This window comes from Scomber scombrus, chromosome 2, assembly GCF_963691925.1.
Source record: "Scomber scombrus chromosome 2, fScoSco1.1, whole genome shotgun sequence".
Taxonomy (NCBI): Eukaryota; Metazoa; Chordata; class Actinopteri; order Scombriformes; family Scombridae; genus Scomber; species Scomber scombrus.
In genome coordinates, this window is record NC_084971.1 from 12,113,359 (window position 1) to 12,257,537 (window position 144,179).

The 144,179-nt window shown below is 39.1% G+C and overlaps 1 protein-coding gene across 4 annotated transcripts in view; it reads left to right on the top strand.

The window, feature by feature from the left end:
• The first annotated feature begins 140,792 nt into the window (after window positions 1-140,792).
• LOC133988164 (phospholipid-transporting ATPase ABCA1-like) overlaps window positions 140,793-144,179 on the top strand; it is a 46,818-nt gene continuing 43,431 nt past the window's right edge. For 3 of the 4 annotated variants that reach the window (XM_062427750.1, XM_062427721.1, XM_062427742.1), the window contains exon 1: window positions 140,793-140,926. The gene's annotated coding sequence lies outside the window, so the exon portion shown is untranslated. The remainder of the gene's footprint in view (window positions 140,927-144,179) is intronic. The other variant, XM_062427734.1, reaches the window with a different exon arrangement.

Below are 144,179 nucleotides of genomic sequence, written 5' to 3' on the forward strand. Positions count from 1 at the left end.
GAAACCATTTTAGAGATGGTTCAGTGTTTTTCCCACCTTGTTTTCTGTCTCTTTTATTCCTTTTTATTCCTCTTTCTCTTATGTATGTTTTAAGTTGTTTTACTTTCTTACAGTCTATGAATTGGTGCCTATGAGGGAAATAATAATAATAATAATAATAACAATAGTAATAATAATAATAATATTACATTTATTTAGTAAAGCACCTTTTACAGAAATAAAATTTACAAAGTGCTTCACAGAATACATTTTGAAAAGACCATAAAAACAATCAATGAGGCAGAAGCAAGAAAAACTAAATTAAAACATAAAAGACCATAAAAATATAAAAGCAAAAACATGGGCAAACAGAGGTCGCACAAGAGAAACAAACACTAAAGTCTCTGCAATCACTTAACTGTAAGTGATCACAAGAACCTTAAGATGAATTCTAAACCTGATGGGGAGCCAATGTAAAAAAGGTTTTTAAAAAAAATATATTGTAAAGTTGACTGGTGGGTATAAAACAGCTGTAGCCCCCCCCCCCCCTTCCCTCTTTTAGAAAGAGCACCAATGCTCACTGTGTGGACAATTACACATTAAACAGGCCTCCTTTTGACCTTTGGTAGTAGTAGCAAATGCATTGTCCACAGGCACAGAGCTGGCAAAGAAGATGTTATCGTGTAGGGAGAATTTGTTTTGAAAACTCTGGAAGAAGGCAGTTCATAGGATCCTTAGTCAGAGCTCCTCCACTTCACTTTTTCTAAAGTAATAAAGCAGAAACATTTCAAAACACAAGACCCGGTAGATTCACAACCTAAGGGAGATCATCCTGCTCACCAGGAGGTAATGGCCTTCCTCCAGTGGGGTAGAATTTAGATTCAGGTATTAAGATCCATCTAATTCAAATAGTTTACAGTTCTGTGGAGAGAGTCACGTTTAAAATATTAATGTGGTACTCTGGGTATGCAAGTACATGTAGCTGTTTAACACAGGCATTCTAGGTTTGAGTTACTATATAGTGGTTAAAAAAATGGTTCCTCTGTGCTACTTAAACACAAGCAGCACCATATATGCAGCTTCTGTATATTATGACCATTTTTCCATTTTTCAAGGGGAGAGAGTTTTATAACAGTCGGTCTATAGTGGAATATGTGTGTGAATGTCAATCCCATGGGCAAACAGTCCCCTTTGGGGAGTCACGTGATGCAGCGAGGGTAGACGGACATGCCACAGAGAGCTCCCGACGACACCCAGTTAAAATTATCCTTTAACTGATTTAACTCACCTAAACTCTGAACCCAAACTGATCTCAAGTAACTGTATGAATACCAGATCCAAAGGGAAGCAAAACGACCCCGCAGGTTCTCTGCCCACGATGGACGTGGAAGATGCTAAAACTAGCTCTAGCTCTAGCCAGCTACATGCTAACATCCAACAAGACGAACATGGCGGGGGAAAGAAAAGCGCAGGTGAGGGCTCGAGCCACATTCTCAGAGATCCGAGAAGGAAACCAAAGACTCGCTACCCAACTTGATTCCAAGTTGACTGAGATTAATGACTCCATCACGAACCTGGACAAAACCATAAACGGCCTGGTCACGAGAGTTACGGAGGCAGAAAACCGCATCAGCGATGTGGAGGACACACTGGCAGGTGTGGACAAAACCCTTGGAGAAGATAACCTATGTCATGAGAAACAGATATGATGTCTGTTTAAAGATCTGGCAACCTTTTATTGAATATATAGAGAAGCTACCTTTATCAGCTGTGGACTACCTGTAGTCTTTGAACTGGTCCAATTGTGAACCCATACTAGCGTCCAGATACAATGTTGACATATCATGGTGACAATGTGTTGCAATGCAATAAATATGTATGTAATTTATTTTATCTTATCTTATTTAATTTAATTAATTAATTTATTTTTTGTCTACTTAGTTACTGTTGTCTTTCCTTTCCCTCTTAACCCTTTGTTAATTTTATTAAGTACTTTTCGTGGGAATAAGTTGTATTGTTCTTGAATAATTAAAAACTTGAAAATAAAGTATTCCAAAAAAAAAAAAAAAAAAAATCCACTCTATCTTTCCCCCATGAGCACCCACCAGAAAATGTGCTATTCCTGCTAAACAGCAGTTGAACTATACCACAAAATCTACTCATCTTAAATAGAGACAAGAATCTCCCAAAATCCCACAAAGTTTTGTTTGAAGAAAGGAACAAAGCATTATGATATGTTTATTATTCCATTTTCTAACTTTGCTGTTTGTTGCTGGGCAGATAGTTGCCTGTTGCATCGAGGTTAGTGAGAAAGGTTTGTAAAGCCAAAATAATGACCTACAAGGCACTAAAGTGCTCCAGAGCACTAAAAGACATCTTTCACATTATGTGTACTAATATGAGCTGCTGTTAATATCAAATTGATCGGTACAGCTTTATCTTTAGGCGAATGAATCTTATTTGGCAACGAATAAACAAACAAAACAAACTGCTCTAAAAAAATGATTTCAGTTGCATTTAAAAGATTTTTCTCAGAACATATGCTTAACTTGTGAAGGCTTTTTAATCAGTGAGAGTACTATACGATTTTTACTGTTATCTTTCATTGAGCTGTATAATTGCATGTGTTTACCTTAGTCAACATTTGCATGAAACCTCATTAGGGCCAATGACTGTGAAGGTTTGGCAACCCTGGCCAGTCTAATGAGACACACTATTGATGTAACTGTGGAAAAGAAAGGTTTCTACCTGCATTCATCACATAAGAATGGTCAATATTGTCGTACCATACTTCACATGGAAGAGGACTTTAGACAATTAAAAACCTTTCCAATCTCCGTTCTGAAATCAAATTGACCAAGTTATGAGCACACCTAGGGTTCCAAAGTGCCTTAAGATAATTAGTTTCTACCCCCTTCCCATGCCTCTAAAGTCAAAGCTAGCAATTACAATCTGGCTGTCCTGAGCTGCACTTCTGATGTTAGCCAATTACATTTACTTTCAAAGTCATATCATCCAATTACCTTCCCCTGCCACCGTGGATTCTGCAGACCCATTTACCAATTATATGTCTCACACAATGGGTTTCACTGGCAACCGTGCACCAATCCTGAAATCTGTGAATCTGTGACATCACAAAAACATCACCCCACATCACCCTCAATCTTTTTCAGAGGTTCAAACGTGAGTATTTGCAGCTATCAAAGCCCAAATGTGATTCCCTCCAACTCCACCTGAGGCCAAGCCTGCCCCTACGCACTCTCATGATAATACGACATTCACCTTCACTGGAGCACAGTAATGATAACACGGAGAGGGCTGCTCAGGGCATTGCATAAACTTTCAGGTGGAGTAGTAATGGAGAGAGTTTCAGAGTAAATTTCCTCATCTCAGTGATTCATTGAGCCAGTATAAAATGAACTGCCTGATCTCATGAAGCGTCTTAAATGACCACCATGTCTTACAATTCAAATACAATATGCTCTATACATGAAACAAGAGGCTTACGTGGAGGAGACATGAATTGAAACAGGTAGCTGTTTGACATGAAAGTAACAGTGGAGTGGTTGATACAATTTTACCAACCCAGGGTCAATTCCCTACCTATCCTACATATATACAGAGCATATTACTTAACCTTGGCATTACATGTGTATCCTTAGGTGTGAATGTCAAAGGCGTTTTTCATAAGCCCTGTTTCCACTGCAGGAACTTCGGGGTAATTGAGGAACCTCCCCCAAAGGACAATCTCCCGGAACTTTTACGGGGGCTAAACGAATCCCTGCGTCAGGGTAGGTACTCCGAGCGGTCCCGAAAAAAAACTCCTGGGTGGGTCTTGAGGTTTACTCGGTGCTGAGTGGGTATACTCAAAGCGGGATGTGGCGTCAACTGAAAGCGTCATAATAAGCAGCATTTTTAAAACCCAGCAGAAGATGAACAGTAGTAGAAAGCATCTAAACTGCCGGAAAAAAGTTCATAACTCCATCGCCATGTACACAAACAAACAAACCAGAAACGCGGCAACTACCTCAGCTCCCATGTTTACCTCCTCGTTGTCGTTTTCTTTGTTATGATCTCAGCGCGTTGCCTCGGTGATGTCACGGTCAGAGTCCAGGGGGGCCTATCTGGGTCCTACTCTGCTATGGAGACACAACGGGCCTAGAGGACCGAGTGAGAGGACGTTCCTGTTAAGGTCCTGCCTCCTAAATTTTACCAGGAACTTCCTTAGTGGAAATGAAGCTTAGTGAAAGTTCAGACAGGAAGACAACCTTTTTGCTATGCTCACGTCATAGTTTTATTTCTCATTCTTTAGTCCTCCTGATCCTTCTTACAGCTCATACTGATCTCTGTCAAAGCTCATATTTTCCTTGCTGTTATTTCAGCATCAATTGACACATCAGCTGTTCACATCACCTGGTCAAGTCTAACCAATAGCACGGTGACACACCTTCATTGCCAGCCTATCATATTGCAGCTGTCTTTTTAAATGTTCTCCTTCTCTGCTCAGGTGCTCTGTTGATGCTCTTTTGCGCAACCCACCACCTCCCCATCACCACCCAGTCTTCAGATTCCTCAAAGCAACACTTCAACTTCATCAGCCCGATCAGTTTCAGCCTTAAAATGACTCGTTGTGATTTGGCCCGAAAATGATTTATCGAAGTCATCAGCTACCACCACCAGTGTCTCGACTCCATGGGGGGGGGGATCTATCATGCTGATGCTCAGGACTTACGTCCTTCGATTCAAAAATATTCCCTGCAGAGTCCAAGCGCCAAAGACTATGACAATATCTAATCATTAATATTATCTGCATAATAAACATTATTTTACTTCATCTCTGGTCTCTCCTGATTGAAATGGGGCTATAGTAATGAACCTACAGAGAACTCTCACCCAACTCTGCAGTTTAAGCTTATTGTTTACCTGTCTGGCCCACAACTTTACTGATTTGCTTCACTCTCACTGCTCTGACAGTATAATTTCAGCCACAGTAGACAAACAGATACAGTTAGTGACTTACTCCCGAACATAGTGGAGCACGAAAAACACATTATTTCCTGTGCAGCCTCACAATTTCAAGCCTGTACACACTTAATCTAGTACACCAGTTTAAGCACATTGTTACATCCTGTAGAATTCACTATATTATCAGTATATTTTTGATTCTAATAAAATGAAAAAGGTATATCCTTTTTTTTTGTAAACAAACTTTTTCATGTTAAAAATGAATGGGAAAGAACAGGTAGTGAGAGAAAAAAGTCAGTCTATTAAGAGATATTTTAGGGTTACATAAGCGCCCATCTATCTCATTATCTGTCAGATACCCGGGCAGTTTAAACATTAAATTATGCATGGTGCATAGTGTAATTGGCGAGTCTTTGGTCTTATTTTTTTTCAAGAATCATGTCTGCCATGCTTAAAAAGTATTGTTATATATTTGCAATGTTACCATCCTATTTAATGGTTTAATTTGTACAGCACTGATGCACACAGAATGCATTGTTGGCGTGTATGTGCATGACAGTTGTCTTTTATGTACAGGCATGTTCGAGGCAGCTGGCTGAAACTACATACGTACACGAAATAATCTTTATGACCACACAGGAGCATTACCAAACAAACAACATTATGTAGAAGCTTTAAATTAAAAAGTGATGAACATGAAGTGCCACACACACCTACAGCATGTGGTCTGCTACGCTACCTTGTACTGCCCTCGCACAGGCATTCTAACTTCATACAAACTCAAAATAATCAAAGTATGACTAACAGAGGACAGGAAGGCACTTATGCTTACATTTTATAGAAACTATTTTTGACTATTTTCTTGCTGTGCACACACTGCAGCTCCATATTAGCCCAACCAAGAAAGTCTGATTTCCTTTATTCAGACAAACAACACAACTAGCTAAGGAGCTTCATGCAGAACTAGTATGAAAAAATTCTTTCTTGGTGAAATATTGGGTCCCTAAAGATGCTGTGTTGCATATTTCTTTCTTAGTTTATTTCTGACTGTCTGTATTTGTATTTTATCAATCCTGTCAGAGTGCTAAATGTTTCTTTAACTTTAAAAACTGTGATTTTTATTGTCTGTGTGTACTGTAGATTTCAAATTCCACACATCCACACATAGTCGTACTCATATATTATATAAAAAATCCAACTAATAGCCCCAAGCAAGAAAAGAAATAGAATCTCTATAGAGAGAGCAAACACCAGTAAATTGGCTGCTACTTTATGAATACAAGTATCAAAAACAGGAACTCTTTGGAAGACATGTCAAGAGAATGAAAAGAGAGTTAGACTTTTGCTGTGCTTTGTGATCAATAAGTCATAACTAAAATATACCGAGGTGCTCTGCTTTGCAAATAAAAACACATTTAATAAATGGACTTAGTGCCTTTCAATTAACTAGGTAGTATGCATTTCACCTCACAGTCTTCTTAAGAAAACTGTGACTGCGTAGGCGCTGTTGGTTGTAAAATTGAATCTGTTGTCACCTATGCTGGATTCATACACAATGGGACATTTTACAGTGGTTGTGGGTGTATTGGTTCATTTATTTGTTAGATTTTTTTGCACCCCATGCATGTATTCTAATATAGCCAGTTAAAACAATCAACCCCTATGGAGAAATGTGACATTAATGGGGAAAATTGAATTACGTGTCCGCTCTGCCACCGAACAAGCACTTTGATTTTTAAAACTGTAGAGACTTGATGTTGGGCTTGCCCCACGACTCACCCCAGGGGTCACAAGATAAACTGTGATACGAACCCTCACATCTCTTCCTTTCATCATTTCTCTTTCCAGGAGGTCATACAAAAGACAAAGTAGGGATTGTTTGTTAAGCAAACAGTCTCCATGGTACCTGCCTTTGTGGGAGTTTGATCTTTTGTCTGATGTATCAAAGCAGCAGAATAATAAAGGTGATATTAAAACAGTCAACATTTTCTATTATTCACCTTCCATGGGGTTTGTTTTTCCCTCTCTAATGCAGTTATAATTGACTCTCTGGCACTTGTAACTCCGTTACTACCTATTGCGATTGAATACCAACTATCTGTGCATGTTTATGGATGGGTAATGACCTTAAGTTACATCCTGTGGAGTTTGAATTTGCTGGCTATGTAACAGGATTTGTGATGCACTTCAAGGACATCCTCTGGTGATTAAACAGCCATTTGTGTTTTCATCTTTGGTTCATTAGCAGTCATCTGGCTTTTGATCGATACTATCGACCAGAGGCACAGAACATCCTCTGCAATAAATCTAAACATGTTTTCCTTTATCTGTGTGCATCTTTTATTCTGTAATGCATTTAATGGTAGATGCCTTTAACATTATAATGTTGGCACTTTTTAAATACAAGCCTTTTGACAATAAATGAGTGAGTGGTTTTGATAAATCACTATTCTTATATTTTCATTTAAGATTCACAATCTAGAAGATACAGTCACAAAGAATCTGCTAATAGACCTCAGTAGGTACAACAAATCTTGGTGATGTACTTTAGAAAATGTGTCACTGTTTTTTTAATGTGCCTAATGTGCTTTGGTAGTTCTATGAGAACTAATCTTCCCTTTTGTTAGTTTTAGAGACGGAATGTGTGACTTGTTAAGGCCATAAAACACTTCTACTCACTCCCAAACACTGTGGGTTAGTTACTGTGATTCCAAAATCCTATGTTAATTTCATGAAGACATTCTAGGTAGAGCAAACAGGGACTTGAAAATGTGTTGATTATGTTACTGTTGTTGTTTTCATTTTGGGATAAATTAAAATAGCAGACTCCTTTCATACTATTTTTGGTTTCACGAGGAGGACCACACTCAAACTTCAATTTAAATGCCTTCTTTCCCTGTCTCCTGTTCATTTCTCTGCACAGAACCTCAGTCAGGTTTGATGGTACAGTCGTTTCAAGCAAGAAGCTCAATCTAAGACCAGTAATTACTGAAATTTTTCACAGCTTAACTCAACTGCTTTCGATGAGGGTGTCCTGGCGCAACTTCAATCCCCCAGGCATGTTCCATGAGGAGCTCTTCAGCCCAGCATATTCAATAAGCCATTTATTCAAATCTCAGTATATGGAGTGGTCACTGCTCATAAATTTCGTATATTTGTGCTACACTACACTATACTGGTGTTATCATTTTATTAGAATGGGAATATTATGATGTTAAGCTTTTGATGGAAGGGGGAAATTGTTTTGTCTACTGTCCAAATAAACTTGATATGACTTGTTCACATGGGCTCTTGTTGTAGAATTTTATAGAATGTAAATGTAACAAAAATGTTAGAATTTATAGGACACATGAGAGAAGAGAGAGTGACAGCATGAAGTGAGAGATAGACAGAGAAAAAGAAACAAGAAGCAGAAGCAAAGGGGAGAGAAAAATGATAATAACACTCATTATCTTGTCCTCTCCTATCCAACTCTGAGTGTTCAGCATTTTACAAAGAAAGCAAACAATGGGCTGAAAAAGGGAAGAAAAGAAAGAAAAGGCCCTTCATTTAGTCCCTCATCCTGATCTCATGAGGAGGAGAAATTGGAAACAGAGACACGGCTCTTGGGACCTTAAGGAAATTAAATACTGAATTCAATGGGCAGACCGACTCAATCACACCACGCTTTTGTAAAATGACTTGGGAATTGAATCCCTTGCCGCTTAGCCAGGGATGTTATTGCTCTTATAGCTGTTTCTGTTTAACTAGGCCTGGGCAGAGGCCATGTCACACACACACACACACACACACACAAGGACAAATATGTTAAACCATATATTTAAGCACACAAACTGAACTTTCATAGGCGTCAGTTCTCATTATCATTATTGTCATGGTTTGAACCACAGAAACACACATACCCTGTATGTACATCCACATAGGCATTGAGATGGACCCCATTTACACCTTGCATTAACATGTGATCTGTATCTGGATATCCCATGTGAATATGTTCATACAAGGTGCATTGCGCATTGTGATCAGAATGCACTTGAATCAGCCAGACACCATTTGAAGGTTGCCTGGATCGCATTGTGATCAAATCTCATCTATTCGATCCATACATTTTGACCACATTCTTGAGAAGAAAATCAAGCCAATAAGTTGAAAAATCACCTAACACTGCCTCTTCCTGCTAGCATGGGCAAGCCTGGAAACCCTACCAGTAGTGGTAGTAGCTATAAGACTTTCTTGGCAAAAAATAAATGACACCCATTCAGAGCATTGCTTCCCTTGACCATATTTGCAGACAAGTCTGCGAGCCCAGTCTAACTAATTTGCATATTGAGATCTAGTCACAATATGGATAGAACCAAGATAACATTAGCGTTTATTAATACCAGGTGTGAATGGGGCCATCCAGACAGAGAGATTCTTTCACACTCGCTCTGCCTCTCAGATATTATATTTGTATGCAACTAATTTCCAACAGAAAAGCTGTAGGAAATGAATACCACCCAAATAGTGTTATTGTCAACATAATGAGAAAAATGCTGTAAAAGTATCTAGCAAGTATCCATAAAATGTTTAGTGGCAATTATTTTATTTTATTTTGTGTCTACTTTATCTACTAATACAGACTACAGCATAATTTAACTTTTTTATGGTTATTTTTAGGTGCTGGGAACAATTTGTTGGGGTTAGGGACAGATCATAGTCTTGTTTTAATACAGAAAAATGTTTGCAATGAGTTTCAACTGAAACCACAATCTATCACTAACCTTAAGCAAAATGCTTTTGTTGCCTAAACTTAACCATACACAGTACAGGACTCAGGATACAAACCCAAGTTTCTGGTGTCCAAGTCCTGTGTCTTGTTCACCCACCATCCACCCTACTCATCTCCTTGACTTCAGTGTAGTATATAAATGTAGCACTTAATTAAAAAATCATTGCCATCGAACATAATCCAGGCAGTGATTATGTTTCTCAGTGCCATGCCATTGGGAAAACAATTTAGTAGTACATCAACATATTTTCTAGGGGACAGGGTTGTTCACACAGTTCCATTTTGCAGGAACTCTGAGAAAACATGCTCTTTTCCCTTACACACACAAATATTCCTGTTCAACCAGAACTGAACCCTAAAACAGGATAAATGTTTTTACATTCGTTCATATCATTAAAACCAAAATAGACTCGTTGAATAACTTTAATCCTCAGTTCTTCTGAGTAAAGTATGAGTTTGGTGATAAGAGGTCAGAGCAGTGGTGTTTCTGTGATGTACTTCTCAACAAACAGAAAAAGTATGACAGTAATGTATGACAATTAAACCTGTATGTGATTGTATGTATTTTCTGTTGCTGAAGGTTTTTTTCTGTTCAGCTATGAAGGCTACATGTTTTTTTCTACTTGTTACTCCAGACTGGATACACCAAACACTTCTTTCTGTGTACCACACTGTATTTTTCCCCCCAGACCTGCAAACACTAAGTGTTTATTACAACAATTATAAACTCTGTCACAGGATTTAGGTTGAATTACCTTCGTGCCCCAAAAATTAGAAATAGCACTTAACAAAGCAATCATTTCTTCGTATGAAAAAACATTGGAAAATTACTTAATTTACAAATATGAAGGCTAACATTCAGGAAGCACTCTAAGTATTGAAACCCAAACTTCTTGTGGAAGAAAATATTTACTAAGATTCCATGAGTGTGCAATATACCGTAGATGAGTCATTATTATTTCACTTAACAATATGCAGATTTGCATTTAATATCACTGTCAGCTACATTTGACAAACAGCTACTAGCCTAACATACTTCTTCCTCTGCATTTGGATTACTAGTACACATACTCTAAGTTTATGACATAAAATGCAACAAAAATGCCTTTGCTACAAATTACTCTGTTATAAATTACTATACATGCACAATCATATTAACACTGTATGAGGAAAAAAATATAGGCAAGTAATTGAAGAATGCCACATGAAGTAGGAGTTATGGGTGTAATGTAGTAGAAATAATGGCCATAAAATATTGAGTATAACTTAATATATCATTCACTCTCTCTCACACACACACACACACACACACACACACACACACACACACAGACACAAGCTGGGTTTACACAGTGGTGATTTATGATCCTGGATGATGTATTTTGGGTTGTTAGGTCTAAAAGACGAGGGAGATTTCCAGATTTAGCTGTGACATTGTTCGGTTTCTGGCTGAACCAGGGAGATTGCTACTGTATGTATTGTTCATGTGTTTGTACGTGTCTGTGCGTGTGTTCTGGCCTTGGCCATATAAACATTGATCATTAGCCCCACTATATGGTGTCCGTGTTGATCAAAATCCCCTGACAGTCCTTTCCAGGCCTTGCTCTGGAAAGGACATACACATGCACGCACGCACACCCACACATTCAGAATGTTTTCATTCAGTTTATGTTGGTGAATAAAATGCTGACTCCAGACCGAGAGAATAGTGCAAAAATTATGTCATACTGTGCCATTCTCTCTTGATGTACCACGGGCTATAAAACATTATTTTAGAATATCTTTGATTACATTAGCAGCCACTGCCAGAGTTTGTTTATCCTGCACATTTTGCATTAGTGACATATCACATTCTCCACAGCCAGCACTCAGTTTGATACCTGTGTGGTGTATTTTTGTCCCTGTGTTCACCTTGTTTTCCTCCCACAAAGTAAAGTGAGGTGGACAAGAGACTCTAATTAGCCTGTCCTTGTGAACGGGATTGCAATGAGCCATGTGATAACTGGCAGCCAGTCAAGGCTGCCCTTCGATGCAGGTATACTAAGAAAGGCTCAGTACCCTTGGCAGTTAGAAAAGGAAAGAATGGACATTGATAATACATAAATAAATAACACAAAAGCTGCACATAATCAAGGGCTTCATCTGTAATTTTGTAAAGTTTAAACCACTCTGAGCCCAGCCAAGCACAGATTAAAATGTAAAATGTATATATATATATATATATATATATATATATATGTGTGTGTGTGCGGGTGTGTGTATAGCCTATATATATATGTATATATACACATACACACACACACACACACTGATATATGTGGTTAGGGTTGGGGTTAGGGTTCACTTTGGATGGATAGATGTTCATTCATCTGTAAATGAAATAGAATACGAAGTGGAAGTAAATGTACTTGTAATTTTTGTTTTTTGTTGTTTCTATTCACTTATCAGCGTCTGTCTGACTAATTTGTCATGATCTTTGTATGAATGACCTTCTTACCTCTTCTACCTCCTCATCTACACTCTTTCATCTCTACCTGACTTACTATAGCTGCAGCATTATAAAAGACATCCATATGCTCACACTCCAGCAAACACACACATTGTCACACTGAGGGTAAAGAGAGGTTGCCTTTAGTTTGCACATGTTTTATGCTAAGATAAAAATTGCATTTGTAGATGTTCTGGGATTATCTTATTTATGATTAACTGTAAAGCAGTGTTTTTTTTTTTATACAAGGAGGATTTGGGCTGTGGAGGGACTGTCTGTGTGTTTGTGTGCATTTGTATTTCCCATTGCATGTGCAATGATGTGCATATATTTACCTTTCTAAGTTGGCTCTTTGTGCATTGGTGTGTCTATCTCTGTTGCTGAGTGTTTTTGTGTACCTATCTATATGTGTGTTTTAATGTGTGTGTATGTGTGTGTGTGTGTGTAAGGAAATTAAAGTGTAAACTGTGTGTCTAAGTGTATGTGTGCCAGCAAATCTTTTTTATGTGTTGGCAAATGGCAAAAACAAACAACACTAGTAGAGAATTTGGCCTCGTCACGCACCAATTTTCCCAATGTGAGCACACTTCGAACTCCCATAATCCTCTGTTAACATTCCCTAACACTGTCAGCAGAGGCTGAGCAGGCATTGGTATAAATCCATCAGGTTTTGCAGCTGCTATTGTGGTCAAAGAATAACAGTTTGTACATTTATCCCTAAAAGTATAATTTTGATCTATCTAAAGTAATTGCCTGTCTGTCTATCTGGATGTTCATTCATCCATCCATCCAAAGTGAAATAGAATACAAATAGAAAGTGGAAGTAAATGTACACAGAGAAACTGTCTCAGGTATTAACCACCAGTTTCCATGACTATAATTACTTGTCACAGGATTTTGCAGTGTACAGAACAGAAATAGGATGTGTTACCATGGAAAAGGCATTATTTGGCTGAACATTGAAATAGCAGATATATTCAACTTTCCAACTTTGTCATGAATCTCATGAAATACCATTTTTTTCAAAGGCAATATTATGGTCCTCTTATTTTAGCCACTTCTACATAACCTGGTGGTGATAAACTCACAAAGAGATGTGTTACTTAATTTGGGGCAGAGCGTTTACACAGTGTGGGTGCCAATATAGGGGGAGTTGGCAATATAATGCAGTTTCATTTGGCAAAAAAGTTGAACCAAACTAAAGATTTTCTGCAATGTGATGTTGTTCAGGCAATTGCTTTGTTAGCCAATCACATACAGGCAAACAGACATCCTGGTGGATTACTTTGTAAAGTGAAAACTGTGATAATTCATAATTTGTTGATTTCTAGAGTTGTGAAATCTTGTTCATGAGTATTACAAACTTCTGTACGGTCTGATAAGCCTTTAATTGCATAAATCTGTTACTTCAACAGGACCTCCCGGATAGTTTTTCATTATCCCACCAATACCTAACATGCCTCCACCAACACGTGGTAATTTGATTTACTTGTACACAGGATTTATCTATACACCTCTTCGTTTCTGCAGTTGTTTGAGCCAGGGGGAAGAGGACAGAACAAATGAAGGATAAGAGAACGGCAACAGTATGCCAGCCCCCATAAGCAGTTGCCATTAAAGCTAATAATTTTGTGGTAGCTAGCAGGAAAGTGAACCCTTAAACACTGGCCTCGCCTTGTGATTCCTGCAGCAGAGTGGCCATTTTCAAATTTAAGTTGCTGACATTTTGTCTTCCCTGTGTCTCATCTTTTTGCTTTCCTCTTTTCTATACAAGAGTGCATTCAGAGTGCACAGTAAATAAAATTTTTTTTTTCTTGCAACAGTGATTTCTGTCCACACACTAAGACACTGTATAATGGTCCCATTACAAAACGGGCAAAAGCTTTCAATTGAGAGTTGTATTACTCAAAATATCCAGGTTACTCAAATGATGATCTCAGGCAGGCTTGCGTTTAAACTTTAAAAGACAAACAGTTAAGAACTGAAGACAGACACATAACATATAGCAAAAGAATATGCAGAGATAAAGCAAGTTTGATAATATTGCAAGTTTGATAATATTGTTGCTCACCTGCCTTGTGGATGTGTGTGTTTGTGTGCATTTGTAAGAGTACGTGTGTATCTTCCTACATGCATTATCAGTGCAAATGATTGACAGTCAGCTGCTGGAGGAGAATGATAAGGCCCACTTCTCACTCTCCCCATCTCTCTTTCTGTCTTCATATTTTTTCTGGGTTTTTTTTTTTCTTCCTCCTTCCATCAGCCATGTAGAGCCTTCCTTAAATGATAACACTGAATACCACATTATCTGATAAATATGCATACCACTTAGTCGACATTGGTGGTTATCACCATTTAAAAACTTACACATACAGTGACACAGATGCAGAAATATAGTCAGCTGTTATTGGGATAAAGAAAGGCTGATATCCAATAAGAATTTCTAGCCACAATGGGAATAGTGTGCCTATACCAGCTTTCCACCTTTTTTTTTTTTTTTTTTTTAGCGTACCTACTGATTTATGTGGTTATGTTGAGGCATGTTGAATACCATTATACAGCATAGGACAGCAGAGATTTTCAGAACATATGATGAATAAAAGCTAAATGTTGATCTGAGTGCACAAAATGTTCCTCAGTCCATTGAGCCCTGTGCAACATATTCTACACAGGATCTGTGCTAAATGTAATCCATTTCTACAAGCTATCAGTTGTTTTATAATCCTGATTGAGGCTGTTCTTCAAGCTAATCTGAAGGAGGAGGGGCATTAGGATTACATGTTCTGGTTTGCTGGTTGCCAGTCTGAACTCTAGAATCATGCTGGCCAGTAACGGCATGTTCTTGTACTGTTTTCATACAACCTACCAATACATGAATGCTTGAGCAACACATTAAATCTCAAACCGTAGGTGGCCCTGTGCTCTAACCCCTCTCTATAGAAAATCTGTTTGATGTATATAAGTGAAATCATGAACAAGAAATTCAAATGAATGTACATCCAAGACTGTTCCTTATCATTTTTCTCTTTACCAGAGGCATATAGTGGTACAAGTGGCATTGTATGCACGTTTGAGAAGTAATGCATTGCAGGAAAGAACTGTTATGGTGTTCATTTGTGATATATTTACGAGTATTAGGGCCACACGAGGAAAAAAAAATAATTCCGCGACGAGATTAAACTCGACACGACGACTTTCAAGTCAGCACTTCGATATTAAACTCGAAATGTCGAAAATAAAATTAAAATATCATGCCGACTTTAATCTCAGCGTGTCGAGATTAAAGTCGAAATTTCGACAATAAAGTTGGCATGTCATGTGGACTTTAATCTCGACAAAACTAGGAGAGCGCGAGCACTCCTCAGATGCTGAATCCGGACAGTCAGACTTTAAAGTCGTCATGTCGAGTTTAATCTCAATGTGGAAAAATTAAAAAAAATGTCCTCATGTGGCCGTATACGTCGTATATATCTGAGGTCTGTGCATTTTTTTAATATTCTGAGGATGGGTCTCATGTTTGTAAAAAAATATCTTGTGATAACCATACCATAACAGGTGTACATTTGATTTAATAACAGTAACAGGTTAGATTGTTTAAAGTTGATTAGCATTAATAATTCATTCATAATTTACATGTCATAAAATTTGCAAAATTTGCTATTAAGGCAATTGTTTTTCTTATCCACGTGAAATATTTACCTTTATTTCCCGAATTACTGTTGTCATTTTGTTCAACTGTTTTCTTGTTTTTTTCTGCATGTGCCACTGACCTTTGGTGCCACATTAATCCCTGCTGTCACTCCTCATCTGCCTCTTTTGCCATTTTTACTTTCTTTCAGTCACTTCTTGGCCTCATCTGCTCTGAAATGCAGATGTGTTTCCATCAGCAGATGTTCAATGCTTGACAAAACACTGCCCTTTCACCTGAAATGCATCAACAGTGGCAGTCTACACACATAAAGGCTAACAATACAAATGTACACACTGTAGAGATGAAGAACATACAGACACGTTACAATGAATAACCATTTCTGTCATCTTCCTTTTCATACAGAAACTTGTCATCAAATTTCCATTCATCACTTTGACTTGTGTAGGATGTGGATTCTATAGGAGCTACAAGTCAGGGTTAGTGGTATATAGGTCTGTATTTTAATTAAAATGATAATGGAGCATTGAATAGCCTGGTTTGGACTTCATGGTGTATGTATGTGTCCCCCTCTCTGTTTAGCATGAGATAAAAGAACTGGAGCTACTTTGTCCCCTTAAAGAAAAATAGCAATAATTAATCTTAGCACAACCAAAGATGGTGCCAACCCTTCCACTTAATAAACCTTAATTATTATTAAGGTTTGAAACATGGCTGTTTTCTACAAATTATTTCTTTGTGCTTTTTTCCATCTTATTATTTCAGCTATTTGTCTGTATTGAACAATAAGTGTGTGTGTGTGTGTGTGTGTGAGAGAGAGAGAGAGAGAGAGAGAGAGAGAGAGAGAGGGAGAGAGAGAGAGAGAGAGAGAGAGAGAAGGAGCTGGAGAAAGAGAGACAGAGAGAGAGCATCTGGCATTATGTTTCACAGTAAAACAGGCAGACATAACAGGGATGGATCACAGCAGTACTGAAGATGAATACACATTTTGGGGAGGCAGAAAACACAACAGAGTCAAGGGCTCTGAGTTAGAGTTTGTGTTTTCTTTTCCATATGATTTTTTGCAAGAGACTTTGCATCCTGATGTAAGTAAGATGGATGAGAGCAGTTTTACAGATAGATTGTGTCAGAGGACTACAATGTTTATCAATGCATTTCCAGGGAAGAATTTTTCTAGAAGGTAAAAAAGCAGTATACCAATGTGGTATATCCTTAGAATGGAGAGGTGTAGTTTAAAAGATGCAATACTGTGGTCGTAATAATAATAATAACCCGTCTCTTAAGGGAGATCATTTGTCCTCACTTGAAGATCCAAAGTTTTGTAAAGTTTGGTGAAGGTAAATAACTTTTTGTGCTGATGTCACAGAGGAAAATAAGTTACCTTTATGCCTGAAAAAAGAAGCTGCATCTTTTTTGCTGTCTGAGAAAATAAATTGTTGCTATCACTGTGTTTATTGTTTCATGTGTAGCCATTTGTATTTATCAATTCTCTATTCCTCTCATTTTTTTGTAAAGCACTTCATACTTTGTAAGAACGTGTTACATATTGCATATCTTATTATAATTGTGATAATAATGAATATAAGTCAATTATGTGGCTAAAAGTACCAGAGAATGATCTTTGCTTAAAGTTGTTTGCATGAGCATTGCCAACAAGAACCTTGTTATAGCTACTGTATTTTGGCTGTCTTAAAACCACTATTTTTCTTCAAAAATCATCCATGTTAAGCGGGTAATATGAATGGTAACTATTTCTAGTTTTCATAGTTCAATTCAATCTAATTTAAGGTGACCAGATTTCTGAAATGAAAATCGGGGACATTTTCAATGCGGCGGTGAAAAATCATTAAATATTATCATTATGAAATAAAAAAAAGTACTTTTTCATGTATTTTAACCAGCTTTTATTACACAAAAGGACCAGGTTAATAAATCAAAATGTCAGCACCCACAAATATCATGTATCAGTAGCGCACAGCAGTGTCAAAAACACTAATATAGAATAATACATGAGAAAAAACATCTCTCTTCCAAAGTTAAGTGTCATGTGCAAAGACAGCTGCCAGACCAGTAGCTAGTAAATATCATCAAGATGTAATTAATAATAATTACCAAGTCAAAACATATAAAAAGATGTAAGTGGATCACATAATGTGTGCCACTGGAAACTGTGGGCCTGGCCCAAATAGTACAAAAAAGTCACAAGAAAATACATCTCTAGTTAGAAGGCTGTACACAAAAGGTTGCAATCAAACAAAGAACAAATGGGTGACATCACCAATCATCCATCCACTGAGGAAGACAAAAATATCTTAGTCTTGTTAGCTTGAGTTAGGATGGATTTTTTGGTCAAAAGTTTCTACTCACAACTGAATACTGAACTGATATTTATGACACAAAAGGTGTCAATCAAAAAACATGGGTGACATTACCGTGATCCCCTCATTCATCCACCTCCGCCTCAGGAGCCTGGGTAGAATAAGAGCAGATCAGAACATGAGGAAAAACTGCAAGAACAGAGCCAATAGTAATAGTTTACTACTGTATTAAAATCAAAGCCTACATTTATAAAGTGCACCCACAAAAGTCACTCATCACTTCTTTATTTCTGCCTTTCCACACTGTTCTCCTGCTCTTTTCCTCTTCTCTCCTTCACTCTGTTGTTTACTTCCTTATTTCTGCCTTTCCACACTGTTCTCCTGCTCTTTTCCTCTTCTTTCCTTCACTCCTTACTATCAGTCTCTCCTATACTTGTCTTCTTCCTAATAGAGAACATAGAGATACTATTGTAATCTCATGGTAAGCTAATATAACAAGTTACACCTTTAGTAACAACAGTGACATACAAAACAGTGACTCAGGGCATCAGCTAATCAGATGGTCTGCATTTATAACTACTAGTCATTGGTTACCCACACAGCCCGACACAAAATACAGCAGTTAGCCTAACACACACAACTATCAACCATTGACTTACTATTAATTCATTTATTATTTTAACAGAGCCTCAGGTCCCTATGCCTACAGGAAAATCATATGCTACCAAAGCAGTCTTCAACCTCCCCCTCTTCCAAAACAGAGCCACATACAATGTTATCACCTGGTAATCTCATGCTAACGTTGACCTTACAGCTTCACTAATGACAGATATGAAAACATTGTCATAATGTTAACGTTCACTGACTTTTATAACGTTACGTTAGGTCTTCAGTTCAGATAAACAATCATACTTACTTTAACGTTACATCACTTCACACACACACACACACACACACAGCCAAGTCTACTGCCAATTGACACAAAATAAATAAGTTCATACACAACATACCATTTATTGCGGCTGCTGGTCTTCTTTTTTCTCCTTTTTGCCGCCTCTAGATTGTTGTTGTTGTTGACGCTGCTGCGTCTGGTCGTACGTCCTGATAACGTCTGTACGTCATACGACGTCTTCTCTGGCGATGCGTTAGATGGCTACCGTAATAGCTGGTGTTTGAGTCTGTGCGCATTTTTCCCCCATTCAGTGTCAAAATCAGGGACATTTACGGGGACAGGTCACCCAAAACGGGGACTGTCCCTGGAAATCGGGGATGTCTGGTCACGCTAATCTAATTCAATTACTAGTAATCAGTCTTAAGTAAAAATCCTCCCCTTAATTTGGTAAAGTTCCACAAACCACAGGAGGACACAGAGACTGAAAACAACAAAACTCCAAACATTCAGCTCTGCTTATCTTTCTTCCTCAGATATGTGCACAGACCATGTGCTCCCCTTGGGCGATTTTCTTCTGTGATTGGCTGTGAGGCTCCTGACGTCACTTCCAGGAGAGAATTCTGTCTCTCCGTTGACACGGGAGGCTTAAAGTTGAAGTATGTAAGTCTGACACCAAGTGTTTAGAAATGGTACTGCGGCCCACGTTCAAAACACTGGAGAGAGCTGTCACTCCTTGCCCCCTCCTGCCAGAGTTGACGTTCACGCGGGTTGCCAGTTGTTGGACGTGATCCTGCACGCACGCGAAACGAGCGCAACATACACAATGAGGAGTGAGGACGCGACCCACAGTCAGACATCCCAACCTGCAGGGGGGGTGCGATCAGTCTAATCAGCGGCAACACTTTGCTCTCAAACGCGCTGCATTTATAGTCACACAAACACACGCGTTAGTGCGCGCTATTGCTCGTTCACTCCAGATTCCGGGATAATACGTCTATTTGCAGGCGTCATGGAGACGCAATCAATATGCGGGAGACTCCCGGAATTTCCGGGAGAGTTGGGATGTCTGCACAGTGTAAGTTGACCGGCTAATGTGTATGTTATTATTACTCGTTGTTGAACGTAACCGCTGTGAAACAATCAGAAAAAAATGTGTTATTGATCTGATTCACCGGCTTCTTACTGTCACCGCTCCCTCCCTCTTCATCCACTCTACCTTTTTCTGGTGTTATTGGAGACCTTTCTGGTGTTTTGGAGACTCTGAAGTGAAAGCACGTATAACTCTGTCCTCAACGAGCAGCGGTTGCTAGGGATGTCCCGATCCGATATTTGGATCGGATCGGCCGCCGATATTAGCAAAAAAATGCATATCAATATCGGATCGGCCTGCACGGGAAAATCCCGATCCGGACTCCCGATCCAGTTTGTTTTCAAAACTCCGGTCCGTGTTTTCCAGCGCACCGATGTAGGTAATCCATTCCAGTTTTTTTCAGCTTTTCCCCCTAAATCCGGTCCGCGTTTTTCAGCACACCTAGCGACCTGTCCAGCGTCCCACTATTTATTTTCTACTCAGCTTTTTTGTGTTTTTTGCTTTTTTAATACAGTTTACAATATTGTTTGCACTGATGGCTTTTTAAGTCTTGGTTTACACTCTTGTTGTTCAAGAGCAGAGCACTGATGCCAATTCAGTTTGTGTGGTTAATTGACTATTTATTATTTTGTCTATTTTGTGTTTATTTAACCCTGTTAAGAATAAACAGGTCAGCTTCTCATTACCAACCATTGTGGATTATTCAAACTAACCTAATTAAGTTGGCTAGTTGTTCTTAAGAGTAAAACCCTTTTCAACATGAGTATAACAACAAAATAAGTAAATATCTTTAATCTTTAATACATGCTTGGATCGGCCGGTATCGGTATCGGCCTATGCTAAAAGCTATAATATCGGTATCGGATCGGAAGTGCAAAAAGCTGGATCGGGACATCTGCCGTGAGCCCTCGGGGGAGGGGCTTACTCACAGGCAGTCAGGTTCACTGTAGTCTCGCGCTGCAGTCAGAGCAGAGAGGAGAACCACATGACTCCGCATCCAGACTGCAAATGAATCGTGCATGCGCAAAGCCACCGCTGTTCCCGCCCTGGTTTACAGAGCGGGACGTAAATGTAAATGTTTCTTCACTTCACACTACAATAAATCACTGCATTTGACTCACACAGCCTCAGTCACTTACTCACCTTGTCCACTGTGTGTGTGCCTCTGTGACATAAACTAAACATCTAGCTAGCTAGCTATATCTAAACTGTACTCTAAACTGGTTGAAGCCATTTATTGGTGATGACATACGGGCATACTGCATGTATTGTAAGGCTGATTTCTACGCCAAACTTTGTGATATAAAAAAACACAAGACAACACAAAAACACACTCAAAAGGCAAAGCCTTACAGTTCCACCCAAAGCAAGCTGCCATTGATCAGTAAAAACATTGACTCTGCAAAAAAGGCTGAAGCCACCATGGCATTAACTATTGCTGAACACTGTTCCATGCTGGCATGTGATCACATTGTGGAAGCATGTAAAGCTGCTTTCTCAGACTCCACTGCTGCTACTCACTTTAAAAAGGCACAGGAGAAAGTGCACAGAAATGTTTAATGGTGTTCTAGCACCATACTTCCTAAAAAAGTTGGTCGCAGACAGGCATGGACAGGCCATCGGGCGTACCGGGCAATGCCCGGTGGGCCGACGCACATTTTTGGGCCGAAGCTGTCATAATTTAATAATTTTTTAAAAATCATCAGCCGTGACAGTATTTGAGACTCGAAACGCGGCCCATTGATTGATTTTATTGACGGACAATGGGCTTGTCCAATGAAATCTCTCAGCCCTCCCTTCCCAAGGTTATCAAATTTTGCCATTTGAGCTGAGTCTGACCGCAGAGAGAAGTCAGTGTCAGTCTGTGGAAATGGATAGCGGGCCTAATAAAACACAAAAGCGCAAGGGGGGCGCAGGGAAGCTGAAAAGCCTACAGGTGGACGCAACAAAATGTGCCAAGATCACGGATATGTTCACCACAAGTTCGACTGTACTTGGGGCAGGGCCGTCGACAAGTGCACAGGCTGTCGGAGTGGCACACAGCCTTGTGCAACAGTGTAGTAAGGAAGGAGAAGTAACTATTCAGGCGAATTTGGAGGAGGAGGAGAGAGACGTTACCCTGCAGGGAAAGATTGAGGAAGAGGTCAGAATAGCTACTGTCAGCCTGGTAAGAAGTATGTGAGCAGAAATGTTAAATGTTAGCAGAATGAAGAGGGACGTTTCATGTAGGGAGTGTGGAGGGCTGTTTGTTGTGTGTGTGTGTGTGTGTTTGTGTTAGATTGACATGCATTTGAGTTTCTCTGCAACCTGCATCAGTAGCAAAGAAGCTTAAAATATGTTATCCACAACAAATCAATGAGTGGTCGGCCTTAGAACGCGCTCATCTTTTTGAAATCTGAAGTCAGTCATGATTGGTCGAAATTGTTGTCAATCTTGACGCAGTGCAACAAGCAAACCTATCAAATTTCTTTGCGCATACAGGCAGGTACACACATGTACGCTACACACACACACTCAGAAAGACACTGGAATGACACAGAAATTATGATAGCCCGTGGAATTAACAATGAAAATGTTTTGAGATGTGTGTATCTTAACTTAATAGTATCTCGGGAAATTGTAATCTAATTATCTGGGGCTAAAAGCGTGCAAATGCTCAACATAGGAAATTATTACAGGAGCCAGTTTATTCAGTCAGACTTAAAACATGCATAATAATAGTAACCTATAGAGTTTTGTGCACAACCTCCTCCTTGCTGGTTTGGAGTTGGTCATCCTTGTGTGTGTGTGTGAATTGCCTTTATAGCCTTTGTTTTCAAACAATGCTATGAGTAGACTCAGTGTCCAACTTACAGTGTTATTTAAGCTTTCCATAAAGTTATAGTTTGCAGGTGTTACAGCTTACAGTTATTATCATGTAATATTAGTGAAACATTGCTTTGCCTAAATGGATGATAAATCATTAACATTACATTTATTAACATGTTAAACTCTTAACAACTCGTCCATGTAGGCTACTGCGCTTTATTTTAATTTTTGAAACGACACAATGTGCGCATATATCCTCTGGTATGTCGTGTGCCTCCGCATATCGTATAAATAATCATGGTGGGCCGCCATGGCTAAAAAATGCCAGGTAAGTGTTTCTAAGGGCGTACTCACACTAGGCAATCGTACCGTTCCCAAGCACGTTTGCCCCCTAAGATCCGGATTATTTGGCTAGTGTGAGTGCAAGTGTACCGTGCTTGAGTACGGTACACTTCCCTGGCACGGTACGGTTGGAAGAGGTGTGCTTGAGCACGGTACACTTGGTCACGCATGCGCACTAGGGATTAATATTTTTCCCAAAAATAAGACATTTTAAATCCCGGGAAAAGAAGCCAATTTTCCAGGGAATCCCACGAAATCGACGATTTTTAAAAGGCAACACTAGCTGAGCCCTGGTCATTTCAAGCAACACTAAATGCAACGTGGATACATTATGCATATATGGGTTCCCAATCCGACCATTTTTTGTGTATTATTGTATCATTATTAAGGCAAAAGAACTCAATTTATGTCCATTGACATTATAATGAATAGGCTATAGGCTTAATATTAGTTTGCATCCAGCATGCTGCGTGGACTTCATTACATCTGCTGCACGGCTGCTACCACAATTATGAAATGGTAAGTTTATTGTCTGTGACCCTCATAAAAGTAATATTTTACAAATCTGCATTATATAAACTAACGAAATTCGTTAAAGTAAGTCATTTGGCGACTTCTAAGTCATTAAACTAAGTCTGACTTTTACTGGCGTAAAGAGTTGAATCAGGATGTCTGCTTTTACTAGTCTTTTTTACGCAAGTATCTGTAGTACTGCATACTACACAGGCATGATTCAGAAGAACAAGCTTGCACTTTTTAATCATAGTGTGTTGTGTTAATTGATCGGCTGTGTTGTGTTTTACCGGTGCACATCACGCAAACACACCTGTGCATGTTTTGTGAGAGTAAACTGTCTATATGTTTTTGCGCAATGTGTCAGAGGCAACCGTGCTTCAGTACACTTGGGTTTGAGGTAATTGAGTGCGGGTCAGCGGGGGACAGGGGAGGGGGGACATCCGTGCTTCAGCACGGTACGGAACAACTGGCCCTAGTGTGAGTGTGCCCTTAATACCTGGGTGTTGTTATATGGTACTTTAGTGACACCAAACACACAATTATGTCAACATTTCTGGGGCTTGTTGAGTTGGAGGGAAGAGATGCCAGATCTATAGCCCGATCTGTTGTGGCTTTCCTGAAGAAGTGTTGTCTCCGAAAAAGAGAAACTCCTGGGGATAGGGACTGACAATGCCTCAGTTATGACAGGGATTAACAATGGGGTCCATAAAGTGCTGAAGGAGGAGTATGGCCTTAAAGATCTGGTACTTATTCGCTGTGTTTGTCACTCTCTGCAGCTTGCTGTAAGTGACACTGTGCCCCGTAGTGTGGAGTACTTAGTAAGGGAGACTTACAACTGGTTTTCAGTGTCTCCAAAGCGCAGGGAGGCCTACAAGGCCATATATGATACCATCAACTGTGGGGAGAAACCCTTACTAATAACCAAGGTGTGTGCAACCAACATTTATATCACAAGCTTACTCTCTATATCTCATTCATGGTTACCCTGCACACTCTGATCTCTCCCATCAATCTACTCATTTTTGTGTAGCCTATCTTAACTTAATTAATTATTCAGGCGTTACAGAGCTTTCATGGTCATAAATAATAAAAAAAACCGAACTGCAGTTTATTTGCTTGTTCTTGAATTACCGTAGAATGGAGCAAAGACTCCTGGGATTGCAGGTCAAGTCTATTTTCGGAAATGTTGGGGGATATAATGAGCGGCCCCACGTCTAATGGCATCACCCTAAAGATACGTCAGACAGACAGAGAAAGCGACCAAGTTCGAGCGAAATATTTTTGACAGTGAAAAGATTAGCGTGATTGCTTGCATTGTTGTAGCATCATGGAAGGCAAGAAGAGAAAGGAGGCGCTGAAAAGGACAGAATAAAGAAGAAGCGGATGCTGGAGAGGGATTCTTCTAAGTGGTCAAAAATAACGGATTTAATCCGAAGTCAGGCATCAACGAGTCGTGCAGGTAAATTGCTAGAAAAACAGTTAGCCGGAGCTCAATCATTGACGTCATTGCTAGGCGGGAGCTAGCACAAGCTAGACAAATGTGGATGGTATATTTCAGACGAATTAATGACTTAGCCAATTAAATAGTCATTGACTGACTGTCTCTTGGATTCGACCTAATTTTGTTTGTCAGTGGCTACTAGTAAGTGTTTTCTTTATAGCCTTGCTGCTACTGCTAGAAAGTAGACTAATTAATTTGACCAAGAGCTGCTGCTAGTCTTCATTAGCAGAAGTTAAGTAATGTAAGCTGATGCAAGCGAGCAGGGTTTATGTAGGCTAGTAGTAGACTCATGGTAGGCTAAATAATCGTTTTCCAAAATGCATTTAACTAGTTCTGTCAAAATTGAGGTGTTTGAGTGGATGTCATTGTGGTATAACCCTGTGAGTGAGACTGTTTCACCCTGCTTTGGTTGAATGCACCGATGGTTGTGGAGACTTATTTTGTGACTCTGTTGTAATGTGCTTGCAGCAGTGTGTAGCCAATGCAATACAGAGAATTATGTCAACATCGTATTTACAATATAACGAGTTGTATTTTTAGCTTGTTTAATTAGATTGTGGCAATTGTGCATTTTTAATCACAGCTAGAGGACATAGCTTTGCCTTAAATTTGGAAATTGACAACAATTGCCTTTGTACAATAGAGGACTCGTTTGTGCATGATGTGGGTGAAGATGGGAAAGGTCTCAGTCTTTTTTATATCACATCTAGATGTGACAAAATCAGTCGACATGCATGTGTCCATGGACATGTCCTATCTGATTTTTCTGTCATGGATGGAAAATATATTGTGTATTGGACAGTGTATTGGAACACATTCTTTTTTGTGCAGCATAGCCAGACCTTTCAAGAAAGTTGGTTTTGTTGGGAGGTGGGGGACATTGTATAACCACTTACTCGCGGCCTATATACAAGGAAAAAGTTTGAGCATTGTGATGACGCTGATCAGACAATGCTAGGAGAAGAAGTCATGGCTACAATTACAGTTGTGCACACACTGCACAATGTTATAGGTACAGCAGAGGATAGAATGCAGTGTATGCTAAACAAAATGCATAAGTTCATTAGTGAAATATGATAGGGAAATGTAATGATTGCAACATATGGAGAATGATACATTATTTCAGAAAGACATGCTGTGTTGGTGTAACATAAGTGTGGATTATTCATATGCAACTCATTTTTATACATCATTTATGTAATTGTGTTGCATATAACCATGTAGTGGTAATACTGTTCATAAAAGCTGTTTCTATTTTACATAATTTTAACCAGTCATAGAGGAAGATGATCTGTCGGTCAGTGCAAGGGAGAGTGAAGCCTTAGGGTCCAGGATGGAAACAGAAACTGATGAGGAGAAGGAGGCTGGAGCAGCTGAAGAGGAGACTGAAAGTGTTGAATTTGGACCAGCTGAGGTGGAAATTGAGCGTGTAGAGGCTGGACCTGCTGAAGAGGAGACTGAAAGTGTTGAAGTTGGACCAGCTGTGGTGGAAATTGAGCGTGTAGAGGTTGAACCAGATGAGGATGTGTTGTGTACATTCCCCCCTCCGCCAAAGAAGAGGCTGCACTCAGGGAGCTAAATAACATGATCAATGAGCATGAAAACAAATACCCTGATGCTGCTTGTATTATTCTGGGAGACTTTAATCATTGCAACCTCAAGAAAAACATACCAAAACTGTATCAGTTTGTGACTTTCCCAACTAGAGAAAATAAGATACTGGACCACTGCTACAGTAATATCAGAAATGCTTTCACAGCTGAACCAAAACCTCACTTCGGCAAGTCTGACCACCTGGCCATCCGGCTCAAGCCCACCTACATCAAGAGGCTCAAGGCACAGCCAGTCACAGTCAGAACTGTTAACACCTGGACTGACAGTGCACAGGCTAGCTTGCAGGGCTGTTTAGAGGCTACAGACTGGAACATCTTTAAGGTGGCTACAGATGACATCCATGAATACACAGAGGCTGTGAGTGACTACATCAGCTGGTGCACATCTACATGTGCCCCTCCCAGAACTGTGCGTGTGTTTCCAAACCAGAAACCCTGGTTCAATGGAAACATAAAACAGAAGATCAGGAAAAGGCAGGAAGCTTTTAAGTCAGGAGATCAGAGGGAGTACAAGAAAACCCGGTACGAGCTACAGAAGTCCATCAGAGCTGCAAAGAAGGCCTATTCCCAAAAACTTGAAAGCTTCTACCTGAGTAACAACACACGCAGTATGTGGCAGGGAATCCAAGCAGTCACAAACTACAAGAAAACAGTGCCAACCACAGACCCCCAGGATGTCACCCTCCCAGACAGCCTCAACGCCTTCTACTCCAGGTTTGATAGATTGAACACAGACACCACCTCAAAAACCCCCTGCAACGCCACGGACACTGTCTTTCAGGTGACACTCACACAGGTCCTGAAAGCTCTGAGGCAGGTGAACCCCCACAAGGCTGCTGGACCAGACAGCGTCCCTCCTAGAGTTCTGAAGGCCTGCGCAGAACAACTCACTGGTGTATATGCAGACATCTTCAATCTGTCTCTAAACCAAGCAGTAGTCCCCCGTATTTTTAAATCCTCCACCATTGTACCAGTCCCAAAAAAACCAAACCCATCCACACTGAATGACTTCAGGCCAGTGGCACTCACGCCAGTCGTCATGAAGTGTCTAGAAAAACTGGTTCTCACACAATTCCGAGCACGACTGACCCCCTCCAGTTCGCCTACCGCCCCAACCGCTCAGTGGACGACGCAGTGGCCTTTGCTCTACATCACATCCTGCAACACCTGGACAGCAGAGGAGCATACGTCAGAGCGCTGTTCCTGGATTATAGTTCTGCTTTTAACACCATCCGCCCGGGCAGGCTGACTGAGAAGCTGACAGACCTCGGCGTCCCGACTCCCACCTGTAACTGGATCTTGGATTTCCTGACTGAAAGACCACAGGTGGTGAGGATGGGAAGGAGGGTGTCTGCAGAGCTCACTGTCAGCACAGGATCACCACAAGGCTGCTGTCTCAGCCCTAAACTCTTCACCCTGTACACACACGACTGTGTCTCCACCCAGGACAACACCATCATCATTAAGTACGCGGATGATACCACCATCCTGGGCCTCATCAAGGGGGGGGACAAGTCGGGCTACAGGAGTCTGGTGAATGACATTCTTGTCTATGGTGAGGTGAACAACCTATGCCTCAACACAGAGAAGACAAAAGAAATAATAATGGACTTTAGAAAAAAACCACCCCCCCTGCAGCCCCTCATCATCAAGGGGACTGAGGTGGAGAGGGCTGACAGTTACAGATTCCTGGGACTACAGGTAACATCTGACCTGAGCTGGACTTTGAACATTGCTGCCACAGTGAAAAAAGCCCAGCAGAGACTGTACTTCCTCAGGCTGCTCAGAAAAGCTGGTCTGCACTGTCACCCTCTCACCCAGGTCTACAAAGGACTGATAGAGAGCATCCTCACCACAGGCATCACTGTCTGGTATGGGAATACCACACAGACAGAGAGTCATAAAGTCTGCAGAGAGGATCAACACGTTTCTTTAACAGCTTCTTCCCTGCCACAGTAAGACTCTCGGCCAAAACAAGATGAACTACCTACCTCACAGTATATATATCATATTTAATTTATTATATTTATATTGTCTTCCTTACTTTCCCTTACACAGGGTTTTTATGCACTTTTTTTTTTTTTTAGTATGTGTATGTGTTTTATGAATGTGTCCTACTTGTGTCTTTTAAATGTTTTGTCTTGAGTCTGAACAAACCGCACAAAAATTTCCTATGTGTGCAAACACAAATGGCAAATAAAGTTCTTGAATCTCGAATTTTGAATCTTGATAAGGAGGAGACTCCAATCAATCATTTTGCCCGTCCCAATTCTAAAGATCTCTCATGTGGAACTCTTTGGAACTGTCTATATGTATATATTTTAATAGTTCTCTACAAACTTATTCAATGTACCTGGTTTTCCAGTTATTTTATTACCTGTAGGTTTCCTCCCCAAATGCGTAGACCTGGCTGGCGTTTGAACAGATGGAGGAGTTCCACTCAAAGAAACGGTGGTGGGCTGGGCCGGTCAGAATTCTCCTGGTGGCTTTTAGTGCCCCACTCCGCCCCTGGACACTATCATCGATAACCACATCAGCAAAGTCAACAGGAGCTATAAATACATAAGTCCAGAATCTCAAAATGAGCTTATCACATGCCATGGCAATGAGACACTGCAAATGATTGTAAAAGAAATTAAGGATGCTGTTTTTTACTCCGTCATTGTTGATTCAACAATTGATATTTCTAGAGTGGATCAGTTTTCATTGTCCATAAGGTATGTCAATAAGAGCGGTAAGAGTGTTGATCATGAAGTTCGATGAGCTGTCCAGCGGCAGGGCTGAATCATTTCATGACTCAATGATGAAAGCGCTCCGAGAACTCGGACTTAACATTACCAATATGCGAGGACAGGCTTATGATGGTGCCAAAACTATGTCTGGTCACATATCAGGCCTTTAAAAGAGAGTGAAAGACTCATGTAGCTCTAAGGCTCTGTACGTGCACTGTTGTGCCCATAATCTAAACCTCATTCTTCTTGATTCTGCGACATCATGCACAGCTGGGAAACTCTTCTTTGGTACCCTTGAACAGTTGTATTGTTTTATAACATTGAGTTTACCTTGTTACAGAATACTAACAGAATAACAGGACAAAATGATACAGGATACAGCTTTAACATTGAAACGTCTCAGTGATACAAGGTGGGCATCGCGAAAGCGAGCCACCGAAGCCGTAATTAAGAGTATGCCAGCAATCATAGCGGCACTTGAAATAATTAATTGATGATGCACGCTCAGAACCAAAAGCTGTAGCAGATGCAAAAGGTCTGCTAGCCACACTTGACACATTTGAGTTTATGTTCATGCTCAATTTCTGGAACATTGTTTTAGGAAAAACATATTCTCTATCAAACTACCTTCAGAAAGAATCAATCGATTTAAACTCTGAAATTGAGCAAATTGACAGCTGTGCTAATGCTTTGAAATGTTTAAGATCTGAAGAGGGCTTTAATAATATTGAGGCATCTGCAAAAGAACAAGCAAAAGAATTCCAGGGGGTTAGAGTTCGAACGGGAAAACATTTTGCAGACGAACTGGCCACAGATGAGCCTATATCTGACAGTAGAAGACGTTTTCAAGTGGAGACATTTTATTACATTTTAGATGCATTTGACCAACAGTTTGTGACACATTTTGCAGACCTTCGCAACACAGCTGCTGAATTTCAAGTCCTTAACAAAAAGCACTTTTTTGACCCAAAGTCAATTTAGAGGATAAACAAATCGGGACAGTTTTATTCAGAGGATCTGAATGAAGCAGAAAGTCTTGTTGATTAATATTGTGCTTTCAGAGACGTTTTCAAAGGCATGTTCCCCGATGGAGCAGGGCTTTTTACTGCATATATTCTGCCCTTTCTAATCCCAAATGACTTGCACCAAGTTTATCCTAACCTCGGAAAATTATATCGGATCTATCTCACTGTTCCAATAAGCAGTGCACAGGCAGAGCGCACTTTCAGTCGCCTTACACTAATAAAGTCATAATTGCGCTCAACAATGAGTGAGTCTCGTCTTTCAAACCTGGCATTACTTTTCATTGAGAGAGAGATTTCTGAGAAGGCTAACTTTAACAATGTTGTTGAGACATTTGCCAGAATGAAGAACAGAAAAACACAGTTCTAGCTCAGTAGTGGCAGTAATGCAAAGTTGCAAACTCATTTATTTTGTGAATATTCTCATTTGTCCAGGTCATCGTTATCCCCAAAGAAATTTAAATCAAAAGCAACTGGACTTGGTTATTTGTCTAGGAACACTGGACCAGTCCCAGCCTGGTCAGATGCGTACATGAACTGATCTGAAGCGTCTTGGATGAGAGGTGAAACGTCTTCCTAGACAAATAACCAAGTCCGGTTGCTTTTGTTTTAGATTTCTTTGGGGATCATTTATTTTGTATTTTTTCAATAGCCCTTTTTGCTCTCATGCAGCTGCACTTTTATGTTTACCAATGTTTATCAAAGTTATTCTTAGTGAGAAGATTTCTATGCCTGGTAGTGTAATGGCACCTTAAGTTATTTTATTGTAATTTTATTTTGTGTATTTATTTGTATTGGGATTACGTTGGGAAAGTGTTATGTATGTGTTGTTATTTATGTTATGTTGGTCATGTGTGTCATTTATTTATTAATTTAATTTGCCTGTTTGTATAGGGTCTGGGGAATGGTTGGCAATAAAAGAAGGCGGCTATTGCAATTCTAATCACTGTCATGGTTCATTCTTGATGCACTTTTTTGGCTTTTTTTCTGTCCTCTATTCATGTGTGCGGTGGGCCCCTTTGACCTCAAAACCCATGTGGAATACAGCCCAGCTACGCCACTGCTGCCAGAGTAGGTGATTGATTAGATATCCAATATCTTCGGTGGAAGTAGGTTTTGTCCATACCCATCTTGATCGATGAAAGGTTCTCAGGACTAGGCTTCATCCTCTTGATGACGGTTATCTATTCTTGGACAGACTCATCACTTTCTGTAACTTCTTCCAGTCTAATAGTAACTTCTGTTAGTGTGGCTTGATGGATCATAGAAGTGTTCCTTCACAAGAAGCTGAAGGCAGTGCCCTTCTACATTTTTCTGTAAGGGTCCCATTCTCCTCGTAGAATGCCAAAATTCTAGGATCTTTTTGTTGAAGGTGACTCTTCACATTCTCAGGATCAAGATCATTGGCTGCTGTTGAAATCTGAAGGAACATTCCATATACACAGTATATTACCTTATTTTACCTTAATGCAAGCGTACTGCTGTAGAGATAGTACCACTTAATCTAACCACTAGGGGAATAATGCTACACAAAAAATGCAAATGTTCTGTTCAGTAAGCCTGTAAGAGCAACTTGCCAAATCTTACGTTAGTCTGACGAATGTTACCTATTACTACCAAACAGACGTCAAAAGCTATGATTTCGGGCAACAATTTAGCACTGACCTCTTGACAGAATGACCGTATGTTAGCTTAGGATAGCTTACAAGAAAAATCAAGTAGCATATTGTGCTGTTAATATAATAACCCCAACCATTATCTCCCAGAAAACGTTTTATTAGATATCTATCACAATGTTACATAAGTACTTATTTGCATACCGCTAGCATACAGCTAAAGCTCGTTAGCTACTGAGCAGACAGAAGGGGATTGATAAAACATGGCATTTATACTGTGATACACTTATCTATCACTGCGTCAACATTAGTCGAGGTCCATACTGCTGTACAGTTTAGTATAGTAAGCAATATGGCTAGCTGTTAGTCACTTGCATAAAAAGCTAACGTGTATGTGCACACCCCAAACTTTACATCTTGTCAGTAGGTTATAGTCACAAATCCACAGCAAAACTACTACTAATACATGTAGGGGTTTCCTTTAAGATACAAGAAGGTGCATATAGACTGCAACATCGATTTTGCTGTGCTTACCTTCATTAAACGATATGGACAGATCACCAGCAGACTCTTCACACAGCAGCAGAGATCTTCACACGTCCCGGTAACGTCCAGATACGCGAAGAGCCGGGCAAACACGCTCGACATGTCAAACTTGATGATGTAGCTGGGGTGTAACTTCCACTATATACGAGTTCAATCAGGTGCAATTAATACAGGTAATGAGTGGAGAACAGGAGGGCTTCTTAAAGAAAAACTAACAGGTCTGTGAGAGCCGGAATTCTTACTGGTTGGTAGGTGATCAAATACTTATGTCATGCAATAAAATGCACATTTATTATTAAAAAATCATACAATGTGATTTTCTGGATTTTTGTTTTAGATTCCGTCTCTCACAGTTGAAGTGTACCTAGGATAAAAATTACAGACCTCTACATGCTTTGTAAGTGGGAAAACCTGCAAAATCGGCAGTGTATCAAATACTTCTCCCCACTGTACATCAGAGTTACAACCCATTTAAAGGTTATCCTTATGAACAAGCTATCACTGCATACATAATGATCTGCTTGGGTTATCAATAGAGGTGTGACGATACACTCAGCTCACGAGGCGAGATTTTAACTATGTTTTTAAGAAAACTTCAATGAGGAAATACATGACTGTTCTTTTATTTAAAATTCACAAAATGGAAATTGAATTGAAATGTTTGAACTAATCAGTTTGTAATGAATCACTTTTTTTCTACTTTCTAAATATATAATTATCATATGCAGTATGCAGCACTGTAAAAGGTTTCCCCGTATAGATATTTTATAGATGGATAATTTTGGTATTTATGAAAATAACCATAAATACAAAAGTTAGATATAATCACAAATACTAAAAAGTAAATTGTAAAGAGTAGAAAAAATTCTAATAGATAAATATAAATTAAATAAAGAATCAAATTATCACAACTTATAACATATTGCTAATAAAAAAACACAGAAATAAAAGTAAATTGCACAAATCATGTATCACATAAATACACAAGTAGAACAACATACAAATTGTGTTATAATTTGGTAGTGTGACTCATTTTTCTTTTTGCATCATTAGGCTACCATGGCTGCGCTAGGTTCCCTGCTCCACCTCAGGCTCTCAGTGTAGAGACCTGAGGTTAACTTACCACTGCTCCTCTCCTCATCTCCTACTTCTGACTGAGATCTTCTCAACAGGTAGAAGCTGCAACAAGGTTAATGATCCACATGTGACATTATAAAAAGAAGACATGACGTGCGAATGAGCGACAGAAAACCGATCATCTTTTTTTTTTTTGGTGTGCCCCTTAATTATAGCTTCGCAAGACAAAATTCACTCTTTCTCTATGTGTGAGCTCAGTCCACGTGTTCGTTTTGATGAAAAAATAGGAGAAGAATATTCGGTCTCAACACGCTATTTATTTAACAGTAAATGTATAAAGCATATACAGAGCTCCGGGTCCATTTACTCTCCCTGACGTCAACAGCATCTCTGTCAGCGTTCGTAAATTTCTGACTCCTATCTCTTTCCCTAACCTTCTTAAATACAAAAACAGAATGCAAATTGAAATGTTGTGCCGTCTCCCGCTGGGCTGTAGGTCTGGCTTCATCCTTCATCTTCTGACTCCAGGATCTGTGACCTCCCTGTGAAAATCCCTTACAGGTGGGGTAAGGTGTGATTCCCGTGTTGACCCCTACAGAATCTCCAGAAATTCTGCGGGGGGTCTTTCAAGGGTTCGTTCCATTTGTCCAACAAAAGGTTAAAAGTTACCCATACAAACAAATCCAGATGTTTTCTGACCCTGTTGTTACCAGCTGATCAACAGATGGAGGCTCAGGACTATGTTAATACAGTCACCCCCTTCCAATCACACCTCCGTGTGACACTGGTTCCCATGCTTTTCCCATGTATTCCTATCCTTATGACACACATCATGTTTTCACTGTTATACATTGTACCACATTTAACAATTGAAACAAACAATACATTACTAAATCACATTATCTGATATTTTAGCATTTGACAAGTTATAGCATATATCTACACTGGTCAAACCCCTAGTTATCAATAAAGATCAGAAAAATAGATGCCAGCTTCAGCCAGGGTGGCAGACACCCTCTACATTTAAGAATAGGCTCAATACTTTCTCTTTTGATAAAGTTTATAGTTAGGGCCCAAGCTTGCCTTGGACCTAGACTGCTGGGGGACTTCCCGTAATAACTTCCCATGATACACTCAGCTCCCCTCTTCTCCTCATCCTCTCCATCTGTACACATTCATGTACCACTAATGCATGTTCATAACTGGTTGAGCCTGGTTATGGATCACAAGCTTCCATGGGTCATGATGGGGACCCTGTGTTTCTGTGGTCCTCCTTGACGTCCATGCCTGCTATTATTGTTGATGTCACTGTTATTATTGTTGTTACTGTGCTGCTCTGCCTCTCTCCCTTCCCTCTACCCCTTCCCTCTTTCTCTCTAAACCCAACCAGTCAAGGCAGATGGCTGCCCACCTAGACTCAGTCTTTAGTCTCACTAGTCACACCTGTGATAAGGGTCCAAAGTATTGGACACATACAGAAGCGCTCTGTCAACTATGAATCAGGTATGTGCGAGAAACATAATGCATAACCCTTTTTGAATTGTCAAAACCCACTCCATCAGTTTTAATTGCAGTTTTCATTTGTGCAAGCACTGGGGATGTATTGTGTGCAATTTATCACAAAAATGGATAAACATATCCGTCAAATTAAATAGGATTGGTGGAGGAGGTATAAGCGGTGCCTTTGTAGAGATGAATCCCCCTGAAAACCTCCCCACTGTAATGTAATGGATTTGGGTTTAATTACAATGCCATTCACACACACGCGCGCACACAACACACGCACACAACACACGCACTTTGAATAAGACAACTAACACACTCTCTGTTTTTACTGAACTAATCAGACACAAAAAGAGCAACTTTCTAATCTGTTTGCAAAGCAAGACACACAAGGACGCACACAAACATTTTGACCCATGAATACACATATTTAATCACACAGACACTGAATGCATATAAAGTGTATAATAAATACTAAATACTGAACCACTTCAAGGAACTAAAGATAAAGAAGAAAACTTTTTTTTTTTTTTTTTACAAATGAAGGAAGACACAAAGAAATAATTCATAGGCATTATTCTTATTCTGAAAGCCAAACAGTTTTGTAACTGTCGTTAGATTAGAGGAATTTTATCTTTTGCCCTTGGTTTATTTCAAAGAATTTAACATAACAGTAAGCAGAAATGAATATGTGCTATGGCTGAGGACACTAATCTCTATTTCTTTAATTTCTTGACACTAATTACGATGTGTGATACTGAAACCTTCATTTTTTTGTGTCCTTTGCTTATCCTTGAACATGAACATAGGGGTTGTGTTTGTGACTGCAGGAATTGACTATTGGTTCAATAAATTATACTATCATGTCTTTTATGTGTCCCTGAAACCCCTTGATCACACACAGTTGAGCAAGTAAGTAAGACTTCTAAAACCACTGGCTGTGCTAGTCAATATTTAGGCAGGGTCAGACTTTACTATTTGGCAAGGTAGGCAACTGCCTGAAGCCCACAAAAGGACCCCTAAACCACTATAGATTTATTATGATATTAAGATATGAAAAAATATTGAATAATGTTACCATTCTAATGAATTTTAAACATTAAATAACTAAAAAACTAAATACCAAAAGGCCCCTAGTGCATGTATACTTCTACTTAAGAGGGAAACATTGTACACTACCACTACATGCAGATTCAGATTTTACTTACAAGATAATAAATATGATGCATTATTATTGATTAAACTATCATGCATTATATAAGAACTGAAAACTCCACTTTGAACATGTCATGGGTTTAGTACATGTGCTATATCTCTTTCACTCTTCATTTTAAGTGACGATTTGAATGCAGGACATTTACATTTAAAGTATTTTTTACTGTGCAGTGTTAAAAGTGTTAATAACTTTCCTTAAAGACTGTGTAAAGTGAATTTTCTTCTAAACACATTAAATAGGTCATTAATGTATTTCTAAAAAAGGTGTAAATAGCATTTCAAACATTTAGATTTGAATTGTGGAGCTAGGCTTCACAAACTGTGTTTCAACATTTCTTCTACCACTGCCAATACCAACATTCCCAGTTGGGGTGAAAATGAAGCTAGACAGAGTGTAGAGGCAAAGGTGCTTACACGTGCCCTGCTGTAGCCTTAAATTATCCACACCAGTCCTTGTAAGATGAAACAATACACAAGTCCATTATGTTCAGGACAACAAAATTACTTCCAAAGGACACAGTAAGAAACCGTATGCCTCCACTGCTCCACCATGAATCAACATAACCTAACCTGACCTAACCACCATGCATCAGTGTAGTGCATAGTGTATGAGGGTACTCTCTTTTGTAAAGGGGCAGCACGTATTTGCCAGGGTGCATGAAATAATTCTTAATTAATGAAATAAATTAAATTAAATTATGTATTTCTGCTCAAACTTAATGCTTTATTCTTACACTGAAACACTGACTCCCTTCATATTATAAAAACATATTTTAATCATAGCTTATTAGGCTGTTACACAAAGATGAATAAGCCCAACAAAAACAAATTTATTCCAAAGTATAACTCATACACAAGGTTGGCCTGAGGCCCCCATATCACTATATCTGGCCTTGGATTTTGGTCTGGTACCCAAATGTAAAACATGTATTGTGTATATTAAATTTACTTTAAATGTGTTAAAAAGTAATTTAGTTCACTTTATCATCTCAGAGGCTGTACATTTTTCAACACATCAGTCCTACAGTATAAGCAGCTGTGGATAACAGACACTGTGTTGGAGCCAAATGCTTGATTAATGTTTTGATGAAAATTTAATTTTATCTGGTTTACCCTTATTATCTATCTTATTAATTATGAGATATGAACATGAAGTATTATGGTTTGAATTATGAGTTGAATTGATTACAATTATGAAATTGTGAATAATTGCTAACTTTGATTATTAGACGCTGACACATCTATACATGGTTGATGCCTATTCTCACCTCCGCCTCTTTACAGACAGGTGACTGCAGCACCTGTGCTATATTAGTGTTGGCTATTGGGGCCGGCGGAGCTCTCGGTTTCAGGCACGCAGCCATACAGTTTTAGACCGCTGCTAAGCGTTGTTTTTTGTTTTGTTTGAACGGATGGAAAAGAAAGAAATGATTTGATCTGTCTGTCTGTCTGTCACTCCACGCTGCGGTAAGAAAACTTCTACCTAGGAAATGTAGATATATGCTATGAATTGGCCACTGCTAAAATATCACATAAGGGGATTAATTACTTTGTTGTTTGTTTCATATAAATATGTGGTCCTATGTGTAACAATCTGAAAGCAGTAAGCTTGTTGTGTAATAAGAATGCATGAAGACAGTTTACCCTGAAGTGTAATTAAATAGGTAGATTCTGGATGTTGACACGTCCCACTTGCATAGGTTAAAGGTTTATTATTAACAGGAGAGCGGGGTCAAACATTCAGTCAGAGCCCTGACCATCCTTTGTTAAACAATGCAGAACTAACCATAAAACCCCCACAGGAGGTCTGGTGATTGTGTAGTTTCAGAAGAACTAACCATAAAACCCCCACAGGAGGTCTGGTGATTGTGTAGTTTCAGAAGAAGGGGGTCACATGGAAGTCACTATTGCGCCTGTTTAAGGAGGTCACAGGAAGATCACATATCCTGGACTGTGAGAAGATGGAGGATGGAGTCAGATCAACAGCCAATCAGGAGACGACAGCACCTCACACATTATATCTGATTCTGTATTTTTTGTATAAAAGGGGTCAGGGAAAGGATAGCAGTCGGACTTCATGAACTGACACACACTGTTGTTCATCAGGGACAGGAAGATCTCGACCCAGAGCTCTGTATGTTTTATTCATTTACTGCTAAATAAAATAGCCTGTGAGACCGCTCATCTTCTCCTATCCTTTCATTTAACGAACACACAGACTGAGCTAACACATAGCGTATGATTTAGCAAGTAGAATTAGCTCAAGTCGAAACAAATGGTGACCCTGAATCCGTGATGATGGGAAGGAGAAAGTGACGGACCACAGCAGGAAATTGAACGACAACAGACAACTGACGTGTGGTGACATCAATCAGCGGCCGCAAATAAAAAGGTAAGCAGACGCCTGTTTTATCAAAAGTTCTGCAATTGGATATACCAAATTGAGTGTTGTCATTATACTGCAAGTGTCTTAGTAAAAGTGAATGAGTAAAACATAGAATAAAAAGGGTAGGTTAATAGGTATACAACGCACAGGTTTAAACACCTTTGGGGTTGAAGTCCCCATCAAAGCAGGACGGGTGTGTTGATGGGTTTGAGTCCCTTGGACTTAGAGTTCCATAAATTCTAAAACATTGGCAAACGTGTGGGTTTAAACACCCTTTTAGGTGAAATATCCTAAACAAAAGCAGGGCATACACGTACGAAAATTAAAGAGAGGGGTTTAAAGACCGTTGGGGTTATTTTCCTCAAAAAAGCAGCGCTCTCTATTTATCATTTTCAGTTGTATGAAAATGACTGTTATATGTGTTTAAGCTGACGATAAGGTTTGGTACTGTTTTGTACAATCATTGTTCAGCATAGGGAGATAGAAATTGAGTAGTGTCTCAGAGAGGACACTCGGGGGTGTCTCAGTGAGCAGATAAGCCAGCAGTGGCTGAAAAACTCGCTGAAAGGTCAGTTGCTCGGGTGAACTCCATACAAACTGACTGGCCACTGAGGGTTAACTCTGATCAAGTTCTAAAAGGGAGTAAAGATTAATTCCGGGTCCGTTCGGTATAGACCGATAAAAGCGCTTAGTGAGTGGAGAACTCACTCTTTTTGTTTCTTGTGGGTTGTGGGTTGTTGTTAAAAGTTTTTGTACTGCTGGAAGTGTGTGTGAGATAAGGCAGTTCACACGTGTGTGTGATGCTGAGTGCTTGTGCCCCCCTCTTTTTTTTCCTGATCTGGGTGTGTGTCTGATATCCTGAGTGTTAGGGGTTGTATGTGGAAGAGAGAGACCACTTGTTGTTCTTATTGTTTTTTGTCCTTGAGACAACCTATGTTTAAAACCAGTGGTGTGTGAAAGTTTCTTGTTGTTTGTTTATGAAGTTTTGTGTTGTTTAAAGAATTCGAAGGTTTTGAACAGCGAGTATCTTTTGGTGGGAAGAGCTGACACATTTTTGGTTTTGGAAGATTCTGTTGTATGTGTGAAGTAGGAAAATACAGAGAACACAATACAAGCGGTGGTTAACTTTAGGTAGATACTTTTTGCCATAGTGTTCACATTATATGGATTTAGGAATTCTTAAAATTATTCAGAGTAAAAAAGACATTTTCAAGATTTCTGGTTTAATCTATCGCTAGTAAGAGGGTATTTAATCCTGATTGATAAGTTTTAATTGTACTTTGGCTTCCGGTTATTCTTTGTAGTTTTAATAGAAGACTTTCATTGAAGAACAATTATTTTGGGGTTAGATGTAGGATTATTATTGTTAGGACAGTAATATAGTTGACTGTGAGAGGTTTGCCACGGGTGCTAATAATAGTTGTCAGAATAAAGTTCAGGGCACAGTAGAAGTTATGTATGGAAAATATGACAGCATAGTGATGCAGTTGTTTGCCTAAGTGATAAATAAATTTGAGGTTATTAAAAGTGGGAGAATTGATTATGCACAGATGACACTTAGGGTTTCTGTTCATGAGGTGAAGTTATGATGATGCCTTTATGTGATCATATAGGAAAGAATAATCCACATACATAATATGACATTAGCCTGTGCAGCCGTAGACATGTCACAGAGGGAACCAAGCGGTCCCAGTAAAGCAGGACCCTTTGCTCCATTATACCCTAAATTGCCCATTGCACCCCCCCATATACAGCACAAACACAGATGTATCATGACAGGAATGCCAAAATCCGTTAAAGAAGCCATGGAAGGCAACCCTGATATCACAGGTTGTTCCACAGAACAGTGGGAAAACACTTGACACACCATATGAAAAGACATAGGGTAAAATTGGATGCAGATGAACAGAATACTGAGTCAGCTCACATACAGCTGTTGACATTACAATTACAAGATGCTGAGAAACAGTTAAATGATGCAACGAAAAACTCGCAAAAACCAGCCAACCAAATAGTTCAACAGCCCCAGCCACAGGCCTGTTCCCCAGATTTATATCCAACAAGATCTTATCAATAACAGGGGGGTAGATTTGCCAGGGTGGTGGGAGGAATGCGTGGGAGAGGCAGGGGTCGCGGAGGATCCAGAATGCAACCATCCAGTAACTGTTTTGTAGGCGGTCAACCAGGGCACCAAGCACCCCCACCTCAGCAAGCAGGACCACCCTTCCAGGCCCCGTATGCAGCAGTAGCCCTCGCACAGGGTCAGTATCCCCAGACTATGATGGGAGAAAAGGGGTATGACTACTGAAAGGGCCCGAGGACTCAGGAACATGTAGGGTTGGCAGATCCCTACATTCCAAATGGTACTCTGTGTACTGTTCCAAGACAATGATTCAGTCTGGAACACAGATGATGTTATCAGCAGACACATCTCTATCAGCAGAAAGGACAGGAGGAGAAATATACTGGGGACTCCTGGAACCTGAAGGAAGTAGCCGGCATACAGTGATTACACAATTAATGGAAACCCTGGGTTCAGATGCTACACCCCTACACTCCCCCCGCAGACCCCCTCCACACAACCCTGTATTAGGATAGAGAAAGTAACGAGCTTTAACAGCATGCATTTTTTATTATCAAGAGCTAGAAGGGACACACTGGAGCATTTCCTCTAGCAGTATTGTTGTTGGGAAAGAAGGCGTGACTGCTGTTGTTGAACTTATATAAGAACAAATGGAATGGTTTGAGTGTTCTTGATTAAAAGGAACCATTCTTCCTAGATGTTTCTGAAAAATTACACACAGTAAATGGTGTTCTTTTTCAGAAAAAAGGGGGAAGAAGGCAGGTACTGACGTATATAAGTGTTACTGATGTATATAAGTGTTACTCTTGATCCAACAGAGGACAGACACCCGCCATGCACACGACATGCAGCAGGGGTAGCAAAGATTCTCCAAAAAGTAGCACACATAGTCATGGGATACCCACTCAGTGTTAACAACACATAGTATAGTGGCATTTGTGAATTCAACAGCCTTCACAATGACATCACTAAGACAGACCAGATTAGAAAAAATTCTAAACGCGCCAAACATCACGTTTACACATGAAGGAATCAACATGGCTGATAACATGGGGGAGGGAGAGCCACATAGGTGTGAGGAAAGGGTACAGAGAGATATCAGGGTCAGAGCAGACTTGCAAGCAAAACCAATCACAGACCCAGAAGAAACTTTGTTCACAGATGGGTGTTGCTACAGACACCCCACAGAAGGATTAAAAGCAGCATATGCAGTAATAAGGCAAACAGAAGACGGGTTTGAGGAAGTATTGACAGGCACAGTGGAAGGGAAAGAATCAGCTCAGCTAGCAGAATTACAAGCAATGGTAGCAGCGTTAGAATGGGCAGAAGGGAAGAGAGTGAACATTTATACCGATTCAGCATATGTGGTGGGAGCGATACAGGTAGAATTGAGTCAATGGATCAGAGCAGGATTTTTTACTGCAGCCAAAACGCCCATCAAACATGAAAAAGACATTAAAAGGTTAGCAGAGGCCTTAATGAAACCTGCAGAAATAGCAGTCATTAAGTGTAGGGGTCATGATAAAGCAGAGACCACAGTAGCAAAAGGAAATCAGGAAGCAGACTCAGCATCTAAAAAAGCAGCAGGGTATACGGCTCAAAACATGATGATACAGACCGAGAAAACAGTGTATGATTTGTTACCGGCATGCGATTTAAACATGTTAATAAAAGAGCAGCAGAAAGCCTCCCCTCAGGAGCTAACAGTGTGGAAAGAAAGGGGGGCTAAGGAATCCGAGGGGGTTTGGAGGTCACCGGACGGTCGACCAGTGTTGCCCCCCGGATTGATAGCGTCCACGCTCCACGAAGCACATGGTCTTACACATTGCGGAAAAACACAGATGCAGAGACATCTGACACATTGGTGGCATCCGTTTTTGCCAGCAATGATCGAAAATCATATCAGAGAGTGTAAAACGTGTACAGAATACAATGTGAGAGCAACAGTGAAGCCGCATGAAGGGAAATTTCCTCTTCCACAAATGCCAGGGCAAGAGATAGTGATTGACTATACTGATATGATTGAGAGAGTAAACGGGTACAGGTATCTCCTGGTCGCAGTGGATGCATACACTGGTTGGCCAGAAGCTATGCCTGCAAAGAAGGAAGACGCAAAAACAGTGATCAAATTTTTGATAAATCACTACATTCCGACGTATGGGTTTCCAAAAAGAATCAGGTCGGATAACGGCACACACTTTAAGAATAAAGATTTGCAGGAGGTAGAAGCAGCGCTAGGACTGAAACACGCGTTTGGAGCAGTATACCATCCGCAATCACAGGGAAAGGTGGAAAGAATGAATCAGTCCATTAAAGGTAAAATAGGAAAAGTGTGTGCTCAAACTAAATTAAGCTGGGTGGATGCTCTGCCCTTAGCCTTAATGTCCATCAGAAGCTCAGTTAATTCAATTACAGGGTTCACCCCTTATGAGCTAAGAACAGGTCAACAGTTTCCCGGACCTGGAGCAGGGGTACAGATGGTAGATAGAGAAAGGGTTCATGTAAGGCATAAGCCATACTATGATCAACTAACAGCTTTGGTTTCAGCTTTCTCGAAACAGGTTGGAGCTGTAAAGGGGGACCCCGAGAGGCAGAGCCCGTCTGCAACAGACTGGGTCCTACTGAAAGTCATCAAGCGGAAGTGGTCAGAACCATTCAAGGTGGTGGAAAGGACATCTCACGCAGTCAGGCTGCAAGGAAAGGGAGACAGCTGGTATCACTGGAGCCAGTGTGCTGCCACAGACCCTCCAATCAGGACTTTAGATCAGATAAGACAAAGGAGGAGTATAGTGGAGCATTGATAACGAATTCTTCTTTTCAGCAGCCTGAGGACAACATTCTGGTATAAGGTTGAGAAGGTTTGAAAATCTTCGGAAAAGTAGTTTTTCTAGAATCCAATTGAGCAAACTGAGCCAGTTTGCTTGCTAAAAATAATCAGAAGAGTGTATTAAGATGTATATTGTAGCAGGGGAGCCACACCACAACAGGTGGTGGTGGCTAGGAGTGTTTACTATCATATCATGCATTATTGTTATTATGTTGGTGTTGTTATGGGGATCAGCCATGGGGGATCGAAATACAGAGGGGAAAGGGAAACCCGGAAACAAGAGAGCTGCCCAAGGAACGGGGGATTGGTGCCTGAGCAAGTACGGAGGGGTAGAATTGGATTATACGGTAGGAACCAATGTGACGTTCCAATTCGATTTATGCAGTGTAATTGAATGCGGGAAGAATGAAGCACGATGGAAAATGTATGATTTATATCTCTGTGGAAGCAATATGGTACATGAGGCCTGTGTCGAGAGCTTCACCCCAGGGGGAAGCTGGTGTGGAGGGTGGGATCTAGTGTGGCAATTTACAGGGCCACGTTGGGTGCCAACATTGTATGCTGTTAAAGATAAGGGGAAGGTCAGCAAGATTAAGTTTATTAAAGGTCAGTTTCACAGTGATTCTAGGTCCATAAACCCACTGCTTTTGACCATTAGCAATCTTTGGGACGACCCCTTTATGACTAAAAATTACATAACACCAAAGAGGTTTTACATAGTTTTAGGAGTAGACCTACAAGGAAAAGATTCTGTGGGTTTAATTAAGGTTAATCTTCTCCCTCCTCCACCTGAAAGCAAAATCAAAACATCTACTAGTGCCACTGAAATAGAGCACAGGCAGAGAAAGGGAGTAGTACAAATTGATTATAGCAAATTGACCAAGCAGGACATTGTTAAATTAGCTACTGGTTATGGGGAAAAGAATATGTGGTTGGACTGGATAGCTGCTACGGCAGCTTCGATGAACATGAGCAATTGTGTTGCATGTTCCTCGGCCAGACCAACCTTATTCACTACCCCAGCACCACTGTATCCTGAAATTGACCCTGTAGGATTTCAGTGTATGATGTCCCTGACCATGCAGAAAAACCCGCTTCATTGTGCCACTTTGAGTGTTATCTTTCCACCTGTAAAGAACTCTACCATCCCACCCACATTCACCCCACAACTTAACAACTATACTTGTTTCACCAGGACTAACGCCACCAGGATGGGAGACATTTCTACTGATTGGTGTAAAACCATGATTAACATGACGGGCTGGCAGAATGCCAGTACAATGGTTTGGGCCAGGGCAGACTTGTTTTGGTATTGTGGAGATAGGACCTTGCACACGTACCTGCCACCAGACTGGTCAGGAACCTGTGCAATGGTCCGCTTAGGGTTACCACTACTCCTCCTGGGACCACGTCGTAGTGGTTTCACCAAAAAACGGAGAAGTAGAGATGCATTTGACCTCACCTCAGGCTCAACCACCTACATGGATGCCATTGGCGTGCCCAGGGGAGTACCGAATGAATATAAATTGGCTAGTCAAATAGCAGCAGGGTTTGAGAATCTCCCCCTGATTAGTGCCTTATTTCCAGTTACCCCAAACAAGAACGTTGATCGTATAAATTACATCCATTACAATGTACTTCGCTTGGCAAATAAGACCCGGGATGCAGTAGCAGGTCTCTCAGAACAGCTGGCAGCCACCTCATTGATGACAGTACAGAATAGAATGGCATTGGACATGTTATTAGCAGAAAAGGGAGGGGTCTGCTCCATGTTTGGAGATCAGTGCTGTACTTTCATCCCAAACAACACTGCACCGGATGGCTCTGTAACCAGAGCTCTGGAAGGATTGAGAACCCTATCCTCAGAAATGCATGAACACTCAGGCATCGATAACCCTTTGGAAAGCATCTTGGAATCATGGTTTGGTAAATGGAGGGGATTGATTGTGTCTGTATTAGTGTCCCTAGTAAGTGTAATGGGAATGTTGATTTTATGTGGATGTTGTTGTATTCCCTGTCTAAGATCTTTGTGTAACAGATTGATTGTCACCACAATTGAAGGAAAGGTTCCTCCTCCTTACCAGATGCCACAGTTGGAGATGGAAGTGATGGCGTTGGTGGCGGGGGAAGGATATCGGTTTGAGGATGAGGATGAAATATGAATATGTTTCGTGGTCTCATGTTTATGAGACCAAAAGGGGGAATTGTAGATATATGCTATGAATTGGCCACTGCTAAAATATCACATAAGGGGATTAATTACTTTGTTGTTTGTTTCATATAAATATGTGGTCCTATGTGTAACAATCTGAAAGCAGTAAGCTTGTTGTGTAATAAGAATGCATGAAGACAGTTTACCCTGAAGTGTAATTAAATAGGTAGATTCTGGATGTTGACACGTCCCACTTGCATAGGTTAAAGGTTTATTATTAACAGGAGAGCGGGGTCAAACATTCAGTCAGAGCCCTGACCATCCTTTGTTAAACAATGCAGAACTAACCATAAAACCCCCACAGGAGGTCTGGTGATTGTGTAGTTTCAGAAGAACTAACCATAAAACCCCCACAGGAGGTCTGGTGATTGTGTAGTTTCAGAAGAAGGGGGTCACATGGAAGTCACTATTGCGCCTGTTTAAGGAGGTCACAGGAAGATCACATATCCTGGACTGTGAGAAGATGGAGGATGGAGTCAGATCAACAGCCAATCAGGAGACGACAGCACCTCACACATTATATCTGATTCTGTATTTTTTGTATAAAAGGGGTCAGGGAAAAGATAGCAGTCGGACTTCATGAACTGACACACACTGTTGTTCATCAGGGACAGGAAGATCTCGACCCAGAGCTCTGTATGTTTTATTCATTTACTGCTAAATAAAATAGCCTGTGAGACCGCTCATCTTCTCCTATCCTTTCATTTAACGAACACACAGACTGAGCTAACACATAGCGTATGATTTAGCAAGTAGAATTAGCTCAAGTCGAAACAGAAATAAATATCTTGAAGCAGAGGAGAGAAGTTTTTGGATCTCATGGTCATTTAAAAATATTCGACAGCACTGGAGCGTGTCGGACATGGATCCATGTAAACTGAGAACCAAGAGCATCTTTTATAAGAAAAGATTGCGCTTTACACTGTAAGAATCATCCACATTCATTAACAGATGTTTTCACCACAGATGTTCAGATGCTTTTCTTGTTGATAAAATCACTAAGTGGCAGCGGAGCGGCTTTCTTCCAGCAGAAGACGTGGTTCTGAGACCCCTTTTCCACATAAATACCAACAACTCACTTTGTGCTGCATTTCGCGTCTCCTCCTATCAGTTCACTGTGCATGCAGCTGAGCACCACACAGATGTTGTGGCGCTTTGTTTTCGTTTATTTATCTTTTAATTCAAGTTTTAGTTCTCTTTAAAATTGTTTTGTTCAATCATGGAGTAACAGGTAAACTCAGTAGGGTTTTAATTGTTGAAAGTATGGAAACCTGATCAGTCATCTCAAGATATGTGTTAAATATTGTTCAAAAACGGTTTTAATCATGTTAACCTTTCATACAGTTGTGAAGACTGTCTGCAGTGGCACTCTCCAAGGTGCGGACCCCCCCCAAACAAACATACATACACAGTAGTAGAAGGCCCATTCATGCCATGTACAGTTGCTTTGCAATGCCATTGTTTAGAAGTTTTTTGATAAGCAGGCCACCATATAACAAGCTGCATGAGGTGCCTACATGCATTGTGTGGACAGTGCACCATGAAAGTCTATAGCATGTTTGCCAATTCTGAGTAGTAGTGCTGTGCGCTATTACGATATATATCGTAATTTTAACGTGTGGGTTACTGGGTTAGCTCTGGTGCTACACTAACGTTAACGTTAGCGGCTAACACCGCTAACCAACGTTAGCGTTACTACGGTTGTGGTTTAGGTACGAAGTGTAAAGTACAACTCAACGTTGGAATGACCGTCGGATAATCCAAATGTATCATGTGAGTTCATGTTGTATGAACAATGAATGAAGGCTAATGTAATTGCAGCAACGCTACTACTTTTCGGTAGCATGTTTATGTCACCCGCAAAGACTCGTTTACAGCACTGCTAGGGGAGCATAGATGTGTATGAGGGGCCGTTTAGGAAATAATTCATAGTTGCTCTCACATGTTACATCATACTCTCTTACAAACACTAGTATAGTCACGCACACTTACTACTATAGTTACACACACACACACACACTTACTATCATACTCTCTCACATATACTACTATAGTCACACACACTTACTATCATACTCTCTCACATATACTACTATAGTCACACACACTTACTATCATACTCTCTCACATACACTACTATAGTCACACACACTTACTATCATACTCTCTCTGGTTTTTTTTGTTTGTTTGTTTGTTTGTTTTTCCCAGCAGCATAACTAAAACAACACTTTATTATTCAAAATTAGTTTTAAACTTTTACTTAATGTTCTTCTACAATAATTCCATTATTTTAATGTGTTAATTATTTTGTTTGCTTGTTGTAGTTTACAGGTTATTGATGAATTTTAAAATGTATTTGACCTTTTCGTTCTGTAATGAAATAGCCTACAGCAACTCTAAAATGAACAAACCCCATAAACTGAATTTTAAATAGTTATTTTGTCAAGTCTTACTTACTTTTTTTTTTTAATGAATGAAAATTAAGTCATTTTCATCTATTACATCTATTGCTGACACTGCCATGGCAGAATTTGGTTTAATTACTTATTAAATTGGTTTAATTATTTTAATTTACATATTATTTGCAATAATAATAATTTGTCTACAAGAGATTGCATACAGTGAAATTGATGATGTTGTCTGATTATGTCCTCTAAAAATATAGGTACAGCTCTGAAACAATACTGAAAAGCTGGAAACTTGTCATGTCCTCATGTGATCACATTCAGGTACTTGGTCAACAATATAACCTTCAGGTGTGCTTGAAGACTTGACTTGATATCTTATCAATCTTATCAAAACAAATAATAATTTATTTAAATGAAGTCACTCTCTTCTAATCAGCAATAATCATATATCATCTATCATAGTAAAGAAAAGTAAGGGTTTAAATGTAAGAAAAAAAAGGAAGGGGAATATACACTACATCCAGTGAGAAATCCTGATTATAATGTATTGAGAGAGTGAGCTGAAATTGGATCTTTTTAATGTGCTGAACATTGTACAATCACTACTGTGTTTCACATAAAGGTATTCATGAGGCAAGACTAACAACACATTCTTATTTTCTCTCTGAGGACATTCATCTGCCAACAAAATTAAATTTAGCTCACTGCACCAATATGCTTGAATAGCTTGGGTCATACTATATAACACCTCACCTACACACAGCTGATCCGTTTTGACTTTCTCCCCAACAGTGTGTAGGTCTTATTCTGCCCTGTGTGAAACAGCATAATTCAGAGTCATAGTTGCTATAATTTAAATATGTATTCATTAAATAAACAAAATCTATTAACCTTACATGGCTTCCTCCTTCACCGACGTGGCTTACACCCCTAGATTGGATTTGTTGGACCCACAAGTCAATGTTGAACTTTTCTCTTGAATATTAAAAAAAACAGAAATGACTGGTCGTTGGGTGTTTTAGATTAGTAAGTCATTGGTTCAATGGTTGGACACTCGGGAGTATTTGAGGGGGTTCTATAAAAATAGAGTAGTTCAATTTCACTAATATTCTTTTCACACAATGTATAAAAATGATTATTCTGATCAGAGGTTTCACTCTCCACACTTATCTCCCCACCTACAGTAAAGACAGTTATTGAGTTACCTACTAAATCAACAACTATCATCTCAGATAGGGGCTCCTCAGACAATATTCAATAAACATCATCCATGTAACAGATAATAAATGAAAAGGCTTGCATTAAAGGCACGACTTGGAGGCCTCCATGATGTTCCTTAAATTTGTTTAATGCAGACCTATTGTTTGATTATCCCACTTATTCCATGGTCATTTACCAACAACATAAAATAAAAACATTCACAAATTTTTGGTGGAAGTTTTTTAACCCCCAAGCCCCACTAACCAACCTGTAACCATAGCAACATTAAAGAGCACAGCTGTCAAAGCTTATTCTTATCAACTGCAGTTGAATTATCAACTTGATAAACACACTAATGGCTGATATTAACATTTCTTTCAATCTATCCATTCTTCAACCATTTTGAAGAATGGGACACAGCAGAGGAAAAAGAAATGGAGAAGAAAAGAAAGAAACCAAGTGAAAAATGGCACAAGGCAACTGACACCCGTAGAGCTTGGAGATTCACACAAAAAGGCAACCAAATGGACTTTCTCTACCAGTGGTGAATTGGGGGACAGTATAGCTGAATTTCTAACCCTTTTCAGGTCAAACTCAGTTATACAAGGATAATGGACACTGGTTTCCTTGCAACTTTTCCTGTAGTGTTTCAATGTGGCTTTAAAGACAGTATTGCGTGACTTGAACTCCCTATCACTTACTATATTAAAATCTGATATATGGGGGTTGATACCAGCTCTAATGTTCATCAAATGTGCCACATTGTACTCGTCACCAGCCTTTGTGGACTGAACCACGGCATAAAATTCATGTAAGGTGTCATTAAGCATAACTGCAGAGTAGGCTATGTCTCCATATCAGTGTTTTGGTAGAGAAAGTCTCAGTATATGTTGCTATGGTTAGGGGTTATATGTAACAAAGCCTAAACTTGAGCTGAACTATGTGTGCCATACATGGTTTTAACGCACACCTGCCAGCCAATCAGAGAAAAGTATTCATCCATACCATGCAGGCGGGGAGTTCCAGTCCTCTGAAGTAACTTAAAACCGCATTATATCAAAAGGCCACCAGGGGGCGACCGTTTTGGTGTCAAAAGGACTTGTCTACACAAGTCAATGGAGAATTCACCAACTTCTCACTTGATTTCTAACCTCAGTAAATGGCCTGTACTTATATAGCGCCTTTTTAGTCTTTTCGACCACTCAAAGCGCTTTACAATACATTTCATTCACCCCATTCACACACATTCATACACTGATGGCAGGAGCTACCACGCAGGGTGCCAACCTGCACATCAGGGGAAGCTAATCATTCATACACATTCATACACCGTTGGCACAGCAACGGGAGCAATTTGGGGTTAAGTGTCTTGCCCAAGGACACATCGACATGTGGACTGGAGGAGCCGGGAATCGAACCGCCAATCTTCCAATTGGTGGACGACCGCTCTACCTCCTGAGCCACAGCCGCCGTAAACGTTTTCAAAATGTGTTTATGGTCTCAATCGCTAGTTTAAAGCCTTCTTCAATGCAGTATGATGTTCATTTATGAAATTTTGGATTTTATATTTGATGATAAAGACGTGGCTACGTCGTGATTGACAGGTTGATTGGTTCACAGGTTCAGGAGGGCGCCTCTTGCTCCTCCTGATGCCCATATAAGTAGAATTCGTGTTTTTTTTTTACCTGGCATGCACCGGAAATTTTCAAGATAGCGCTGCCAAGATCCGAAACTATTAGCTTCCAAGCAGCAGTCCACAAACCAATGGGTGACGTCATGGGTGTTACGTCCATTTTATATATAGTCTATGATACCATGGTATAAATATGAATAATAACCATATTAATTGAAATTATCAAAATCAAATTGTATCCAAAGTGCATGCTATCTCCAAATATACATAATTCCCTAGTGTCTAAATATCTCAATCACAACGTGTGAGGTGTCACTATTACCATGACTAACACAACATTAAACTAACATTAGCTATGCAGTCTACTTAACCTAGGTTGTAGATGTTAGTAAGCCATAAACAATATGTTTTTCACTTGATACCTTACAAGCTAACAGCTAACATCAGTATAGCAAACACTAACGGCAGATAAGTGCCAATTAAAATACATTTCTAACCAAGAAAAGATATGACAGTAATGTAACATAACTTGAAACAGAAAAAATGAATGCTTTCAGTCCTAATTGCAACTGAAGTGAAGTGGCGTATGTTAGCATCTTGTGGCCAAAATGAGTATTACAGTAAAAAATACTTACTTTCTTTTTTTTGTTTGCATTTTTGGCACCTGTTTTCACCTGTTTGTTTTTTGTTTGTTTTGTTTTGATCAGAATCCTTCTTTAACACAACCCATCCAAGGTTTATTCAATATCTGGGGGCTTTGCAACACTGCTGTTCTTTCCAACATACTATTTTGTCTTTGTTGATTTGTTTCCTTTTTTTCTTGAATTTGTTGCATTGTGTATTGCATCATTTTGTCTGCAATTGATTTTTGATTTAGTTTAGTCTTTCCAAACCAGTTTGATGATGAACATTTTCATTGGTATGTGTTTTGACAGCTGCTTCTACAAGAGTATTTCCCTGTACATACATATAAAATATATCCGTCTCAGAAGTGGCATCCCAGAGATTGTAGAGAACATTTACACCATTTACATCAGTAGTGATATTATGGCACTGCATGAGTTATACAATGATGGAAAAAGAAAATATCTTTTCACCCAATGTTTTCAGCTATAACAGTAAAATGTTGCTGTATTGTACAGTAGTAATATCAAGCCTTCTTTTCTGGGATCCACAGGGATGTTTTCCAGCCAAAACACATTTTCAGCTAACACAATGTACCTTGTTTGGGCCCCTATAGGAGGAGCAGTTGGCCTGATAATAAGGAAAACATTTGCAGATGGACACATTTCTGTCCATATGCTACCCCATATGTCTAGCAAAGAAGCACATTTTCAAGATCCTTCATATATGCTGCAAATTGTTCCTTTGTAAATCCCTGTTAACCTTGAAATCTGTTAACAAAGAGGATGAATCTTTATTGAATATCAATACATTGTTTTAATAACTTGCGGCATTAACTTCAGTGCTGCATTTGTTAAGGTCTTGCCTATATCCTGTTGTTTACCCAAGGAGACCATTAAACCTTCTCTCCACCAACAACCTGAAACACACAGATATCGATTTGTCTAGATACATTTAAGTCCAGTGATGGACACCTTGAAAACTCCAGCAATGATGTCAAATACCTGTAGTTACAGCCACATAGTCACTCCTTTTCTATGTGATGCCCTTTCTTTTTTCAGAGATGACTCTCATCAGGCTGCCTTTTAACATGAAGAGCAAGAAAGGAGCAACTCAACCTTACACAAAACTGAGAGTTCCCTCTTTCCTTTTCAATAAATTCTTTTTCCTCTCATTTTCCTCTGGTTCATAAGAGAGTTGTAGAGGTTAAACTGTCTGAATAAGGCTGGTGTTATTCTATTTTTTGTCATTTTTAAAGGAAAAAAATGTTGTGGTCAGCAAATCCCAAGACTGTCAAGCCCAACCTCACTGGCTTCTACTAAATACATAAATCTTTAAAAAAGGCTCCATATATAAATTATTCATTTCAAAAGTTGGGTGATGTTGTTTTTAACAAACATTATTCAAAAAGGTGTACATAGAACAGATGTTCTGGACTTTTTCCATTGGTGGAATAATACACATTTTATGCTCTAGTGAGCATGTAGTACAGCACAATGGTATGTGTGGGATTGAATCAAAACAAGCTTCAGCATGTGTGTTCATAGTAATGAAGGAAGATGAAACCTAGTACAAAGGTATTGCTTAGGTTGGTTTGTTTGCTTGGTTTGTTTTTAACCATTTTTGGATAACGAAGGAGCTCTATGGCAGAGAGGAATAAGTTATACCAGGATTTGATTATTTGGGCAACGGTTATTGAAATTGACATCCAGAGCATTGATACTTACAGCTAAAAAATAGTAAGTAACATACACAGAAAGCTAGGATAGAAACATGTTTTGCTGATTCTATAAGATGATCGGAGGTGTGCGTAACTCTTCATTCCTAAGAGATGGAGTTTACCCCTTGGGGTTGTACCATTCCTCCCTAATGTAGATGACAAGGTAGATCAAGCAAACCTCCCCCAAAGTTGTTTTTTTCTTTGACTTTCACTTCCCTCCTTCTATTTTCTTTTGTTTAAAGAAACAGAAACAAAAGCTTTCTGATGTGGTTATTCCCTGTACATTCAGCACTGCTATTTGTTTGAGGAAGCTCCTTCAGAAATACCTGCAGGTATGCACTAAGAGAGACTGAAAAGAAAGAACACCAGGAGTGTTATATAACAGGCTCAGACGCTATCCAAACAAATCAAAAAGGCAGGAGGAGGCTTTTATTTTAAAGCTGACAGTTGTGTTCCTTAAAGTGGGAGATGATTTTACAACCTGATTACATAGGTTGGACACAGGAGACACACGGACACACATGAATGTTTACAGATGTGCACATGAACACAGACAAAACACACAAACAGAGATTTTTCTGTCCCCCTTATCCTTCTTGCAGATACACTTGAGAAAGCACAGACAGAAAGAGAGATGAGAAAATTAGTTGACACTGTCATGTGTGTATCTATAAATACATGTGTGTGTTTGTTGTATGTATGTGTATCGAGGAATGGGATTTCTGTGTCAGCTGCCCCGTGCAGTGTGTCACAGCATATCCTGATCCAGATCCATCATTGAGAGCTACTTCCCATCATCCATCACAGTCTTTGATGGCTCTGTCTCCTCAAGGGTTACACGGCAGAATGTCATTTGGAAGGCTGAGAGGGTCGTTCGCTTCTGGCATGCACCCTGTTTCAAGGTGCATGAAATGGGGAAAAGGAGAGAAAGACTGCTGCCACATAATAGTAAATCTTTAACATTTATTTATATATATATATATATATATATATATATATATATATATGTATGTGTGTGTGTGTAGTGTGTGCATATATCTCATCTATGTGTGTAAAAATGTGATTTCTCATCAAGAGATTTTATCCTTGTTTTATTTTTCTTATTTCTTTCATTTTTTACTTTCCTGTTTTTATTTTTATTTTATCAGTACAGTTAATGGTCCGCATCAGTCTGATAGCCTATTTTCCTTCTTGTGTTAAGGTTTTCTTTTAAATGTCAACATTTTTAAATGGAGTTCAGAAAATATAAGTCAGCAGGTCCTCAAGTCCACCAACCAGAATGACACATACTATCAAGTCAACTGCAAAACTAAAATCAAGAAATTAATCAAGGATAAGATTTCATGATTAAATGTTGAGTAATGTAGTGTTTGTTTAAAAAATGAATGACAAATTAGGTAGGTTTGCTCCTTCATTTCACCAGCATATGCCTGAAATGTGAGTGACAGGAGAGCCATTTCTTTATTGAAAACACTCCCTCACCCCCTGCTGTGACCTGATATGAATGAAGGGTACCCTTTGTTGTTCCTAAGTAAACACTCAAATGTACCCTGTATATGTTATGTACCCCAAAATGATAAAGGAATAATGTTGTTGCCTGTTTGTAGGCAGAGGGGGTCCATAGAAAATGCTCTGCCACTTCTACTTCTACATGTATTTATTTTAAACACAAAAACCCTACTTCCTCCACAAAGAAGTTTTTGACACATGGATCAAATGGAACTTAAATCTTGAAGCTTTGTTAGATCCCATTGTAAGTATTCTCAAAATCTCTGCACAGGCAGTTACCATGTAATTATACTGAAACACCAAATAAAGGATGTGTCTTCATTTTCAGAAATCATTTGGAAGGTGTAAAGCCAAATTAGGGCAGCGTTGTTTGACATCAGCAAAGTTAAAAATAAGTCTGATCTTATTCCTCTTCTTATCTAACAAACAGACTGGAACCGTTAGACTGACAGAGAAGAGAAGGGATATTTTGGTATGTGTGTGTGTGTGTCTGTTGGGCGTTGTGAAGAATGATGATTGTCTGCTGCAGTCTGGTCTCCCACAGCTGTCTCTCCGAAAACACAAAGAAACTGTAAGTCACTAAAGTCCTTAATTCAGCAGTTTGAAACTAGGCCATTAGACTGTGTGTGAGCCTGAAAGGAAGGGAAAACAAAAACGTGCAGGTCTTTGTGTGTCTGTGTGCACACTGGCATGTACCCCCCCTGCAGCCTAAAACAAGATAGCTGTGTTTTTGAGACAGGTTGTAGGCCTTCTCCTGGTAGTTACATCACCTCCTGTCTTAAGTATGCCCACATGAGATGTGAGTGTATGGTTTATGAGACTGAGTTAGAAATAGTTAAATGTGGGTATGTTGCTGTCTGGAAATTGCTGTGTGTGTGTTTGTATTTGTGTGTGTGTGTGTGCCCTTCCCCACTGTCCTCTCTTCCTGCATGCAGCATCTTATCCCTTGGATTGCTGTTTAACTTAGTGTATTGATTGATGACAACGAGGCAAGTGTGTGTCTGTCAATCAGCAAAACTATGTGTACTTGTTTGTTTTGTGTGTCTGTCTGTGCAGAAGGAATGACATCAAATACACAAGGTGCATTTGACTTGCATAGAATGAAATAAATACCAAACAGAATTTGTGATGTAGTGATGTAGTTTAAATGCAGAGACAATATTGAAATAGTTTGGTAATTTCATTATATCTGCATGACAGCGAGTGTGGTTTTGCAGCATGCAGAAGAAAAACATAGAATGACACACTTAACAAAATATGGGAAAATATGTAATTAAAATATAACATTATACTGGAAACAAATCACAGTTTCAATGACAGTTTGTTGACATTGTATCAACCCCAAACAAAAGGGTGACATGAAATACCTTTGTACCCTTTAAAATGTGATGATATAGCAATTAACCACAATAAGCCACTGACATATTTTTTGGAGGGGAATTTTAGTTGTTCGCCTGCAGGCCTTAATTTCTGACTGAAAATCTTCCCCTGCTCCGTCATGCTCCTGACAGCACCATAATCCAAAAGGAGCATCAGCCTACAGTACTTCAAGTCATTTGAAGCAAGACCAACTTGTAAACTTTCTAAACAGAAAGTTTAAGTTAAGAAAAGAAAAGAAAAAAACAAAGTTATTCGTTTCTTAAAATAGTCAGATGGTCATATGAAAACTGAAGAATGTTTTGCTTGTTGCAATCATCCCTCTTGTTCATACTGATCATTAGAAGATCCCCTCCAGCTGTGTTCACAATGTAAGTGATGGGGGAAAGAAAAAGCATATTTAAAAGTTTTTTTCTGATGATAATGATGCATCAGTCATCTAAGTTAGTTAAAGTGGATATCCTCCAGTTAGATGGTCTGTTGTACAGAACCACCTGAGAAGTTGTCCTTGGAAACTGTTGAGAAAAGGGCAGGCACTTTCAAAAAATACTTGTCAGATGAATGGATGAACCATCTGTCTATCACCGTCTGTCACCATCTTATCTTGTGAAGCAGCTGGATTCGCAAGATCATGAAATCACATGTAATGGGGTGAAACTCCTAGTTTTCTTTTTCCTGTCCTATTGGCATGACAGCATACAGGTTTGAATCTTTGCAAGAAATACTCTTTTAATTGAAGAAAAAAAAAGAGAGAGATTAAAATATTCCACACCCAGAGTCTCTTCAAAAATCACCACCCACCAGCACAACAAGGTGTTGAGTCCAAAGTCCGGGAAAGTGCCTCGCCAACTCCTGTGTGGTCAGGCCAAGCGTGTCCATGAGTTAGGGATAGCGTGGAGCCTATGTGCAGAGAGGCCAAGTTAAGGGAAGAATAGTTGAAGTCTTTAAAGGTTGCTCCTAATGCCCCAAATATGTGCAATAAATATTCAGTTTAAGGCACAGGAAGGATATTTTCCTCAAATGCAGTGGGTCAGTTCATTTATAATTTAAGTAAAACAAACACTCCAAGTTTGGGAACCAATGAATCACATGGCCACAGCAAAGCAAAAAATAACTAAGTAACTATTGAATGCTAGTTTATGGTGAATTTAGGCCGCTGTGTATATTCCCTTGCTAGCACTAGTGCAATCATTTTCTGGTATCACTTAATTAAGGAGAGGTATTAAGCTAGGAGGAAGGTGAAGCGTGGGTTTTGCCCAATTACACTGATCTGACACTCTTGACGTTCCCAACTGGCTGCTGGCCGACTCTCTCTGTGCTGTCTTGTCTGTCGTATCCAACCCTACACACCTCTATGTAGCCGGACATTGGGGTCTGCTTTTCAGAGTAAAGATCCCTATCTGTGGAGTCCCCAGCAGAACAAAGGGACTTTCTCACCACAGGACTGAATCAACATCTGGTAAGCATCTGCAGACCCAACTCAGAAGATTAAAATGTCACACCCCAGATTTGGGTTTGTGAAATTACTGAGACATCAAAGAAGACCCCACTTACTGTCGTCTCAGAATAACAATGACTTGGAATTTACAACATATTCACTTTTGACTGATCTTTCACCTCAACCCCCACTTGTTGACAAATGGCAGAAGTCCCCCTCTCTTGTCTGCCATTCCAAGCAACCAAAAGTGTTTTTCTGACTCTCTGATTAAAAATGTGTTTAAAACAATCCTCAGGTTGATCATGATGTTATGAGAATAAAGTCTCAAGGAACAAACCTTTAAATATTACCACTGTCAAAACACCTACTGTTAAGGTCAAGATGCATTAACTCACCAAATATGAATGAAATAAAGTAAAAATATATAAATGTATACTACACGAAGTACCTGAGTAAATGAGATACACATTGATACTGTAATTACTTTAGTTGACCTTAACAGCCTTTTTACATTCATTCAACAAGTTAGTTCATTGTTTACTCCTGATGGTTTTTTTTATCTGATCCACAAGTATAACTCAAGTATGTCACCGAATATTCTGTGTTTGTGTCTGTATTAAAATGAATGATATTCTATACAGCAGTGATTCTTAAACTAGGGGTCGCGACCCCAAATGGGGTCGCCAAAAACTTCCGTGGGGTCGCCAATTATTTTCTGTATTCAATTATTATTATGCCAGATGAAACAAAGGAAAATCATAAAAATCTGCCTTTTTCTTATTTACACGCAGTTAAGAGAAGAGAGAGAAAATGTTTTCGTCTTTCAACAAGATCTGGTTAAGCCTTTATGGGCTACTACTGGTCCGCTGATAGAAACAATGTAACTATCTTCTCCCACTACGCAAACTCAACTTGTTCCCGCTATTTTAAGTAAAACAAAACAAAAAGACATAGGTAGCCTATTAGCCAAAATGGACAGGTGGCTGCTTAAAAAGTCCAACAAAAGCTCGGACGTGCCATCTACCAGTGCATCTACTCCTCCGTGATCCTCGGATAGGTCAAGTCTACAGTCCGGTGAGAATAAAAAGCAACAAACAAGGCGTCGGCATTATCAGAAAGAATTTCTGAAATATGGATTCACTTGCCATGTTAATGATAACCTCGACCACCCACAGTGTGTTATTTGCGGCGATGTTTTGGCAAATGAGAGCTTAAAACCTGTCAAAATGAAACGACATCTCGAAACCCGCCATCCCGAGGACGCTATGAAACCAATGACTTTCTTTCTGCGAAATGAAGCTGCCCTGCAAGGGCAGAAGACCGTAGTGCACAGGCAAGCTACCTTGCCCACCAAAGCCTTGGCAGCTTCCTACGAATTGGCCCCCCTTGTGGCAAAAGCACAAAAGCCACACACAATTGCCGAAAGCCTCATCCTCCCTGCAGCAATTGCGATGACCACCGTAATGCATGGTGAAAAAATTGCAAGTGCGCTCAAGCAAATCCCCCTCTCCAATGATAGTGTTCAACCGCATTAACGAGATCGCTAATGACATGAAATGTCAGATAATCGAGAGAGTAAAAAACTGCAGGTTTTCTTTACAGTTAGATGAGTCTACTGACTTGACAAGTGTCGCGCAATTATTGTTTTTTGTTCGCTACAGTTATGAAGGAAAACTTCACGAGGACATGCTGTTCTGCTCTCCGATGGAAGGAAGGTGTACCGGTAGTGACATTTTTAATTGTCTCAATGGTTTGATGGAAGACGCAAGGCTGCATTGGGCCAACTGCCTAAGCATATGCACAGTAGAGATGGCCCGTTCGCGAAAGAATCAGTTCAAACGAACGACTCTTTAAAACGAACGAACTGACCTGATTCCCCGTTTCACTTCTCTCTCGTTCTTTCGTTCGTTATGTTCACTGTTAAGTTATCAGAGTGTTGAAGAGGGACTGAGAAAGCCAGCCAATCGTAGGTTGTCTGTTGAGTCACTCGCTCTCAAGTTGCGTTCACAGACACTCAGGAAAGATACTGTTCTGTTGAAGCACCCTATTTCGGGGTGTTAGCGAATGTTAAGCTAAATGCTAGCTTTCCTGAGTGTCTTTGAACGCATCTTGAGAGCGAATCACTGACTGAACGAGACCGACTGAGATTAATGAACGGAGCGACTGACTGAACGAGACCGACAGGAGAGATATGAACGGTCTTAAGTATCTGGGCATAATCTCTCTTTTTTAATAACACACATAACAGTAACGTGGCCCAGTTCGTTACAATATATCTGCCAAGCTTTTAAACATGTTTGTCAGCATATTGGGTCTTTATTTCTTTATTTAGTAGCCCTTGCTAAAAGTGAACAAAAAAATGAAGACAATAAATTAGCTGATTTAGCCGGAGTCTACTCTCTATTTACCTTCAATACATTTAATGTGAAGGTGTAAACACATTAGCCACTGTTGTATTGTACATAATCATGAAGTTGCAGCTATGTATTTACTTTGAACTACTGTGTTGTGTTGACCGTTAGCACGATGGTTTGAGAACGAGGAGCTGAGAACCGTGCATTATGATTCACCGTTAAACAACGTTGTACCGGAAAATACGACTGAACGAACTAATGAATGAACTATATGAACCGATTCTTCCAGCTGAACTGACCGACGGGAACTGAATCTCGACAACGAATCATGAAATCAATCACTAATGCACAGACGGTGCGGCAGTTATGTTGGGGAAACATAAAGGGCTGAAAGCAAAGGTCCTTAGCGTTGCACCACACGTCAAGTTCACTCATTGCATTATTCACAGAGAGGCCCTGGCATCCAAGACACTTGAGCCCAAGCTTGACAATGTTCTCCAGACAGCGATTAAAATGGTGAATTTCATCAAATCTCGCCCACTGAATACCAGACTCTTCACCCTTCTCTGTCAGGAAATAGGGTCTACACACGAATCCCTTCTTTTCCATTCTGAAGTTAGGTGGCTTTCACGGGGCAAGGTCCTTACACGCCTGTTTGATTTGCGAAGCGAGGTGCGCACCTTCCTCTCAGACGCGAACTCCGCTTTTGCGCACCATCTCACTGACTCGGAATGGATAGCCCGTCTTGCTTATTTGTCCTGCATATTCGACAAATTAAACACGCTCAACCTGTCACTACAAGGCCTCAACACTAACATCCTGACCCTCTCAGACAAAGTGAATGCTTTCACTAAAAAGTTGCAGCGTTGGGCAGTCTGTGCGGAGAGTGGGGATTTTGAGATGTTTTCGGAGCTGCATGACTTTTTGGAGGAGGGTGACGTGAATGTCAATTCATTGAAAGCCTCCATTAACGTTCATCTCCAAAGCCTCCTTGAAAAATTCCATCAATATTTTCCGACGGAAAATGTGGAGAATTATGATTGGATACGACAACCATTCACCAGCTGCTCTTCAAACGATCTGTCATCTGAGCTCGAAGATGCGCTGCTTGAGCTTTCCAGTGACCGAACAATACAGACATCGTTTGCCTCAAAAACACTGGATGAATTCTGGTTGTCTGTTGCGCAGGAATACCCTGGATTGTCCAAGGCTGCCATGGACATTCTAACGCCTTTCGGGTCGACCTATCTGTGCGAGAAGACATTTTCGTCCCTGACATATATAAAAAATAAATACAGATGTCGGCTCAGCACCGTGGAGGAAAATCTCCGAGTCGCCGTATGCAGCATTCCTCCAAGAATTAACTTGCTATGTTCACTGAAGCAGGCCCACCCTTCACATTGAACTTGTTAAGTAAACCAGAAAAGGGAAATAAAACAATACCGTTATTGTTATCGCCATAGATATAATTAATGTAGCCTAACGTTGTAGGCCTAATGCTGTGTGTGAGTGTGTGTGTGCGCATGCGCCATAGCGTTCTAATCTGATAAAGCGGCAGCCTGCACTTGTTTAATCCTGATTGTTTGGTTCATGGTTCTTGTTATAAATAAAACAAATTACTTTCTTACTAGTTTTTGCTTGATTTAGTTGTTAACGTTTGAGGAGGTATTTTGAGTAAGGCTTGGAATGGGTTTGGGGAAAGTGGGGTCGCCGGACCTCGCCATACTTTTTTGTGGGGTCGCCAGACAAAAAGTTTAAGAACCACTGCTATACAGGATGAAATAACTCAAATGTGAACAATGATGTTGAATGGATTGCGTCAACCGACTAAAGAATTGATTAACCGTTAATAACTTATTCCCCTCTTATTCAGTAATTCATTTTAGTAGAAGGAGCCATTTGATTGGTTTAGGGTGAGGCCAACCCTGAAGCAAGACCAAGACCCTTTGCATAAAAAACAGCTGGAGACGCAAGTTCGCTCTCTTCTTTAATTCTTCTCTTTAAGTATCGCTTGCCTTAAAACTACTCTTCTCTTAACCTTAGTCTTAGCTTCTTCTCTCTTAATTTCTCTTCATTTTTAGCCTAACTCTTCTAAATTTTTATTCTTTAAGTCACTTCCTTTAGTTTTGTCAATTTTACGTGGCATAAGTTTCGTTCTGTTTGACAGACTTCGAGAGTTAGACGCTTGGCCAGCTCCGACTTTTGAAGCTATATTGACCAACAAATTAAATTATCAGTACGCTTTGAACTCCACCGAAACCATCCCAGGACTCATCACCTGGACCCCAGAGAGAGAGAGACAGTCTTCATAGACCAACCGGAACGAGCAGCCTGAGCTCAGGCCAGTTTGACCGGTTCCCGGAGCCCGGACGCAGTTCGAGAACAACGGAGTCTTAACGAAATCGCATCCCGTTGAAACTCCGCCAAAATCCCGAAACACAAAGAGCTGACGGTTCATCTTCTGAAAAGTAGGCTGAATAACCCATCTCTCTCGCTGGTGTTAAATTGTGAGCGTAACTGAGTTAAGCTTAAAGTATTCCTTACCTTTAATCCCCTTTTAATATAATTATCGTAGGACCTAAAACCTCCATTTGATTCCACCATTCATCATCATCTTTCATTCATTAGAACTGTATATTAATGTATTACTTTTGTTTTGTCCATTATTCACAATTTGCTTTTATTGTATGTTTATCACTGTTAGTTAATAAAACCCATATAATCATAGTCGATCTTGTGTATTGATTTGGAGTGAATATCAAGACGGTCCCTGACACAGAAGAATTCATAACTTTAGATATTTTACTGAAATTTATTATTAAAAATTTCCTTCTGACGAAGGATTGTGCCCCTGATTACGAGTGCTAATTTTTGAATATCTTTTACGCTTATAATATCCATAATTTCGCTACATCTATAAGAGGATAACTTTCAATAGAAAAAAGCCCACACCTCCCAGACAATGCCCCAATCACCTCTCGTCCTTCCCAAGTGCACAGGACTTATTTAATCATTGCAGTTAATCAGTAGGCACATTCTCACAGGCAATAGGAGAGAAACACACCGACAAACCACACACGCATACGCACCACACCTGTGTGACAACAGCTGTGACACACAGAATTATGCAAGAATCACCAGTGGTTTGGACACAAGCACACAACTTGTGCCTGACAAGGGGCCCGTTTCAGAAAGCAGGTTTAGTGAAAACTCTTAGTTAGTTAACCCTGAGATGAGGGAAACTCTGGTTTTTCGGTTTCACAAAGCCAGTTCAGCTTAACTCTGAGTCAATTACCCTGGCAATATACTCTGTGAACCTAACCTGCTCGCTGGCAGGTTTTCTTCAACTAACACTGAGTTTCTCCTGCTCTTAAGTTGAAGCCTGCAGACTGAAGGCAGTGGCAGACATGGCGTGTCCTTTTCTTGAAGGAGGCGCAGATACTCTGCAGAAATCTCAGTCGGGAGAGGATTATTAGACCCCGATTGGATGTTTTATCATTCCCTGATCAGTACCTGTTTGAGCGTTTCCGTTTCTCTGCATCATCAATAATTTATCTAAACAATATTCTCAGCCCTCACATCGTTCACATAACATCGTGGACACACTCTCAGTTCCGAGCAAATTCTTTGTGTTGCACTTCGTTTTTTGCTTACGGCAGTTTTTTGTATAACATCGGTGATGCAGAGCATGTGTCCAAGGCAACTGTCTGTCAGGCTGTCTGAAATGTGACACTTGCACTGAAACGGCTACTATACACGATGGTAGTGGTCCCAAGTCACAGACCCACCAGACTTCTCAAAGAAGAGTTCCACAGAATTGCAGGTATCAGTCTAAGCAGTAATTAATTTATGTCATAAAGCTTTGAGACTTGAAGCACTATTTTAGGGTTTCCAGGTGTGATTGGCTGCATAGATGGCACTCACATTTCGATAATAGCTCCTTCAATAAATGGAGATTATGTGAATAGGAGATCTGTGCACAGCATTAATGTACAGGTAGGCCTAAATAGTATCCTTTAACATTCCAAATGAAATATACTTCACTATACAGCTAATTACTGTTCTCCACTGTGAAGATCATATGTGATGCAGCCCACATGATAAACAATGTGGAAGCAAAGTGGCCTGGGTCTGTGCATGACTCACGAATGTTTCGTGAGTCTACACTGAGTGCCAGATTTTCCCGTGGTGAGTTTATGTATAAAGCTATATCCTATGATCAATATTTTGTTTCCTCCAATTGCAACTGAAACATTAAACTGTGTCTTGTATTATCATAGGAGAGTTTGATGGTTACCTAATCGGAGACAGAGGTACCCCTGCCAGCGCTATCTGCTAACCCCTTACCCTGACCCTGAGCCTGGCCCACAGCAACACTACAACTTGGCTCACTGCAGGACACGAGCCAGAGTGGAGATGACCATCGGGATGCTCAAGGCCCGGTTCCAGTGCCTTCTTAGGCCCAGGGTCACCCCAGAAAGGGCTTGTGACATTATAGTGGCATGTGTGGTTCTCCACAACATTGCCACTATTAGAGGAGAACAATGTCCTACTCTGACCCCCTTGCTGATGCACGAGATGGAAGAGCTGTTAGAGACATGATATGCTTCAATCATTTCTAACTGACCCATCACCTCTCTAGTGTCAAAGAACGACAATATGCCTCTCATTTTATGAGGTCTTCTTTATTTCCTAGAAGGACAAATGTTGTACAGTTGTTGTTGAAACAATTAAAAATCATGTGGGCACGTCACCCACGTTTAACTGATGGTCCAGTAGTTGTATTTCCATTTGTCTTGGTGATCTGCAGCCTTATATGTTCCATTTCTAGATGTGATTTGTTGATTTGTGATTGTAAATATACCTTGTAGATTTGTTTCACAGGGAGCTATAGCAACATAAATGACGTTGAATTTCACAGTGCCATGTCTACTTAGTGTCATTGAAAGTTGTGGGTCAATGCTGAACAACATCTTACTGAGGCAAGCTGTGCTGTGGAGGTTGATGGACCTTCTTCCTCATTGTAATTTCCAGCATTGCTCTGTTAGAGAAAGAAGTTGTATGTTGTATTGTGGAACAACACTATTAACTGAAACCAAAGTTATTTGAAAAAAACAAACAAAAAAAAGGTGTAAACCTCAACAGGTCTCTCTGCATCTTCCCTCTCTGTGGCAGCTGATAAGGTGTCTTCATCATCCTCCTATAATGAAACAGAATGTTTGTGTTATATTCTACCCATTATGACAAATCTGTGGAATATTAAGAGTACTTACAACAGCATGGAGGTCTGTTATGGCAGAAGGCTCCACGAGACAGATTACATCATCAGTAACTGGTAGAAGATGAAGATTAGACAGTTGATGATTACCCAGAAAAGTGCCCCACCTAATTTTTTTTTTGTACAATAGTGTGCAGGTCCCATCACAATTTTTCAAACTCTGAGTCACCTTAAAATAGATTGATATCTGAAAGCAACAGCAGCCAATTACAAAGAACTGTAGCCTACTGCTACAAGAAAATCAGTGTGCCAAGTTGTGTCTAAGATGAATGGGTGGCCATTACTGAGCGAACACTAGAAAAAGGATTAATGTACTCAATGTATTCATTTGAATATCTTACCTCTTATGTAGGCCTCTGTCCTGGGGCGTGGCTGGATTCAATGAGCTCCCCCCAGAGATGCACTCAGCAATGGGTCGCCCACTGTTCTGACTGAGGGCCATCTCTTCAGCCTCTGTGAGAGGTGGTGGTGGTGGACCGCCACCTGTTTTGCGGGCCTCAGACTTTTTTCTGTTGGCTATAATGGCGGTCAAATTTAAACATATCCAGAAAACACAAATTTGGAGACTTGTAGGCTATGTATAAAAGGCATTTAGGTGTTGCTTTCATATAGACAATATTAAACACTGGCAGTGTTGGGATTTTTCTTTGTTTAGCAGATTTCCCTAATTACTTAAATATATCTATCACAGGTTGAATGCAGCCACTGAATGCTGTTTAATGAGGGCAGGCTAAACAACATCACAATTGCTTGTACTTAAATTATACCTTACCTGTTTGAACTACATTTTTATATTTCATCTTTAGTTGCTGCCAAGTCCGTTTGGTGCCTGTTGGGTTGCACCTGTGCGCACAAACACACATATGGAATATAATTGTTGAATAAGTGGACATTCAAGACAAAACATTTCTTTTTTTCTCCAATTAATACTCAAACATTGACTCGGTCAGCAATTTTCTGCCATGCAAGCTCCCGCTCTTTTGCTGCTGCCACAGTATTGCTTTTTCTTTTAAATATATGCTCACTTTCTGCATATGCGGTCATTAATATTTCCAAATCCACTGGGGAGAAGTACGATGATCAAGGCTTTTTATCACTTGTTGCCATGGTGTCATGTTATCTGTGTTCCATTGATGAGGGCTTTTTATATCCTCATGCACAGGCTTGACTCAGAGTTGATTGAACTAAGTGTTATCACCTGATACTTAGAGTTGGTCAACCTAGAGTTAAGGTTTTAACTCAGAGTTTGTTGAACCTGCTTTCTGAAATGGGCCCAAGATGGATTCTCATGTGATCTCATGATGTTGTGATCTCCCAAATCCAACTGCCCAATAAAGGCACAGTAATTACAGTTACTGTCTTTTTAGTAAAATATTCCCTCTATGTGTTTCAACAAAGCGTTTTTATTTTTCAGCTGCAGTGGATGGATAGCAACAAAAACAGAGAATTTGGCCCTGAAAAGACAGTAAAATTGAAAGATATTACCATGATGTAACTAATTTGGATGACTGAAGCTTCATATAAGCATCAAATAAACTTTTAAATACATTTCTGCAGAAGGATGACTGTTGATTTTGTGTATTGAAAGTGTATTATTAGGGAATGTCTGAATGGCCAGTGCAATACCTATACATCAGTATTGTGACTATATGGGCCCTTTTTTAACGATCTATAGCGCATGGCGTGATACGTGTGGCGCAAGTGCCTTTGGGGCGTATCCAAATCCACTTTTGCTATTTTAACGGCGGAAAAATGGTCACTGTGCCAGGCGCATGGTCTAAAAGGGTTGAACTTAAGTCCCCTTATTAATCATAGGTGTGTTTTGGGCGTAATACGCGGTAAACCAATCAGAGTGTCATCTCCCATTCCCTTTAAAAGCCAGGAGCGCTGTCATTTTGGCGGATTGCTATTGTAATAAGTGTGGGTTTACTTTAGCAATAAATGCTGAAAATGTCAGAACCCTTGAATAAACACATGGAGAGAAGAGATGGCGTAAAAATTACTTTGTTACAATTTGAGAAACAAAACAAGGGTATGTATAGGAGATGCCTTTGAAACATGGAGACGGCTGAAAATGTACGGAGTCAGACAACTCTACACCGCTGTCTCTGTCACGCAGCACTCAGCTGCACCCGCTGATACGGAGGAGAGGAGCAGCTAACTCACTGTGTGTGTGTGTGAGGGTGACGCTCTCCTCAGACAGTCTGTTCAAAGCGGGGATACTACTACTTTATTCCGCCTCCCTGTTATTTATAAAAGTTCAAAACACTGAATGGAGGACAGAGTTGCTCCGTCAGAGAGAGGCTACAAGACGATGTTGTGTTAACTGTGGTGGAGTGAGGTAGAGAGAATGAAGAGGTAGGGAGCGGTGACAGTAAGAAGCCGGTGAATCAGATCAATAACACGTTATTTTCTGATTGTTTCACAGCGGTTACGTTCAACAACGAGTAATAATAACATACACATTAGCCGGTCAACTCGTGCAGACATCCCAACTCTCCCGGAAGTTCAGGGAGTCTCCCGCATATTGATAGCGTATCCATGACTCTCGCAAATGAGACGTATTCTCCCGGAATCTGGAGTGAACGAGCAAGAGCGCGCACTAGAGAGTGACAGTGTGTGTGTGTAACTATAAATGCAGCGCGTGTGAGAGCAAAGCGTCCTTATAACTCTGTGTTGCCGCTTATTAGACTGATCGCACCCCCCGCCCCTGCCCCTGGACAGACACCTAGTGTAACATCCGCCCTCCCGCTCCACACAATTAAAACTACAAAAATGGCCGACCACACAATATAACAAATACATATCCCTAACAATAGACAAAACACAAGGAAATGAGAACAAAGTTCTCATAAAGTGTACTTAACTCGCCTAATTGGCGAGACCCTCCCCCGGGGTCTGAGCTTGTGCCACAGTCCAACTCCCCGGGGAAACAGCTTCGCTGGACAGCGAGACAGGAACCGGTTGGCGCCAGGATGAATGCTGGCACAGGACACCAGGCGGCACACAGGGAGCAGGAGCAGCACAGCACTCTCTAATGTGGGTCCTAGTTTAACTACAGGAGGCACCCAGCCTCCCCTCCTGACACAGGAACAGCTTCCCCCTGACTACCTGTCTTCATCGCCGGCAGCTATATCTAACTACGGACGATACCCTCCCGTCCTCCTACCAAAGCGCCGTGCCACCAAACGTGTTGCTCCTACCCCGTCCTGCCCCATCTGCCCGCCTTTTCAGTGTTCGTCTCCTTCCGTGTTGCCATCAGTCACAGCTGCATCAGATCACTAATTACGGAATCTCCGCTCCTGACGTCACTCACTGGAGGAGCCTCCCCTAACTCTCACCACACTTCCCCCCCTCTTGACAAAAAACCTTCTTCAACTGATGATGCGCCTTCTGGATGTTGTTGTTCCTCCGATGGCCCTGGACAGGATACAGTCATGTTGGAAGGCGGGGCTGATCCAGAGGCTGATGGAACCCCTGATGACTCCCTCTGTCCCCCCCTGATGACTGAGCTCTGCTTTGAGGCAGAGTTCAGGTGGGTCTGTCTTCCCGGTGGCCTCCTCACTTCTGTCAGGGCGTCCTGGCTGGACTGGCGATGAGGGACCCAACTAGCACCAAGCTGAACCTCTGGACGCCGTTGCCTTGAAGGTCTGGTTAGCTGGAGGTCAGGCTGGTCAGTTCTCTGGGACACTGGATCACTTGTAGAATAGGGCTTAAGTCTGTCGAAATGCACCACCCACTCAGGGCCTCCCTCCATAGAGCACATTTGTCACTCTTTCAACCACCCTAAAAGGGCCCTTATACCTTCTTTGTAACTTGGGGCACAGTCCTCGCTTAACGGCGCATTTACCCAGCAATGTGTTTCAATAATAAAACATGAGTTACTTTTGCTGAAAAGAAAGTTGGCTGATGAGCTGCTAACCTGACATATAAATGAAGAATATGGAGATATAACCAACCAGTCTGATGAGTGTAAAAGTGTATGTGGTTATACTGCAGCAGCCTGGTGTCATCAGCTGATTTAATAACCAGTGAGTGGCTGTGCGTAATGGCACTGTGCTCTGTGCAGCATCTCAGGGGCTGCAGACTTATCAACATATCAGTCCTACAGTATAAACAGCTGTGGATAACAGACACTGTAAGAACCCACACTCATTAAAAGATTAATACAGATGTTTTAACCACAGATGTTCAGATGATTTTCTTGTTGATAAAATCACTAAGTCGAAGCGGAGCATCTTTCCTCCAGAAGCAGACGTTGTTCTGAGACCCAATCTCCACAAGAACACCAATAACTCACTCTGTGCTGCTTATTTTCACGTCTCCTGCCGTTCAGGTCACCGTGCATGCAGTTGCACCACACAGACGACATGGTGCTTTATTTTCATTTATTTATCATTTAATTACAATTTTGGTTCTCTTTAATAATGGTCTTGTTCTGTCATGTAGTAATAGGTAAACTCAGCAGGGTTATAATTGTTTAAAGTATGTAAACCTGATCCATGTCATCTCAATAATGTGTTAAATATTGTTCATAAACTGTTTAAATCATGTTAACCCCTCATACAGTTGTTAGGACTGTCCTCAGCAGCACTCTCCAAGGGGCTGACCCCCCCCCCCCCCCCCCCCCCCCCCAAAAAAAAATGGAAAGCTCATTCTCATTTAATTTCTTATTTTTTACAATTACTTAAATCTGATAAATATTATGACTAACTACTATGACTATGGTATTTTTAATATGTTGATGTACATCATAATACGAATTCACACTGTAGTCCTTTTATTTGTAAAGTTTTGCATGTTTGTGTGCTGCTGCGCGTCCGTGTGTACGTAACAAGCACAGTATGTGTGCTGCAGACCTGCCTAGGAGCATATTGGACTCTTGATGATGCGCTATTAAATAACAGTGACACATGCGCCAGTGACTTTAGACCTGTTTTTTTTTTTGTCGTAGCGCAATCATTTTCCTCTGCCTGCAAAATTTAGATAGCACTCCCTGAGCCATAAGAACATTTAAGACAATTAAAAACAACTTAAGACATACATAAAACATTGATAATCTATAAGGGCAATAAGGTGTGATATGCAATATAAAAAGGTGCAAACACAGCAAACAGCAGCAATGCTTGTTGTAACATTAGGCCACATGTAAACAATTGAAACAATTTAAGGCACACTAGTTTGACTGATTTGTTAACACACATTGTTATTTGAGGAGGAAGTAGTGTTTTAAGGTCATTGGCATTTAACATAACTAGGGGACTGGCAAAATCTTTCAATATGGATGTCCTTATCTAACAAAAGAGCTGCAAAATGCACACATACAGTGAATCCCATTGATCATGAATATCTCATATTACAGCACTGCTGACATAAATACTGCTCTTCCTCATTGTTCTCTCAGCCCATTTAGAAGAAGACAAGGAAAATAGAAGAAGACATGCTGGGTAAAGAAATAATTGAGGCACATTTTTTTAAATCATACTGGGTATTTCAAACAGACTGTGTTGCTTAGCGACCATTTTTTATCTACATGTATGATCCTGTCTGTTTTCAAACTGTAGTGTTTTTGCAGGTTTTTTAAGAGCAATAATCCATTCTGGACCAAGCTTTACATTTTTATTGTGTGTGATCTACAATAATGTGTCTTAGCTCACCCCAAATCAATAGGACAATTTTTGCTCAGCCTTAATATTCATGCTTGGATTGGATTTATAGGTGGGAGTTGAGAATATATCATATTTTCCTGCTTTTCCTTCTCAACCTGCCTTTCTTTGTTTATCTGGGAATAGTCAGTGCAGAGAGAGAGAGAGTGACTGACAGCTTCTGGCTGTTTGCACTAGTTTGACTGATTTGTTAATTTTGCCAAGCAGGCCTTGTTCTCATCATTGTTTACTTGGTTTGTCTGTCAGCTTGTCAGCAGGATATGTCAAAAACATAAAATGTTACAAATCAAATCTTATGAGCATATATGAGGCCAAGAGTCATTTGCTAATGTATAAGTTGTTAGTGGCATGTAGAATTTCCCAACAAATCCTCAAAATTAAACAACAAAATGTGTTGTTTGTCACTGCCTTCCAAAACTTACAAATCCATGACAAAACCAACTGTAACAACCATTTTGTGCCAGTGGCTCAGGAGGTAGAGCAGATCATCCATCAATCAGATGGTCTGTGGTTCGATCCTTGGCTCCTTCAGTACACATGTCAAATGTCCTTGGGCAAGATACTGAACTCCGAATTGCTCCCGATGGCTGTGTTATCGTTGTGAGTGTGTGTGTGTGAATTGGTGAGCATATAAACAATTACAACATGTCAAAGTGTCTGAGATCCATTCACTTCTTATTGTTCAGCTTGACCACTCTGCCTTTTGTTACTTCCAGCTTGGCTTTTTTAGATGCAGAAGTAAAAGTATCTTACAAAAATGACTCCAGAAGTCACTATAGTTAATATATAAGTATATATTTTTTATGAAAATGTAGTTCCTACATCATTTTCCTATACATCCAACCTGCAAGTTGCTCTTTATATGAATGTGTTGGTTGACTGTAATAAATCTCTAATCTCTCCCTGGCTATTTTGTTGCAGTAACACAGTAAATATGAAGTATGGAAAAGAGTAATGAGAATCTGTATGTCAGTGTGACTAGACACCAGGGCCGGCCCGTGGCATAAACGGTCTATGCGGTTGTTTAGGGCCACAACCGCTAGGGGGGGCCACATGACTTTCTGTGTTGCCTGCTCCACAAACTGCAGTGTTGGACTTTTACATATAAATGAACGTCCGTTACATTTAATCCCTTGTCAAATGAGTTCACACAACGTTGATTAAGCCTATCACCAGCAGATAAATCTTATGTGAATTTGTAGTTCACATAAGGAGATTTTAAATCTTGACTGTCCAGTACATCTGCGGGTTGGGAAGCTAACGTCCGGTTAGCCGTCTGCTAACTTAAACTGGGATAAAGTAATGTAATTGTGTGGCTCTTCTAGACTGTCCAAATATCATGATATGACAGATGAATTAAGCTAAAAACTTTTTTTTTAACTGCTCATATTTTAATATATTGTTAATAGATGTTTTAAAATAAAGTAAGAGATTTCATCTTTATCCAGTTATGAGCAGTGTGTGATTTGGTGCTTGTGCTGGAAGTGTTTTTGGGCCACATATAAAATCTTGTTTAGGGCCACCAAAATCCTAGGGCCGGCCCTGCTAGACACAGAAAAACAGACACAGTTCAGTAAATCAAGAAAATACAATGGGGATCCATGATGGAGAGAATGAGGCTCAACAATGAGAGAGGTCTGACACAGAGATTTGTTTAATGCTATTAAAAGTTTAGAGAGGCAGGCAGAATGAAACACTCCAGAAATGAGAATATAATGAAGACATTTGGCACTTGTCATTTTTATCCTTCCAAATCTCACTTTCCCATTTCTATTTTTCTCTGTGTCCCCTTTACTCTCTTCACACATAAACAGCACACAGGCATACATTCACTAAAAATACACACTTCAACACACAACGGACTCAATATGGATTACTGACAGACACAGTACAAACCATAGTAACCCAGTTTTTGCTTTTATCCTTCTGAAAGACGTACAGTTCACATGCATACAAACACACAGAGAGACATTTTCATTAACAATTTAAATACATTAATTTACGAAGACAACCATAAACTTAAGTGTATTTATTTGCTATACACATGCAAACAAATCCATGAGAGGAGTTCTCAGAGAGGGCAGGGGGTAGTTCTCAGTTTAATAACAATCAAGCTAATTTGGCTCAAAGATTTTAAAATCATTTTTTTAAAATGAGATAATGATCAAACAAACCCACATACAGTACACACAGGAACATACACTAACACAATTTTGGTTCATTTCATCAGCCTTTGTATTTGGTGAGGTAATAAGAGCCTGTTTATATGAAGAACACCCTGCCGAGAAGCAGTAACTGAACAATATTTCACACGTTGAAAGGTCCTTGTAAACATGTGCATACTGTTGTTAACACACACACAGACACACACACACATATATACAACGCTCTGCAGTGGAAATTATCAGAAAGGTGGTAACTAATCTCAGCAGGAGTAAAACTCCTGCAGAGAGAGAGAGAGAGAAGAAGAAGAAAAAAATCTGAGTTGGTGAAAATTAATTTCAAGCACTGCAAAAAGAGATGTGTTAAAAATGTCACGTTTTAAATTTAACACAATCAATATGTGAGTCATTTTAACACAAATAGTGTCAAGTAAATTTACACTAAAATGTGTTATTTTAACACGTTTCACACAATCAATGTGTGAGCTATTTTAACTCATAAATTGTGTCAGGTAAATTTACACTTTCAATTTTAACACATTAGGTGTTGATTAAGTGTAACTGAAAATGATCAGAAATGACTAATTAATGTGTTATTACAACTTAATGTGCTCAACATTAACAGGCATTTGTAATTCTTCAAATTTGAAAACAAACACAAAAACTAAGAATGCTCGATATTGACTTTTCTGCCAATATTCCGCTATTCCCCAACTCTTAATTTCCGATACCGATGTCACCCGATACCGATATTTGCAGGCTTTTTACACCAAAACTATTAGGTAACAACATAACATATCTCCTATTTTTGAATTAACACATTATGCCTAATTTTATTCATACATAAATGCAACATGGCTTTCACAGACATAAGCCCCTTTTCTGGAGGCGGGACCTTTTATAGGACTCTCTCTCGTCCTCTCACTCGATCCTCTCAGCTGTTGTGTTTCCATAGCAGAGTAAGACCCAGATACGACCCACCGGACTCTGACAGTGACGTCACAGAGGCGACTTGCCGAAAGCATAACAGAGAAAATGGCAACAAGGAGGTAAACCTTGTTTCTTTTTGTGTGTACGTGTTCATGGCGGTGGACACTATGAACTTGTTAGCCACGGTTAGAGACCCACGAGTCTAGCATGTTGTTGTTGTTATACATCATCAAGCGCTCGCCGGTAAACGTCCCATGCGGCGTTCATGCAGGCTCGGAAATGCTGAAGCCTACAGAACAAATATCGGTTATAAAAACCTGATACTGATACTTCCCGATATTACATTTTTAAGTGAATATCGGCCGATAATATCGGAGGGCCGATAATATCGGACATCCCTAACAAAAACATTAAAGACAGATGTAAAAATGTTAGCCATTTAATCAGTTGTCAATGTTGACAAGACAAACAATACATGAGTAACTCAGTTACCAATTGTTACCAACAATTATACTTATATAGGCAATTTACTGAAACATGATGTCACAACAATAAAATAAATCAGATAGTTTTGAACTCATGTTCAAAGATAAAACTTTTTAGAACAGACACCAACAAATCTACACATCTTGAAATTTTTCTCTCAGCCCCTGGTACTCCATACTACTTGAATCCACTTCTCTGGGATACACTCACTGCCACACACACCCCAAACCATTCGCACCCCTGTTACCCTATCCTCCGCCCGCCGTGAGGACTTTGTCATTTTTTAACTCTGCCGTTCCTCTCCCTGTCTCTCTCTCTCTCTCTCTCTCTCTCTCTCTCTCTCTCTCAGCCCGGGGATGCCAGACGTCTGCCGCCTGTGGGGGCTTCACCACCTTCTCCGGACCTCCATCAGCCTCTCTCTCCATCCACACCTGCACACCCACACTTAAGCACTCTTCCCTGGGATACACTCCCTTCCACACACACCCTAAACATTTCGCGCCCCTGGTACCCTATCCTCCACCTGCCGTGAGGACTTTGTCATTTTTACACTCTGCCTTTTCTGTTTCTCGAACCTGGTACTCCAACAGAGCCCCGGGGGAAGGGGTCAGTGGGGCCTGTGCCCTTGGCCAACAAAAGCTTGGATCATGGGCTGACTTTCCAGTCATTGATGCCATTGATGTGGGCTGGTGTCATTGTTGGCAGCTTTTCATGGAAGATTGAGGTTCCATTATTTCTATCCACATGCTTGTCTTTGACAACAAATTGCAAATTTCATTTGAAACATTTATTATTAATAGATATCTTAAATGAACATAGATAAGATTTCACAAGTTTATTAATATCCTTTCTTGACAGTTCTTTGCTGACCTTAGCTTTAGGTAAACCATGGCTAGATTAGCATTGGTGAAAACACATGTTTTTTTACTTCTGACCCTTTACAGTCAAAATTATTGAACTTTAGAAGCACTGTGATAGCTGGAGCAGAGTGTATCAGCCATATTATTGACAGTGTTGAAAACTTCAGCATTATCAATGGCTCTACACAGCAGAAGACTCATTATTTGCCCTTTAACACATTTATAATGTTAAATTAATGAACCAGTGTGTGCTAGAGGCCACACTGCCAAAGTTTGGGATATTATCCTTGTCCGGGCTAGTTGCACTGGTAGATACTTGATAATATTCATGGATGCTTAAATGGCTGTCACAAATTAGGCAATTATTCTGCTTTTTCTGCTTTAAGAAGCCTGAGGGTAATAGACAAAGACCTATAGTCACTTAAAAGATAGGTGGAGTGTGTTAGAGTGTGTGTGTGTGTGTGTGTGTGTGTGTGTGAGTGTGTGTGTGTGTGTGTGTGTGTGTGTGTGAGCAGCCTTTTCTGCAGTTTGAGAGCATTGAGAGGCATCACACACCTTGCAGTATGTTTCATGACCAAAAGGTAGTTATATTCCAGCGGTAAGCAATTATTTTGTGAGCATACTGGATGTTCAGGAAAACCACATATTGAACAGGAGCCACTGGCATAGTTAAATCAATCTACAGAGTGAAGCAATGTTACTGTAATGGATTATGATATGGAAAAACGGTTTATGCTGTTTCCACTGTTGTACCTTCATCTACTCTATATACTGCTTTTATGTTCACTCACATTTTTCAGTAATCCTCCTCTCTCTTTTCCCTCAACTATGGCTGTCCCTTTTTGCCCCAGTGATGAATGTAACATTATGAACCTCTTTTTTTTAAGCTGTATTAGACATCTGAACCTTCAGCCTTTTAAGCCAGATAGTAAGCCAGATAAAAGAAAGGCATTTGTACCTCACTGCTCATGAATCCTGGGTTTTCTTTATTTGAAGAACTGATGCTAAATTATTGTACACTAAGACCCCTTCAATATGCCTTACGTACATGCCAGTGGTAAAACTGGGAAAGCATGAACCACCTAAACAAGGTTTTATATATATCAGTCGTTAAAAGCATCTACACTGTCACCAGGTGTTTTTACTTAGTTTACCTAATCGTGCATCCTCTGAGGAAGGTGTGGTTGTGCATAGGCTGTGATTAATTGACATTTTATCCTCATGTAAGTGTTGTCACACCTGTTAGGGAAGAAAAACTTCCATCCAGGTCTTTTTTTTAATGGCAGATGTTTTGATATGTCATAGCAAGAAAACCACATGACAATAATATATATAGACAATATCTATTTAGGTTCTATATTAGGTTCCTGATAATGTGTATTCAAGCTCAATAGGGTTTATTGTCACAACATAAATTACCAAATCCATTTTTGATGTTATTATTGTGCACTTGTGCTTTTACTGCTATGACAAGTCAAAATGTCTATTTGTCATAGGTTTTGCTCTTCCTGTTATGCATGCTGACAAAAAATGCTGACTTCATCATTTTATTTTGTGTGTGCTAATACATTAATTGTTAATTCATTGCATAAACATAATTGCAATTTTTTCACAGCAGAGATGTAAAAAGCATAGCTCTAAAAGCACAGGTAATAACATAGTTATCAACACACAGTGAAAAGTGTTGTTGAGCATTCCTATGGAAACCCAGTATTCATGTCAAAGGGTCTTTTGACCTATCATTATGCCCTGCAGAGCGTATCAGGCTGCGCCAAAAGAAATCCATTGAGTCCTCTTACATGTGTCACCCTTATTTTACCCTGATCTAACATACCTTTAGGCTGCCTTGAATTCTACTTTCACTCAAGCAAACATATATATGATATATATCCATACATATTCACTGTATCTCTTATTGGCTGATCCCACTGACTTGATGGGCAGCTTTATCTAAATGACATGGCCCACTCAGTAGCCTGCCAGCATCCCTGCTTGTCACAAAAAGTTACCAGAGGTCTTTGTCACACCATTCTCTGACTAATGCACCTGCATGCTTGAATCCTTTCCTCATCCAAGCAAAGAGCAAATGCTGAGTGACTTAACCTGGCCCATCTACAGATATATTTTATATCTATATCTGTATCTTAGACTACAGTATAGTGGCTGGCCCAACAGGCTTGATAGGCAGCTTCATCTGCATTCCATGGCCAGCTCAGTTTTCATCCACTATCAACTAGTTACCAATAGCCCCTAGTTGGCAAGTGCCCCTGGTATTGGTCATTTTCAAGAGTTATGACTTTAACTTTAATGGATGTTGGCTCCAGTCTGTTTGGTGGTCCAGTTCAAGGGTCCTTGTGTTTGACTCACTTGTATGGATTACTAAAACACCATTCATGTTAAAATATACATCTATACCTTCCCTGCAGTGTCTGGTGTGAAAAAGGTCTATTGCACTGTATTGCTATTGTTGGCCTTTGCAAGGGTAAAAGTGTTTGTAATGGTAAAGTCAGTGTTTTTACAGCCCTTTTTTACAAATCCACACTGGTGTCTTCAGATATTCAAACCCAGTACCAATAAAAACAATGAAGGACATTTATCCCACAACATGAGGCTAGGGAAAATGTAAATCAATCAGTGCAATATGTGGTTGGAAGGGAACTAAAGAAAAACAGAAAAAGATAAATACATTGAAAATACAAGTTATTAAGTTAGTACAGGTTATATAATGTAAAAGTAATATCATTCACTCTCATGCAACAAGGTATTTATAATTTATATATATATATATATATATATGCTGGTGGGATTGGAGAGCAGTGGATGTTTATGTGAGGTTTCTGGTAAATTCTTCTTCCTTTATGCACCTATCATGCACCTATCATATTGGTGTCATAGCCTTCCCCTCATGGTCAGTTATATAGAAGTATTATATATTCTATAAAACAATAAGTAGTACTGATTTACAGGTTTTCCCTACTGTAGTATCCATACTGGCTGTTGAGTAACATGCTGCAGTTCTTAAATAAGTATGATTGTCTTCATATTGACAATATTGAGACCATCCAGCATAAATCAAGCAAGCAGTGCACAGTTTGATTAGGATTGTCTGTTGTCCAATAGATACTACTGTTGCAGTGAAAAAGTAGAAAGCATGTCTTGTCTGATAAAGCAGATATTTGTGAGATATCTGCCCAAGCTAGTTTACCCTCATACAAGACGGTAATCTTGCCTAATAGTTCCTGCTGAAAACGAAAATGCTATTTATTCAGCCTGTATATGACTCTGAATTATACATATTTGACTTGACAGGTATGGTTGTTTGCAAAACACTTGTGGGACTGTGCAGGTGTAATTTACTAAAGAAAAGCCAATCAAAATATTCCTCAGTTTTACATGCTGTAATCACCACTGCAGAACGTGAAATACAAGCACATAAAAACTCTTCTTATGAAGCAAACAATGTCAGGCAGTTTGATTGATTATATATCTTTACCACAGATTTGATAGATTGTGCACTAGTTGTCAGTGGTGTTCGACAGATGCCTAATAGACCAAGTGGAAAGCTGACACTGCAGCTCACAGAAAGTTTCACTGCCATTACCTCCCCTGCTGCTAAACTGAGCTGGCAAAATATCTGAGCAACTGGCTCCAAAGAAAGGATGGGCCTGGCAAATTTGAAGTGAGTGGTCACATTAAACTGAACACGTCAGCTATGTCATCTGCAAAACCCAGAGGCAGAATTTCATTTTCTTTAATCTGAATCTCTCTATGAATTTGGAGTCAGTGGTCACATTAAACTGAACACGTCAGCCATGTCATCTGCAAAAGCCAGAAGCAGAATTTCATTCTCTTCAATCTGAATCTCTATATAAATATTTATTTTGGCTTCATTTGTAATTTGCCTTCTTCTTTGAGTTATGCCTCAATAGTCAACATGTTTTATGTCTTATATGATGAGCTAAAGCAGATATTGTACACAATATGGATTAAACACATTTATATACACATAAATATAAATAATATGTGACTCTGTTGATTTCAGTCCTTTATATCAGATCATTTCATGTTTTCACTGGAGTGTTTATGTCTTTTGCACACTTTGAGTGGTGTGATAATAATGTTATTCCATAAATGCCAATGCTGCTGATTGGATTTTGCTAAAAATAAGAATTAATTGGAATATAGTGACAGCAGAGGGGGAGGGGGAGATTCGAAAGAGCAGCCCTGATAAGATGGTGAAGCTCGATACCTAGGTTTGTGTTGCCACCTTATGGCCAACAGGGGCAAAACAACATCACCAGGCAAATGTGTCACTGTCATTTGGGCTATTTGTGACTGGAAATGAGGGCAGAAAATAATGGGCCCAGCACACACAGTAACAAGCATACTCATCACCCAGATCACTTTAAGAAGCAGTCAAGAGGAGCACAGATGTTGTAATAGTTGAACAAAACTGAACTGGCCTCACTTTCTACACAGTAACTTTGCATAAAATCATACATATTTAATTTGATTTATATTGAAACAAGCACACACACGACCACTAAATATCTTCAAACAGTTAATGTATTTAATTTGCTTATAGGCTCCCTCTGAAAATAAAGAATATTCCTTTAATCAACTTTTGCGAAATTTCCAGTTGAACAAATGTGACTGTTTGCAAGTTATCATCTTTATCAGGTTGTACAAGCAGGAACACACGTTTTCATAAGCAGGGCCAACTCCATGTTTGCAGAAGCAAAAAACATGAAATGTTCCCTCTGAATTATCTCCAAAAAAACATGACAATAATTCCAAAAGATTACAGATCCCAGGCAACACGACATAGATCAATGTACTCTAACAGCTATCGCAGGCTCATTTTTTGGATTTTACATATCATAGACCTAGTAGAGCTGAATACCATCTTTAGCAAAGCTTTGCTGTCTGCTGTTACAATCTTCTTAAGTACAAACAACTAAAACATTTGAATAATGCAGGATTTAAAAAAAAAAAAAAAAAAAAGGAATACAATGGTTTTACCTGGTTTTATTTCATAAAAAAATATATATTTTTAAAACAACTATAAGAAATATTTTGAATAATAGTTTGTGTGTGATATGATTGGCCAGAAAAAGTTAATTTACTCTGAATATGTAAATATTTCAAAAGTTTCACTGCTGGATACAAGATTTCGCTGAACAGTTCATCCTCAGTGTGAACTGGAGCAATTGGTTTCCAAATTCAATGTGATGTCACACATCATGTTTGTACATCCACATGGAATCAGATTTTGAATTAGTACAGAGAAACTTTCTCCCTTCAGCAGATGAATGCTAATGTATGCTTTCTTCTTGCATTCCTTCACTTTTTGCTTCTATAATTCTACTGCATGATTTTCTCTGTGCTAAAAAAGAGATCCATCAGAGATAATGACAAACCTAGAGAGGATCGGTTTCTCTTCCATTATGCTATTTTTTGATGAAACAGATGAAAGTTGGATGGGGACGCTTTTATGAGTGGATGTCAATCAAATAGACAGGCCTTTTGTGAACATTTAATCCAGATCCCTAAAATTTGCATAATGTTAACTGAAGCTCTACTTTTGACATCTTACTCCCACTGCTACACTTGCAAATTTTCAACACTTGAGTTCTCTAAATCCTGTAAAAAATTTGTAGAAATAAGTCAGCTTTATTAATACTTACAGTGAAGAAGTGGCTTCATATGCTACACATCAAAAGACACAGATCCTCTGATGCTTCCTATCTCCCCAAAGCTTTATGTTACTTAGCCAGAACATTTCTCATTGGGGCTTAACTCTAGTTCCGCATCTGGAACAGCTCTTCCTCCTACAAAATACATAAACAGACATATATTTCAATAGTTGGATAACTACCGCACCTGCAGCTAAGTTTGTAAAATCTCTCTCTCACACACACACACACACACACACACACACACACAAGGATAGACCATGAAAGTGGGGTTTGACTCTCAAGTTCTCTGTGTCCTTTGAGCCTTTAATTATTGCATAAACCTGCGATTTGTTACCCTGAAGGAGCACTGAGCTCATCAAGTCATTGACCTTGCATGCAATGAACTTCACTGTTAATAGTAATGCATTTGTCCTTCTGTCTCCTGCTGATTCAATTACTGCTGTGACAGTCTGGTAGGCAAAGTGTTTACAAAGAGATAATAAAATCTTAAAGGAACCCTTTTGATGGTTTGCTGTTATCTGTAGTGTGGTGGTGATTTACTTCTTGCACTTGGCTTCAATGACAACTCTCGATATAGTATTGTCACACTTCCTTTAATGCTCAGAGCATGGCACACTCAAAATTGATACAGACATGCGAGCTGCTGTAGAGGCGTCAGCCCCAAACAGTGGGGTATATACTTCTTAATCTGTTTCACACCAACCTCTATAGAGTTGTTGTGACTACTTTATGCATGATTATACCCAAACAGACAAGGCAGGATCTGTTTCAGAATAAACAGAATACATTTCTCTTTCACACAGGAACATACTGTTCTGATGCATGATTTCTATGATGATCACTAAGCATTTTAACCTTTCACAAGTTCACATAAGAATGTATACATATTCAAACAATAATTTCCCTCACATTCCCCACTTTTTGATTATTCTTAATCAAAAATATTGTATGCTGTGTTCATAAGGAATAACATTGTGGTTTAAATAACATTCTCATCATAGTCTGGCAGTTCTTGCAGTGCCATTTGTTTAATGGAAATGTGTGCATCCTGAGTAATCATTCTGGTGGGCATGAATCTGAAAATAGGCACCATACAGGTGGCACAACAACAGAGAATAAGGAATACAATCATTATAATTAGGACAATCCTCGTGAGAGTGAATTTCCAGGTGGTCAACCATGATGTCAGCCAGTCCTGTTTGTCTTTGATCTTGTCTTCCTGCATAGCCCTAGCCAGAGCTGTCATGTTGTGAATACCTGACTGAATAGCCTGCCCATCGTCATCATTAACTGGAATAAAGGTACAGCATGATGTCTCAATAATAGCACATACGCCTCCCTGCGCAGCAGTGGTTTGGGCTAAAGCCATGAAATTTTGCATTGCTGTCAGTCTAAGGGTTCCCAAATCATTACTAATTGCCGCATTTGTGGCTATAGTGATGTTGACAAAGGACATTAACCTGTAGTTGATGGTTTCCAGTTGTAATATATTCTTTGCAACTCCCACCCAGGGGAACAATCCTAAAGATACTTTATCACCTTCAGACCATAATTTGTAGTCTTCTGGAAGATCAGAACCGCACATTGAATCATGTGGCCTGAATTCAATGGACCTCTTCTTTCACTGACATATGTAGAATCTACTAATGTTAAGAAAGTGCACAACCCACGCCAGTTACTTGGGAGAGCTGTGTAAATGTCATGTCCACATAACCAATATGTGCCTGCCAATACACTTTAGTTACTGGTGGGGTGATGCCCAAACAATTTGCAGTGGAATGTTTACCTGTGGACAGAGAGTTTGGATATGGAATATGCCATGTTGCATTCTTTGCAGATGTGTTCAGTCGTTGGTATCAATTGGGTCTAAATGAGCTACTCTGTTAACATAAGAGACCATGGGCCTCATGCAGAAACATTTTCTTTATCTTATATTTTCTCTTAAATTCCTCTTAACAGAAAATAAATATATAAATAAGAGAAGTTAACTCCAGATGCACCAAATGTTCTTAACCACCCAAATCTGTTCTTACCTAGGTGTGCTCAATGATGAATCCTACTTGATCTTACATAGGAAGCGCATGACTGATTGTTTGTTATTGGCATAGGTAACGCCCCCTAAACACTTTATAAAGGCAGGTGTTGTGCTATGTGCAAAGACTCTCTCCGGAAATCAGATTCCACCAAAAAAAGACAGCAAGGAGATGAACTTAAGCAGTAATGAAATTGATGTACTGTTAAATAAACTTAAACTTAATATAGTCATAATTGGGATCATTCGACCAATACTATTTCTTTAGCCCACGAATTTAATAACCCAATTATTATAATTACTCCAAAACATAATCTAACTTTTTATGATGTGATATTCATGCTTTTTTTTATGTTCCTCAAATTTAAAACTAGTGTGTCCTTGCATTGAACAAACAATTTGTGAACAGTAAAAACAAGATTTTTTTTCTTATCTTGGTACAAGTGCTCTCAACCACTTATGAAAATTTCTCTTACCTAAGAGAAGAGCAAAAATAAGAAAACATTGGTGAATCCTAGAAATCAATGGGTACAAACAAAATAAAAACAAACCATGGATGTGAACAAAAATAAGTAGGAATTTATGTGTAGACTATATGGCTTATTGCATGAGGCCACTGTGTCTCATTCCAGGGCAGTAAGGGCAGTGATTGTAGATTGTTGGCGCTGTACTTTGTCTAAAAATCATTACTGCTGGGAACTGTCACATAGGAAACAGATTGGGAAACTCTGTAAGAAATGTATTATCACTGGTGTTGGGAATCTCATGAACACTTGGGCCCAGGCTAAGAATTATTTCATATTGTCTTTCCTACATAGTGTATCAAACCATTAAACTCAAATCCTCAAAGGTCTGATATAACACTTGTGAGTATACAGTTGGCAAGCCAACAAAACCATGAGGAATGTGAGCTTGTACTTGGAAAATGCCAGTATGGTCATGTTGTGAATGAAAGCAGTAACATTGCAAGAAGGGCATGTAAAGGGTTACTTCCATCTGATGAAAGAAGCTTTCACATGAAGCAAGCAAACCAGTCACAAGACTTGACATGTGGGTAACATACTGCGAGTTGAGTGGCACTTGGTTTTGACTTGTCTGTGTTCAAAATTGCAGCTGTGTCACAAACTTGCTCATAATATGGCTAAACAGTACACTAAAATATGTTTCTGAAAACGGTTGAGGTGAGAAATAGGAAATGCAGTGACAGAATCTTATTTCATATCTAAATTCATATTTAATCAGGACTGCCAAGTTTCAAAGTATGGTATGAGTCTTTTTATGGCAGTTGGCATCCCTAAGTGTTGCATTACCACCATCTGCAAGACTTCTATTCCATGGCATGTGTCAATAGCAAAAATAACTACTGATGCCAGAAAGGTTATCCCAGTAATTTAACGGGAATTATGTATGAAAGAGGCAAAGTCTGGATACACTGGATTAAGAATAATGCACATGAACTGCTTGGTTCACAGCTTGTAAATCTTGCACAAACTGCCATTTGGTGGGCTGAACCTCGGGTTGGACCTTTTTGACAAGAGAAATAGGGGTTCTGACAGGTGAGTCAGGACAGGGCACAATCACTCCTGCTGATAACTAGCTATGGAACACTGGTGTGATCCTGATGTGCTTTTAGGTATCACTTGAGTGGGCAGTGGCCATCATTATATTAACTGTAACCTCACAGACTGTTTGGTACATCTTTTATTTATTGTCTGGTGAAATTATTGTCTGCTGGGGCACCACAGAGGTGACAAGGTTATTACTCTGAGTTAAATATACAGACCTCACCCTAGTGAATTAATTCACAAATCTGTATGTTTTTAGCAAGGGGTGAGCATTGCATTCCTTCTCCCTTGTTTATCCTTTTGAGTTCTGATGAGCAGTCCATTATCCATGGGCCTAAATCTTTCCCTTTACTGTGAGGAGATTTGGCCTTTGACATGTGGGTAACCAGTGGACATGAAAGAATTTAGTGACCGCAGAGGCACACATTTCATCATTCAAATATAACATGTTACTGCTTAACAACTCACTTTCCTGACCCTTCTTGAACCAATTCTTTTCCAAATCTATTTGCCCTGTTTCATACACCCTGGCCATGCAATGTAGGTCATCTGGTTTGTGTGCTGCTGATAATAGTTCTGAGGAAATAGATCATGGACCAGTTGATATCAGGTCCCATTGGTAGGTGTAGGCTGGCCAGCAGAGTGATGAGTGTATGCCCATCACTTGTGGTGACTTTTAAAGGACAGTATATCTCTCTTTCATTGCAGTGTCACTGCTTCCCGTACAGTGTACATATGGACCACTCAATTTAGAAGGGGTTAGAAACTCATTGATACTGTTGCCTTTCTAAGTCTCTCAGACATTCCACAAACAGCTGTTCTATTCTATTCAGCACCATCCCACATGCCATAACAATGATTTGGGTCTCCCTGAACTCTCCCCCATTTCAGTGTCAAGTTCTGCCATAATGTAGATGTCAATGCAGGGTGGGATTGTATTGTTGATTTGATGATTTACCTTAGGACAATTACAAAGTCCTGGCCAACTTGACTGCATATGTCAAGGAGTTCACTTGCCACTGAGGCCATTTCTTTGTGTGTCCAAGGGGGGTAGATATACATTATTTTTCCACCATCATGGGGTTGGGGATCCTCAGGATGTCTCCCCTTTCTCTGCTACCTGTATGTTTGGAGAGGGATTGTAGATTGTGATTGTGCCCACTTTCGCTTGTTCTGAGAGAGTTTCTGTTTGGGCTGAATCTGTAAAAATGAAGGAGATGGTGATGTGGGCAAACTGGATGAAGAATCATACGGCCTGGATGTCTGTCTGGTTGACTTGCCTATGTTTGTGGTGGTGACTGGTCCAGAGACAGACCTGGATTTTGGCATTAATGGGGAGTCTTTCTGGAAAGAGAACTGCTGGCACTGATTATCACTTATAATTTTTGTACATACTCAGAACTTGGATTTTAGTTTGGGTTCTTAATTACTCAATTTGGTATTATTAATTAATTCCTTTGTCAACAGGTTGCCATCGCTAATTAAGTGTCTTTACCTTTCAGATGTCTTTTGGGTCCTCCAATACTGTATCCTTATTACAATTTCAGAGTGCGTCATTCAAACCGTTAACCATCACCCCGGAAGTCATCTACAAGCCTTCCTCAGGGGAGGTTGACTTCCAGGGTCTTAGGCGAGTTGTAGTCCCTTCACCAGCTCCACCAGATTTGCATTCTGGAAGAGCCCACAAATTGTTGTGGCAATTTAACTTTTGCACTGGACTGCAGTGAGGACAGAGATAACTCTCTTGATATCACACTTTCTTCAATGCCCAGAGCATGACACATTCAAAACAGACATGGAATAGTAATAGTGTCTTCCATTTATGTCTTCCAACTGTTGCCCTGAGTGGGCACATTTTAAATAAAATAAAACTTTTGCCCTGAGTGGGCACATATACCATCAAATAAAAGTGGGCATGTTAAAAAAAAAAAAATAATGATAATAATTAAATAATTTTAATGCAAATCATTATTTTATGCTGTACTCTCATATGTTATGCTCTGTTTTAGTCTAGCATTTTGTTTACTTTCTCTCTTTCTATTTTTCTGTACTTTGTTTTATATTTATTATCACTGGGTTTGTAAGTTGTATGCTTACATTTTTCCAATTTTTACTTTTTATTAGCACTTTTGTCTTTTTTGTGTCTCATTAAATCAGTCACACACACAGCACTGTCCAACTTCTGTGGATATGTTGGTACAGTGTTCGTATGTTTAAAATACAGCGTAATGCTTTTATTTTTTACAAGGTGTTGCTATAAATGGCTAGCAATGGCTAACCTAGCTAGAACTGGTTTTCTGACTTCTTGAAATGGAAACTTGGGTGTGACGTCATTCCCTGCTCCGATTTCCAACTTCCGATGTAAAGGGAACGCAGCATAAGCCCAAACATTGTGTGGGGGTGGGTAAGGGGGTTCTTAATCTGTCCACACCAACCTGAGATGTTTTAACTATTTGTTATACACAAACAGATATGGTAGGATCTGTTTCAGAATAAACAGATGCTCTTTGTTTCTCTTTCACACATACTGCATGTGAACATATTATTGTTCAGACGCACAAACTTGATTTTTATGACTATCACTAAGCCTTTTCACCTTCACCTTTTGCAAGTTCACATAAGCATTTATACTCAATACAATAATACCATCACAATTAAAAGACATCTATTCAATGGAACTATTTCAAGCCCCACAATATTGAGAGGAAAACATCCTGCATGGGTGTTCTGGAAAGGTTACCATTTAAAAAATGTATAGCATTCAGACAGTCTTTGAGTTGGGTCAAGTTATTAACATCAAGAAGATGAGTCTGTGTGATTTGAAGCCCTGGACAAAAGGACAACAGCTCGACTGTAAATTGAGGTGTAATGGACAGAATTCATGAATCCAGGATCAAGGCAAAAACCTGCTTTTCATATTGTGAACTGAAATGAAGGTTAAACTCTTTGCTTTTTTTGCCAGGATGAGTAGAGATTATATATTCAGTCTGATGTTCAGAAATAATCAAAGGGCCTGTCTGAAAGATTGACAAGGTAGCTTTAGCCCCCACATACACAGATTGACACTTGACAAGGTCTGCATGTGCTTGAGTGCGATTAGTGTTAGCTGTGTGTGATGAACATTTGCTGAGCCCCTAAAATACCCTGCTGGTCTGATCTTAAAACAAATGTTGTGATATTATAATATTATAGTATTGAATGCAAAGTACCCTCATTTAAACTCTTTTTCCCCTTTCACTCTTCATAACCTAACCTACCTACCAGTGACACACACACACACACACACACACACACACACACACACACACACACACACACACACACACACACACACACACACACACACACACACACACACACAAACGTTCCAATGTCTATTTTGTATCTACTCAGAGTGAAAGGCAATTGTGCCCCTCCAAGTTGTAGGTGCACACCAGCATTTTAGCACACAGTGATGTCCCTCTATTTCTGTGTGTGTGTGCTCCCCATGTGAATGTGTTTGCCGCCTGCTATGAATAATTAGTTTTGCCTTCACACTGCGTTTGTCACACTGTGTTTGTGTGCGCCTCTGTTTGCATGGAAGTGATGGCGGAAAAGTTCATTTTCATTTCTTTATATAGAAACACATCAAGCAGACAGTTGGATATTTTGGAAAAAGCTTCTGATGTTCTGATTCAGCGCAAAGTACTGATATAGATTGGAAAGAACGTGTGTGTGTGTGTGTGTGTGTGTGTGTGTGTGTGTGTGTGTGTGTGTGTGTGTGTGTGTGTGTGTGTGTGTGTGTGTCTCGGTATATGTCAATGGTTGAATGTAGGATATTTGTTCTGGCTTCCCTGTAGATATCATGGTATTTGAAACACATAGATACACAGGTCCACACACACACACACACACACACACACACACACACACACACACACACACACACACACACACACACAGACACACAAATACACACAAATACAGTTATCAAACTTCCCTTTTCTCCAGTGTGAGACAGTGTCAAACCCCTCCCCTTCAAGTTCTACTTAACTACTTTTGCATCTCACTGGCAATTTAAATAGCTAATTACTTACCTAATCAATTATTGATTGTCATTTCACTCCACAAGAATATGCCAGAAATAATCCGCCCCTGCTCTCCTCTCTCACGGCAAGAACATGTCTTTGGAGAGTGTCTTTATTGAGATAAATGGTCCCGCACCAACTATTTAGACACATTATCAAATCCAGGAAACAGGACCAATTCTAAAATTGGCCCTGGGCCACATTCAACTCAACTTTGCAAATGTCACCTTGATCAAGCCATCTTGAGGACTATGGTATGCAATCAGCTTTTTAACATTGAAGAGGCTTTTGGGGGCAATAGAGATTGGCAGTCATTTTTTTAGCACAGATAGTGACTTTTGAATGAAAGTAAGATATTTTATCTTTTAAGCTTTTAAGAGAGACAACTGGGAGATGAGACAGATCTAATGGAATGAATTGATAATATTTATCTTAATTTATATGCCATTTTAAGCAGCATTAATCTGATTTTTATTTCTTTTGACGACATGGAAGCAGACAAGCAAAACTGAGCATTACATACATGTTAAGTTGATATCGACAGGTGTTAGCAAACAACTGTCTATTTTACACATCAAGCAACACTAGCATTCATTGTTATGTTTGTTTTTTAATATTCCCTCTCCTTTTTAGTTCTATTTAGCTCTTGAGAAATCTAAATGGGTTTTTAAATAAATTGTTGCTTAATTGTCTAATATATTCGAAAGAAAAAAAATCAGATGCAGACACAAAGAAAGAGTGATACACAGAATGAAGTGTCGACCAATCAATGTAATCAGAGACTATTAGCCCTGTGGGCCAGCTGTATAGTGGCCTTAAAATTATATGCCGTTAAAGATGCTGGAGACAGGGAACAGAGGCAGAGTAGAACTGACACAATGCAAAGAAAAGAAGGAATTGAGAGAAAAGTAGTTGATAACTTGGAAAAAGAGCAGGTATGAGGAGAATATAGATTCAACGGATAGGGGAGGAAGACAAATGGACAGCTAAAGGACAGGGGAGATGAGGAAGTGGAGAGGAAAAAAGGGGAAAGAGTAAGACAATGTTAAAGAAAGACGGCGAAGAGAGATAAGAGATGGAAGAGAGAGGGTAAAAAGGAAAAGATGGATGAGGAGGAGGGGGTTGGGGAAGAGGGGAATCTGTAGGGGCACTGGGAGTTCATTACAGATGACGGTAGGTGGCTGCGCTCTGTGGCAATTATCTGGATCTAGTGTAAGGAAAGGGAGAGGTGGAGTTTACTGTGCCTCCTGGGGTGTTGGCAGATAGCTGATACTGTTGTCCGCTCCACTGCATCCCACCAACATCCAATGCACATGTGTGTGTGTGTGTGTGTATGTGTGCATGGTTACTGCTTCTGTGTGTGCACACTAACAGAGATTTACCGGACCACTCCTCACAGCGCTGCCATCAGTACTAATTGCCTAAAGTAGATATATAGTGTTGGAGAGCGTGAGAGAGTGATTTGAAGAAGAGAGAGTGCAGGAGGAAGAAAAAAACAATTAAGAGACTGAGATAGATAAGGTGCAAATGTGTGTGTGTGTGTGTGTGTGTGTGTGTGTGTGTGTGTGTGTGTGTGTGTGTGTGTGTGTGTGTGTGTGTGTGTGTGTGTGTGTGTGTGTGTGTGTGTGTGTGTGTGTGTGTGTGTGTTCTGTCCAGGTATCTTTATGAGCCCCAAATGGTCTCACAAGGTTAGTATCTTATTGTCAAATTCTTCAAGATGCTTGTTAGTGTCAGGGTTCTGAAAAAAGGGTGAAGGAAAGATGTGTCAGGTTCACACATGAGCTGTAAAACCTGGACAAACAGAACTTCCAATTTTCCAGTCTTTAAGAGTCCTGGAAGATGACAACGCAGACCAAAGTATTTGTCCTGAAAGAGTTCTAAATATGCAACAAATTTACAATTGGGCTGTTATAATATTTAGTCTTAACAGCTGGTCAGCTTGTTCTTTCTCATAGCTCAGAGCATAGAGAAGAGGAGATGCAAAAGCATTCTCAGAGTTGGATAACGACTTTTAGCAGTGCCAGGAACAAACAAAATTCAGACTCAACCTATTGAAGACTGAATGAACTTTGAAATAAACTGTTCTAAAGTTGAGAATTACTGATTTGCCACATCTTACAGACTGTTAAAGCTGAGGAAATCTTTTGTCAACATCTTTTGACTGCATAGGTTGTTACTCTTTTAATTGATTTAGATTAAATTTAAATTTGAGGTATAAAGTGGCTATAATCTTCTTTTTTTTATAATAGTAAAGTAAGAAATGACTGTGTGTATTGTCTGAGGTGTCACTCGTAGTGATGAACCTACACAGAATCATCAATCAACCTTGAAGCTCCCCTCGGCTTTACGGGGCTTACAAAGGGCAGATAGGCATAGGCAATATTAGCGGCTAGCTGTGAACATAGTGGAGCATTTAGCAGCTAAAGAACAAGATGTTTCCCTCAGCAGACAGACCAAAAACAGATATAAAAGATGATATGTTAATGTTATGTTCACTACTTGTTTGCACTGCCCCCAAAGTGGCCACAAAAAAGATAGAGGTATGAACAAAAAGTAAATTATTGGTCTGTAGACTATTAAAAATGTCTTGCAAATTTATAAAGTAATATTAACCTGGAGTTAGAACAGGGAGACATAAAAAATACATGTTTCTGTAGTCTGTAAAACTGTATATCAGGATTTCTCAGACATATTTATGAGCTACAGAAACACTTTAAAATGATACTGCAACTGAGCGCAAGTAACCATGGCAACAATATTTATGCTTTAGGGTACGTTACAGTCACGGTTAAACTAACTGAAGGTTGTGTCAGAGATTATTAGAAGTTCAATAAAGAAGTTCAGGAAATTGTGCAGCATTATTTGAGGATATCCATGACGAGATGAGATATCCATTATCAGGATATCATCCTTCATTTTCATGTACACAGCAGAGGCAGATTGGCACTTTTTTGTATGTATTTTCTCTATACAAAACTATTATGAACATTGCACTTTTACAGCTGTTGTGTTCAATATGAGATTATAGCATCTTTTTTAATTATGATGGCATACATTTGTGTTGTATTAAGCAGCTGTATGCGGGAAGGCAATTTGTTTGTTTGCCCTCCTCCCCACTCTTCTCATTTGAGACATTCCCCTCTGGTATACATTTTAAAATCCTGCTGGCAGATGAAAATCTCAAAACTCCCTTTGTTCCTCACATCATCCCATTTGCCAACAAAGCTAAATGAACACTGACCTCAGCGCTGCTTGCATATTGTCCAGGAGTCATCTCATCTCTGCCAAGGATGTGAAGGGCAGTGGTTCAATTTCTAAAGGTAATATTTTCTGATCTTACAACTTTTTTCTTTTCAAAACACAGTGGACATCATACGTGAATATGCGTGTAGAAATGTTTTTACTTCATGACATGTGTGCCAATATTGTTCTTACCATGTCTGTGAATCAGAATCATTCCAAATTGACAGGTGTGTGCCCGCTATCGGTAATTAGTATACTACCATGCCTCTATTTCTCTATATAAGGAAAGCTCTGTTGAAGCAGTGGAGAGAGCTGCAGTGGAGAGAGCTGTCACTTTTTGCAAGGAAGGCTGTGATTGTAGCAACATAGAAGAACTTCACTGCTGGTGATATGCAAATAAGTTTCAATAGAAGCCAGAAAACGCAGATTTGGCAGATAAATATGTCAATGGCACAACCATTTGGAGCCTGATTGTGAATTCTGTTGCACCACTACCATACAGTATGTCTGTGACAAAATAAAAAGTTGGTAAATGTGCCGATCTTGGAATTGATCTATAAAATAAATCTCTACTGCTACACCAGGTGTGCATCATCACCATCATAGATTTGTGTGTATACACTGTTGTGAATAAGGGTCATTGACTTTACCTTCATAGTGTCAGGTCTCTTTTTAATTTACAGCTGCAATTATGTAATATCTTTTTAACTTAAGTTTCATAAAAACTCGTAATACCACTAATACTCCATGGTTCACACTATATCACATTACTAATAAAAAACTATTCTATTCTGTTTTACAACCAAGGGATCAGAGTTAACAAAAAGCAGCAAAAAAGGAGTGTGCAGGAAGCAAGAGAATAGGCTATTAAATAAAGTTTATGGTGAATGTGTTGAATATATTACACAGATAAGGGAAATGTGACAACAAAACTTTACAAAGAGGGATGACAATGTGAAGATGGTCAAATAGATATAAAGTCCTAATGACAGTGATGCTGATTTCACCATGTCTTTTATTTATGCTGTAAAGACTCATCTACTCTATATGCCATCCACTTGAGTATTCTCCAGCCATATGGAACCATGCATATTAAAGAAGGAATATTCTCAGGGTGTGAATATGAATATGATTATGCTAAATTTAGTTTTTGTTTATCTGCATTAAGTTTTTCCTACACTGTGGCCAGCAATGCCTGTGTATTTTGAGCTGCACTCTAAAGTGAGATAAAGTAACTAAACATAATTTAGCCAGTTATGGATGGTAAAATATACTATATTTATTTTTGGTATATTTCATACTATATACACTGCTCAAAAGAATAAAGGGAACACTTAAACAACACAATGTAACTCCAAGTCAATCACACTTCTGTGAAATCAAATTGTCCACTTTGGAAGCAAGACTCATTGACAATCAGTTTCACATGCTGTTGTGCAAATGGAATAGACAACAGGTGGAAATTATAGGCAATTAGCAAGACACCCCCAATAAAGGAGTGGTTCTGCAGGTGGTGACCACAGACCACTTTCAGTTCCTATGCTTTCAGGCTGATGTTTTTGTCACTTTTGAATGCTGGCGGTGCTTTCACTCTAGTGGTAGCATGAGACGGAGTCTACAACCCACAAAAGTGGCTCAGGTAGTGCAGCTCATCCAGGATGGCACATCAATACGAGCTGTGGCAAGAAGGTTTGCTGTGTCCAGAGCATGGAGGCGCTACCAGGAGACAGGCCAGTACATCAGGAGATGTGGAGGCAGCAGCAGGACCAATACCTCCACCTTTGTGCAAGGAGGAACAGGAGGAGCACTGCCAGAGCCCTGCAAAATGACCTCCAGCAGGCCACAAATGTGCATGTGTCTGCTCAAACGGTCAGAAACAGACTCCATGAGGTTGGTATGAGGGCCCGACGTCCACAGGTGGGGGTTGTGCTTACAGCTCAACACCGTGCAGGACGTTTGGCATTTGCCAGAGAACACCAAGATTGGCAAATTCGCCACTGACGCCCTGTGCTCTTCACAGATGAAAGCAGGTTCACACTGAGCACATGTGACAGACGTGAAAGAGTCTGGAGACACCGTGGAGAACGTTCTGCTGCCTGCAACATCCTCCTGCATGACCGGTTTGGCGGTGGGTCAGTAATGGTGTGGGGTGGCATTTCTTTGGGGGGTGGCACAGCCCTCCATGTGCTCGCCAGAGGTAGCCTGACTGCCATTAGGTACCGAGATGAGATCCTCAGACCCCTTGTGAGACCATATGCTGGTGCGGTTGGCCCTGGGTTCCTCCTAATGCAAGACAATGCTAGATCTCATGTGGCTGGAGTGTGTCAGCAGTTCCTGCAAGACGTAGGCATCGATGCTATGGACTGGCCCACCCGTTCCCCAGACTTGAATCCAATTGAGCACATCTGGGACATCATGTCTCGCTCCATCCACCAACGCCACGTTGCACCACAGACTGTCCAGGAGTTGGCGGATGGTTTAGTCCAGGTCTGGGAGGAGATCCCTCAGGAGACCACCTCATCAGGAGCATGCCCAGGCGTTGTAGGGAGGTCATACGGGCACGTGGAGGCCACACACACTACTGAGCCTCATTTTGACTTGTTTTAAGGACATTACATCAAAGTTGGATCAGCCTGTAGTGTGCTTTTCCACTTTAATTTTGAGTGTGACTCCAAATCCAGACCTCCATGGGTTAATGAATTTGATTTCCATTGATAATTTTTGTGTGATTTTGTTGTCAGCACATTCAACTATGTAAAGAAGCAAGTATTTAATAAAAATATTTAATTCATTCAGATCTAGGATGTGTTATTTTAGTGTTCCCTTTATTTTTTTGAGCAGTGTATATACCATATAATAATAGCAAGTACATTTTGACGTACAGAGAATTGCTGGACACAGAAATAAAGTCCTTGTGAAATATATGATGTAAAATTGCAGTACATAGTAGTAAAAACTGAAAATTTAACAAAAATAGTTAATAGAGTTTGGCTTCTGTTGGAGGTTTTTTCCCAGTTTTTCCCAACTGTATATTATTCACCCAGATGTTGATTCTCATTACATTTCTGTCTCTGACAAATGAAAGGAAAAATAAAAAATATATACAGTATATATATTTTTTCAGAAACAACTACATACAGGGAGAAGTGAGAGTGCAATATTGACTTGCCACAGGAACAAAAGTGATTTATATTTTGGCACCTCCTGAATTCTAAAGCCCTCCAGTGAGAGTACAGCTGTCAGTTTTTAGAGTTAACAGTGCAATGTCATTTATTATGATTAGAAATCATTACCCCAGTATCACTGGGGTAAAGTTATCAAAACATGGCAGAAAGTCTTTCTAACTCAGGTCCCCTTCCAGCTGAAATCTAGATGAAACTGAATAGTGTTGGCATTTTTCTGAGTTTGAATGGAAGATGACACTGCAATATGATTTATTGCTGTAGAAAATTTGGAGGATGCTGTGTTCCTGCAGACAACTGAGTGAACCGTGTCTTGACAAAAGTGATGCCAAGAGTCGTCATTGTAGTTGAGCAACTTTTACTGATAACTTCTACACAGTGACATGGAGTGAAAACTGCAATATAAAAACAATAAGGAAAGTAATGTATTTTTATTTACTTAAAACTGTACTGGAAATTGCACCAAAAGACATGACTTACTATAAACATACTTGTAAATACTTTTTTAACCTTAACTTATTACATACATTTTTAACAATTAATACTTAATATATGAACTTTAACATATGAATGATAAAGTACACCAACTCACAACATTGATATATCAGTCCTTTGTGGATGTGAGTGGATTCCTCCTGAATCAGACATGTGGCTTCCCTGTACCTTTTTCATTTCCAGGTCTGCCTGACAGGACGTGATGCATTGTTCAAACTAACTTCATTCACAACCCAAATAAACAATATACTTTAAAATAAAAGCATGAAAAACCAATTATTAACAACACAAAATGAGACCTTATGGATTATAGACATCTGAAAATGTAAACATACAGTATTAGAGGGCTGGCTGTTGTTTAAAGGTCTCTAATACCAGTGCTAATCCAGTGTCAATAACAAAATGATATTGATTTCAATACCTTATTATAGATGTATTTAGAAACAAAATCCCGAAATGTTTTTTTTTTTTTTAAACATACTTTTTCATTTAACAATTTAGAAGCTGACCCAGAAGGCACCGGAGGTGCGGCAGGCAAAACGCCCAGCAGGTACAACATCACCTGTATATATAAATGACTAAATTACAACACATCAGACTTTAAGCATCAATAAATGACTAAAAACTAAAAGAAAAGAAAAATAATTATATGAGTAAACAATCAATAAACAATCAATACATATTATTATTCAGGTTTGACACCCAGCCCTATTGGTCTCAGAATCAAAACAAGCTTCTTTAAGTGTTGTAATTTCTAAAATGTATCATTCAGGCTGAATCAGACTGTAGGAGCCATATATTTGATTTCTATGAATGGTAGTGCTCCTCCCAAGCACTGGGGGAGCATGGTAAAAGGCCGGCTGTGCACAGTTAAAGGGATGATGCCAATCAAGCCCAGGTGTGTGCTATGATGAGGAAAAGTTTTTTGACTGTGCTCAGGGCAATGGGCTGTTTTTCTGTTTTGTTTATGGTCAAGTTATATAAAGGTAATAAAATGGGAAACCTGCGTACACGTCAGATTATTCCGATCCATAGCCTCCAGTAGTGCTAAAATACAGGGCATAGTCACTACACTTAGGTCAAAAAACTCTCATTTTGGATCGACATGTTGCTTCACTGGGAAACGGCTCGCTGGTGATCAACTGCCATAGGACGTTAGATACATGGAAGACCTTCATCCATCGTCAACTTGTTCTACCGGAGCTACTGGGGTGTTACCGGGACGCCAAGCAACGGATGTCGGGATGTCAGACCACCTATGCCGGCCAACGTATGGGTATGTGCAGCGCTGACACAATAAATAAATGGCCATTATAGGTTGTGTGCACACATTAAAAGATGCGAAAATCCAATGCATTGGTTGCAACTGTCTTAAACTATGCGCGTTAAGACTTGATAAATATGGAAGAAGGTGCGCGATCTTGCGATCCACACACTGGCGTGCTGTCGGTGAATGAGACTGAACTGAAAGACATTGAAACGGGAAATGTGAAAAAGCGCTCTGCTAAATTAACACAAAAGGCTCTCATGGACAAAATAGACAATTTACAAAAGGAAAGAAAGACTAAATTAAACAAATTGTCTAAACTAAAAAAGCCTATTGTTGATTTGATGAATGACAATGACTGTGCAAATGAGGTGAAATGTACATTTGAAAAGTTTAAGGGTTTGTGTGATGAAGCAAAACAAATACATGTGACTCTGTTGGGGTTATTACCTGAGGATGAAGCAACAAAGCATGATACATGGTACAAAGCAAAAATGTTGAATGTGACTGATTTTATGGTTGATGTGGGTAAATGGTTGTCTAAAACCGAAAGTCATCCTCCTGCTGCTGCTGCTGCTGCTGCTGCTGCTGCTGTTGATGATGTCAAGAATGATGACAATGATACAGAGGAAGTCCATGTTGAACCTCATGACAGCATCTCAAATGTTGAATCAAATACTTGCAGCAAACAGTCAAGTCATAAAAGCTCCAAAAGCAGCAAATCTTCTACTTCATCTGCACGCATTAAGGCAGAGGCAGACAAGGCAGCACTCATGGCTCGTGCTGCTGCTTTAAAGGAGAAGCACGCTTTGGAAGAGCAGGAGGAAATATTAAGGAGAAAAAAGGAACAACATAACCTGGACACTGAAATAGCAGCCTCTTCTGCTAGGCTAGCAATACTCCAGGCCTGTGACAGCAGTTATTCAGATAGACGATCTGATGGAATGGAGTCATACTTCAGAAAAGAGGCTAAACATAAAGACAAACAATATGATCTTCTGTATGAACAATCTGCACAACAGTATATGTCTCATCATGAAGTCCAAGGTAATACTCAGTCAATTTACCAAAAAGAGGTAGCCCACGGTAGTAAACATGACGACGTCAAATCTCAACAAAATATTGACACATCACATAAATCAACTTTGAATCCTCAGGAGCGGCAAGCAAAGCAAAATGCCATTCAAACATCTCTGCCTGCCCAAATCAATAATCACACATTGGGAGATCTCTACAGTATGCTACAAAGACAGAATGACATAACAGCACTCCTTGTTCAAATGCAAACCTCTCAGTTTTTGCCACACAGGGAAATTCCAATTTTTGCTGGAGATCCTCTACAGTTTAAAACATTCATAAAGGCATTTGAGCATTGTGTGGAAGCAAAAACTAACAGTAAAGGGGACTGTCTGTATTATCTTGAGCAGTTTACTAGGGGACAGCCTAGAGACCTCGTACGCAGCTGCCTTCATATGACTCCAGAGAGAGGGTACTCTGTCGCTAAACATCTACTTGAGGATCATTTTGGGAATGGATTAAAGGTAACAGCTGCTTACATGGAAAGGATCACTGGATGGCCCAGTATCAAGTCTGAGGACATTAAAGGGCTTCAAGCATATGCATTTTTCCTACGTGAATGCTCTAATGCTATGGAGGAACTACAATATTTGGAGGAGCTGAATATGCCAGCAAACATGAAAGCTCTCATTCAGAAACTTCCATATAAACTCAGAGAAAATTGGAGAGTAAGAGCATGCGAAATCTTGGACAGAGACAATAAAAGGGCTTGTTTCACTGACATTGTCAAATTCATTGAGCAACAGGTCAGAATTGCTTCAGATCCAGTATTTGGTGACATACAGGACACTGCCATCATGAAAGGAGCAATCAAAAGCAAGCCTCAAATAAAAACACAGTTCAAAAGAAACAGCTTTGCAACTCATGTGTCTGTTACAGATGAATTTAAAGCAGATGCTCGCAAAAAGGATGTGTTTCAGAATGAAGTTATCTCCTATACTAAAGCAAACCCTATTTCCTGTTTGTATTGTGCACGTGGTCATGAATTGGAGCAATGTCCACAACTGGAAAGAAAGGCACACAGGGAAAAATTAACCTTTCTAAAGGAGAAAGGTCTTTGTTTCGGTTGCTTAGGCACAGGGCACTTGAGCAAGAATTGTGATAAGCGCATTACTTGCAAACAATGCAACCAAACTCATCCCAGCATTTTGCATATTGAAAAACAGGAAAGGGTTATCCAAGGAGATGCTGAACTGCCAAAGAAAAGATCAGTGAGTCACACACCTACTTCAACGTGTGGCCATACAGGGGCTGGCAACAGCAGTGGCATTCTTCCCATCTTACCTGTACAAGTAAAGTGCATAAAGGGAAAGAAGGTGATTGAAACGTATGCCTTTTTGGATCCAGGAAGCACAGGTACCTTCTGTTCTGAAAAGCTTGTGGACAGGTTGAACACTCAAGGACGAAGAGCTAAAATCCATCTACGTACCATGGGTCATAATAAGGCAGTGTCAAGCTCTATTATTACTGACCTGGAAATCTCAGACATTTCTGGCAAGCATTTCTATAAGCTTCCTGATGTGTTCACTCAGAAAGAGATGCCTGTGTCCCCAAACAACATTGTTAGGCAAGAGGAACTGGCTAAGTGGCCTTATCTCACAGGTATTCAGATTCCGCGTATAAGAGCTGAAGTTGACCTGTTAATTGGCACCAACACCTCCAAGTTGATGGAACCCTGGGAGGTGATTAACAGTCGTGGGGATGGACCATATGCTGTCAGAACCTTACTGGGGTGGGTGATTAATGGTCCATTACAAGGAAACAGTGACAAGCAGACTGAAGGTGTTTGTCCTGAAGTTATTGTCAACAGGACTATGGTTGACAGGATAGAGGAGTTGCTAATCAACCAATATAACAATGACTTCAATGAGAGAGCCTCTAAAGAGGAAGAAGAGCTGTCAAGAGAGGAGAGGAAGTTTCTGAACATTGTTGAAAGCTCTGTGCAGCTCCAGGAGGGGCACTATAAAATCAAGCTACCTTTCAAAAAGGAAAATGTCGCCATGCCAAACAACCTCTGCGTTGCTAGGCAACGTATTCAAGGCCTGAAAAAGAAACTTCTGAAAAATCCAAGTTTTCATGTTGAGTATAACACCTTTCTTACTGATGTTATTAGCAAAGGCTATGCTGAGCGAGTGCCACAACATCAGTTGGAAGCACAAGAGGGTAAAGTGTCGTATATACCTCATCATGGAGTATACCACCCAAGGAAAGGAACATTACGAGTTGTTTTTGACTGTGGAGCAGAGTTCAAGGGAGTTTCTCTTAACAGTCACCTTTTACAAGGCCCAAACTTGACCAGCTCATTAGTAGGAGTCCTTATGCGGTTCAGACAGGAGTCTGTAGCTATAATGGCTGACATACAAGCCATGTTCCACCAGGTTAAGGTGGCAGAGGAACATATTGACTTCTTACGATTCTTGTGGTGGCCAGAAGGGAACCTGGACCAGGATCTTGCAGAGCATCGCATGACTGTCCATTTATTTGGGGCAGTATCTTCACCCAGCTGTGCCTGCTTTGCTCTCAGAAAAACTGCTGAGGATAACCGGTCTAGCTTTCCAGTAGAAGTGATTGAAACAGTCAACAGAAACTTCTATATGGATGACCTTCTAAAAAGTTTGGCCTCTGAAGACAACGCTGTGATCATGGTTAAGAATTTAAGAGCTGTCTGTAACAGAGGGGGTTTCATTCTCACAAAATGGATTAGCAACAGTCGGAAAGTACTTCAAAGCATTCCAGAAGAACACAAAGCAAAGAACTTGTGTGAGCTGGATCTGGACAGAGATAAACTGCCAGTGGAGAGAGCTTTAGGGTTGCAATGGTGCATCGAGACAGACACTTTCAAATTCAAACTGAAAGTCAAGGAGCAACCTCACACCAAACGTGGGATATTGTCGGTTATCAGTTCTGTCTACGATCCACTGGGGTTCGTGGCACCTCTCCTACTACCTGCTAAACTATTGCTGCAGGAGATGTGTAGGAAGAAGTACAACTGGGATGATTTGATACCTCCGACTTACCAACAGAAGTGGAACAAGTGGCTAACAGATCTTGAAAAATTGGCAGATTTCAAGATCAATAGGTGTATCAAGCCTGAGGATTTTGGAAGGATCTCAAGTGCTCAATTGCATCACTTCTCTGATGCGAGTGAGAATGGTTATGGTACAGTTACATACCTACGAATGCAGAACATTAAGAAAATGGTTCATGTTGCTTTCTTGTTTGGAAAAGCCAGAGTAGCTCCACTTAAGCCTGTTACCATACCGCGTCTGGAACTCACAGCTGCTGTTGTTGCTGTTCGAGTTGACAAAATGCTTCAATCAGAGCTTCAGCTTCCTTTGAAGCAATCAAACTTCTGGACTGACAGTACATCAGTTCTAAAGTACATAAAGAATGAAGACAAAAGATTTCTAACTTTTGTGGCAAACAGAGTAACTACTATAAGGGATAACTCGGATGTTTCACAGTGGAGATACATTCCCACATCACAAAACCCTGCCGATGATGCATCAAGGGGATTGAAGGCAGAACATCTGGTCAATCAGAGATGGATTGAAAGCCCACAGTTTCTATGGGAACCTGAAGAAAGGTGGCCAGCATCACCTATGGATTTCAGTGTCACTGCTGACGACCCCGAGGTTAAACGAAATCTCATAGTAAATGCAACTGTTGTTGACACTCTGAATGCCACTCATCAACTGATAACTTATTTTTCTGACTGGCGACAGTTAAGGGTTACAGTCGCTTGGATCATCAAGCTGAAAGTTACTCTACTGAAACTGAGCAAGAAAAGGAAACTGTTGCATACTGATGGCTCTCCACCTTTGGACATTCAAAAGGAAATGCTAATCTTCAAAGCTTCACTCAGAAATCAGAAAGTGTCCCTGGAAGATCTCTCAGAAGCCGAGATTTCAATAATTTCCTTTTGTCAGCAAGAGAGATTCCAGGATGAAATCAAGGCATTAACTTCTAACAAACCAGAAGTAAAAAAAGGTAGCACGATTTACAAGCTGGATCCAATATTAGAAGGGGGGCTTTTAAGAGTTGGAGGTCGACTAAATAAAGCAGCAATGCCAGAGGATATGAAACATCCGCTCATCTTATCTAAAGACCAACACATCTCACAACTCATTCTCCGTTATTTTCATGAACAGTTGGGTCACGGGGGAAGAAATCATGTACTTTCCACTGTAAGGAGGAGATACTGGATCACAAATGCCAATTCTGCAATAAGGAAAATCATTACAAAATGCAGATTCTGCAGGCGTTACAGAGGAAAGGCAGGAGAGCAAAAAATGGCCGACTTGCCCATAGAAAGACTTATCCCTGATCTTCCTCCATTCACCAATGTTGGTGTGGATTATTTTGGTCCTATAGATGTAAAAAGAGGACGTAGCATTGTGAAGCGTTACGGAGTAATCTTCACTTGCATGGCAAGTAGGGCTGTTCACCTGGAAGTTGCTTACTCTCTTGATACAAGCTCATGTATTAGTGCATTGAGAAGATTCATCTGTCGAAGAGGACAAGTTTCTCACATGAGATCAGATAATGGTACCAACTTTGTGGGTGCAGAAAGAGAGCTAAAAGAAGCTTTAGCTTCTTTAAATCAACACCACATCGAAAAAACTCTGGCACAAAGGGGAATCAAGTGGAGTTTTAACCCACCTGCTGGATCACATCATGGCGGTGTTTGGGAGCGCATTATACGGATGATCAGAAATGTTTTGTGTTCTGTCCTCCATCAGCAAAGTTTGGATGATGAAGGTCTTCAAACAGTGCTCTGTGAAGTTGAAGCAATGCTGAATGATCGCCCCATTACAACACTGTCTGAAGATCCAAATGACCTTGAGGCATTGACACCTAACCACTTACTTCTAATGAAAGGGAAACCAATGCTACCACCAGGACTTTTTGTAAAGACGGATCTTTATGCGAAAAAAAGGTGGAAACAAGTCCAATATATTGCAAATCTCTTCTGGAAAAGATGGGTTCATGAGTATCTTCCATTACTGCAAGAACGACAAAAATGGACAAAAGAAAAAAGAAGTTTCATACCTGGAGATGTTGTTGTGGTTGTGGATTCTACAGCACCACGGGGATCATGGGTACTTGGAAGAATACTAAAGACATTCCCCGATACGAAAGGTCTTGTACGTTCGGTACGTCTTCAAACAAAGACAAATATAATAGAAAGACCAGTGACTAAAATATGTCTGTTATGTGAATCTACAGATTAAGGATTAGTGTCAAATTATGTTTATTATGAATTATGCAACAGAAACACGGCATGAATTATTAATACCTGTAAAAATGTTTCTGGATTTTGGGTTATTTTGGTTTGTTTTCTTATACTTATGGCTCTTTTTCAGTTATTGTTTAATAATTGTCCTGTCTCCTGCCAGAAGCAATTAGGGGCTGGAGTGTAGGAGCCATATATTTGATTTCTATGAATGGTAGTGCTCCTCCCAAGCACTGGGGGAGCATGGTAAAAGGCCGGCTGTGCACAGTTAAAGGGATGATGCCAATCAAGCCCAGGTGTGTGCTATGATGAGGAAAAGTTTTTTGACTGTGCTCAGGGCAATGGGCTGTTTTTCTGTTTTGTTTATGGTCAAGTTATATAAAGGTAATAAAATGGGAAACCTGCGTACACGTCAGATTATTCCGATCCATAGCCTCCAGTAGTGCTAAAATACAGGGCATAGTCACTACAAGACACTAGAAAGCTCTTCATTTCCAGGTACTAGCTTCTGACTACTACTACATGTACCTTTTGCGAACTTGCGTGTAAGCATGTTTTTTTCTGTTTGTTTCTCTCCTCTCAAAAATTCATTCATCCCCCAGTTTGTAAAATATCACACTGAGAATGCAGGACAGATACTGGATGAACGAGCCCTGCAATTTACTACAGCAAAGGAGAGAAGAGAAGACAGGAGTGGAGAGATAAGGTGAGGCAAATATTCAAAATCTTTCTCTCTAAAGGTCCCTTTGACAGCTCAACCCAGAGGCAACCTCTCTCTCCCTCTCTCTCTGTGTCTCTCTCTGCCCTTCTCATAATCAACTGCATATCCAGGTCCTGTGCACTGACTTGGGTTGCATTTCTTTATAGCACCTTCAGGATATCTCCAGACAATCTGAATGTCAGCCATCTAGACCTATAACGCAATGGAGCCATCTGATTCACCAAGACATGCCTTTTTATTCTTGCCAAGTGGACATATACTGTCTCTATACCTGGAACATTGACACACACACACACACACACACATACACACACACGCACACACACACACACACACACACACACACACACACACACAGTCATGTTCAGCCACAGACACACACACTTTAGACACATTACATAACAGACAATGACATTAAGTCATGTCAGTGACTTTTGGCTTTTGACAGTTGAGAATGTCAGTCAAGCACATACATATAGTTCACACACTGCTGGTTTATCTTAATGCAACAAGAAAAGAAAAAGGAAATCCAATATAAGACATGCAAACCTGAAGATATGCACATTAACACATATACATCAGACCAAATACATTTTATTCTCCTTCTATAGATCAGTAACAGCTGCTGAAACACACACACGCTCATAGCATTAAAAGGACACTTTAAAGCAAAAGACAAAAGCAAGGATAGATATAAAATAAATGAGGAAAGACAGATAGACAGAGAGGAATACATGAAGTAAGAGTGTAAGGGTGGAGGAGAGAAGGGATAGAGAGAGAAAAGCAACTCCCAACAGAGTTCGGCAATTAAGAGCACCTCGTTAAGGAAGCTCTCAGTGACTAATAGGCGAGACACACAGGCATGCACACACACTACAGGGGATGAGTGATGGGCAGATGCAGACATTTAACCGCTTCTGTAGTGAGATCTTTGCATCCTTCCTTTTCCTCATTTCCCTCCTTCTCCCCGTTGCTACTAATAAGCCTCCTTACAACAAATCTGGAAAACATTACTTCCTTATATACTGTACCTCTGTTTCCCTTCACCTCCTGTCTACTGTAACTGCTTTTTTATTTTACACTCTCGATATTATTAAAGGTTATCAATGTCTAGAAATCTTGAGAAAATATGGCAGTACACCAAATGTCTTCCTCACAATGTGCTACAGATGATAGTACTGCTTTGTTGCTGCTCGTCACTTTTTTTGAGTGCTCAATATCAGAATTTCATTTGGATAAATAGGTTGACTCTGCAGTGTCTCAATTAGCGGGAATGGGAAGCTTTATTTCTGTGTGCAGCCCCACTTTGTGATTTATGCTGATTAGATGACTGTATTTTCACATAAAAATCTTGCTCAGTGCTACTTCAGCACTGCAATGGTTGCTCACTGAATCTTCATCCCTGCTCCATGTTATCTGTTTAGTAATACTGAACTGAACTGAATGCAACATAATGTCTGTGTCCTTCCTGACTCGATTCTTTGAACCAGTGATTCTCTGTATACTCCAAATCAAATCAAAGTAAGGTTCAAGAAATGTTTGCTGCACACTGTTGTCCAGCTCTGTCTGCTTTACCCTCTGAGCACTGAGTCCACCAGGAGCTGTCTCATGTTGTTACAATCAATTCACTTGCACACACCATACCAGGGCCTGTTGTATCTATATTTGTCCACAAGTCCTGTGGAACGCAGCGAGGTCCAGGCTGACTTGTTTGTAGTCTGGAGATTGAAAAAGCTGGTTAGTGATTGGAAGGCCACAAGTTCGAATCACAGTGCAAGCCGTGGAGATGTTGGTGTGGATGTTAAAGGTGCTATCACGAAATGTATGGCTCTTTAGTATCATCTAGTGGCAGCTTTTTGCACAACAGTACTGGCAAATGCACAACTCTAATTACCCCCACAACCTTACTAATATTCCACTTGCTAGTTAAAGTAGCCATAGTCAGTATTTTTAATTAACAATGGATCATGCGACTATGTGAAAAGAGATGCTTGTAGTGACAAATCCACAGAGAATTATTATCTGACTCTGCAGTTTCCCACTGCTCTACTGAACGCTTTAGCGTCTTTAAGTTGTTATATTTGAGTTTGAGTTTAAGTTTTGTTTTGTTCTCCGTGATCACATCAGCATGAAATTCAGCTATAGAAGGCAGCTTTTTTCATCTGAAAAAGCTTTACAAAACATTTCTTACCCAGCACCAAATGGCTAACAGACAGACAAGGTTAGCGAGTTAGCAGGTAAAACTCCACATATAAGGAGTTGCTAGAGACCAGTCCAGAGCTGAGAGGAGAATGATTCATGGGCTGATATTTGTCCCTGATTTTTTAAAAATAAATAAAAGTGTTTCCCTGAATCTGTATCTGGTAAACTTTGTCCATCAAACTGAGGTAGTGCCACTGTGCCACTTGTACAATCAATTAAAAAGTGACCAACAGTTAACAGTAACAAAAAAAGTCACATTGACAGTGACAAAAAATACTTTAGGTAGGTAGTTTATTTGGCTAATGATAGCTAACATTATAAGTAGCCCCAATTTGTGCATCTCATGTACTATCAATGGATTGAAATCACAGAGCTAAGCATCCATTTTTCTGAAAGATAAATCTCTGGCCAACTTAACAAAACCAAAAGGTCATTTAACAACACTCCTCAAAGATGTTTCTGTCCGTCTGGAGAGAAACAAATAATCAGTCCATTGCACAGTAAATATTTTCCCAAATTGAGACTCAATATCTTAATAGACATTTTGATACAGTATGTCACAGTAGAAAAAGCAAAAGTGGAAATAATACAATTGATGACTAAATACAATTTAGCTGCTTAAGTTTGAGGGTGCTGTCATTGTGCATGCTGGCTCACTGTCATACTTTTCATGACTTACAGTGGCACTTGAAGAGAACCAGAAACTGTGCTTTCCTCCTGTGATGATCTGGTCCAAAATCCATACTACATCCTAAACAACGCAATGTTGAGTATGTGTAAACTGACAAAATAAAGTATATTAAAAACAGTCTGTATACCGATGCCATTGTGTTCTTGTACTATTGGTGCCACACATTTAAGAGCTCTGGTTTTCAGAATTTTCAGAATTTCCCTGGGTAATAATTAAATAGAATACAACATCCACTCTGCACTAATACATGCAATTATACTCAAAACAACTTGTCAAATTAAGAAAAGATGCTCAAAGCCCCTTTGTAATGAACTCAATAGAGGTATGGTAAGGTTTTGGGAAATAACAGCAAAAGTGTATCCTTTTTCTCCATTCTGTGGAAATAATTATTTTAAACCTGCCAATCATTGACTGAGATTATGGATCTATACAAGAATGACAGGCTCCTCACATCTGAGGAATTAAATATTTATATAAAATTCCCAATTCTAATTTCTTTAAATATTTTCAAATTAGGATTTTTATTTTTAAAACACAACAGAAATCTGTAGTGACTCCCTTTCTTAACTCTGGATAACACAATGTATGGTGATCAAATATCTATATTTTATTCAGTGCTACTTTCTCACTCACAGAACTCATCAGGGAGTAAAAGACTAGTCTGAAGTGATGATATTGAAGAAGAAATAATATAGGCAGAGTGGAAACACGGTTGCCTGCAGTCACAAGTTTTAACAATCACAATTTAACTATAACTTTTACAGTATAAGTGGATAATGAGAACCTATATTACTCCTTGTAGCTATACAATTCCAGTCCTAGCAGTCCAGATCAGTGCATTCAATTTAATGAAGATAAAGGGACACTATACAAGTGTTCATGTAAATGTCCTACAGTCGCACTTTTGGAGAGTGATATTACATATTTCCCACATTGTTATTTATGATCTTCCTGTCTGCCCCAAATTGTTTACTTGGTGTATTTCCGACTGTATATAACTTAGGTTGTGAGAAGAAAAAGGTCAAAGGTCATACAAGGACTTTGAAAAGATGTGGCACCATTTATTAAAAAATCCAATGTTTGGAAAAACGTTGGTCTCTTAATGAAATGTGGCATTGATAAGTTTGACATTTTGATTGATGTGTGATGGCACATGTGTAATTTCTTGATAGTATAAAACAGTTAAGAAACAGATCTTTTGAATATTTCTTGAAAAAACAGTAGACCCTAAAGATTAGAATATCAAATCATTTCTATGATTAGTAAGGATTTGGGACACAGCAAAAATGCCTGTTGTGAAAAACACTTTTTGATAAACAAAAAAGATGCTAGCAGAAAGTGATATGTCTCATTGCTTTCTTGTGTTACACAAGTAAAAAATAAACGTATTATTATAAGTTAAGATTGATAACATTGATAACATTGATTGATAAGATTGATGACCTAACTGCTAATAAAACATTTAGCATTTGGTTCATGTAGTGCACACACTTGTTAGATCAAGGGAGATGTTTGTACTTTCAGTAAAGACAGAGCTGGGCAGTTTCTGCCTGCTGAGAAGGCTCCAAACTTCAGCAGTCGCTAACAGAGGAGTGGCTGGCATTGATCAGCAACACTCATAAACCCTCACTGATAAATTACAGTCACTGTGTGCAACAGGAATATTACAGATTGCACCTTCAGTTTCTGCCTGAGCAGCTTCTTTGGTGTTGATTATACTGAGCTGCCACCAGTAGTGATTGCAGTTCCCACATGTTAACATTCTGAAACCAAACAAGCTTTGTCACTTTTAACAAGTTCAGGAAAACAACTGGGACCAAGGCTCTACAAACCCTTTTTTGCAAAGGTTACCAATGCTCATTCTCCTCAGCCACCTCATACACCTGATATGACTTAAAGAATGTCTGTCATGTGCCTGTCGATACATAATGATGTAAATAATGGTTCTGAGAGGCTGAGTTGGGGTACCTGGATGCATGAAAATGATATCTATGGGTTTAAACACTCATCTACTCTCCATACTCAATTCCTAAGAAAAATATATCTTTTTTTTCATATCATTTTAGTTTTGATTTTGAAGTTTTGATTGAGTCACTTTCTCATCTGGTGCGCAATTACATTTTTAATGGGAAACTAAATTGACTTGAAATTGTTCCCAGCATAAAAAATAAAAAAAATCCCCTGCCAGTTTGATTGAAGAATAAAGTCGCATTTTCCTCCTCACATTCTCCTGCCCTTTCTTCATGTTCCCTCCACCTGTCTTTAGAGATTTGTTTTATCTTGACACTGCTGTTTATTTCCACGCAATCCTTTGTCAACCATAGGAGTTTCTGAAGTGTCATACTGAAATGAATGCACACGCTTACCGTGCCTGACTGATGAATCACGTCATTTCTTTGTTTGTGTTGTCGGTAACGTTTCACTTGCTTTAGAAACATTCAAGTTCTCATCATCGGTAATGGTTGATATTGTTTTATCATTCCATTTTACTTTATTGTTTTTGAGACATGCATACATGCCTCCCCTCACACTTCACTACCACCAGCCTGCAATGATGAATGATGATGATGAAATATTGTGATACTATAAATGATGGCATGGACCAAAAAAGGCAAAATTAGATCAAGGGAAAAGAGAATGGCTTTTTAGAAAAAAACACAATAAGAGGCCATCATGAAGAGACAAAAGGGGAGATAAACATAAAATGCAAAGTATGCAAAGATGCTGGAATGAAAAAAAAGTGCCACAATATTTTGATAAATCATTACGCTTTAAAAATAGATTACCTCTTTTCAGTATACTTATTAGGTGTCTTATTTTTCTTCTCTCTGCAATAAGGTTTTGAGTGCAATATGATCAATATCTGCATCAATAAATACTGTTGGATCTGACGCCTCCTAATAATTAATTTTCCTGTGGTTCTGCTCATTTGAAGTTTAAGAATTTTCATTAGCTAATTCAATGAGAAATAACTGCAAATTAGTTTTGTATTAAAAATAACTTAAATTCTGGATGTATCTCTCCCGGACAATCAGATACACTGAAATGAGAAAGCAAGCAAGAGTTAAAGGATTCATTAGAGAGAGAGTGTGGCAGATCAAAAGTGTGTGTGTCTGTGTGTGTGTGTGCGTGTGTGTGTGTGTGTGTGTGTGCGTGTGTGTGTGTGTGTGTGTGTGTGTGTGCGTGCGTGTGTTGTGTGTGTGTGTGTGTGTGTGTGTGTGCGTGCGCGTGCATATGTGTGAGTGTAATAAAGAGAGATATACAGAAAATACAGAGAGTGAGAGTGGCAATACCCTTGTGAGACCTCTGTATTTACTGCGCTGTTAAGCAGCATTCATTTATCTTATGATAAACCTACTAGTACACACACACACATATGGCCCAGTGAAAGCTCTCTCCCTAGACAGCTCCTCCAATTAGCTCCATTTAAATTAATGGATGAAGAAGAGTTCTTTTTTACAGTATGTGCTGGTACTACTAATGCAGTGTATTTAATCGTGTACCACCACACTCAGACACACATGCGCGTACCCACTCTGGCGACTATACATATTGAAAATATTAATAGTATATATCTAAACAAAACCTGTGACTTTTGCAGATATCAAGAGGGACATAATCTGGCTGGACCATTAGAGAGTGAAAAGAAAAAGTGAGAAGGTTGTGGAGGAAGAAGTGAAGTGAAGGAGAAAGAAGGAAATATCCGAAAGGAAAGGAATGAAAGAAGTGAGAGGTATAGCAGCAAAGACAGAGTGTTAGGAGAAGAAAAAGGTGAGTGGCAATAAGAAAAAGTAGAGTAAACTAAATGAATGAATGATGAATGAATGATAGGTAGCTGAGAAGGTAGAAGGAAAGAGAAGACAGGACGTTGAAGAGAAGAGAAGCTTTAGTAGACAATAAGGGAAGGGAGTAAGGAATAAATAAAGTAGTAATAAAGTGCTTGGTAGGACAGAATGAAGGCAGAAGGGAGAAAATGAGGAAAAGAGGAGAAAGAGGAGATGAAAAGAAAAAAAATGAGACAGATGCTTGACAGAAATGTGTGCGGCAGCAAGAGGAAGGCCCAGAAGAAGAGAAACAAATTTGACAAAAGTCGAGGAGGAATGCAGATATGGGGAACTAACAGAATGTGGGGAAAAAAAATAAATAAATAAAAGGGACAGCTTATTAAAAAAGTTCTGTATATCTTGTATAGTCTGTAATTCTCAAAACACCAATAAATCAAATAGAGCAAGAAAAAAAACTGACTAGAGACTACTTCAAGCTCTGGCACTTCAGTTACCATCCAACCTCCTATCCAAACTGCATTCAGTATGTTTTACAGCCTGCTTAAGTCGTAACAGCTGCCCTGACCCTCATTATGGAGTGTCAGCTGACCAGACACAAATTTCATTCTTTCACACCTTTGGCGAGAAACTACACACCTACAGCCTGTTAAAGGTGTGTGTGTGTGTGTGTGTGTGTGTGTGTGTGTGTGTGTGTGTGTGTGTGTGTGTGTGTGTGTGTGTGTGTGTTTGTGTGTGTGTTTGTGTGTGTGTGTGTGTGTGTGTGTGTGTGTGTGTGTGTGTGTGTGTGTGTGTGTGTGTGTGTGTGTGTGTGTGTGTGTGTGTGTGTGTGTGTGTGTGTGTGTGTGTGTGTATGTGTGTGTGGGTTGGGGTGGCGATACAAAATAATACAATGCCTGTATGAGTTATTTTAAAAGGTAGCATTCATCAGAGTGTCATGGTGGCCAAGTAGTTAAGACAATATAATTACAGCGTTGGCTCAATTCCAGAAAGGAACATTTGTTGTAAATCACACCCCTCACCTCCTTTCCTCACATTTGTCCTGCCTGTATCTCTACTGTCACAATTGAATAAAGGTATCTTGACAGAAAAATCTTTGATGAGTTTTGACTAGAAGTTCCAGTTGGTTGTGAGGATGACTGCATTTTGTCAGTTAGTTAGAAACTGTAACTAGCCTAAACACAGTTAAACATAATACTATCAAATTTTAATTTTTTACCGTTCTGATCCAGAAGCCCCCTGACACATTGAGCAACATTAATCATACTACCCATGATGGCTCTGCTGGAAAATAATGGCTCTGAGAAGGTTGCAGGTCAATCAATGAACTAACACATGAATGTACAATCACTCACGATCACACCTGCATCTTTGAACTGTGGAACAAGTTTGGAGCCCCCAGAAATTAAATCCTGGATTTGAACCTGGCTCTTTCCTGGTGGTAGAAAATCATCTTTAAATGAAAATGAATTAAAATTATAGTCTAATCATGAGGGAGCCAAAAATTGTCCTTGAAAAGTCTGAGCTATGGGGAAAAGTTGGACGCAAATAATTAATTAAGAGAAACTATTCTAAGAAAACTTCCTCTTGATCAAACATTGTTTTGTTTGTCCCCTTGAAATGGGACAGATTTAAACACAAACGGGAAATAAAACAAAAAAATCTGTAGAAATTATGCACAGAAGAAAGTGGAGGAGAGCCACAAGACACAAAGTGTTTGTGTGTGTGTGTGTGTGTGTGTGTGTGTGTGTGTGTGTGTGTGTGTGTGTGTGTGTGTGTGTGTGTGTGTGTGTGTGTGTGTGTGTGTGTGTGTGTGTGTGTGTGTGTGTGTGTGTGTGTGTGTGTTGTCAAAAACTTTTAACCAACTCTGTCTTAATGGGCACATTGGCACAAACAGACCCATAATTCACCATTTACAATTTTCACATACTTGTCATTTCTTTCCATCGTTCATCATTTGACATCCTTCTCCATGGCATTAATAAGTCATAGATGTGCTTTTTGGCCGTAACACCTCCCAGTGTGCTGGCAGGAGAGGCGGGCTGATGAGAGAATATATGTACCCCCTGAAATATTTAACAGCCCTTTGTTCAGCAGCTGTTAACCTGTGCTGTGTGGAGACATACTGTATGTGTGTGTGTGCAGCCTATAACCTTAATATTTCTTTAATTACCTGTTGGGATGCTATGAATATTTTAAATCCTCCCAAATTAAGTCTGAAAGTCAATGATAATAGAGATGATAATGATGATGGTGTTTGTGTGTCTATCTTCTTATTATCAATTCCATTTGCTCTTCTCAAAAGCTTTGACTGAAAAAGAGAGGTTATGTACTTACTTAGAAAATCATGATTAATTCAAGACAAACTATTGAAACAAGTTGATTTGGCTCTTTTCTTTCTCTCTTCTTTTTTTTTAAAGAAATCTGCAAATTGAACAGCTATTTTTTATTTTATTGTAAGAGAGCAGCTACTCTCTTGCTTCTACTTTGTTTTGGATGGACATACAGCGAATGTGTAATACCAGTCAAATGTTGGGACACACTTTCTCATTGAATAGAATGGTAAGTTGTGTCCAAACTTCTGACTGATACTGTACATAAAATCCAAGCGAAAATCAGTTCTGCTGATTTAAAAAACGTTTTGTAATGGTCAGTAAAAAACAGAAATTATGAGCCTTTTCAAAGCCTCTATCAAAACATTTTGTAATAAAAGCCATTGTTACTCTTTCAACAGAACAGCATACCTGTTTTTTGACAACTATAAACTTCCCTTTAAAGGAGCAACATTTATCAAAACTTGCAGATGTACAAAACACAGAAAGAGGCGCAGTTACTGCTCTTGAACCTATCATTTTATGTAAATACACAGATCTTAATTCTGAGAATACCCACTGTCTATTGAAAATTTGTCAGTTCTCAATGTCTACATGATCTTAAAATGTCAATCAGGCAAACCTCTGTCTTCTAAAAAATATGTGCTTGAATCAAACATATTTTATTTAATACAATTACGGTTTTCTTGCTGTGTTTTTGTAATCAAGCAACACTATGAACAGAAACGAATGAAGTAACATTATCTCCCAGAAACTATAAACATCAGCCATGGTATAACTGGTGTCAGGAGCATTTGTTAATGATGAGGAATGGAGAGGCACTACCTCCCAGTGGAACAGTTAAACATGCTGAAGATATATGGATATGGGCCATTCCATTGAATCAGTGCCTTTTCTGTCCCCAGGGCATTACATGCATGAATATGCATGAATATACATGAAAAGTATCTGTATAATTATCAATCAAAGCATCCTGTACTTTTTCCTAATTGCAACGTGAAGATACATCATATAAAACCTCAATAAAAACTACCTCAAAATAAGTTAGTTAAAATATACATATTTATCGTGTCCCAGGTTTTCACTCAGAACTGTTACCCTGACAAATTCCTACCTCTAACACTAAATGTGGGACATTTCACAAGTCACATGATCGGTAAGAAGTAGCATCGTTTGAGTCTCCTAAAGGCCATGGGAAGACCAAAAGTAACTTCTCTCCATTTTCTGTAGTTTTAATCATAGCAAAAATATGACTGAAAATGTCAGTTTCACCATTCAGTCATCCTAAATAATTTCTTAGATTATGTTTTTTTTTTTTAAAGATAGTTTTGGTAAAGCACTTAAAGTGTTCTCATGAAACAGCCATGTGGCTACTTTTTGTTTTGTTTTGCTAATGCTATGCTAAAATGAATTCCTCTTACTTTCAGTCCTTTTACTCATATGAAGCATTTGTCATCTAGAAACCTTTCAAAAAATAATAAAATGGCCAAAGATTTACCATAACACATTTTGAATAGTTAAATGTGTGTTAATAGACACAGTGCTGAAAAAGGTACAATTTTGAAAAGTTTCTCATTTCTTGATTTTATGCAAGAAAAATGATTTCAGATTAACAAAGAGCAATGAAAAAAGAAGAAAAAAGTGTAAAAAATATGTAGAATTCTGTACAAAGAAGTGCATTAAAGAGTCATAAGTTTACCAGTTAAAGCCAGCAGGTTCAAAAGTTCAGGACCTAATCCAGCCCTATATAAATCTAAAATTAAATCCAAAGATAACTACAACTAATGAGGTCATCCAGAGAACCTTTTTTTATTAAACTCACATGCATAATTTTAGCTTTCAATCATTTTACAGCGAGTTCAGTCGATAAAAGCACCTTTGCTTCAATCAGCTCTGAGCTTAGGGACAGATAACAAAATTACTTCCTAAAAACATAAGAGTAATCTCCACCAACAGGTTGGGAGATATAAAACCACAAATACTTCTAGAATGGATGTATTGATTTTTTTTTTAAAAAGCCAATAAATGAAAGATGGAAGCGTCTGAGTGGATACAGTATAGTCCAGTCACCCTGAACATACAGTACAAGATTGATTCTGAAATAAGCAGTTTACAGACTGATGAATCTGCAGAGCATCCACAGCAACAGCACGCTAAGTAGAAAACATTGGCATAATTAAATGCCTACACTGAAGCGGTGGAGACAAGCTTCAAATGAAAAACACAACTTGTTCCTAGTCTTTTTCATTTGAGTACTCAAATTTCCCCAGCCGAAACTATGTGAAATCTCATTTGTTGAAAGCAGGACAGGCAACGAGAGAATGGAGAAAAACTAGTGGAGAGAGATGGGAAGAACAAGAGAGGCAAACTAATTAGGGAGAAAGTGGCAGAAGGAGAAACGGGGAAAGAGAAGGAATTGAGTCAGAAGGCTTTATTTGTCTGTACAGATGTGTGCGTGTGTGTGTGTGTTTGGACATGCTTGTCTAACTTCTAAATCCTCAGCAAAGTCAGAGGAGTCTTTCATTCCCAAGATGAGTAAACATTGGCCCACGTTCTGTCATCATGACTGCTGTGCTTTTAACCAAAAACAGCTTGTTTATTTCTCCCTCTCTTTCTCTCTCTCTCTCTCTCTCTCTCTCTCTCTCTCTCTCTCTCTCTCTCTCTCTCTCTCTCTCTCTCTCTCTCTCTCTCTCTCTCTCTCTCTCTCTCTCTCTCTCTCTCTCTCTTTCTCTCTCTATCTCTCTCTCACCATGCCAACAGCCCATTTTATAGAGAACAGATAGCAAGATTAAAGGACTGTGCATTGCCAAAAAGTAACACTTTTTAAAAATTTGATTATTGTTCTTCACCCATCTTCTTAATGAGAAAATAGGGGAGGCGAGCAGATTAAACATATAGGCCAGAATCACACACTCAGCCCTTACTGTATGGGATACTCACCTAATGAATAATTCATTTTCTAGATGTAGTTATGTACGTCATTTTTGTGCTATTCATATGCAAAATTGGTGTTTGGTTAAGGAGACAATTTTCCTTTTCAGTGTATCACCCTTCTCCCCCCTGTCTTATCTTCTCATTCCCTCCCCACAGCACTCAGTAGAATCTGCTGCAATGCCACTATCATATCTAGAAAGCCATGCGCCTTATATGTTACCATTAGTTGCAATATTTTCTTTTTCGGTGCAACATAAGGCAAGTACAGACCCTAGAGGATATATGTCTCATTATTTTTTGAATCCATGTGGACCAAAGCATTGCTGACAGTTTATAGGAGAAAACAACACATTGTTTGCTCTCATAGCCCCATCTCAGCTTTCCTCTGTGCTTTGGTTTGTAGGCCACTAAAGCACAGGAGATACTGGGGTAAATATTGGCCTGCTGGACCCCTGGGCATATGGTTTGCCCATAAAACACAGCTTATGCTGCACAAGCTGTTTGGAGAAATTTGATGGAAATGAAATGCTTTTAGTGGAGCAGTAAAAAGATGGCTGTAATACACTGGAGGTTACCTTGTACAGTAGAGGGCTGTTTGATGATCAAACGATAACCCTCATTCTTTAAAACACTCAAAATACCATGCCAACAACAACTTTCCCCAACAAATACCAGTATGCATCGATGATCATATCACTGTAATGCATTAGCTGTGATAAAGCATTATTTGAAGCCCTATTTGTGTCTAATCAGCTTATACAATTAAAATAAGGCTTGAGTTAGGTGAATTTGGGGGCACAGCTCATTTTTGCAGCAGTTCCAGCAGGTTAATCTTGTTCTGGACTACATAAGCTTTAAAAATAAATGTTGGTTTGGATCAGAGAAGCAGTCATTGAAAATTGTGTGCAATGGACAGAGCTGTAGCCTTTTCAGCAGCATGGACAGCTGCAGAATGATGCCTGGAGAGCCAAAAGAGAGAAAGAATAGAAAAGAAAAAACTGCTTGGATGAATAATAATAATGAAATTTAAATTGCTTAATTATCTAACATCCCATCTAAAACAGCATTATGTTTCTCTTGAGCACTGTGACAGCTTCAGTTAGTTCATCATTTTCAATGCAAAGATATACAGCTAATTATACATATCCTACTGCCCGTACAATAATTATTTCAAAAACAAACAAACAGGTGCTGTAATAATGTGTGTATCTCCACACATCACATAAGGAATACAAAACTGAGTATTTAGCAATGTGGGAAAAGAGAAAACGACTCATACCTGGCATAGATTCATTTTTGAAACATGTATAGAATATGGTGCTTCACATTTACAGATCCACAAGCCTGGAACACCACATTCTTTTACAGTTGACTAATGAGCAGCAGTGCTGGTACAGTGGGACTGTGAAGGTACCATAACAGTGGTGACAGTGTCACTCAACCTAATTCCCTTGCCCAACTTTTGGCTCCAATGTCAGGCCGTGTGATGAAGTATAAAATGGTGAATTTCCAGTTGTGTGCTCTAAATTTGGAGCAGACAGAAGCTGCATGTCTTGGTTGCCTTTTGGGAGTTTTGAAGCTTTTGGAACAGGAAAACCATGTCAACCATTAAATTATATAACCAGTCTTGAAATGCAGACGTTGAACGAGGCAGCCGGCAAATTGGGACACAGCTAAAGTTTTGTCTTGTTTACCAGATTCTGTTTTTGTTGGCAAACTCATCTGGTTATTTTTGTTGCTCAAATTGCCAAGCCATTTTACATTTTAAAAGGTTGAAACCACTCCTGCAACACCGAGCCTCTCATTAAATCTGAGTAAGTCCTACTAATTTACAATTATGAAGGATTTTACACCTTGCTCTATGCTCTCAACTCAGCCTTTTTCCAACCTTTTCATGTAAAACTGCTTGTGACTCAAAAATATATTATTTATTATCCATAACCATGTTATTATGCCATTAATTCACTTGAGGTCACTGTTGGACACACATGTATACAGTACATCAGGTGGAAAAAGGCCATGATGTATTAATAAAAGTAAAATGTCACAAATTATTTTCTGGCCAGAGTAAATCATTACACTGTCAAGTCTAGTTTTTTTTGGAAATACTCTTATTCACATTTGCACCTGCAGTGTCCTAAAATTTAATTGTGTGTAATTATGAATAAAGTGTTGTTATGTTATTTTAAATAAAGTGGCATGTAGAGAATTTTCTGTGCATAGCCAACAAACTGACAACTCATAAACTAAAGTCAAACAACAACAACAAAACTTCACAAGAGGAATAATGTACAGACAGAAACCAAGATGTAAATGTTCTGTCCTTGTAAAATCAATTCATTAAATGCATTAAACATGATCTATTTACAGGTCATAGTAGATTTTCCTCATCCACTCCTCACTTGTTTGGTTAAATAGTGAAGGTATGAGAGCCTCTGCTGAGAGGAAAAGATATTGTAGTGTGGTTTTTATATCCAATCTGATTCAATTACTGTGGAGATCACATAGTATAGTCCAGGCAACAATAAGGTAAACAAGGCCATAAAAAGATATCAAAGGCCAGGGCAGGAGGAAATTTCATGTCAGAGTCCAGTGACTGACATGTCACATAAATCGTAAGACTTTTTTATTCTATATGATGTCTTAATTGTCAATTGCGTGCCAGTTAATGTTTTAAGTTTTGTTTTACATGAGGTCATAATGTCATAAAGACCACTTGGTTGCCACTCGATTACAGTATTTTTGGAAGGAGGCACAGTTCAAATCTGCCTTCCCCAGCAGCTGACATGACTTCTACCTCTCACCTTTCCAACAAACTCACGTTCAGGGTACAATCTGGAATGTATTTTAACCACATGCATTTCAATGTACCTGAGATGGCCAAGGAGCTGCCTAGAGACACTTTCTACATCACGATCCTGCAAGAGTCGTCGGAGGTCTTTGAATCATCCTTTCATTACTCAAGTCTCTTTTTCATGCTGCTTGGCAAAGAAGTCAAACACTCATTGCTTTAGTCTTCTTGGTTTGACCTCATTTTACTCTAACTTTTAAAACCCTAAAAAGCTATTTTACAGTCTCACCATGAATTAAGTTGGTGTGCACCAGACTGCACCAATAATACAAATAAACATCCCACGATGTCTATGTTAAAATTGCACATCTCACTAAAGAATTCAAGTATTTTGTAAGAAAAAGAGAATAGTCAGAGCAGCAGGGGCCAATAAGTTAGAAAAGTGGGCTTGTGGCCAAAGGGTCACTGTTTTTTGATCTGCAGCAGGATAGTTCAGGGGGGGCAAGCAGTTTTTATCCCATCCACCACCCTTACCTCACAGTTTGAGGCCTTTGGGCATTAAACTGCTCTGCTTCTCTATTTATATCAAGCAAACAATATTTGTGTGGGCACTGTACACTAATCATGATAATATACTGCATGTAGGTAATAAACTGTATGTGTGAGTTTATGTGCACATGTGTTATCTCTGTAGGTGATGTAACTGAAAGTCCTATATTTGCCCTGCAATCTTTATGAACCCGATAATGTGAAGTTGTTGTTGGAAATGTGTGAATTAACACCCCTGAGTCAGCATAAACTATGGATTGGATTGCATTTGATTGCAAGTTAGTGTATGGGGGGCGGCTGTGACTCAGGAGGTAGAGCGGTCGTCCACCAATTGGAAGATTGGCGGTTCGATTCCCGGCTCCTCCAGTCCACATGTCGATGTGTCCTTGGGCAAGACACTTAACCCCAAATTGCTCCCGTTGCTGTGCCAACGGTGTATGAATGTGTATGAATGATTAGCTTCCCCTGATGTGCAGGTTGGCACCCTGCGTGGTAGCTCCTGCCATCAGTGTATGAATGTGTGTGAATGGGGTGAATGAAATGTATTGTAAAGCGCTTTGAGTGGTCGAAAAGACTAGAAAGGCGCTACATAAGTACAGGCCATATACCATATACCATATGCGGTCTAATGTACTTGATAAACTGGAGATTCTGTGTTTATGACACACAAGATATATTTACAGTGGATGCTGGTGCAGCCACAGCATGTATGGTGTCGTTACCTTTTTCCTCAGTCTAAGTATCATAGCTTTGAAGGACAGGCTCCTTATTTTTCTGCCTCAAACCAATACCCACATGTTCAAGCTCTTGATCACTGAAATTGTCCCTACGATCCATACCGGCTGTGATTAAATCCCTTCTACTTTCAATGTTAGAAATGGAGAACAAATCTACACTCCACATTTTGTGCAAAAAGTTTAGCTTAAGCTAAAATTAGGCTTTAAGTACAAAATAACTTGTGTTTCCTTGGAACATGTTTCCTTGCCAAGCTGTGTGTGGTGGAGGTAAAGAGGGAATTTCACAATGAAAGACTGTGTAATAAAAAGTCGACTGTCACTGTGCTCTCTCTCTCCTCTCTCCCTCTTCTCCCTTTCTGCCTCTCCTCTTCATTTCTCTTCTCTCCCTCTTCTCCTTCTCTCCCTTCCCCCCTCTCTCTCTCTCTCTGTCCCTTCAGCCCAACCAGTCAAGGCAGATGGCTCATGAGGCAACGTTGGGTCTCTTTAAATTAATCAAACAATACAGTTTAGACCTGCTCTATGTGTAAAGTGCCTCAAGATGACTTTTGACGTGATTTGGCACGAGATGAAGGTTGATTGATTGAAGTCAACAGCCACTACCCCCAGTATCTGAACTCCAAAGGGGGGGGGGGGGTTCTATCATGCTGCTGCTCGATTAGAAATTCTCCCTGCAGAGTCCAAGCGCCAAAGACTTTGACAATACCTAACTATTAATATCATCTGTATAATAAACAATTATTTTTGCTTCATTCTCTGGTCTTTCCTGATAGAAATGCCCCTCATATCTTGAAATATATGAAGAGACATATATATGCAGGAGGAGAAAAATAAGTTGTAAAATGTCAAGTAAGGAAATACAAAATAAGCCAACAAAAAAACAAATTAAGTAAAATGACTATAACAACAACAAAAAACTAAATACAGATGTTTTGTCTTGGGTAACTGCTTTTCCACAGACAGCACAGTAGATGGCAGTAGAGTCCTGCGTTGCTGCTGCTGCTGCTATCGAAGATGAGTCATCCACATATGCAGACATCCATCCATGATGCAGACCTTCACAGTGACTTTGGTAAAAAAAAAAAAGTGATTATGGAACAGCTATGGACATTGGCACCCGTACTCTTGTACACTCACAAATGAAAGAAAACATACAGACAATGCTGGCTCACATGAGGACACATGTCCTTCACAGAGAGAGGACATAAAGCTGTTCTGAGACTAAAATGCTTCAGACAGACCAGACAAGATGAAGATACTGTGGCCTCATACATAAACAGCACTGATGGGAAACACTACTAGCACGACATTGGCAGGAATAAGACACACGTAAAATGGGCAGTGCACTAGAGAGAGAGAGAGAGAGAGAGAGAGAGAGAGAGAGAGAGAGAGAGAGAGAGAGAGAGAGAGAGAGAGAGAGAGAGAGAGAGAGAGAGAGAGAGAGAGAGAGAGCAAGAAGCAGAATAGGTGAGTAGGAGAAAGTAAAAACATTGAAATTATCAGTTATCACAGACTGATACAGCTAGAATGAGGAGACTCAGGTAGGTAGTTGTATCCTGCCAAAGATCATCACTTTGTTGACATCTTGAATTAATTCAGGAACCAATATACTCTTAAATTGTTAAAATGGTCATAACATTTCTTGTAACAAGTTGATTTGCATTAGATACATTGTTGAATTTCTCACCCCACAGGCAGATTTAGAAAATGTAACTAAAACTAAAAAAATGCTTGACTTGTTTAGATGGATATTTTAACAGTGCTGGCACACCCACATTTTGTACTGTAATCCAACGGTGAATCATCATGATCATCATCAGGTGAAGTGGAAAACAACAGCCTTCATCTTATAACAAAAGACTGCTGACAAAGCGTAGAGTTGTACTTATTTTTCACAGTAGACAAATTGAAATGTCACAATAGGAAAAGCACACGTGTAATTTAAGACATCATTATTATATATTGCAGAATTCCATTTAGCTGCTTACTGTTGCTCAAAACCTATTGAACGCAATGGAAATCTGATAGGATCAATAAATATGAATAATGATAAAAATATGATTCAAAGACTATAGCGATGAAATGCTAGATTGCAATTTGATACAACAGATACAGGAAAATGACACACCCACTTTAGCACACCCCCTGATATTCGTACCTTAACCATAACCATCTCACTCCTCATGCCTAAACCTATGCTATGCATGTGTCATGTAATAAACTGGGTGTGTCATGTAGAGTACTGTGAGCCTGCAGGTAGACCTACTTATAGGAGACTAATATACCAATGGTGTAACTTAATCATTCGGTCAGTCAGTCATTCACCATTCAACCAAAAAGCTCTGACATCAGTCTATCAAATGGTCAAACACCATAAAGAAACTGAAGACCATATAGCCTACGATAAGATCAGATGTGATACGATACGATATGATACGATACGATAGGATGCAAAACAAAATACTAAGTGCCACCTGAGTGCTGCCATACATATAGGATAGAAAACATGTAGGACAATATAAAAAAAGGCAAGACTTTACTAGTATGTTAGTGGTTATATATGACATCAGTGCCAGCAAATTGATGGATGCCAACATTACCACAATCCTCAATACTTATTATTATCCTTGTCATCAATATAAGATCATCATCGTCAACAGTGACAGTCAAAGACAATGCTCATTTTTTTTAAACTCATAATAAGCCTGTCACTAAAAGAGGTTTTCAGCTCACTAGAAACATAGTACACTGGATGATCCTTAGTTTGCATAATACTTATACACTTCCTACCCATTCTTAGTTTGTGATTAGTTTATTGAGCTTGTTCCTATCCTTTTAGCTCCAGCCGTACCTCCAACACATGTCATAAAATAGGACACTTGCTAAAATGCTTCGAAACACAATGCTAGTTTCAGTTTTGTATTGTGAAAATGAAAACTTGTCATAGCACTGTAGGGTAAACAATATTGAAACACTGAAGTTCTGTAAAACAGACATTAGTGAAGGTAAGTGCTAACACAGCTATGCGTTGATAGTCTCACACACGTGCAGAGAGCAGCAGCTGACAATTTTACGTGTGTCCTTTTCAGCAGCACCTGTGGTTAACCAAGACATTGTGATTCTGAGTGATCTGAGCTCACATCCGGACAGACGTGGAATCCTGAAGGATTTCTGCATTTTTTTGTATCAAACCGGAAACATTGTTCTGCTTTGAGGGGTAACATGAGAAGTTTCCAAATGAGACATGACGGAAAATTCTTACTCCTGCAAAATAACTGCTACGAGACTATCAATGTTATGAGTCATTGTAAGGATGTTGCTCACTGTAACTTTTATTTCCAGTAAGAGCAACATGTGGATCCATTCTAAGTCACAATCCAGCACATGATATACAAAGAAAATATTTCACGTTTTCTTTTGGTCTAGATACATACGCATCCATCTTTTTTTTAGATTATCTGACATGACATGGGCAGATTCTGCAATAGGATGAATGATCCCTCCAGAATTATTGCAACTCAACATGTGAGAGTAAATGATGATTGAATACTGAAGCCTGATTCTCCATTCACCCGGCCAAAACCGCCGCATAACAGATTTATCTCTATCCTCAACTCATTAGACCATAAAATCACCAAACCAGCTTACTCTGGTTCTCAATAAAATCCTGATTTCAAGAAGCACGTGTTGGTTGTGTGTGCATTTGTGTATGTGCCTGTGTGTGTTCATGTACATCTTTAAGCCCCTTTGTTTGGTAGTTTTATTACAAGAGAATGGGTTATGTTCATTGTTACTTCAGGCAGTGCAGGAAGGTTATCAATACGTAATCACTTTAATATATCTATTAGGGTAGATATATATAGGCTCCAGTAGCCTACGGGTTAAGACACACAGACCACACCGTCCACACTTTATTGCATGTCATACCCCTCTCCTTACTGAAGTTTCCAGTACTCTGTGTACCCTCAACTAAGGAAGGCAAAAATATCCCAAATATAAAGGTTTAATTAATGTGTTTGATTAATGTGTTGATTGATCAAATGGTATTAATGGTAAAAAAAAAAAAATAGCACTTCCCTTGATTTTAGTGGAATTTTAAATTAATATTAGACTTGCAAGTTTCCTACCACATTGCAGTCATTTGATAAACTTGTTTTTTTTAATGTTTTTTTTCTCTTTTTCTTTTGTGGTGTCTTTTCTTGTTTTAGTTTAGTTTTCTTTCTGTATCCTGTAAAGTCAACTTTTTTCTTTGTTATTTTTTCACTTGTCTCAAAGAAAATTACATTTCACAACTAAATCCTCAAGTACTTGCAAAGATGGACTTTTTTGCCAAGGGAGGAGCAGGATTGCCATGCAGCGGTATTCAGCAGTCCTGATCCTCTTACTTCCTCCTCCCAACTTCCCTGCCTCCTCCCTCCATCCCCTTCTCCCTCACGTGGATGCGACGAGAGCAGCATGAGGGTGAATGAAAAAAAGAGGCTCATCTGTTTTGTACTGGGGCAGCTGTGCTGCTTTGCTATGCTGTATCCTCTTTCTTTCCTCCCTCACCTACTCTGCACATCCTCACCCCCTGCTCTTTTTTGTCAGATTTCTTTTGTCAGTCTTTTCTCCTTTGCTTCTTTTTTGACATCGATTTTTTTTTTGCACGGCCTCCTCCTCTTTTACTGTGCTGTTCTCCATCATTTTCTTCATCATATCTTTTTTTTAATCTTCCTGCTTCTCAGAGTTGCCTTCAAGGTCACTGGCAGAAAACTCAGACAAACATACACCTTTATTTTGTTGTATGCTTTCGAATGCCCCTACAGGATTCTCATTGCCAGAGTTTCCTTTTAACTCTGAGATAAATTGTTTCTCAACATATGCACAGATTCGCAGATCCAGCTGCACAATAAGCTACTGGACAAAATTAAAGCCCATTTTGCATTTTCATTGCAGCAGCTACTGAAACACATTATTTCACAAAAGCACAGGCTGCAGTAAAACTGAATTTTGTGGTTTGACATTTAGACACTGTCTCCAAAACACTTACCAGCAGATCTCTGAGCTGAGCTGGGAAGAAAACGATATGAACTCTTGAATAAAATTTTCATCACAAAATTAGATAAATGTTAATAAGTTGAGCAATGTTGTGTACTGTAACATATAATACTTCCAACTTTAACATCTGATTTCTCACTGCCATCATGCCCCTGAACATACCAGCAGTAATCCTTCCCTTCAGGCTGAGCATCGCCTATGTTATTCAATCCTTTTTACTAACCATCTCTCTCTCTCTCTCACACAGTATTAAATCCTCCAGACTGCCCAAAATAGCCACGGGTTCTCCTTTGGGAACTACTTCAGAGCTTTGCTGTAATAATCTCTGTGTGTGTGTGTGTGTGTGTGTGTGTGTGTGTGTGTGTGTGTGTGTGTGTGTGTGTGTGTGTGTGTCTATGTAAAAAATCCATGTCTACAAGGACAAAGCTGTGTTCATTAGCATGTATACACATGCATTTGTTCAACCAGCGTTATTCCTTTTTTGTTAAAGGCCCAATGCTCTGGTTTCAACATCCAGAGACATTTTAGACATTTGGCACATTAAGGATAAGAAAGAAACAACTGCCAGTAAAGTTTCACTGACAGCAAAATATGTTTCAGAGCTACAACTATTATCTGTTAGGAAACAATTCTTTTAATCATATTTCTTAGCATTATTTATGTTGTATGTGATGATATAATGTATGAGCATTATTGTGCGTGTTTGTGTGTGTGTGTGTGTGTGTGTGTGTGTGTGTGTGTGTGTGTGTGTGTGTGTGTGTGTGTGTGTGTGTGTGTGTGTACATGAATAACTTGCATGGGGTATAAAATGTTGCTTAATCAGCAGACTCAGACAAAGGCCCTGACAGAGGAAAACAATGACGGCAGCAAAAAGAGAAGAAAAAAAATATGGGAAAACAATTCCAGATCATGGGGGTGAGAGAGAGACAGAAAACAGAGAGACAGATGAAGGGAGAATAAAAACACAAAAACACAAATTTTCATCACTCCAAAAATGAATTGTGTAGAGACAGGAGCAAAATGCAGGAGAAAGAAAAAGAGACATAAGTACAAAAAATAGACACAATTTGATTACTACATGACTTGAGAAAGAGAGATGAAGGGAGACTTCTAAACTTCTAAACATTTTCTTTCCTGCTTTGTTAACCTTCATTTTATGATCAAGAGACTTTGCATCTCAATTCAGACATGGATCAGATATCACCAAAACACCCTTACATTTTCTTATTTTAATCGTGACAGGTAATTATATCATCAACTGTGATAATATATGCATTCAAAATTAAAGATTATTATGCTTTTATTAAGTCTGTACAAAGTTACTGTTCAGTGTCAGATTTAGTCCAGAATGGCAACAATGTATAACTATCATCTTGCATGTACATCGGGATAACAGACACTCCCCACTAATTCCTAGATTGCAGAGTTGAGGGTCATCAAATAAACCTGCTACATTCTATGAGCCAGTGTCAATCAGCCACTCTCCTGCTTTTCCTGCTATTGTTTGTGTTTGTTTGGCGTTTGAGTTGGTTACTTTTTTTTTGTTGCATCATATAACACTCCACACAACATATCTTCTATTCATTCCTGCATCAAGGACACCATTAATGTTGCAAGCAGTCATCCCTACATTGTTTCACTTTGGTTTAAAGTACATTCTCATCTCTTTTAGTTGGTAGAAAACACATACAAACACTATTTGTAACAAACAAAAAAAACATGAAAGAGGACTGTCAGAGAAGCACAATATGTTATAACGCATATTATTATTTATGTGCTGACTGAAGACAACACTTGCTCAATTCAGTGAGTGAAAAAGATATATGGATGACTTATAAATACTAATGTTCATGCACTCTGATGTTCTGCATTTGGCAAAAAAAAAAAAGAAGTGACCTCACAGGAAAAACTATATATGACTCTCTTGGTTAAATTTTTGTTACTCAGTAAGAGTTGAAAAGTTGTTTTTATGGTGAACTATGTATCTGGGAACTGAAGTAAACAACAATTCAATGAAAAAGGTTTGTCATTAAATTAAATGACGTATGAGTGTCTTAAAAGTCAAGTTTGACTTTGAGCACACTTATTTTAACTTATTCACGAACATTACCAAAAGTTTAATGTTTTCTTCTGAACATTAATTTCCTCTACAGCTGGACTGAAAAACCCTCCTCCAAAATCCTCATAGTTTACCAAATGTCCTGATTTTCTCAGTGTAGAAAACACCTCAGCTGATTCTGTGTTATTGCAGGGATTTTACAAGCAGTGGGAGACCTGAATAATCAGACTGAGAAAGGAACAGCAGACAGACTGATAGAGAGAGAATAGACAGGGGCCAGTGTGGCAGCCAGCTGTTTGAGATGAATAGGCCATTATACAGAACAGAGGTCGGCAGATGGCCAGTCAGCACACGCATGTGCTACTAACACTCACTCACACACAGAAAACACTCAAGTGACTAAGCACAAAAATGTGATGGTTGTCACGTAAAAGTTCAAATTTTACAATATGTTTTGAGCACAGAATGAAAATGTAATTGCAATGTAATGATCTAGAGAGAGAGAGGCGTAAGGACACTGAAATACAAATCAGTAATATTTCACTGTAAATAAAGGTCTACAGCAGAGATTCATGTTGTATCCAATATATATTTTTTGCATTTACATATTATTTTTACATTACCACCTAAGGTTTAACAGATCTTAATATCCTTTAATGCTCAGCAAGTAATGAACTTACACAAACACTATTTATAGGTTGTTTGGGGAAAAAACGGTTTTGGACAGTGAGTTTGATCATCAAAAGAACCATGGACAAAGATGCTGCAGTGCTGTGTCGCCCATCCATGACAAGTGATGGAGACAAAATAAGGACAATGACTTCCTGTGTCTCTAACAGATGAGAGAGACTCTATTAAAAAGAAACCTTGTTTAAGTATAGAAAACCAGGTTTTACCTCTACCAGTATCTGTGCTTTTATCCACACATCACAGCTCTGTAATCACAGAGTAATGAAAAAAAAACATCAAACATTCAAACAAAGATGTGAGTTGAAGCAAACAAATTCAGCTTTAAATGCACCCAGAAGAAAACACTAACAGATGCTCTCTCTCACTCTCAAACACACATACACAAAGTGGTCAGGTCAGCATGAAGTTCACTATGGTCGCCTACTGAACGCATGAGCACGTTATGCAACACACAACAACACACAACTTTCACCTACAATAAACCCTGCGCTATATGCGTCTCTCGAATCCTTAAATACATATTTATGGTCTCTTAAATAACTTTTCAAAGAGAAACATGCTTACATTCTCACATTTTTAGGGTCTCAAAATAATGTTTTTCCATATTTTCTCTGTCTGTACATTCTGCTGCTGTTTTCTTTCTTCCTTTTACTTGGCTGTATTATATTAATTAGTGCTCCAGTGACACAGTAACAGCCGCAGGGGCTAACAACCTTTTTCACAGCAGATGTCTTGACATGGCATAGCAGGAGAAAAAAGGAAGCAGTTTTATAATTATTTGAATTATATTAGCCACTGAATATCCAAATATATAATTTAAATACCACTGAATTTATTGCACTGAAATATATGACGTGAAAACTATTTTTCTACTCTGTGAAATTCTCAGTCACTTTCAAATTATGCAATTAAAAAAAACCTTTTGACTTGACTTGAATTTGTAATATCTTAATTGAGTTTGTTGAAATAGATGAATTTGAATATAGCTTTTGAATACTTGGCACATGAATTTGAGAACCTGAAAATAAATCACATAGTGAAATTCAGACTACATCAAAATGTGGTATTCAGTTGCTGATTCAAATTATTATGGCAGTGACTTGCTTATATATAATGAGGGTGGCATCCCATTTCAGGGCCCTGCTGCTGTGCATAAGCGCTAACTGATAATAGCTGGGACACAAATGGAACTGGGTCATTTTAAATTATAGTTATTCCACCTGAGCTTTCACTGACAAGTCAAATAGGCTATTAATGTAATTTAAACTAATGAATTACATAGTTGACATTCCTTGAGCCAACTTAAAGGGTCATCCTCTGATACAGGAATCTATGTGTCCACGTTTGAATTTTCTGAAAATCTATGACAGTTGTAAATCATGAAATAAAAATGTAATATCCCTTTAACATTAACCCAATTCCTACAATAAATGTTACAAGACTATAATCATCGGGCCTGTAGTTAGCATAAATACACAGTGCGTGACTTTCTCAAAGACTTTGCACTTTGACACAAATTGTTGGAGGAAAGAGGATGTTTGCCGATGTCAGCTCTGCATGTGGTCAGGGCCTTGCAGACTCAAGAGTCAACCGCTTGCGCACACAAACTCGTGACTCATACCTGCTTCCACAATAAGCGACGAGTGTGTTCATATGTTTCACTTTGTCCACAGAAATCTGAATCAAATTGCTGGCTGCATCAATTTTGAGAGTCTTTGATGTGCGCTCACAGGTCATGCTAAACACTTAATATGACGGCTTTAGACATTGAGTACTTCAAGGACTGGTGGGTCTCAAGGGCTCGCTCATAGCAGTTGCATTTTCACAACCTATTTGTCACATCAAAACAGGGTGAAGCTACAGAACTAATGAGCCACTACAACTGTTGTATCTATTTAATTTAATCAACTGCAAAATTCAGTGTGTCTATAAAAAATGTGGGTTTTCCCTAAAGACATACCAAATGAGATTGTTTTACATATAGACGCCTGGGTAATGTGATCTGCTATTGGTATTTTCTTCAAAGTCATCCATGAAATGAAGACTGTATGCGAGAGGGAAAGTGCTAGACCTCCCAGACTAGTGGGTCAGCGATGTAGGCTCAGCCAAGGACCATTTTCTTCAGCATGTCATGGAAGCCCGACACAGGTTTATAAAAGTGCAGTGGAAACACAGGCTGTTTTTTTTATTAATAATTAATTATTATTTACTGTTTGAGTATTAGTTTTTTGAATCTCAGAGATAAAATAGCTGAAGTTTTTATACCAATGTGTATCATAAACAATCTGAATTTACGGACAATATATTCAGTGCAACCTCTAAATCACTGTTAAACAATCACATACACAAACAAATATCAAGGTCAACTTTATTAAAACTGAGCTGTCTTCATGACAAGTGAGCAAACTTTATTTAATGCGTATATTTGGTTAAAAGCATGATAAAAGCAGCAATGAGGACCTGAAGTTAAGATGTATAGTTTTTTCTATGGTCAAGAGTGATTTTTCATACTCAGCACCACTATTTACAATGCCCCATGACCTTAAAATTGATTCAAAATGTGTCTGTCTTATTTTAAAAACACATATAGACAAAAACATAAATAAATATGAACTGTAGCTAGTCAGGATGTGTGCTAATACAGTTTACTGAACATAAGCAGAGCTGTTAGCTGTACTAAATTGACTGGTAATGCAGTGTATGCATACTTAATGTAATTTTCACCAACATTCGAACATTTCGCCCTCAAAAGTCCCAACAGTACATAGAACACACATAACAGCACACACATTAGTTAAGGTCAGGACTTATAGGAAAAGCATATCTGAAGCCCAGTGCTGCAACAATGTCCTCATTCTCCTCTCCAACTGTGCATAAGTAGGCCACTTCTAGGAAAACTGAGGAGATCTGTTACATCTACATGGGAAATCATTTATTAAATCTGGACCTATAGGTCACACAAGTTGTGTATGCACAAACACTACACATATTACACTATACTGATGTATTGTGTTATATGATCCTATGTATGAAGAATACACAGACACAATAATGTTATCATTTATAATAATATTGTCACAAATGCTTGAGTCGCAGTGGCATGTTTAAAGATTACAAACACAAACTCATGCAACAAGAATGCTGCACAGCCACTGAATATAATCCATTACTGTACATTGGCCTAAAAACTGCCACTTTAAGGTCACTGATAGAAATTTCTTCTCAGAAATAAAGAAAAAACACACACACATTATTATACAGAGAGACCATATATTTTATAGGACAGCACTATGTAATAGGGTCAAGCATGCAAAGCAATGCTCTTTTGTTGAGATAGAAATGTCACAGGCCTCTGAGAATGTGTTTACATGTCAAACAAGTTAAGGCTGAGTTCTTTCTTAACCTGTGAAGCACAAGTTGACCTTGTCATTCAGTACTGATGAAGAAACTCCCTCCAAGCCTCAATAACAATAGTAATATGGTCCATGTCTTACAGAAAATAAACTGCTAAATACCATTGGAAATCTTGCTGGCAATTCCTCAAACAGCAATTCCCACTGCTCCTAAATAACTCTTCCACTTGCTGCCATGAACTCAATTCACTAAGGTTTATGAATGATCTAGAACTATTATAGTTCCTATAACAGTGATACCATAAGAGATTAAAAACAAATCAATTGAATTAGATAGAAGATACACTAACATCTCAGATTTTTATTGTGATATCATATACAATGAGATACAAAATCCAAGATCCTGTACGATGCATCCTTTATCTTCACTGGAGAAAATTGTGGGGTAAACATTCAGCAAACATTCAGCTTGTTCTACTTAAAGAACCTAGAACCATCATTTGAAGATAAAGCTTTAATGAACAGTTTCTTCACTGCTATATTTCTGCCCAGTAACCATTTCCAGTAATGTGGAGGCCCTTATTGTTCTCCTCAGTCGTCCTCAGCCAGGCAGTGACATCATTCCCCTTTCACCCAGTTCTCTGATGGCTGCAGTGCGAGGTAACCAGCGGGCAAACCACGATGCGTTCACGGACAATACCACAGCTCCTACATCCGAAATGTCATAGTAATACTTGCGATAATACTTGACTCGTTTGACTGGTCTCGGTCAGAATTCATTATGAAAATAATAAACATATCATTGGACTTTTTTTTGGTGACTGTAAGTCTAAAGCATAAATGAAAGACACAGGTAACTGGACAGTGATTTAGTGTTGAAAACCATATGATTTCCAGGTCAACCACATCAAAATATGTGTTCAGTAAAGGTGTGTGCCAGCTGATAATAGCAGTTACATTTCACTAAACTAAATTTAGTTATCTACCGGAAGAGGGAAATGCATCAGCCATGTCATCTTACGGTTTTTAACCGAAAACAGCAATAATGAACAACTAAGAGTCATAATCAACAGTAATTAGATAAATTCAAATGAAGTATAATGCGATGCTATTTGGATTAAGATAATGAAGTGTAAATTAGGCTACTCATTTCTCTCAATACGTGGCTGATTGATTTACAATTGATTAATAGTCGTTCAATAGCTTCTCCAATATTTCCAACAGTACTTGAAGTCCACATAAGTGCCGACGTTGTATGAAGGAGGAGAGAGACAACAGTGTTTATTTAACACAGAAAGCAGTCAGCTGGTGTGGGTTTTTGGTGTCAGTATCATTTCGTTATAGAGAAATGTTTACAATCGTGGTGTTGGCTTTAAAGTTTATTCGGATACACGTTTTTATTTATTGAATTATTGTGTCTCCTGTCTCCTATCTTTCTTCTCGCCTCTCTCTCCATCTGAAATGCTGATGTGGCATAGACATATTTCCAGAAAAAACAAAAACAAACAGAGAAAAAAATAGCAGATGAGGACAATCAGTATTTTTGTTCAGTAGGTATGCTATATGAAACAGATGTGGCACATTTTTTGCAGTGCAGAGTTAAATATAGGCATTCCGTACACCATCCCCCTCCTATCCTGCTTTCCTTCATCATGCTCCACACTGAGGTTACTATCGGACAAACCTCTCCTCCTCCTTCACTCTCTTTGCCGAGGTTACTATCGGACAAAGCTTCCATCCTCCTCTTCTTCTTCCTCACATCCAGCTTGTCTGCATCCTCACCATGCAGACAATGCGTGGATGTATTTTACAACAGCTAGGACGACGCTCCCGCAGCACTTTTATGAGTTCGACAATATAAATCACACGACAAGGGTGATAACTAAGATATGTCATGTCGCAGCTTCCTTTTTTATTCATGCGTTGTTCATTCTGCGCACCAGTCCTGTCTATCTGGGGTTAATGCCGGTCAAAGTGGAAATTAGGAAGTTGATACAGTTCTCTCTTTGTGCTGGATTTTGGACATGAAATGAAGCCACCGTGGAATATTTCCCTATAACAAAATTGAAATGATTAAGTGATGAAATGATCAGCAGACAGATCTCCAATAACCGAAAAGGAAAAGAATCAACAGGCTGTAAATGTTCAGTGCAAAACGTGTTTGAGTTTAACCAAAAATTCAAAAACCCAGTGTTGTACATGCACAAAAATCTAGCTAAAATACCTGGAAGACCTGTTTCTTAGAAAGAGATTACATATGCTTCACCCTATCCTCTCTGCTCAAACCCAAGCAGAAAGCTGGAGTCCTGCAGTGTTCCATTATATTGAGTTCCTCTCATTGTTGGCAGACAATAATTCTCCAGGGTTTCCTCCTGGCTCCAGTTGTTCCACCAGCAAAATGAGGACTAGTCTACTGTTACCTCAGTACCTTTCAGACAGAGCCTTATATGCATTTTGACAGTATAAACAACATTTATAGGGGAGGAGGGAATCAGTTGAACATCCAGGAGAGCTGGGAGACTGGCTTGAATGACAGGACAAAGATCACTGTATATTACGACCACCTGTCTAGTATGTTCTGTAGGACTGTGGGGGATGAAGGGCATCCATTGCATGTGGGCAGTGTGGGGTCTCTGTTAGAAAGCAGCTGGTTAAGACAAATTGTCATTCACACTTAACAGTATTCAGGCTCTTTTATCTCACAGGAGATATGACAGTATCATGAGAACTTTGTAAGGAAGTGGGAGTGTTGTAATTTCACATGTTCTTATAAATGAAGAAACAGAACCTTTGAACCGTAACAAGATGCAACTGTGGTCTGGCAGACCAGGATTGATAAAATCTGATGGTTTTACTGACTTTGTCAACTCAGTCAGGCTAAGCTGTTTTAAATTCTAAAGAAACACCAACGGGTCAATCAAGTTGAAATCTTCTAAAAACAATGAATTCAATACCTCAAAAAAATATTTAAATGTTGATCACAAGAACCCAATGAATGATCTTTGGAAAATAATGAAGTAAATATTAGAGTAACAAAACTGTAATTTATAATCTCAGTTTCATGTCTTGATAATCACAGTAGTACCTACCTCAGTGATTGATAATATTCCCTCATTTCCCTTTTTACCTTGTGATGATCTGTGTTGCTCATTCTAAACCATGACTGAATTAATTTTTTGATTGAGAAATAACATTATGTGCAATCGTTTTATTGAAGAAAGAAACACACTGCTCTTGACTCATCACCTTTTCTTGCCAAACAACTTTGCACACTATAGCCCCGTTTCCACTAAAGAAGTTCCTGGTAAAATTTAGGACGTGGGACTGTCATTACCCGATGTGAGTCGCTAACTGATGTGGGTCACCCATGCACTGTGGGGTCTGCCAGGGTCCGCCATATTTTTAAAAATGCCGCTTATTTTGGCGCTTTCTGTTAACGCCACATATGTACTCATCAAATTGTCAGTCCCACATGCATTTTGTCAATCAATAGCCTATTTTTACACATTATTCTTTTTGTTTTTTCTTGTATAAAAGTTGTTTCTTTTGCCTCAGAGATGTTCAACTCAATTGGTTGAGTGTATTAACTTTAGCATATGTACCAAGAGGCCAAAGTTTTGGACGCTCCAGACTTCAATGTTGTATCCAAGACAATCCAAGGGTGTTTTAACATCCTAAGTGTCTTGTAATCTTGTGCAATGTTTCTCAAAGTGGGGTCCGGGTACCCCCAGGGGTCCTTCAGGTTGTTCCAGGGGGTTCCCAGCAAAAACGGGAATAATTTATTTTCACTATAATTTCATCCATAAGTAATATTATGACAGAATGTATGACTGTTTATGTCATGAGTTTCATACACTTTCTGTAATAAAACATCCAAAAGCAAAAATCTTATCAAGTGGAGGTCCATTGTGTAATTTATATCAATTTAGGGGTCCTTGATGTGAAAAAGTTTGAGAAACAGAGTCTAGTGATCCCATCAGCCCTGAGTGTGTAAGCTACCACATGCTGTTACAGCCATAACAAACCATTGTTTCCAGCCAGTGGGAATAATTGCACCTGACAGCTTACTACACACTATCACAATGAATGAGATGTGAACTGCTGAACTGAAGAGAGATTTTTGTCCATTTAAACACAACTGTCATTTTATATTCCAATTTGATGAAAGTGGGCTTTTGTTGCATTTATTCTCCAATTTTTATTTAGAACTGGGCAGGGTGAACGTCCTCACAATATTCTGAATCTGGCGTGGGATTTTTGATTAATCTGATTTTTTTTGCAATACAGTGTCATCAAACGTCCCAAAACAAGACAATGATTGACTGTTATCTTCAGGGAGCTTTTCTGTAGCCAACATTGACCTCTGACTTATTTATTTATTTATTTTTATTTAAAAAAAAAAAAGTTTTTATTCTTGTATCTTGTTTTCTTGGGGCCATTCTTCTTTTGTCCTTTTAGTCTGAGCACTGTTGTCACTTTGTCTAACATGTTCTTGTCCTGTACTGTCTGTCATGTAACATGTAACAACATGAAATGACTCACTCACTGTACAATAAATTATCTAAATCTAAATCTGAATCTTTCCTTCCGTTTCCTTCAAGCATTCAATGAAGTATCACATTGCTCTGATTTGATCCTTTATCATTTAGGAAAATAGTTTAGATTTAATTAAATTGGTTATGGTATTTGATTTAAAAAAAAGACAGAATGATGATTTAAAAATAATAATTGATTAGATTCACCACTGAAGAGGTCTATAATAACATGACCTCTCAGAAAAGGCCACGTTCTTGACACACATTGTGAACTATTTGTCTTCATATATATATATATATATATAGACAAAATGATGTAGAAATGATTATACACTTTAATTTGTATACTTACTATGTAATCATTTCTACAATCATTCTTTACAAGTTCACACATTTCAGCACCTTGAAAATAACAACAGCCTCAACTATCCTCAGTTACACTGATTTCTTTAGATGAAAAATGAGTTATTGTATAATTCAGTCATCTTGGATCATTATCATCCATCTTCATCCATGCAAACCATTCTGGAGCATCTTTGATGGATTAAATGACTAATCTCTCTGAGTGATGATCCTTCTTTAATGAGACTCCATGCTGAGAGACCGTGCCAAACACTTTGTTCTATCTTGTTTTAGCTGCCAGACTTACTGTGCTAAACATAGTTAGATGGAGGGTCACCATGTTCACTTATGTTCTAAAACAAAATCAGTTGAAACTTCCGAAATCAAAGCTTCAGTCAAGACTTGTTGCAACATATGAGAGACCATGTGCTTGGTAGATACTTTTGATAATCATTTTAGTGTAACTATACTTGAGGTTGTTCAGAAAATTCATCTTTCTTCAAGGAAAGACAAGGCAGGGAAATATTTATTTTCAACATGTCACTGGAGTGACAGGATCATACTCACTATGTCATAAGAAACAACTATAAGAGAGTAGAAGCATTGGGATTTTTTTTTCATCTGTACTTGGTATCTACAGATTTAAGTACAACAAACAACAGGGGAAAGAACAATTTAGCTGTCCGCTTCGCTGTCTCATGTGTTATATTTAAAATAAACTGCTCCCCCAAGCAAAGAGAGCAGAATAAAAAGACAGTGGAGTCAGATGAGGGCAGATAATCACTGCCAGATGGTCGTCATGTTCTTTTTTCATTAGTAAGCCTGGACTATAGGCTACACCAGGCTCCTGCAGCCTTACCAAAAGCTAACATGAAAAGAAATAGGATTAAAGTTAAGAAGAAATACTGCTCCTTTTGACTTAAATACTTCCTCCAGGCATGTTTTAAGACATATCAAATACTCTGCTTTGACTAATAATTTGTTTCTAAAATGGTTTATGCAGAAAAAAAGTTCAAATATGTCCCTAGAATTCTTTCAAATGACATCTCCTCCTTTCCTTTAATTAAAAATTCAGACTCTAACACTATGCTAATGTATTTCAATTCAAAAGTTTGACTGCTGGACACAAGATGTCTGTGATCTCAGTGTTTGTACATTGGAGGCTTCAAGTATCCTTATCACACATGCTTAAGTTGCATATTGGACCATGATTAGCTTCCAAACTAGTTGTGAAGGTACACACATCTTACACTCAGATGTTTGGTATAGACAGAGAAACTTTCCACTTTTAGTAGATGAAGCTGAAAGCAGCCTTCCATTGTCAAACTTGGCACACACTGTCATACATACTGCATCATTCTGCAGAGTGAAACATAAACAGATTGGACTTTAAAACATGTATAATAATCAGTAGGCACTGGTTACATGAGGATTGTTAGTTATGCACTTCTTGACCCCGAGTGCATCATTATGAAGGGGAAAACCTTCTTGTAATTTCCAGACTTTTAGTTTATTTGTCAGCCATGCAGGCAGACAAATAAAGCAGCCAGACATTGGTGTCTGGTGACAAGTGAAGTGTCTATAGATGTTCTTGAACAGAAATTACTCAGACAGTAGAGCAGTAGTTACCCAGTGGCTATGCTTAAGACAGTCTGTCATTGTTTAACCAAACTCAGTGGGGGCAGAGGCGGGCACATTAATTAAGAGCAAGGGCAACAAAGAGGATTTGAACTTTATGCAGGAAAACGCACTCACGCTGTAAGACAGTTCTTGTTTATTCTTGGAAACATTTAGTTGAAGTCTGGTGCTTGGGGAATATTAATTTTGTTATCTTTTGATACCTTTGCATACAAAAAACTATTTGGTGAATCAACTCTGTATACAAGGGTATAGTGGGGGAAATAAGTATTGAACACAACAACATTATTTTCAATTTCCAATTAGGCTATTCATATGAATTTACACCAGAATTTGGTATTAACTCAAGAAATCTACACACATAAAGAAATCAAAACATTGAAGTCCATAAATAAAGTTATGTGTAATAAAGTGGAATGACACAGGAAAAAAAAGGAACCAGCTGAAATCCATCAGTAGTTAGAAAGTAATTCTAGTAATTCTATCAGCTGGGTTAGTATATATTGATGGGCTATAAAAAGGTTTATGTTATCAAGGTGTCACACAAGAGACATCTCATGATGGGTAAAAGCAAAGAGCTCTCCCAAGACCTTCGCAACCTGATTGTTGCAAAACATTTCAATAGAACTGGTTACTGATGTATTTCAAAACTTCTAAATCTTCCAGTCAGCACCGTTGTGGCCATTAGACTGAGCAACAGCTTTATGCACCAGGCTGTTAGAGTGCTTAATCACATCCCAAGAAACTGATACCCAACCCCCCACCTCGCCCCCCGCCCACGCACGCACACACATACACACACATGTTCTATTGACCTCAACTTATGCACTTTTACACACATACTCTAACTTCTGCATTTCAGCACAAAATACAATCTGCTGCTACTGCTGTAAGAACGTAAAGCAACCCCAGACCATCACATTACCTCCACCATGCTTAACAGATGGCGTCAGGCATTCTTCCAGCATCTTTTCATTTGTTCTGCGTCTCACAAACGTTCTTCTTTGTGATCCAAACACCTCAAACTTGGATTCATCCGTCCACAACACTTTTTTCCAGTCTTCCTCTGTCCAATGTCTGTGTTCTTTTGCCCATCTTAATCTTTTTCTTTTATTGGCCAGTCTCAGATATGGCTTTTTCTTTGCCACTCTGCCCTGAAGCCCAGAATCCCGCAGCCGCCTCTTCACTGTAGATGTTGACACTGGTGTTTTGCGGGTACTATTTAATGAAGATGCCAGTTGGGGACCTGTGAGGCGTCTGTTTCTCAAACTAGAGACTCTAATGTACTTATCTTCTTGCTCAGTTGTGCAACGCGGCCTCCCACTTCTTTTTCTACTCTGGTTGGAGCCTGTTTGTGCTGTCCTCTGAAGGGAGTAGTACACACCGTTGTAGGAAATCTTCAATTTCTTAGCAATTTCTCGCATGGAATAGCCTTCATTTCTAAGAACAAGAATAGACTGTCGAGTTACAGATGAAAGTTCTCTTTTTCTGGCCATTTTGAGCGTTTAATTGACCCCACAAATGTGATGCTCCAGAAACTCAATCTGCTCAAAGGAAGGTCAGTTTTGTAGCTTCTGTAACGAACTAAACTGTTTTCAAATGTGTGAACATGATTGCACAAGGGTTTTCTAATCATCAATTAGCCTTCTGAGCCAATGAGCAAACACATTGTACCATTAGAACACTGGAGTGATAGTTGCTGGAAATGGGCCTCTATACACCTATGTAGATATTGCACCAAAAACCAGACATTTGCAGCTAGAATAGTCATTTACCACATTAGCAATGTATAGAGTGTATTTCTTTAAAGTTAAGACTAGTTTAAAGTTATCTTCATTGAAAAGTACAGTGCTTTTCCTTCAAAAATAAGGACATTTCAATGTGACCCCAAACGTTTTGAACGGTAGTGTACATACATACATACATACATACATACATACATACATACATACATACATACATACATACATACATACATACATACATACATACATACATACATACATACATACATACATACATACATACATACATACATACATACATACATAAGTCAGTCAGACAGACAGACAGACAGACAGACAGACAGACAGACAGACAACCACATTCTTTCATCATGCTTTTCAGGAAGAGGAAGAGGATGATTGTAAGGTGATGTTCTGTTCTAGAGGGGTTCGTATAAGGACACAACCTAATAGAGATTTTATCAGTTTATTTCCTTGATCTGAGATCTCTTTCACTGATTGTTTCATATGTGTATTAGACTTTGTTCCTACTGTTATATACTGTCAATCATTCATATGTAAATCTATTTGTACTAATCTGCAAGAAAGGTGTTGTTTAAATAAAGTTTGATGAATGTTTGATTGATTGTTTGTATTTCAGCAGATTACATTATTTTTGTCGTAGTAGTTTTATATATATATATATATATATATATATATATATATATATATATATATATATATATATATATATATATATATATATATATATACATGTGTTCTTATGTTTTTCTTGAGGCAGTAATTGAAAAGCAACGCAGTGAATTGATGTGGTGCTGTTTTGGTGTCGCTGTCCCTTTAAGACATGTTTTGACTCCGCACGTGCTTGCCTTATATGGGAGCAGCAACAAACGGTGACCGATAGTACCCTCTTCTTCTCCTCTCCTCTGCTCTGCTCCGCATCAAGCGGCGCTATAAAACACTGCTGGAGGAAAAAAAAAAACACTCTAACCAGACAGAGAGATAGAGCAGCGGAGGAGCGTAACTGTAGAGGATACAGTTCATTTGGGTCATTTTTTTTATTCTAGTCGACTAATTTCAATTCATGAGAAGAGAAAGAGTGGATATTCACAGCTTTCAAGATCACGGTCGGTGAGTTTGGAGCTTTTTTTCTGAGTTTATTGGTGAAATGTGTGAGTTTCTTTGTTGCTCTTCCAAATGATTAACGACACCGTGTTGCATTTAAAACATATTTGTATATCTTTTTAAAAAATATATATTTTGACAAGATTAATATTTTTATTCAGGCTTTGTGTGAATAAAGGTTAAAAAAAACTAACAAATAATTGTCGTTTTGATTACTAATTGCTGCCTGGCAACTGTAAGCCAAGTTGACTTATTTTACCGTCTAAAAAATTAACAGAAATTGCAATGTGCTGAATGGACGTGATATGTTCATGGTGATGTTGATTATTTGCTTAAATGACAAACATTGTGGTAGCTTTTTTTTCTCTGTATTACTGTATCTTCTCTGACTGTCTGCTGTGATGATTCGCATTATGGTGAAGTTAACCTCAATCAGATGTGGAGCTTCCGGTTAGCATTCCGAAAATAAAAGCCACTTTGTTACAATGTTTGTCTGCGATAGAAAATATCTATTTAAAAGAATACAAAGAGAACGAATGTCTTACTTTTCTAACATCATTATTATTATAATAGTTACAGACTGGTATTTGGGTAGCTGTTGGCATGTATTTTCCACATGTAACATTTTTGGAGCTTTATGCTGAAAGTCCATTCATTTTACTTGTAGGTAACTTCTGCTAACTTGACGTGTTTGTGGTCCAGCATCGCGGAGCTGAGTGACCGAAAGTAACCTCAGTTCAATAGAACAACGAAACACAATAAATAAGTCAGTCTGTTAGACTTAAGAATTGTGTTTGTCTGTCATAATGTTGACATTGCGTTGCAATGCAAAATATGCTGCTTTATAATAATCATTGACTATAGTCTTTTAAGTTTGTTATTCTTACTGTTTTGAACTGTTTTTTATAGAAAATTGTGCGAGGTCAGTGCAATTATAGGCTTTGTTTTTAGTTGTTTTAAATATTGCTGCTGTGATGGTGCAACGTCGACGACATGCATTTGCTTTCTATTTTCAGTCGTAGTTGAAAAGAAAAAAAAATCTCTTTTATGCACATCTTCGACGATATTGCTTCGATGTCGTCTTTTTTTTCTGGCAAAAAACAAACTGGTCTTCGCTGGATTGTTTTCACAGTTCTCCGTCAAGTGCATTCAGATAACATTGGAGACAATGGAGTTGGGGAAAAAATCCTGTAAGAGTGTGATACGACACGTGAGCAAGGATTGATGGTAAACAAGTATAAAAATGAAGATATTTGTGAACACCACTAGAGGCGCCCGGGCTCTGCACCATTTGGGCTGCTCAATACTCAACTGAACCCCACAGATCTCAACATAAGATCCTATGTCCATCTCAGTTTTCACCAAAATGAGATTGTAATGTAGGTTAAAAACATTAAGACGGACTCAAGTCATAAGAGTGGGATGACCACACCAAAGTAAAACTGCTGATGCTGACCATGGGAAATAAAGACAGTGTTATTGTTGATTCCTACATGAAGGTGCCATAGTTATAGAGACAAAATGTCTGTTAGAAATCAAAATTGATGGTCAAAAGAATAATGAGGAAGAGACAGGGGGAAAAATCCAGTCAATGTATGCTTCATGTGACGAAGGTGTAAATTGTATTATAGTCCACCCACACATACAGTAACATTGCGCACCACAGTATGGTAATGAAACTGGTGTTTCTCCTGAATCCATTTCACAGGATTTCTGCTGTAGTCTAAAGAAATATATTAATTTAAAGCCCCCCTCCACTCAAACATGTGTTTTGCCTCTTGTTCCTACAGTTGAATATTTGCAAAAGGATGTACATATGTGCAGAGTTTGACACTAAAAGTATGTATTCACAGCTCACTGAAAATCTGATTTTGAAGAGAGGGCCTACGAACAGGGTTTTTGACATCACAACTAGTTTGAAAGCTGGGAAAATTCAGATCCAGTATTCATCTTACACAATTGTGATGTGGAAATGTGAATGTTTGCTGAGCACAAACACTTAGAATGGACTTTTCAGTGAAGTTTGAGATATCTTGTGAAGAGTAGTTAAACTTTTGAGATGAAATATATTGGTATATGACTTGATTCTGGAAGGAGTGGATGTGATTTAAAGGATATTAACATGATAATTGAACTTTTTGTGTGGAAAAACTATATTAAACAAATTATTACTCAAAGTAGAGTATTATACATACATCTTAAACATGTCTTTAAGTAGGAGTGTGTTGATTTGTAAGGAAAAGCTTGTACTGATAATGTTTTTGTCTTTTAGCCTACATAAATAATGGCATTGTTGTAATTTCTAGGCACCTTGCTAAATCACCTATTCTGATTTGTATATAATTTGATGGTGTCTGCCAATATTTGTTTCACTGTGTGTTTCAGTAAGTCTACAGCAGGTATTTTCCATTGTTTATCAATGAAACAGTTTGTGCTGTGATTACTGCCATCAAATTACTCACAGAGAAAACAGATGTACCCGTACAGCAGATATGGTGCGTGGGTCACTGTTGTTATTTGATCTTGATGTTCTTGTTGGTTTTTATTGCAACATTTCATACATTCCAGTGGCTTTACTCTGTACAGACCCTTTGGAAAAAACCTGCGATAAGTAATCGTCGATACTTCAAGAGTAATACTTCTTTATCTTATTTGGTCATCTTCACTGTCTGAGAGAAAACACAATTAATGCTAGAAAAGATACATTCTGGCATTGATACAATAAATAAATGTCAACCTGCAAATAAGCTGAGAATGTTGAGGAAATGGCTAAATTCAACAACTGTGTCTGAATGGTTACATCAGAGAAAATGTGGTGTAAAACCAGAGAAAACTGGATTAATGATTTGATCAGGGCAGAGCCTTTTCCAGCCCACCAACAAATGATCAACAAGCTGTTTTCTGCACCAGTGGAAACATCATGTTGGAACGTCACTGTTGTCCTTGACATGGTTCTGTTATTATTAAACTCTGTATTGCCTCCAATAAGTTTTATTCTGTATAAAGGATATATAAACAAAACAGGGTTGATCATTCCAGCAAAGAAAGTCTAAATCCAACTCCCAAGTTCACAATCAAACTGTAAGCTGCAAAACTGTTGCATGGAATTTCAGGATTTACTTATAGACTAATCATGTTAATTAACTCCTTTTGACCGTGGCAAGGGCTATTTTGGTAGCCATGATCCTCTTTAAAGCTAAGTAAATGTTTGCATTGCAGTGCTATAATGCATCTTCTTAACCTTCTTTTGATTACATAC